Source organism: Cottoperca gobio, chromosome 15 (assembly GCF_900634415.1).
Source record: "Cottoperca gobio chromosome 15, fCotGob3.1, whole genome shotgun sequence".
Lineage (NCBI taxonomy): Eukaryota > Metazoa > Chordata > Actinopteri > Perciformes > Bovichtidae > Cottoperca > Cottoperca gobio.
The window spans coordinates 6,409,887-6,554,065 of NC_041369.1; the positions used below are offsets into that span (position 1 = coordinate 6,409,887).

The 144,179-nt window shown below is 42.4% G+C and overlaps 5 protein-coding genes and 1 long non-coding RNA gene across 9 annotated transcripts in view; 3 read left to right on the top strand and 3 right to left on the bottom strand.

The window, feature by feature from the left end:
* sanbr (SANT and BTB domain regulator of CSR) overlaps positions 1–1,184 on the top strand; it is a 12,118-nt gene extending 10,934 nt beyond the window's left edge. The window contains 1 exon segment of the mRNA XM_029450188.1: positions 468–1,184. Coding sequence (XP_029306048.1) covers positions 468–504 — 37 coding nt within the window. The 3' untranslated portion in view covers positions 505–1,184.
* Positions 1,185–3,562: 2,378 nt separating this feature from the next.
* xpo1b (exportin 1 (CRM1 homolog, yeast) b) lies at positions 3,563–27,552 on the bottom strand. Of its 3 annotated transcripts, XM_029449900.1 has the most exons (26): positions 27,008–27,552; positions 25,501–25,543; positions 25,238–25,369; positions 24,552–24,653; positions 20,971–21,043; positions 19,763–19,824; positions 18,309–18,353; positions 14,720–14,901; positions 13,998–14,046; positions 13,761–13,880; positions 13,473–13,601; positions 13,236–13,394; positions 12,905–13,102; positions 12,126–12,264; positions 11,495–11,676; positions 11,079–11,235; positions 10,785–10,948; positions 10,543–10,677; positions 10,259–10,442; positions 9,070–9,176; positions 8,433–8,627; positions 7,007–7,175; positions 6,619–6,753; positions 6,339–6,498; positions 6,148–6,244; positions 4,888–5,034 (listed from the first exon to the last, which is right to left on the bottom strand). In XM_029449900.1, exons 3-26 carry the CDS (start codon positions 25,361–25,363, stop codon positions 4,888–4,890), a joined length of 3,216 nt encoding a protein of 1,071 aa, XP_029305760.1. In that variant the 5' UTR covers positions 25,364–25,369; positions 25,501–25,543; positions 27,008–27,552. The 3 variants fall into 3 exon arrangements, with proteins under 3 accessions (XP_029305761.1, XP_029305760.1, XP_029305759.1); XM_029449899.1 differs by lacking the exon at positions 25,501–25,543 and having other exon boundaries at positions 27,008–27,551; XM_029449901.1 differs by lacking the exons at positions 25,501–25,543; positions 27,008–27,552 and having other exon boundaries at positions 3,563–5,034; positions 25,238–25,363.
* On the top strand, positions 27,528–48,753 carry LOC115020048 (RING finger protein 122). Its single transcript, XM_029449904.1, has 15 exons — positions 27,528–27,631; positions 28,907–28,957; positions 29,693–29,797; positions 30,909–30,947; positions 32,973–33,077; positions 34,454–34,552; positions 34,672–34,908; positions 35,015–35,107; positions 39,162–39,453; positions 39,575–39,621; positions 44,144–44,300; positions 45,593–45,635; positions 45,752–45,793; positions 46,041–46,123; positions 47,120–48,753. Exons 10-15 carry the CDS (start codon positions 39,606–39,608, stop codon positions 47,238–47,240), a joined length of 462 nt encoding a protein of 153 aa, XP_029305764.1. The 5' UTR covers positions 27,528–27,631; positions 28,907–28,957; positions 29,693–29,797; positions 30,909–30,947; positions 32,973–33,077; positions 34,454–34,552; positions 34,672–34,908; positions 35,015–35,107; positions 39,162–39,453; positions 39,575–39,605; the 3' UTR covers positions 47,241–48,753.
* On the bottom strand, positions 44,156–60,642 carry LOC115020049 (uncharacterized). The gene is made up of 3 exons (XR_003833525.1): positions 60,543–60,642; positions 59,939–60,054; positions 44,156–44,292 (listed from the first exon to the last, which is right to left on the bottom strand). It is a non-coding gene; the product is annotated as an uncharacterized LOC115020049 (long non-coding RNA).
* Positions 60,643–60,709: 67 nt separating this feature from the next.
* pcgf6 (polycomb group ring finger 6) lies at positions 60,710–68,030 on the top strand. Of its 2 annotated transcripts, XM_029449903.1 has the most exons (12): positions 60,821–60,839; positions 60,930–61,005; positions 61,297–61,421; positions 61,697–61,796; positions 62,526–62,622; positions 62,930–62,985; positions 63,088–63,147; positions 63,752–63,869; positions 64,771–64,798; positions 65,098–65,196; positions 67,079–67,165; positions 67,277–68,030. In XM_029449903.1, the coding sequence occupies exons 3-12, from the start codon at positions 61,347–61,349 to the stop codon at positions 67,325–67,327; spliced, it is 771 nt and encodes a 256-aa protein (XP_029305763.1). In that variant the 5' UTR covers positions 60,821–60,839; positions 60,930–61,005; positions 61,297–61,346; the 3' UTR covers positions 67,328–68,030. The 2 variants fall into 2 exon arrangements, with proteins under 2 accessions (XP_029305762.1, XP_029305763.1); XM_029449902.1 differs by having other exon boundaries at positions 60,710–61,005.
* A 724-nt stretch (positions 68,031–68,754) lies between these two features.
* inaa (internexin neuronal intermediate filament protein, alpha a) lies at positions 68,755–75,499 on the bottom strand. The gene is made up of 5 exons (XM_029449803.1): positions 75,215–75,499; positions 73,638–73,868; positions 71,887–72,414; positions 69,654–69,778; positions 68,755–69,539 (listed from the first exon to the last, which is right to left on the bottom strand). The coding sequence occupies exons 1-5, from the start codon at positions 75,497–75,499 to the stop codon at positions 69,350–69,352; spliced, it is 1,359 nt and encodes a 452-aa protein (XP_029305663.1). The 3' UTR covers positions 68,755–69,349.
* Between the last annotated feature and the right edge of the window lie 68,680 nt (positions 75,500–144,179).

Here is a 144,179-nt window from a genome sequence, read left to right on the forward strand (position 1 = left end):
GAATCTACAGAAAAGTCTGGAATTTTTAGATGGAAAATGCACAGGACCCCTGATTTAATGGCTTACTATAAATATGTCATCTCTTATTACTTTTATGACATTTCTATGACATATTACAGTATGAATATTTATGACATGTTTTATGACTTTTCCTATGAATTTTATATAATAAACTGACTTTTTTATGACATTTTTTACGACTCACCTTAATTAGCACATTTGTTATTGACATGCTATACTATGACATTTTTCTGAAAAAAACAACTAAAACTAAATATAAAAATTGTCTGAAAAACTGAAACTTAACTAAAACTTGCAAACACACTCTGACAGCTAATATCAAAAAGTATAACTATAATAAAATAAAAGTATTATAACCATGACACACACACACACCTCTATAACTGACCATCTGAATTTTCCTCGGGATAAATAAAGTATCTATCTATCTTCTTCTTTCTCTGTAGATCTAAAATACGCTACGCTCAGATCCGGACAACATAAAGGACCTGATGGAGAAAAGGCCACTGAGCCGTCTAAGAGACGAGCATGAAAACTGACAGAGCTCACGAAGAGTCAAGAGAACAAAGATGAAGAGGCGAGTTCCTTCTGTGAGGGCTCTGCACCTCAAAATAACTTCCTACTAGCAGCCCCCTCAAAGCACGGCCACCACTTATAACCCAGCTGTGGACTCTCTCCTCACCCTGTTGCTTAACTCAGGTGTATTGATGTATTCTATGTATTGATCACCATCAAACCGCTCCCCTCTGTCACTCAGCGAGCTCCTTATTTGTGCAGCTGTGGTCAGTCTGTAACAACAAGATCTCTGGATCCAGCTCAGCCTCTCAGCGTGTCTTCAGGATCTCGTTTGGGAGCTAAACAAGTGAGAATGAGAAATGCTACTTTTATTCTTTTCCGACTGTCATCTGTTACGGGAAGATTGGAATTATTACGATCCATTTAACTCCACACGTATAGGACTGAAAAACTAGTTTCAGAGAGAGAAGTGGGAGTTGAGTTTACAGCTTCAACACGGTCAAACTGCAGATCGCAGGACACCCGTTCATTAAACTCACTCTGTATTAACAACGTTCCCCGCAGCTCTGGTAGCAATATAGGTCTAGTCATTCCTGTCTGTATTGGAATGTGTGCACTGTACAACACTGGGACCAATAAAACATGAATGACACTTTTTTTAACGAGTCTTTCTTCTGGTTACTGTCCACTGGGGGGCAGTGTATCACTTGCGGGGAGTTACTGGGCTCTCAACAATCAACTTTGCCCCAGTTTGACTACAACCTGTCACTCCTGCTCCAATTTACTGCCGGATGACATCAAAGAATGAGTGAAATACATTTTTAATGAACATCCTGATTATATTCCTTTCACAGTGTTTTAAACCTTCGTGAGGCTTCAGCCTTAGAGGAGGGTCATCCGCCCCCGCTGTGAGAGGCACGGGCCAGTGTGTGTGCTGACCCGGCTCTTCCTGTCTAACTTACTCACAGGGGTATTAATAACCCTGTCTGCCTCCAGCGTAGACGCAGAGCAGGGCATAAGGAGGCGTAGAGCGGGCTTTTCTTTGGGTGGGGGGGCTATCCCAGCTGTTCCCTCTTCTCCTCGACAGCAGATGCCAAGAATGGCTGAAGATCTCTGAATCTGGGTCAGGAAGGGGGGGGGGGGGGGGAGGGGGGTTGTTAGGGTTAGGGTCCAGTTACAACCGGACTGAGTTATGGTCCCAGAGAGATGGTCAGATATTAAAGCATCACAGCAAACATATAAACTACTAATTACCAGAATAAAGAGCTGCTGACTCCACAAAACCAGGCAGCCAGCTGGGACATGCAACTGTAACTCAACTATAATTATATTAGGGATGCACAATATAAATTAGGGCTGATAATATGAAGCATGTTTTTGTTGTGTTAACAGTGATGTCAGTTAAATTTGTTTATGTCAAAACAATAGAATATTAAATCATCCATCTTTGCTCGCTACAGCTTAGCCTCAGGTGTGCATAAACTACAGGTTATAAACTTCTTTATAAAAAACTAAAATGTAACATTATCACACACACAGGAAAAGGAAACAAACAATAGAAGAGAAGAAAAATAAGAGTGATGATAAATAATGATAGTAAACATAAGTTAGTTCTCTGACTGATGTGGGGAAGAGTTCTGTAATGAAACATCTTATAAACAAAATCAATTCTGTTGCCAACAGGCAGCCAATGTAGGGAGGCAATAATAGGAGTAATGTGCTCCTTCTTCTTAACTTTGTCAAAACTCTTGCTGCTTCATTTGGAACAAGATAATATAACAAATTGCAATAATCTAGACATGAAGACATGAATGACTTTCTCCAGGTTAGAGGTAGAGAATTGATCCGACTATGGAAATGATGCGGAGCGGCATACTACTGCTGCATACACTACGCCATACTACTGCTGCATACACTACGCCATACTACTGCTGCATACTACTACTCCTCACACTACTCCATACTACTGCTGCTGCATACTACTGCTGCATACTACTACTACTCCATACTACTAAGATTATTTTGCATGTGGTTTAACAGAGGAGGCATAATGTTGGTCAAATGGAATCAAGTTTGCAGCCATCCAGGAATATCAAGTGATCACCGTCCAGGCTTTGACATAAAACACTGTTAAGACCCACAGCTGACGTACACGACCTCCAATAAAAGGAAGTACAGTAAAATGTTTTATACTACGGATGAATATTAGGGGGAAAATTACGAAGATTTTGATATTTGCATTTCGAGAATGAAGTTGAAATTTTGAGAATAAATGCAAACAACTAGCGTTTGTGGAATAAACTGAAAGTTTGACTATTCTCGAAATGCAAAATAAAATCCTCTAATTTATTCCTCTCACGTCTGATCCTAATACTCTTCCTTACTTTACAGTATATTATATATTCGATGCAGAATGTGAGAATCCAGCAGCTTCCTCTCTGCGACAGATGAGTGTTTAAACTTTCCGTGGCAGAGCATCATCATCATAACCTTTAATGTAATACCGGCATGTTAACAGGGATTAGTGGCAGGGTCAGTTTACACAGCACCAACCTTGGCCGAAGATGTCTGAGGGGAATTGGCGTGATGCCTCAGGAACACTGACTACGTGCATGACAGATGACATCCATCATCATTATCTACCTTTCCTGTTAGGATTTATGTGACGTGCAGGTGTGAGTCTGGATCAAGAAGTGTCACTGTACTGGTGGTGCTTACAACAACGCCAAACTAGTAATTCACTCAGACAGTGAGGATAAAATATAAAGAGAAGTGTCATTTGTTTTTCATATCTCAGGACGAGAATTCCACAATTCAAACGCTTTAAGTTCAATTACCTGATTCACACGTCTTAACATTCCCTCTGCTCACAGGGAATTCAAACCTTCAGTGAAGTAGCAACCAGCAGAACGTTTGTGAGCGGAGGGAGACTTTAACATTTTCACTTGGTACAAAAAATACCAATACAATCCCTGTAAAATGTATCTTTTTTTTGTGGAATGAAGAAATGTGAGAAAAGGCAGGGTTATAAAATTCTCAACTTTAATCAGTTCAAAAAGTTCACAACAAATGTAACACCTTGAGAAGGGAAATTTGCCATTAGAGATTGGGTACTTATTTGGATTTATACATTCTTTTCCTAATTAAACTCATTGGCAATTCATTTGCCATCTGGACAAAAAGCCTTTTGTTAATTTCGGACAAAACTTAAAACAGGTACAACTGAAAAATGCAAAAATACAAAATTAAATGTAAACCCAGTTTATTTTTCATTTTGCTCTAAAGGTAGTGTCTTGAAGCACTACTGCATGGTAAACAATCTAAATTAGTACAATTCAAAATCTCAAAAGCCATCTGAGTTAAACAGGAGTTGTTATAAAGATGCAACCAACTAAGAACCCATAAATACCTCCGCCACTTCCTTAAAACATCCCAATAATGAAGGCTCACAAGGAGCAACAATCCTCTTAGAGGAAAACAAAACGCTGATGTCGACTAGGCGACAGCACACACGCGCACACACCCACAACAAAAAGAAACAAAAAGGAAAAAAAATGTTCCCATGGTATTAAAGATGCTATACAATTGGGATGATATGCACATATTCTGTTTTGCTTTCCCTAAAAAAACCTCCTGCCGGCGGCAGCCATACACTTTTTTTTTCTAGGTGAAGCATAACTGGAGAGCAACAGATGCTGATACATGAAACAGCATCTCTCAGCCTTCATTCATAATCCGTTAGATTCACATTCTCCCACAATGCTGTGGGGCATCAAACAGGTGGTGCGTGCACCGCTTAAAAAAACCACTTCCTGTCCGTCACACCACAGGTCTAGAAGCCTCTATGCCGACTTGACACATACACCGTTTTTAACAAAAAACCCTGCTCGGACAGTAAATATAATATATTTATATATAAACAAATATATGGGAAAAGGGAAGTAGGGGAAAAAAAGAGAACATGGGAGATGGAGGGAACAGAACAAAAACAAAATGGTTAAGGTGTCTAGTCGTTACAACCTCATCATGCAGGTCTTGGGATGGGCCAGAGACCAACAAAGCATAAGCGTAGATTAACAGTTCTGGAAAGATATTACACAAAAAGTCTCCATAGAAAACGCAGATTATGTAAAAAGGGCCACAGGGTGACGCGGTAATCATTTACATATTGTTGGCATTGTTTTGGTCAACAAACATCCAATGGGACGGCCCGCTCTGCAGAGGGTGAGCGTCCTCCCGCCACACTCAAGTGCCTCTCTTGGGTTTTGTTGGGTTTGCTGTGGTTAGGGTTTATTTGTTTGTTTGTTTGTTTGTTGTTTGGAGTACTGTACAGTTTGGGGGGGCTGCTGCTCAGTCGCACATCTCCTCAGGGATCTCGTGAGGGTTGAGGATGCCCGGGACGGACATCTGGATCTTGTGTTTCTCTTCCTGGGCCTGACGAAGTGACGCCTCCCTCTCCTCCAGGAACAGGTCCGAGGTGTCCTCGCCTGCAAACTCCTGGAGCAGCAGCAGAAACAAGGAGACAGTGCAGTTAGCTCTTTAAAAGAAAGATTACACCAATATCTATATCCACTCATCATAGTGCAGGATCCTGACTGGGGCTGCAACTAATTATTTACAATTAACTGATAAGTCTCTTTTAGTCTAAAGAAATGTCAGAACAGTAAACTCCCCAGAGTCCAGGGTGACTTAAAACTGTCCAAAACACAATGTAATGACATGAACCAGAGAGCAGCAAACATTAAATGTTTAGCATGTTTGCTGATTATTAAAATTGTTGACAATAATTAGGTTTGTTGATCTCATAAATTGATTAACAAACTAATTATTTCAGCCCTGATGCTAACTACACCTCAAAAGATCAGTTTTATCTGTAATTTCAAGATTTGGAAAATAATGTCTGGAAAATAAATATATATATTACATTAAAATAACACGTAGTGTGACCTTTGACTACCAAACGTTAAATCAGTTCATTCTTGAGTGGATCCAAGTGGATGTTTGTGCCAAAAAAAGAAGAAGTTCCCCCAAGTGTTTCTGAGATATTGCGTTCACGACGATGGTACGGACGGACAACACGAAAACATAATACCTCTGTCTACGGCTGACGCCGGCGCAAATGCATTAAAAAGATCTAGTTGCTCTATTCCAATTAATTATCATGATATCTTTACCACGTTTCCACTCAAATGAGTGCGTATATGCAGGTTTTTAAACATGAGAAGTTTTATTTTGTTTCTGTGGAGTTTGAATGAAGTGTGTTTTACGATGATCAGCGAGATAAAATTACTGTTTGTCGATGGAGTCTGGTGACTTTGAGGAAAGCATATTAGTTGTATGTTTTGCATGTTAATAAATTATAATAATTGTACAAATCCTTGTTGATTTTATTTACTATATATTCTCTTCAACAAGCGTCACATATAAATTAGGGTGTACACCCGGGTGTTATGTTTCCGTCACTGCAGATCGGAGCTGGAAGGGGAATGAATGCCGATCGTAACCTTTCCCCATGAAGGAAAAAAGAGAAAGGGGCTCCAGGCAGCAGCTGATGCCAAGAGACATATACATAGAGCATTGTACACAACTTGTACACTTTGACAAACTCACCTTTATCTGGACAAGGAAGTCCCTAAGGTGCTCCTTGAAGGCAGGAATATCCTGGTTTAAGCTGAACAGCCCGGTCACAAACACCTTCACCTGCGCACTAACACAAGCAAAGACACACAGTGATGTTAATATACGATGTGCATTCGACTACAACAGAGATGGTGTGTGAGTTCATGTGTGTTGATGCTCACTCTTGTAGGTGGGGGAAGGCAGTCTTGAGCAGGTTGGCCACGTACTCCTGGATGAAGCCCTGGTTGTTGGTGGCACTGGTGGGGTTCAGCACTGTAGTGATCTTCCCCTCCTCCACCAGGTTGAACATGTAGGCCAGGATGGACGCATGCATCGTCAGGCCTGCAGGACACACACCAACACACACCCTTTTTACTAAAAGGAACTTCAATTATTCATCTTGAAAAAGATGTTCATATCCGAGCGTTGGGGTGTACCCACAGCTCATGTGGGTAAACTCACCAGCAGTATGTGATGTGTCGGTGACCACGGAGAAGATGTGTTGCAGGATGTCACAGAAATACGTCTGGTAGAAGCTCTGAGCAGCCGCTTCCTCCTGGGCCACGTTCTGCAGCAGCGTGTACAGAATCTGCAGACCTGGATGAGCACAAACACAAGTGAAACTTCAGGTTCCTCCACACTTCAAACCTCCTCACAAAAGGAACATTTTTACTGTATCTTATTGAAGGGCCAGAAGCATGACTACACAGGTAAATATCAGCGAGTGCTTGTGAACATCGCTCAGACATGATAAGACGCAGCACCCAGATTGTTTTACATCATTTAGTATTCATGCTCGAGGCATTGTTGCTCAATATGAACAATAAGAAATGCGGGTCAGCAGCCTTACCAGTATCAGCCACGTTCCTCATGGTGTGTTTAAAGGCCCATATGATGGAGTCCAGCACCAGTTTGAACTGGGCAGGGGGGATGGCGAGGAATGCAGGGAAGCAGTGAGAGTTTACCGCTTGGAGTAAGTAGAAGAAGTGAGTCCTGTGCTCTGGAAACTCCTCAAAGTTCTAGCAGAAAAACACAATACAAAAAACTAAGTTGTTAAAATCCTACAATAATCACTCAAGAAATGATTGATTTTAAAAAAGGACAAAATATTTGAATTGCCCTTTCACATTTAAATAAACAAAGCACGGCTACATCCTGCTGATGTACACGTCTGTGCATCAATGCAAGACTTAGAATAGTTTTCTTTTTCATCTGAATTCAATACATTCTCATTTTACCCGTCTGCTCTCTATTACTCTTCTACCCTGGACTGCAGCCGCAACATTCGGGAACATTTTTCCTCAGGCTGCTGCTCCAAGGTGCGCACATAGCGACATGACAACTTCCAAAATTGAAACCAAAACATCTCAAACGCCCCCTGGTGGCTGCCTGTTAGTTTAGGATGCGCTTGATTTTACATGCAGTTTTCTAAGAGCGGAGCACGCATTGTGAACGTCAATATCTCAGTCGATCATGTTCATTTAATTGTGGAAAGTCAAAATCGAGATTGCGTATAGTATTCCATTAATTGTGCGGCCCTACTCGGTATAAATGTGATACATATTTTAGATGCACGCAATAGGTCCCATAGTGGATTAACTGAAAGGGTTATGTTTTTTTCTGCGAAGCGTTCTGCAGGCTCCGGTTGAGTTGAATGATTTTTGCACCGGCAACTTATTTTTCATAGGCAGCTCATACAAGTTTCACACAAATATCACAGATCCTCTGATCAGGTTTTCTTGAACTTCAAAGCCAAGAATGACTGGACTGCACATGAGAAGGAACTCAACTGTATGGAGAAACTGCTCTTCACTTTGAGACTATGATATATTTGGGCATAAACTATATATAAAACACTGGGGAACTGGAATGTATTTTACAAGATATGTGAATAATAGCACTCTTGTTAACCCACTCTTTTTAAAAAATCTCAAATATATTTTATCTTGGTTTTCTACTGACCTGGCCCATCATGTCAGAGTGCACGAACATCGGTCCAATACAGCGCTCTGATTAACAGACTGCTGTGAAGGCCACATGATATGATTACTTATCTAAGCACAAATGAAACCTTCCAATTCAAATGTTTGTTTCCTCGATGACTAAGGTTCTTTAGTCACATACTGTACTGGTTGTGTTTAGATTTTCACCCAAGCAGATTACCAGAAACAAAAGTACAAAGATCACCGTCTGTAGCAATACCCACAGCTTCGACAGTAATCCAAAGATGAATGATGAGCAACCATCAGATCACAAGCTGTGGTCACCGGCCTCACCTTGTTGATCATGTTCAGGGTGCACTCGAAGACGGCATCAAAGATCTGGGGTATCTCACTGGTGATGTGCCCCCCCAGCTTGTTGACGATGGTTGCCATGGTGCTGAGGACCTCGGGCTCGCGGGCAGCGGGGACATTGCGTTGATAGTCGATGAGGACGGCGTCCAGCAGCGGAGGAACAAAGTTCTCCCCAACCTGGAAAACAACAGGAGGGATGAGCAGAAGGAAACACAGGAGCGAGCACTTAAAGACATTTAAGACTTCTTAAAGGCTCACTTTTGACAGGTACATTACAAAAGGTGCAGCTGTCATTGTTGCACACGATGAATATTCATCGTTATGTGGAGAACAACACAGCTGAGGGCACAAAGTCTGCCACAAGGAAATTAAATCTTTGTGTTTGATCTAAAAATACCAACTGGATTAGTTCTACTTCTTCTCTACTGTCAACCGTTTCATTGATTGCCACAGAGTGTAGTATCTCCGGAGGACACAAGAGTAAAAATAAAGCTGCTGTTTGCTCAAGTCCACATTAACTTTGTTACACGTTGTGAAATACCATTTAGAGCTATTGTTCCTCAAGACTGCTTCAGAAATATTAGGTGATGTGCCTCCACATTTCTGAGTCATTTCTCACCATCTGTGGGTCGTTTGATCGGCTGACCCAGCCTGAGATCAGTTTCAGAGTCTCCCGTTTCACTGTTCTCATACTCCGGATCAAGGGCTGTTTCGTCACCATCTCACCTGCAACACAAAGAGGACACACATGTTTAAATGTACTGCGGTTACATGGTTCCGACGCTGTTTAAGAAAAATAGACATTGTGTTACTTTACATATGACTATACATAAAACTTAATAGAAGATTTTATCCTTATTGGGCCACACTACAGGTAATCAGGTGCATCTCTGCATTGTATCGCTGTCAATCTGATACTCTGCGTCTTATTCTAGATTAGGATCGATCAGTCAAGCTTTGTTCCTCCTGCACGTATCCGCAGCCAATGCAAGTGCAGAAGTCCTTGACATTTGATCATTACTGACGGCCCTCATACTCTTCAACTCACATTCAAGCACAGAAAGACTCAGAGATGAGTCACCAAAACAGACGCAAGCAAGAAAGGAAAAAAATAAAAGGCCACAGTATTACTGGCCTACAAACAAAATGCCACCACTGAATGACAATTAACTAAAATGCTACTGCATGACAAACACATAAGTAAAGGCCATAATAATATTGCAACTGTAGCACCAACCAAGAAAAGCAAAAAATGATAGTTTGTGTCAGTGAATGTAGATTTAATTTCCATGGTATTGAAAGCATTTGGGTATTTTTCAAACCTTGCAACACACTGCATTAACACAAAGGACTGCATGCCTAAACAACAATGAAGGGACACACTATGCAGTGTACAGATCTGTACACAGGCTTTAAAACCAAAACAAGTCGTCCACAAAGGCACAACAGCAGCAGTGTTTAACCACTGCCATGTGACTGTCGTGTCACTTTAACGATGGAGCTCCAATGATAAGTCGATCGACAGAAAGAAATTTGGCAACTATTTTTTGTTCAAGAAATTTTCTACGCAAAAATGGCAAAAAGAAATGTTGTTTTCACGCTCGCTAAAATGGAGATTTCCTGCTTTTCTGTTTGTAATATCTTCGGGTTTTGGACTGACAAAACTACACATTTAAAGACATGGGCTGGACGATTAATCTAGAAAATAATCCGTAGATGATGTGACATTGTGGTGTGAACAACAATGAGATGAATCCACAGGCATGTTGTTAGCCAACTGCATGATCACAAACATACACCTCCCTTACCATTTGTCTGAATGGCAGCAGATATGTTCTCGCTGAGGCACTTGTAGACATTGAGCATGTCAAGGTAAATCCGTCCCAGCTGGATGACAAAGGGGTGTCCCACAGCCTTACAGGCTCGGACGTTGGTCTTCAGGATGCTGCCCAGCTGTTTCACAGTCTCTGGGTCCTTCAAGATGTCCACGTTCTGAGGGGCAGAGATGAGCAACAGGAGTACAGATTAACACCATTAACATAGACTAATAGAACTAAACCTTCTCAGTTTGGGATAGTGACTGGTGTCTTACCTTGGTAGCCTGTTGGATGATGCTGTCCCACACTTGATTGGGAAGCAACATGTATTTTTCTATCAAGTGCTCTTGAACTGCCTGATCCGTCTGGGCCCCAATCATATAACCTACCGCCTCATAGAACGTGTGCACCTGGACACAAACAGGAACACTTGTCAGCATGCAAACTTAATAAGGCAAAAAAGAGAAATGTTTTCCGAGCAGAACTGTGGTAATAAATCTAGCATGCATTTGCTGACCTGCTGAGGTTGAAGGTCACAGATGATGGTGTTGATGTTGTTGAGGATCTCGTCGATGAAGGGCATCACCTCTCCCACCTGCACCTGGATAAAGTGGCGCCGGCACTTCTGGGCGATCTTGATGAATGTGTCACAGGCCATGTCTTGGACGCCGTCATGGGTCTCTGATGAGGAAGGCGCATGGAGGGTGATAGTAAGTTGCATTAAAATTGACCGAATTTCAAAATATGATGTTTCTAGATCCAACATTTTTAAACCAATGCATTACACTTTGCAAATCAAACCATCTCTCACCATGCATGAACTCAAAGAGTTTGTTGACCACGGTTTTGAGGAACTTCCAGTGGGCTCTGAGAAAGCGTGGATACTGGCCAACAATGTACATGATGTTGGAGGCTATGATGGCCTTGTTGTCCTTTCCTCTCTTCTGCTCGCACAGACCCAGTAGATCCTGAGACAAACAGAAGACACAGCAGTGGTGTCAGTGTTTAGTGCTATATGCATCAAAGTGGTATCAAAGAACACATGGCCTGACCAGAAAGGGAAAGATCAACTGCACTGTTTACTTATGATTTGAATTGTAATATTTGAGCATTTTTTGAATTAAGTAATTAACAAATACTTTTACAGTATTTATAACCTAAGACTTTCTGAACACAATGTAAAGGTTTTGGTAGATCTTGAGCGGTTTCAAGCTTTTCCTATTATACCTTGATGACAGTGACCAGGAACCTCTTCTCGTCCTCCTCGTGCATAGCCCCACTGATGGAGCCAATGGCCCAGCACAACGTGTTGAGGTTCTTCCAGGACCATTCGGTGCCGTTCACCTGGTTGTGAAGCTTCTCTGTCATTATGCGTTCTGTGTCTGCATAGTCCAGGTGAGTCAGGTACACTGTAGTATGTCAGAGAACAAAGTAGATTTGTTTTATCACTGTGTACAATGTATTGTAGACTTAAGACACATTCACCTCTCTGTGCAGCTGCTAACAGGGGCAACATTTGAACCTGAAAAAAAAGTGTGTGAACAGAGACAGTGAAACGTTTTGCCAGTGTGGTGAGTGACACTGATCAATGTATCCATCTAGTGTTGCACTGTTTAATGATACTAGAAACACAGGGAGAACATGTAAACTCCAGCCAGCCGGCAGTGCTAACCACTAAATATTATGGCATCACTAAGTAAAACGAACAAAGAATCCTTTTGTGAGGATGTATGTGATCAGTGGGTTTGCAGGAAGCTGCACAATCAATGCCAAAGTTACTGGAATGGACGTAAATTAGGAGAAATACAGAAATCACATCCCTCTGTGGTTATGATGAATTAAACACTGCACGTCATACCAAGGGTTTCCCTCATGTTCTTGTAGAGGTTGATGGAATCGGTGTCCTTCATGAACTCTCTGACCACCTCTCCCTGGTCGTTCTCCACCACCAATACCTCCTCCGGCTTGGCCATCCGACTTACCATCAGCAGACGCACCTGTCACAAGAGATAACGCCGGTCAGCACGTACACAATTCGAAGAACAGCCTCACTGCGGTGACACTTGCACACACAAAGATTTGTATGTATATATATATATATATATATATATCCATCAGCGGGCATGAATGTTAAAGGACATGCTTGTCATATGGTTATGCACACACAGCACACACTATGTTATGTAATGTAAACTATTATCACCAAAGACAAATAAAATGTCTGTTTAATAATGTTGTAACTAGAAATTCTTTTGCCAGCAGTTTAGCAGCCGCCTGTTGCTTGACCAGCGCCAACTGATTCTAGTATGAGTGCGAGCTCAGACTCCACTAAAACACTTCTGCACCTCCAAACACTTCAGTGCTGTGCCAGCTCCTTCTTGCAAGAAATGTTTCTTAAAAGAAAAGTTGCTTTCACAGATTCAACTACAGCAGTGCAATTCAAAATATGTTTGTCAGTTAATGGCCATGTTATGGACATCCTAATAATGCATTCATTTATTAAGTGTAGTAATTATGCGTAATGCGTTAATGTCTCAAGTGGACAAAGGGACAATACCGATGAAGGCTACAGGCGAGTTAATTCTCCCATAAAGCAGCTGAATAGACTGTAATGGGCTGTAATGGGCTGTGCGGTACCTTGGAGAGCACAGGCAGATAGAGCTGCCGGCGTGGTGGCACGTCAAAGTGCTGGTTGCCAGAGAGCAGGGGGGACGTGGACGTAGAGAAGGGACTCTCTCTGTAGAGCTCAGCAGCCAAGTGGTTCCAATACTCTAGACAAATTTTGAAGATCTCAGTCTCTTCCACCTCTGACACCAGCAGCATGTAGTGGAGGGCCTGGGGGGGCATGTTAACAATTAAACAATGGTTACAGTGATCTACATGAGACATATTTGTTTGTTCTGGAATATTTTTCTCCCGTTTGCTCCTGTGCAGCGGCCTAGACAAGCCGTTATACCAGTAAACTTACCTCCATTAATGTTTCTCTAAGGTTGAGCCGCTTCTCAATGAGCTGCCCGTGCTCTTTAAGGAAAGTACAGAGGAACAGACTGAGGTTCTGGATGAAGTTCTGCTCGTCGTCTTTCCCGTTGGCGTAGGCCAGTCGAATGTTGGTGTTCAGAGGCAGCATCTAGATCGAAATCTTAATTTAGTTTGTTTACAACAAGAAATGATAATCTGAGCATTGGTTTATCTGAGCCCGACGCACCTGTTTGAGTTGACACATGGTCAGGGTGAAGAGTGTGACAAACTGCTCCTCATACTGGCTGACGCTCACACCGGCGATCTCTGTGAGGCACTTCAGTGTCACATTGCGAAACATGGGCACATTCAAGAACTGAAAGCAGTTCAAACAGATAGTTAGTTGAAGGCTATTCTGGTTATCAATCTGTGTGTGCAACTTGCAATTATTTGTAGTATTTTTAAGCTCGTTTGTCTCATAACTGCTATCAAATCCATGGTTTTGTTTTGCAAACAATTCATTCTGGCAAGTTACCTTATACACCAACGTGCTGATCAGTTTGGTTTCAAAGATGTACCCGAGAGGAATCCAGTTGAGAAAACGTAGGAGGGTCTCCAGAGTGGCGTGGACCAGGGGGGCATTCTGGGAATTTTCCTAAGGTGCAACCAATGAGACGACAAACAGCTGAAGGACGAACGCTTGTGTGTAACCGATGATAAATGATTGTACACCAATAATAAATAAAAAAGCAAGAGATGAAGATTTGCATACCATGACAAACTGGCAAAGCTGGAATATCTGCGAGAATTCATTGCACATGCTGAAAGAAAAGAAGAAACATTATAGAGCATACTTTATGCATCCAACACATTTTAACATTGACATTTTAGAGATCTGCCTGCATTTAGGGAGATAGATACAATCTCTCGCTTAAATTCATTTCCCTTTGATGGCTAATGTAAAACGAAGGCCCGGCTACGATGGGATTTATAGGATCGGGATTGGGATTTTGTCATCTGCTGAGCTAAATCTGACAGACCCTGAGGCCCTTCTTGTGGTCAATGTGCTCAGTAATAGATGGTATTAATCATTAATGTTAACATTTTCTGTGTGAAATAGGGCTTCTGATATCTTCCCTGACGGCCAGTATTTCTCCCTTAAGTGTATTAATGTTTTCTGATGTTAGTGGGGGTGGTCATTATTTCAGATAAGGTGCAATAAAACACCAACAAATCCTAAACTTCTGCGGCCGGCGCGCTCCGCATGTCCTTCTAGTTTATGATGTTTCCGAAAGTGCCGAAATCGAGTGGACTGGATGATTAATAATGACCACACAAAACTTATATTTTTTTACTTTAAAAACACTCAGACTGTAGGCTTGTAGGTTAATTATGATATTATGGTGGTGCAATCAGATACAAAGACCCCACAGCCATCAAAACAAATGAACATGATTGTGCTTCTGTGAGGTTGTGAAGACGCAGCGTGCTGACCTGTCTTTTAGGTGCTTGGCCTTGACCTGGGTCATCTGGCCGCTGGAGAAATCAAAGACCTCCTCGCTGAGCAGCTTGAGAATGACCATGTTGTTCTGACAAAGGCTCTCGCTGGTACGACTTGCCCCAACAATGTCACTGATGAAGGTGGGCCAGTGTTTGGGCCACTCCTGCTTCAGGATCTACAGACACAGAGGAACACGCATACGGTATATGTTGGAGTTACATGGTTCAACGGTGACATTTTCCACTGAGACGAACATGTGATCTGAAAATGAAGAATTAAGGGGATGATGTCAAGTCAGGCATGTGACCCCGTTTCTGCTTCATCCGATGATCGTACTGCAGTAAAAACAGTAACTATGTAAATGTGCGTGAATGAAATCACATGAAATAAGCAAACCCCTCACTACTAGATACATACAAAAACATTTTAAACACAGCCTCCTGAGGACAAGTGAGGAATCTGGAGCTCTACAGTCCCTGAAGGCCAAGCTCAGCTGACGCAGGCAGTGACTCATCCTCACTGGCATTAATGCAAAGTCACTCATGTAGCCAGTGAGCCAATGTCTGCCTCCCTCATGTGAATATACATATACACATATATATATATACATGACACACAAGGAGGTGGTGTTGTTGTTCTACATTCAGGAGCAAAATTGGGGGAAGTATTATTCCGATAATAAAATTATAGGCAATAAATGATCAGCTGATCAGAAGAAGAGCACGCCGACTGGAGAGACAAACATGTTTCAGAGGACGTCAACATGACTGGAACTTGCCAAACAAGTTTTTTGATGTCCTTTACAGGAAAAGATGAATGAACATTTGAATCAGAACTCTTCTTTGTTCTTGTTGTGTTAATAGTGATGTCAGTCAGATTTGATTAATATCATCCACCTTTGCTCACTACAGCTTAGCCTTTCTTACCATCAGGTGTGCATAAACTGCAGGCCAGAAACTTCCTTTTAAAATACAAAAATGTGAAGTTATCTTATCGAATTTGTCTTAATCAGCTGGAACAAATCAATCACCGTGGTCTAATTGGTCAGACTCGAGACATGACCTGAAGTAGTACACACTAATTTGTTGATCAGACAACACACAGCCGTGAACAGCTCATTTCTGCAGAACAGCATTTTCCTAGAGTAAAGTACAATCATCTTTGACACTTGTAATATAATGTGTTTTACTCTAATTATCTGTCATTGCTTATAACCTCATCAATGAGGACCAGAGCTCTTTTATCATAATGTTTCCATGCAAAACACACGGCTGCTTCTCCTGCAGCTTTCAGTCTTCAAGAGGATCCTCTTTCCAATCATGAGGCCACAGCGACCATTAATATACACCCGCAGTCTTGCCAGAGACATTCAAGGAGACTTAATATGCAAATGTTAGCTTAGCTGACCTGGAAAGTTTTAGTCAGATAGACTAATTAAGAGTGACATCTTCAGGTTAAAAAGTATCACTGCAAAAGATGAGAGGAGCATTGAGGCAGCAGTAAGATGTCCAAACACATGTTACCCAAAAATTCTATTTATAAACAGTCAGCACAGCCATCTCTTTTTGTTTATATATAATTGTATAGTGCCGTGCTAACGTACAGATGTGCTAAACAATCCAACATTTAGAGGCAGTGTATGTGGCGAAAAGGCCACATTTACACCCGTTAATCACTGGATTGCTCACAATAGCTGCAGAGAAGCCATTAATCCATAAGCAACACCAAGCAATGACATTAACAATAAATCACTGCTTTAGAGCTTTTAGTTTACCTCCAGTCTCCTAAGACAGAGGACTTCATTTGTTTTCTATAATTCATTATATAAAGTCATCTACCTCACCTACATTTGAATCCTCCTGCCTCAACACTCAGTAACTGTGACGAGTAAGCCTGAGAGAAACCAGCCCACCACCATGACTCAGGGATTTCCAGCAGCAGCCAGTGAGCCATAATGCTGCATTTTGCTTAATACGAACTAATTTCCCTCTCCAGTAGGACCACAGATAATATGTTCTTGTATAGTGTACTCGTCAGTGGATTTCAATAGGCAATGAGTAGGATGCGAGTAGCTGGCTAGAACAGAGTTCCCTGCTCCGGAGGACTCCCCCCTGCTGCCATTGAAACGGTTTGCTGCCACTTGTTTGTGCCTCTCCACAGTTCACACACATGCAACACTGTGGGGTTAGCAAAACATTCAAGTGTTTTAACAGAGCACGATACACTGGGGCGCGGTCCACTGGTGGGGTGCGGTCCACTGGTGGGCCTCAGACACCATCTAGTGGGCCGCGGAGGTATTGCCAAATGGTTAGATTCAAGTACTTTGTTTTGGGGTAATTTACAAAGCCAGTTTTTTAAATATCTTAACATGCTAAAGAATACACATGAATAAAAAACTTCACATAACTTCAATTAGCAGTTACGTTTTTAAGTCATTATGCCAATCACGATACATCAGGTAACTCAAACGTGTTTAGCCACTGTTAGCTAGCTAACATTCCCTCTGATGCAGTCACACAAAACGTTTTTATAACGATAAAAGTGTTGCGAGACAACACTGAGCCCGTAAAAGCTACAAAGCGTGTGGCGAGGAAATGAACCTGAATACATTTCATTTGGATTCATGATGGCAGGCAGTGATGGGTAAACAGGTCATTACAGCTGACAGCCGACACATTTTATTACAGCCATTTTTATTTCTCGTTCTTTAGTTGTGTTACATCATGTGGGAAGGTGGTACTCTGAATTGTTTTAACAATCATAAGTTTGCCTTAAAGGTTCAATGTGTAAGATATGCCAGTTTTAAAACATTAAAACAATTAACTATTATTATTATTACAGCCCCGGTTAACGTTAGTGCCCAGTAACCAGATGGATCAGCTCCACATGAAGATTATAAGACAGCAGAGTTTTCTGAGTATTGTAATACACAATATACAGAATAAATTAGAATACAATAAATATGCCAAACTACTACAACTAAAATATGAACATTAGAGATGCTATGGACCCAGTTTAGAGGTGAAATACTGCCCCCTATATCTTTGGAGCAAGTGGTTCAGGATTACACACTGAACCGTTACGTTACATAAGGTTGAGAACCACCTGATATAGATAATACAGATTAATTAAAAAACAATAGAAAGACTGGCCTGAGGCATCCCCACCAAAACCAAAATGAATAAACACACTTTAACTTTTAACTTGATTCGTAATGGGAGTAAGTAGAAGTAAATAAGGCAGAGTCTACTCCTGAAGCAATATTGACAAAGATGAAGTGCTTTAACTAACAATGTGATTTTGGCATCTTGTTTGTATTACATGTTTGCTGTTCTTCAATCCTCAGAGTTTCCAAACATAACATAAACCCACAAAATGCAACACTGTCATGCTGAAGCACTGTGCACATGCTGCTAGTAACTGGGCTAGAACAATGTGCAAAAAGATGTTTGAAGAAGATAAAAAACAATGTCTTCGCCATTCTGTAGCCTAAAGGCAGAGGATCTGCGCTACAAAACAGCTGATATCTGGTTCTGGTTCATTTTGTAACACAATTCTTTGACATTAGTATTGAAGGCTTACCTGAACAAGGATCATGTTCAGCTTCCCAATGTACACCTTTTCTTTCTGAAAAAATATAAATAAACATTTAATCACAGCATTAAATATATAATTTGGAACTTGAAATAAATAAAGGGTTAGAGGTCACAAATCAAACAGCGAGACAATTAAAAGATGTTATGACTAGAGAAGAACATGATTAAAAGTTAAACATTTCATTTTGAAGTTGCTCCATAATGTTAGGTTTTTGTCTTTACGGAGTGTTTGTAAAAGGATCGGTTAATTCAATTTGAAAATAGACTTCACAGATCTAATGTATCCTAAAATGATCGCCGTATCAGTAACGTAAGTACATTTCAATTATTTATTTACACTGTTCAACAAATAGTTTAGTCTGTGTGCTAATGTTCAGTAACAGTTACATTAATGCTAAAATTATTATTTAAGTTAGGCTTTGCAACTCCATACACGCATAACCCAGCGTGGCTTCCTCCTCCCAATGACATGATCATACAGCAGAGATGATGTAATCACTGGCGGATTTGAAAGTCATTTCTGAATCAGATGAGACGGCTGTGTTGTTACACTTGCTGCTTCTCATGTGAGAGATGCTCTCAGGTGAGCTGCTTATAAATGAGGGACCGCAATCACAAAGCAGTGATAAATATTTTAGACCCAATCACAGTTTTTTTTTACTGCAGTTGATTCAAACCAGTTGCATAGCATGTATGTTTAGTACAGGAGCGAGCCAGATGGTGTGAAGTTGTTGTCCTTGTAGGTTAAACTCTTCTTAAAGGAATACTTCACCCACAGAATGTTCTCATGTATCCAGTCGTATGCTCACTACTTCCCAAACATTTGCATATTTGATAAACATTCCGACGCTTGCGCTACTACCGTCCGTGCGAGCGCTGTTATTGTGTTTTAAATAGTACGACTTTTCTCAGTTTTTTGATTCTTTTGAATGTTTTCTTCATGAATTCAAGGTAACACGGGTGAGTAACTGATATACAAATGGGCATTTTGTGGGTGAAGTATTGCTTTAACAATCAACCCTCTGGTTATTTGAGTGGCTGAAAACACTTTCCAAAGCAGCTTAAGTCCCCATCTTAGGTGTGGACAACACAGCTCTACGGGGGCCAACATCACTCATGGCTGCTCTGTTGCAGCATGAACACAAAACTCTTTAACTTCAGACCACAGCAGTGCAGAGAAGTGTGACTTCTACACTAAATCCAATACTTTGTAATGAAGACATACTATGTTATGTAACACTTATTTGCCAAAACATACATTTTTGCAATCTAGATCCAACATTTTATCAAAAATCATTTTAGTTATACACACAGTACAGCTCAGTTGTTGCCATTTTTAACAACTTTCATGATATTAAGTATTAAGTTCTACAATAATTCACCCAGACAGATGCCTAACAAATGAAATTCCAGTTTAATTTGAATTCAAACTTAACTCACCTCCACATTTGATGCATCTGATGAAGTCTTGATAATGAGACCAACAACATACTTTTTTATACCTGGCAAACACACAAAGATATCAGAAGAACACTGTGAGCATGCACCAATGAAATGTGTACATCGGAACACATCCTGCCATGACGAGTGGCCTGGAGCATGTTACTGAACACAGTCTGCAGGCTAATATCTAGTGAAGCTGACCAATCTTACCCCAGAACATTTGTACTAAGTGTGGTCCCCCATTTACATACTTAAATACATGGATGTGGGCTGCAAACTGCCACTGAACTTCTATAAGGCAAAAGTTCTGGTCAGTTCAGTGGAAGTTACATTTCTCCAGGTATTTTTATAGGCAGTCAAGCTTGTCAATGTGAGCAGAGCATCTTCAAAAATGTGTTTTCAGCTCCCTCGCATTTGTTACTAGTATCTGTATCTGTATTCTGAAAATGATGTGCTGGGGTGTAGTGAGCGGAGCCGAAAACAAGGCAATACTCTGACACAAGGGGGAAAAGACATACTTGCCGGTCGCCCTGCACTGGGTTTGCCACTTGAACAAAATTCAGGCATCTACGGTCAAAAGTAGGGAAGTCTTAGGTCAATGAAAAAAATAAGATTTTGAGCAAAATTATAGAAGAATGGAGGGAGGCAGAATCAACTGATTTGCACATGATTATTTAATTAATTTCATAATCATCGCTTTTTGCTCCAACCAAAATGTTTTAAAACAATTTTCATCCCACTCCGTTTTCAGATTCCTAAAGAATCTTAATCAAAAATATCTTTAGCAGTAGTTGGTAACAAAAGGACAATATGTTTAGTTTTGAAAACTAAGAAAACAGGGAAATGTTGACGTAGAATTGGTCACAAAAAAATGCTATACATTGGGGCTTATAGAGCAACGTAAGCAAGCACATTAATAACTTTAACTAAAGTTCCTCTACTTCTTTAAAAATGCCTCTTCACAAAACTTTTTAAAAATCGGTGCTCGGGTGTTTTGGTTGTTTCCTCTCTAAAGCAGCTGCTACAGGGCAGAATCAAACCTGGCTTGCAGCCACCAGTGCAAGCCAGTCAAGCAGAAAGCAAACCAGCATGCTTAGTGGGGGAACACTCCTCAACTTGGCAACCGCACGTCACAACATTTAAAAAGGCACTGGCGTTGACAGAATTAAAACATTTTGTGAAGAAAAGAAAAAAGTAGCTTTTACCTTCACACTGATTCCTGGGAAGAATCTTCCATCTTGTTTTGATAACCGTTTCCAGAATCTGAAGAGCATAGTACTGTAACATGCAAGGAGGGAGAAGCATTAGGATGAAGCTATTATGAGAACACTCATCAAGCTTTGCATCATTTTTAATACTAACCAAAAACAGTATGAAGTGGACCGGCCTGTATTAACTTGCATTCTAAATTGAATTGGACTGAACCACATCTTTCATGCAGATTTTGTAGTATGCAGAACATTCACTTGTAGTTTTTTTTTTTTTATCTCTACAAGCAGCATTAAGTTGGAACACTGCAGAAGTCGTGCTGTTTCTCCCAGCATCACACCAGACAGCAAAAGACAGCAGGAAAATACAACAATCCATTAACCAGCTTTGGCTCTGATTGCTCCGAGAGTGAGTCTAATGGTGTAGAAGAGATAACAAGGTGTATGTTGGATGTTACCGAGGCTACAGACACTATGTAGGGTTGGGCATCGACAATTGTTTTTTTGGCGTAATCTGGTCAAGCTGCTGCCAAAGGTCAATAAGATATGTACAAGCACATTATTTGTAGCTTAGTTTGAAATATGAATAACTTGCTTCTAAAGATCATTACCACAAAAAACAAAATACACAAACCAGACCTCCTGGATTGTAGCTTATTTTCTCAGCGGTACCTGAAGCAACACGCGCCCACCAATTTCTTGCATTTCTTTTTAAACACAAGACTGTTTTTGGTCTGAACACCCACAATGAATGCAGCATCTCCAACATCTCCAGTCAGAACTAACTAACCACTATAAAACAGGGGTAATATTATAATAAAAAATATCTATCTAAATGAAATCACAAAATACCTTGTTGTTTATGACTTTTTATTCACAATTTGGTTTCTTTTATGACTCAGATAGCATGCCAAGAATCTGAATGAGCACTTAAGAACAAGAATCGATGAGCAGAATTCAAACCAAAAACAATCTCATCGATACCCAACCCTAAACCATGCGAGTCAATTTTCCCAACCCTAAAATATAGATTATGGTTCAAGTCTAATGCAAGCCTAAATCAGATCCCTTTAACTGGTGTGTCCTAAGGAACAGCAAGACCAACCACAGGTTATGCCCTGTATTAATTTCTGCTTAATAGTGAAGCATGAAGAAAAAAAACAAAAAAACATTTTATTTACAAGTTAGTTTTTGATCTAGCGTTACTTCAACTGACTGTTTCAACTGTAGGGATCATCATTTCAAGAGTACAATGATTCCAAAAAAATAATAAATGACATGTAGTATAGGATGTTATTAAAGCAGGATTAACAATGTTCTACAGAAAATGGATGCTTAAAGGTGAAATCTCCTCTCAGGCACACTGACTGAACACCTTTGACAGGCGTCACTTGAGAGTGCTGCACACATATCGTTTCACCTTTAACTGCCACACTTTGCACAAACCACCACAAGAGGTAAGAGAAGAGACAAATTATCAGCAGTGAGCTGCCAAATGCTTTGCAACTTTTTAGCTGGCAAAAGCACATTATTAAAGGGTCTTGGCTGGAGAACTGAGGGGAACAGAGGGGAGAAGAGGAAGAGGATGCACTGTAAAGGAGAAAAGGGTGGGGCGGGAACAGAGCCATGATCCCTACAGGTGAAATTAAGCCATCAACAGATCGTCTCTCTACAATGGAGCTTACTGACTGCAGCCTGCACCCTCCCTCTGTCCAATGAAACAGATGCAATAGAAACGGATGAACAGAATTCAGTCAAAGGGAATTTAAAAAGGGTAGACCTTGTGGAGGCCTGCCGTCAAAGCCTAGCTGTGTCATGATGCACAGGATGACACACCCCTTTTCCTCTTCCTATTACAAGCCATAAACATAATGGAACATTGTGATTAATATCAAATAGTCACAGCTTGAATTCATTACATTTTTTTTTCAAATATTATGACTACTGTAGTTACTAAAAAAAAGCCAAATGTTCAAAGTGCTTTGAAATTACGCACTTTTTAAACTAATGAAACAAGATAAATGCAGAATTCAAGAGGTGTTTACCTTTTGTTTCCACTTTTCCTCTAATGCCCCTATTTCTTGGCAAATTACAAATTTAAAACTAGAAACAGTACTGTTGATACATCAACTTAGACATTAGTAATGAACGTCAGTGTTAAAAGCACTCTTACAGGCAAGCAAAAATGAAAAAAGGCAAATGTCACGCATGTACTTTGAGGAAGTCGTGAATGCATTGCACTTTATTTCATACTCAGTACACATTAATTTTTCATTATGGATATTAGATTTAAGGAGTAGGCTTGATTTTTTTTAAACAGTCAATTTTTTTGTTATTACAATTGAGAATCCCTGAATGTGTCTGAAAATCGCTGGGCTCACTATTCACAGGCAGTTTGCTTTATGAGCTGTATTCGTGCACAGGAGGGGCACAATGTACACTGTAGACATATTGTAAAGAACAACAACCCAAATGTGAGAACGTCAAACAACAGATGAAAGGGGCGAGGGATGTTAATGACTTAACATTATTCAGTATAGTGGTTGCTCATTTCAGCCATAGCTGATCAGAGCCTGAGCTGTGGGGTGTTGTTGACCTTGATGATGTGCTGAAAGCGTGAGTTACCTCAAACTAAACGATATTGCCCGTAGCTCTTTATCTTAGGAGACGCATTTTTCATCTCTTTCTACATTTGCCTGATGCACCAGATCTTAAACAACAAGTAACAACCTGCACATACAACAGACCCCTGGCCATGCAGATATACCCATATATCTAAGTAGTAACGGGATTGGGGCAGCCGATTCCATTTTTCTACTCTACGTTGACGTTAAGCTACAGCCCTTTTCAAAGATACAAAAATGGTTAGGGCTTGCCCTACATTTTTGTCTCAGATTTATGGGCGATAAAGCATGAGAGTCATACAGACGTATACAGTATGTTTGTACGTATGCATGTAACGTTGATTTTGATGAATATCAAGAGAGGAAGAAAATGCTTCAACTTTGCATTCGTAGAGGGTGCAGTTAAATAGAGGCCAGCATTACTGCCGACTCCATAATAACAGACCAAACTGGTACCAAAATAAATATAGCCAATAGGATTGGTATGGTTTAGGAAGATGGGTAAAATAGCAGGGGGCTTATTCCCATTCAGACACACAGGGCACAATTGTAAAAGGCTTATTTCATATTGTATTATATTACCACCAGGACAGTTGACGGGCAAAGTCAATTGTTCATCTGGTAGGTTCAGATCCAACAGAATTCCTTTTATGAGAAGGACAGAGGTCCTGCATAGCTCAAGAGCTGGGGCACGGTGCCAATAGTATTCCACTTCTGCTGGGGCCATGTGCACCCACAATATTCAGTCAAAGTGCATGAAGCCACTTCCAATAAAAAGATCCACCAAATAGCGTATTTTATATAATTTAAAGAATGCTGTCAGACACCAGTTGTAGCCTAGTGTAATGTTTTTTACTGTGTTTTTCATTTTACAAATTTGTAATAGCATACACTTCCTCAAAGCACAAGTAAGTGTCTTTTCACCAATGTTTTTATGGACTGAAGCTAGCTTACTTTGGTGTTCATGTTCTGGGAGAACTCGAGGATGGTGTCCACTCTCGTCCAGGCATCTGGGTGCTCTTTTAAGTGTGTCAACACTTCTTGTGCCATTCTTTGCTGTAATACAAATATGGATGACACTTTAGATGCAACACAAGATGCAATGAAGAGACCTGCAAAAGCATTTACGGGCACTTTCACAAGCCAATATATAGTGTAATTTAATCAAACTCTGGGGCAGTTCGTTTGGGCTGTTGTAAACACAGTAATCGTACTGTGGTGCGGACCAAAACAACTGCTCTAAGTTGCTCGGGTAGTGTTTCATCAATGCTTGTTGAATTTCTGACCAATAAGAAAGACTTCTTCAAGCACATTTGCATAAAGAATTTTTATTTATTTATTATTTGGTCCACTTTAATTTGTGCACTATGAAACAGACTAAATAGAAAACAAACCGAAAGTATCAATTCTACTCTTATTCGGACCAGCCAAGGGGACTGTGGCCTGTGAAAGCGCCCTTAGAAAACAGAAGAGTAGTTTCTAGACTGTAAACAGAACAGGGATGGAATAATTAACATACATTGTGTGTTAGGTCAGGTGTGGGTTAAAGAGAACTTCACACACACACACACACACACACACACACACACACACACACACACACACACACACACACACTTTGTATATGCTTAACAACATACCTGGGGTCCCACCCCATGATATAGACAGTTCACCACATTATCCAGCAGGTTGATATCCAATTTCTGGTTGAAGTCCAGCAGCTGCTGTGCTGCATGGTCTGCTAACATTGTCATAATTGCTGGCATAGAGCTCTGTAACAAGGACAGCAGAGGGAGGGGTCATGAGTGCACAGAACGCATTCAACAGGCAAAGTCATGTGAACTGTGTGTTTAGAAACAATTCCAAACAGCTGACTACTAAACAAATATCCGACTCGACCCACCAGTGAGCTGTCACATTAAGCTCGTGGTGTTACAAGTCTGTCACTGTTGAAAAAGAATGCAAAAGAAAGGAAAGCTTTGTCAGGTCTTCTGTTGGACTGAGTTTAGAAAAAAGCAATTTGACAAAAAAAATAATTGGACACAGTTTGGACTCTGGTCTACCCCACAAATGTCGACTTAAGTACTAAGTATGAACTCAGGCTGCAAATAAAAATGAACTTAATTATCTCACTAGTGGGTGGTAATGATAGACTGTTACTGTAAGAATGAAAACATCAGGTAACCATAATTACCAGAGTGATAAGATGGCTTTTACCAGACTGTCAACACACTATCTTGACAAAAATGTGTTAATATTGATTTGTAAACGTTTGATTACACCATTCTTAAAACCAAAGTCAATTACATGCCCTCGTTGGTTTAAACAAACAACTTAACAATAGATTCAAACTTAGAAATAAGCAGGCAGTTGCTGCTAAGTGCGCATACTCTGTGCTGCTAATCAGGCGCTTCTTTCTACGACCATATTAAGAAGGTTAACAGAGCCACGTGCCGGATATACTGGGCGACGTCACGTTGTTTACATCTGTAAGTGACGGAGTTCACTCCTCCAAACACCGACCGCAAGTAGCAGCCAGTCGTGGTAAAAATATATATATATATATATATATACACACTAATAATGAATGGAGCTTACAACTATGTTGACAGTACTAGCATTACCTATAACAACACTGCAACGTAAACAGCGTGCATGCGGCATTGGCGTACTTCACACTAGACAGTAACATTAACTGGCATTTACGCTGTATTCCCATCTAGCTGTTAGCAGTGTGTCGCACACACAGTTCACATGTGGTCCTTCACTGCTGACTACAACCACTCCCACCAAGGATGCCAGGGACGGAGGGCGCCCATACATTAATGCTACTCTATCATTTAACAACACTGTTTAGGGAAGTTGACGCTTTGTGTTGCGGCTACACTCCAGGAGGACTACCAACGGTTTGTCCCAATAGTTACATTCATACAGACACTTCACATTACAGAGATAAAGTTAACATTGGTTACAGCTAAGTACCTAGCAACATCAACTTGACATCCGCTCACATCACAGACACACGAGTGATGCTGCTGTAGTGGGAGAGGCACCGATTTAATCATACAGCGTTTTATTCATCTGCAGTGTCGCACGAGGCGTTACAAGATGCAGCGTCGGTTAGTTTTGCATTTAGTTATGTTAAGTTGCACTACTTTCTCAGCCAACGTTAGCTAATCCTTGTAAAGCGGTAAATGCTAGCTAGCGGGCAGTCGATGGTTATTTGGTTATCTCACTGATGCTATTGCATTCTGAATTAGCGTATCTTTTCAGAAGCATTATGACAGGCTACGTAAACTACAAGAGAACACAACTTAATACCAACACAATGCATTTTATTCCTTGTAAAGGTAAAGCCAAGAAACGTTAATCACGGCATGGCAGGTTTGCACTTCATCCCAGTTACCTACCTAAAGTCCAAGGCTCTGACTGAAAAGAGTGGCGTTTGCCAAAGAAGCTACAAGATATAGTGAATACTTCAGTATCACTGTTGATTAGAAAATATTTCCTATTTCTGCAGCGTTGACTATCTCCAGCTCCAGCAGTGAGTGATATCTGGCTGGTAAGAACCGCTGATGCGGGTTCCAAAACTACTATCACGGCAAACCCAGCACTATGTTACTCCGATACATTTTACGAAACAAAGTAAACCTTGATTCACTAATTAATTCGTTACTCTAATAATTTTCCAGCGGGGTGGTGTAGAGGTTGTGTGCCTGCGCCTCCTATCCTCTCTCAAGCAACTAACTCGCAACCGGTTGAAACCGGTTCAGACTGGGAGATTCCATCTCGGTTTAGTTTTCAGCCGATGGCGCCGCGTAAAGTTTGGACTGGGGTTACGCCCACTCCGCGCTGTGATTGGCTGCAGCTTTGGCGGAGACTTCCTAGTTGGTGTCCTATTGAATGATTCACCTGTCAGTTTATTTCAATTCGCTCAAGCGCCCACGCGACTGCTCCGCCCGGAGAGAAAAAGAGGGCAGACTCCCATGCAGAATGGATTTATACATGACTTCGTTTATCAGAATAGCGATTAAGTAAGCGACCACTGTTGCTACTTCAAAGGGTCAAGTTATAAATTAGCTTCATTCATGTAAATGCTACATTGCATTACTGCACGTGCGTACAATACGAGGAGTAAAACTAATGCAATTTAATGATTGTATCCACTTAAACGCTGTGTGAAGGCTCTACTACTTTTAAACGCAATATATCCTTAAAGAAAAGTGGTTGTCTCGTGCAGCAACACTGTTGGGCTGAATTAGGTGATAAACCGCAAGTACCATTCACTTGCCTGTTGCTTGTAAGCTGGTAATTTTCCACCAGCCACGAGTGGGAGTGGTTACATGATCATGAACGCACGGGGTTAGAAAAACGACCTGGAGGAGAATTTGTTCGCCGAATTGACAACAGTACCAAAGTGAACGTTGGACTTAGTAAATATAAAGTGTCAGTAGCAGTAGAGACAAGAAATGTAGCCGCGCTTGCTATATTTCTTTAATTGAGAGCCATATACGGCATTCACCGCTGTCAATTGAGGATGCAAACATGACAGCGTTTTTTTCTCCTTTGTGGTCACGTGGTCCAGCGCGCTACTTGATGGAAAAATACTGGATTTGGTGTGTAGTGGAGACAGTACACAACCCTGTAAAGTCATTCAGGAAGGATTTTTCGAAGGGCGTTTGAGTCTTTACCCAGCAACACTGTCTACCACTCATTTCTTTATGTCTCAGCGACCCATAGAAACATGTACACATCCTTTATGTTGTTTTAAAGAAGTCTGGTACTGAAATGCTGTTTGTGCTAAGTCATCTCATTTCAGTTTTTGAAGTGCATGCTTGGTTTATATTTTTGATTTATATCAGGTGATGGAAAGGTGTAATTGCAACAAAACCTGTTATTAGTTGTGTTTCAGAGTTGCACATTGGTCATTATAAGAAGTGCATTATAGTTATTGTGTTATGCCCACAATGCACAATCATATAATGCATTACATGACAATTGGATTTCTGATTGCAATGTAGGAAGGTGCAGAGTTTCGTTATGCCAAAATCAGTAAAAGAAAGTAAAACCTAAAATCGTCGAAGTTCAATATGCACCATATAAGCCATGTCAAATATATAAGTTATGTTATTTCACCTATCGTATCTGTGCACTGTTGGTTTGTCCATATCCTTGGATCAGTCTCACACTCCAGACAGCTGGCCTATATCCGAGCCTTTGTTATTAACAAACAAGATTTCAAAGCCTATTATCTATGTGTTGATTCATGAATGCCATTTGGTTTGCCCTCAATGCTGTCCCATTCTTAGAAGTCTCTACCCTTGGAAGAAAAGAAAACTTGCATCTCTGGACACAAACAGGTCAGCCCACTTTTAAGGAATAGAGTAGTCTGAAGTTCAACCTAAAGACATAGTATGGGAGATAAGACATGTTCATAGAGGTCTATATAACACTCTGTCCTGTGATATTTGCATTAACTGTTGTGGTTTATCATTTACATGCACTGTATGCGCACAGTTGTCCACACGTTTTTCTATTTTAACTGATAACATTTATGCAAATGCTTGCAGGATAGATTGCCATATCTTCCTGATTTGATCTAATTCACTCTATAAACATTTTCTCAATAGTGACCCATTTAGTCTCAAATAACCAAACCGTATATTATAAGTGCAAATAACATAAACATGCAAGTATGTGGACTAGGGCTGCAACTAACGATTATTTTCATTATCAATTATTCTGTCGATTATTCGCTTGGTCTATGAAATGTCACAAAATGGTAAAAAATATCCATCATATTTTCTCAAAGTCCAAGGTTTAATATGATTTAAAAAATCTCCATATTTGAGAGGCTGAAAACAGCATTTTCTGCCATTTTGCATTAAAATTACGTTAACAATTAATTGATTATCAAAATTGTTTCAGGTATAGTCATTAGTTATAAAGGTGTCTCAACTCATACTCATTGAGGAAAAAACATCTGCTATATTTTCAGAGGAGTGTTCACTAATGCCTTTCACTCAAAGTAGGCCATACTTCATAAAGTTCACACCCGTCTGATATAATTATAAAACTAAATGTACTTCCTCCAGAGTCACCGAGAGTCAACTGCCTTCAGGCCCTCGCTGTCAACAGAGCTGAGCTTCTCTCTTGTTGCTGTGCTGGAATTTATTGTTACACACGTGTGAAGTTTGGAGGTAAGCAACCACAGTCAGGCGTAGGCTGGTTAAATCTCGTTCTGTCTGGTAAGGCATGGTCGGTCATTTACATATATTATCATTACACTACACTAGGGGGCTGACCTCCATGTGGCAATCCACTCAAAGAAACGTGTTATTTGTTGTGCTGGCTCATACTGCTGCTGACCTGAACGTTCAGCCTTGAAATATACAATAGTAAAAATGAAATGAAAACGTGTGCACCATGTATCACACAATAAGTGACAACAAAAGTCAACATGTCTGTTGTGTTGGAGGTCTCCTGGACTGTTTCAAACTGTAGAATCATTCCACGTGCTTATACTTGGCGATAGTTGGTGCAGGAAAATATGTTAACATACGAAAATAATACTCTGCCTTTTGATTAGCCTGCTATTTCAGTCAGGACAGTTATAAACAAATAACAGCGCCATCTTCTGCGACTTAAAAGTGTTTTCAAATGACTGCGTTTGACATGCGATCCTGGAGCGCCCTCTGCTGGGGGAATGGTAGACGTGTATTTACTTTAACAGTATCTCACTGAAAGCCAAACTAAAACAAGATTATAAATTACATAAACTCCGATAGGAACCAACCAAAGTGGAATCAGTGTTTTACAGACATGTACTGGTATCACTGTGGCCTCTTCCCCAGATCTGAGAAATGACTCTTAGTGACCTGATCTATTATTAGGAAAACAAATTCACCAGGCAGTTATATTTTTACAAACAGATTACAGACAATTCTTCAAACAAAGTGAGCCTCATTCACCAGTTTTAGGCAGACTTCATACATACACATTATTAAAATGGTACAAACATCTAAAGATCAGACATTATGTTGCTGAATATTGTCCACATGGGAATATGTATTGTTCTCTCCCCCAGTTTATACTTGACAAGCAGGATTCCCTGGCAGAAGAGATATTATATCTTAATTGGACCTTTCTGGTTAAATAAAGGATCAATAAAAAATACAAAACAAAACCATTTGTTATGTGTTGAACTCTGAATCAATAGATCACAGTGAATATAGTATATACAGCATAGTGATTTTTATATAATGACAATTTAATATTTTTCTCATTAATTCTAACATAATTTTGTTACAGGCATGGACTTGATACAACAGTAAACAGATGAACATTACTGTAAGTAGATTAGTAAAATACTACTAATAAAACAGTTATAGTGATTTTTATTCAGAATAATATTCAAACACATGTGGGATTATGAGTGAGATTTATGATAAAAGTATACTCCCAATATAATTGTAACACTACAGCCAATGTTTGCTCTTGCACACAGAATGGTTTAGAAATGTATTATGTGATTTATATATAAATGACTCCATGACTCCATTTTCAATGCTCACAAAATTAGTTATATTTATATTATAAATGTTAAAAACAAATAGAGAAAATAAGGTTCACAAATGTATTTCTGATGCACACTGAAGATTTCTTGTTTTAAATAAATGTAATAGAAATCCACAAATATATGTTTTTAAAGGTATCTGCAATTTTCATCAAAATCCTATTTGGATGTTATTACATTTATATAAAAACCTTTGAACCTGCATCTACAAACTGCTTTGTCATGTGTGAGCTTCACTACGTGTGTGTGTGTGTGTGTGTGTGTGTGTGTGGGGCTTTTCGAGACTCCTGTGCCGCTCATTTCACAAATATATTTTTCTTCAGCAAGATATTATCTGTAGCCAATAAGACGTGTCCTTCCTTTTCAGGAACCACATCAGTCATTTACATATAAATACAAAAGTGTGAATCCCTCTGTGTGTATGCATGCATTAAACATTAAACAGATCTAACTCCATACTTGTCCATCTTGTATTGTTATGAATCATGTCAGGACAGGTGTGACTAAAGACATTAACGATGGCTCTCTAGACCCTGAACACCAAGCAGCTAAATTAAATATTATTTACACCTGTGTTTTCACTGATATCACAATAAAACTTGCCCCATTGATCACTTACATTAAGACAAGTATTGTTTGTACTACAAGTTTTCTGAAATTGTATGTTAAATATGCAATGAGTAATTTTCTTATTAAATATGTGCTAATTTGCATACATTTCTGGAAAAGTGAATGTTCTTTCAGTCCTCACACACCAGCAGGCTTTGCTTGTGTAATTTGTCTTTTACTTTTAGTCCATTGCTCAGTGCAGTAAGTACATCAGTGGATTTATGGTAGACATTAAATAATGACCGACCTCTACCTTGCTTCAGCTAGTTTGAATCCTTCAGTTTGCAGAGCAACAGTGACTGGGCAGTTTACATGCAGCATACAAACCCTTTGGCCTGTTCACAATCCACTTTAAATCAGTCATCATTCAAAATGTACAGCAGGACACGTAACAGGACCGATATTTCTCTTAGAGTTAGAATCTGTGGTCATGTTCAGTATTCTAATCAATCAAACCCAATAGGTTTCTGAGATTGAATCAAAACAAGTGTGTAGTCATACGTTTGGATCTTTCTTATCTGTTATGCTGAATGAATCAGCCATGACAATACATTCATTCAAAACCTCACTTGAGTAAAAGTGTTTTATCAGAAAAATGTGCTCTAAAAGTATGAAAAGTAAAAGTTTTCATTGTGCAGTAAAATGTTCCCTGCCTTACTGATATGTTTTGAATTCCTATTATTGCTGCATTAATGTGTAAAATGTTGCATTTTATTGCTGTAGATGTTCATGGTTGTACTAATTTGAACTCCTTTGGTGACTGTCGGGTCGTTTAATCTACAGCAACGCATCATATTATGTATGATCATCACGTGTTTGTAGCGTCGCTGTCCTATGAGAACCACAAATCTCTAAAAAGTCAACTTTTCAGGAGTTTCTCAGAAAAACAGCCTGTTTTCAGCTTTGTGGTGATGAATTTTCCAGCAGATCCAAGAGTCATTTATTTTTGCTTAAGAAGTAAGAGAATGTTCTCAACCCATTGGGAGGAACACTTACACTTACCTTCAGTCTATCACAAACATTCAAAGTCAAAATAAACACATTTGGAGACAGGGCAGGAAGGGTGTGTGTGTGGCAGTGGGGTGTGGTCAGATGGGAGTGTCTCAGCTGGAGACAAGACAGCTGGACAGAATCAGGTAATCAGTCACACAATAAAAGCATGGGGATGACCTGGTTCTGTTTTCTTGCAGTAGGCTGTGTCAAGGAAAGATGGGGACGACAGCAGCTGCGCCACTATACCAGAGAGAGCCAGGGGAGGTTCTGCACAGAGGAGGCTGCAGCGGTCGTATTATCGAGTATGTTGTTTTTGCCTGGAAAAGCTGTACAAGAGGGAATAAACCGTGTTTGTTCCTCAATCCTGTTTACATTTGATAATTTTTAAGTGGGTGAGAGCAGGTGTGTCTCACAGTAACTAAAGGTGTCATAATTGTAGTGGAATAAAAAGTACAATGATTGCTAATCAGATATAATGAAGTAGAAGTGTTAAATAGCAACACATACCATGAATTTGCACTTAAGTACAGTGTTTGAGTTAAAGTTACCTGCAGCACATGTCCAATCAATTCTTACAAATAATTAAAAAGCCAACGTTCAGTTTTTAAAAGTCTAGCTATATATGCTTTTGTTTAAGTTGACTTTGTTTGTTGATTATCTCCACTAGCAATAGACGTGTGAGATTAACATAAAGAATGTAGTCGAAGGAAATTGGTCAAAATGGAAACGAAAGGAAAACCAAACTGGAGCAGGAAGTCTGTCGTGTAGTGTATGTAGAAGTATCTTGTAAAAAGTGTTCTTTAGATAATGGCTTCAAAGAAAGCAGCAGCTATTGGTGAGCTAAAGCTGCCCGGTGTACCATTTTTAGAAGATGAGTCTTGACTTTGTTGACCTTCTGACTTTTCCTCTCGCATCACGAGGTAAGCAACTAGGGATGGGAATCTAGAACTGCTTCCTAATTGTCCGATGCATTGGAATTGTAAACCTCCAAGGTTATCGATTCCTTTTATCGATGAAATGTTCTTCTGACAGTTGTGCGTTGGCCCACCAGAGTCCAGCAGGTCTAGGTCCACCCACCACAGTCTCTCAGACTCCTGTGGGACTCTGATGATAAAACGGCTGCACTGAAGCTGGAAACAAGCGCAGGCCACACAGAATATTGATCAGGGATCAATAAGGAATCCATAAAATACATTTATGGACATATTCTTGTTAACATGGTTATAATATGACTATTTAAAGCAGTAAATGGCAAAGTTGTATATTTTTTCATTTTTATTATAAGCATAGCATTTAATCACATTTGATGATATTTCACAATTATATTTGTTTTTTGCCCTTTGACCATATATTTAATTGAAAGCGGCCCTCTACATTAGAATGTTCTTGGTCTCCATGTGAGAGTGAATGTCAATATCAAATTCAAATCCAAAGCTCTGATACAACATTGTCTCCTTGCTGTAATACTGGCGTTTGACTCTACATACAGGATAGACATGGACACAAGCTATTTAAACGATGAAACCTTCGGGCTTCACGATCAGGGTTTGCTTTTGAGTAATTGTTGGGACACAAGTGATTTGAAGGTAAGGGTTGACTAATGCAAACGTATACTCACTGTTCACCATCTGAACTGCTTCCAGGTGTCAGTTTTGAACACATTGTTTTTGCTTGACAGATGATAAAAATCTTTCCGAGGCTGGGCACAGAATTAAACGCCACAGCTGAGGATCTTCTCAACATGTCCTTACCTTTTGGATATGTCCTAAGAGTGCAGGTAACCTTATTGCAAACTGTTTTACAAACTTAATTTGGAAGTTTCAATCGCTTTCACTTTGAAATGTCTTCAACTTTCAGTGGTTTAGTAAAACTATGTTTTCCTCCCATACCTCTCAGAAAATAGTGAACAATGGACACACATGTGGCGAGGTGACTTATTCTAATGCTGAGGATGCTGCCGTGGCCAGCATGAAACTGAACGGAACCAAAGATTTACTTGTGGGTCTTTTGCAGCCCAGGGAAGTCAGAGAGAATGAAAGACCCCTCTCTCTCCTACAAGATAGGTTAAGTAGCGTGCGATCACAGAGACTACCCAGCCTGCTGGACTCGCTGCATCCACCTGCTCACATCCAGGTAATGAGGCAATTCAACTTGTGGATGTTTTTTCTTCTTCTGCTGGCTGATTGATTTTAGGTGCCTCGACAAAATGGAAGTAAAACTTCTGGTTTCCATTTGTCAGAGCGTGTGTCTTCAGATTTGTAACTTGCCCGGACATGCCGATCAAAGGCACCAGGTTCTCAGCATCCTCCCTCCATGCACCACCAACGTGAAGGTACTATCCTCTCCATTCAGTCACAACATCAGTGTGTTCTACAGTAGTACAGTTTTCACTTGACCCAAAGCTTCATACACATCTGTGCGTTTTTCAAATTTGTGACAGTTGACCTCTAAGTGATGAGATGTTTTGAAAGTCTAAAGGACCCATATTGTAAAGTGATATTTTCATGTCTTAAGTATATAGTAGCAGTATATAAATATTGTGAAATTATCAATCAAAACAGAGAATGTTCACTACAGCCTATATTCACAAACTGTATTTTAAAACAAGCCGTCAGGACTTATGAGATTGTGATGTCACAACACAGGAACACTGAACAATCAGCAGAAAGGGCCTTAAAGAGACAGGCGCTCAGTTGATCTATACAAGTGTATTCAGACAGACTGCATGAAAAAAATAAGGTGGTTTTTGAACATTAAAGCATGTAAACATGTTCTAGTAGAAACCCAACATACAAGTATGAACCTGAACATGAGCATAATGTCTCCTTTAAGATGCTGTTTGTTGCTGCAGACTCCAACATGTTTTGTAGATGGATAGATACTTTATTCATCCCGAGGGAAGGTGTAACGTTGTTTTGACCCTACAGGTGGAGAAGAAAGGAGTGCTAGTGACACTTCCTAACATCTCTATCGCCTTGTGGCTCAGGGATTTCTTAAATGACCTCTACACTGGCTCCAGACGCCTCAGTGTTTCCTTTGTAAGTGAAGGAGGTGGACCATGCCATGGAATGAGGATAACGTGTGGAAAATGGCACCAAAGTCTGTTGTAAATCCTCTATGTATAACAGGATCACAGATACTGCTACAGTGACTGCACTAGAGCAGCCAGCCTGATCGAAACAAAACAACACGCAGCATGACATTAATAAATACTTGAATCTCTGTCGTCGGAAACGTCAATGCAAAATTGTTACTGGTACTAAAATCACATCTTGGTGGATACAAAAATCATCGCTCTCCACAAATTTCATAGATGAGCCTCAAATCTTATCAAAAGTGTTGCATTTCCCCTTCACATGTTTCTCACACGTTTCTCCATATCAGACTTTGCAACAATCCAACTTTGATTGTTGGTCCATCAACAGGATTCCATGACAGAGCAATTTTATGTTTAGCTTCAAGTGAACAGAATATAACTATCTTGTTATTTGTAATGTTAAGTTTACAGTATGCTGGCAATCATCTGGATATACAGTTTAGTCCGTAATGACAGCTCCTCTTGTTTGGCAGTGGATACGGTTATTGTCTTCTTCTTGGCTATTCCCAAAGGCAATGAAACAAGCTGCCCTCATGTGAACCACATTTGATACATAATTCAGGTGTATTAGGGTTGATGCTATTGAGTAAAACTGGAGTAATTTATAGTCTCATTATTCATACTGATCAGCAAACCTTTTTACTCTTGCTATTAGTTTAATGTAGTAACATCAGGAGAGTTGGCCACCTGCCTAAAGATGGCTGAGGGCCGTTTTTTCTAAAGAGTTAAAGATATATTATGAAAAACTCACTTTCAGCGCTTGTGTTTAGTGCTAATTAGCAATTGTTAGCATGTTTCTTTCTTTTTGTGTATGCTTTTTGTTACTATGTTTACAGACTTTCTCTCCACCTCCCTGCACTTGTATTTTAAGTGTAATACATGTAACAAAAAAAGAGACAAAGCAAACAAAGTTAAAGATGAATTTGACTAATAGCTTTTTATTTTTTTCACATTTTCTACATCTTTAAAGATAACTATTTTTGCCACAGTGAAAATGTAGTGAACAGTTTTATAACGTGACAGCCCTAATCTGAAACTTTACTAATACCCTTGTCCAGCCACATCATAAAGCCCAGGTGAGGCTGGTTTAAAGTTGCTATTTCCACAGATTGCCAAAAATTGTGATAAACAATTTTTTTCCTCCTAGATAGAAAATGTAGCATGGCATTTTTAATTTAGGACCTCACTATTAAAGGGACAATATCTTGGGTATGCCCACAGAATAACAACGATTCAGGTTTGAATTTGAACAAGATAGAAATACAATACAGTCTGTACAAAAAACAGAGTTAAGTATCTTCTGAAAGTGGCTGGATTGATCCAAAATTGCCCTGAAATTGAAATAGACTAAAATAAATTGAAATTGCCAAATGTATTTAACAAGATTTAATGGTGTTAGATATACCCTTAATGTACCGTTTATGTAACACATATGCAGGTAAATACACATGTACAAATAAACAAAAAGGGTTTTGAGCATAGAATCTTAACATGACATATCTGTAGTTATAAGTAATGAAGTTTGATAAAGTCAGTATTTACTACTTACACTTGCACATATCATTTGAATCCCTATGGGGATAATAGAAGAACATTACTTTCACAACCAAGTGTAGCCTTTACAATCTGTACTTGACTTTCTTATGACGATCTATTCATTCTAACTTCCAGGTCAATTGAAGTTGATTCTCCTAAAATGAAAACTGCAAAATACAAAAAGTAAAAGATGAATAACACTTTCATTTTAGTTTGTTCGTGCAACTAATTCTTTACTTGCTTATTCTTCTGTAATATTTAATTTCCACAGCTACCACTTTCAGTGATTGACCTCTTTTCCATTTTATTTCCATTTTAATGTCATATCACAGTTATATCAAACAATGAGAATGGAAAATCACTCAGTTTAAGAAATTTTATTATAGCTATCTAAAATGTCTTCCTTTTTGTCTTTATTTATTTTTCTTTCGAGACAATGTATGTCATCTAACAGGTTGTAGTTTTAGTTCTAAAAATATGTCAAAGCAGTGTCGGAAAAAAGCTCACAAGTTGCAATAATCCTCAGGGAACGTGAGTGTGTGCGTGTGTGTGTGTTGAACTCTGTGGTGTTTACTCCTTTGGCACAGTTCATTTGGTCAGCTGAGAGCATTTGAAAGCAGCAAATAACAAACACAGTAAGACAGCAGAAAGTGTGAGTCTCCTGCTAGAGAACTGTGTTACTGCTGATTATAGAAGGAAACAAACTGAATAAGCTACAGGAAACATGTAACCCTCTCACAACTCACCAGACTGATGATTTGTTCATTTTACAATCCATCTATCATAGCTGTGCTAACTACCTGACTGTCTGTCCGTCTCATGCTCCTTATGTTTGTCTATCTTGTTTAGCTTTAACTTATTTATCTTCATAATACTTATCAAGTATGAGTAGTTGGACTGATATGGTTTATTGAAGCCTGATATCCTGTTTCAGATTGGATTACTTTCAAACTATCTGATAGAGATCATGTCTTCACCAAGTTAAAGGGACGTGTCTACGATGTGCATGCTTGTTGGTACTGCGGCTACAGAACGTTTGAAGTACCTGTTGTAAGGAACATAGCTATGAAATAGTTGCAATCAATATACATTTTAGAGAAATAGTTTATGCCCCAGTTGCATAAACTACCTTAAGTTTCAAACTTTTTAGGAACAGGGGCCCCAGGGTAGTTCCCTACTTTGCCCAGTTTATGGTGCAGCCTTGGTGGGAATAGATTAGTTCCCCTTCTGAATCAGTTCAGGTTATGACCTTGATAAACAAGGATAGAGTTCTTTAAACTAGAGTTGGTATCAACTGATTCTACAAATAGCATGTAATCAATCAAACCATCTTATAACTGCTTCTCAACACGCCTGTCTCCACATCTGCCTGTCTGCCATCTGCTCTGCAGCTACTTCAATAATAGCTTGCAGCTGCAAAGGAAGGAGGGGGGGTGGAAGGAAAAACCCAGAGGGGCGAGAGGTAAAGGGAGGGCAGGCGGGCAGGGTGGGAGGGAGCAGAGAGAGAGGGAGGAATAAGGAAGGAGGGGGCAGTGAAAGCAGAGCTGTGATGCAGACAGCGAATCACATGAGCAGGGATCTGTTTACAAACTGAGGGCTGTAGACGAGAAGTGGAGAAGAGAGACAAGGAAGGAGAGAGGAGGAGAGTGAATGTGAGAAGAAAATACAGGGGAAGACAAGAGAGCCTGGATCTGAATTAACATTAGCCGCATTGTCTTCCTGTGTTATATACCTCCCTGTGTTCTTTGTTCAGAGCAGGAACGCAGGGGAAGAGCTGCTTTCCACAGGAACACTGAGGTCGCTTGCCTGCCTCTCTGCCCGCCTGGTTGGCTGGCCGTGCTGCCGGGAAACCCATCCATGTCCTTCCCTTTGTCTCTCCATAATTGGCCACGGCAGGAGGAAAGCGACGTGGACATCTAAAAAAGAGAGGACAGAGGAGAGAGAAGAAAGGAAGAGAAAAGAAGAGGAGGAAGGGAGGGAGAGCCTCGTGACAATGTTTTGAAGGGGAGGCAAAACAAAAAAGCAGGGACTGCGCTCGGCCAGAGGTACATAACCAGAGTGCCGGATGGGATTTGGAGTATATTTCTTACATACTGTCCGTGACATTGTCTTTTTATCCACAAGGCTCACAGGTTAATCTCCAAGATTGTTGTCTTTGTCTTTCAGTGGCAAATCATCACTGCAGACTGAGGTTCAAATGAGGTTCACATTTGGTAATGTCTTCCTGAGAAACTGGGAGTCTCTAATCACATCTGCTGACTCCAGACCATAAGGATTTGTGTCACTGCACTCTACTATCAGGATAAACTAGTCTGAACCTAAAAGGTAGTGGACTTACAGTTCAGAGCTTGAGCTTTTGTGGAAACCACATTTTGTGATATCGGAGAGGTCACAAACTCAAAGATTTTCTGCCAACCAAACATTCACACATTTAATGCATCCTGTCCAGTGGTGAAACGGTAAGTGTCCTGGGGCCGGTGGCACAGTTTTTACGTAACTTCAAACTTAGCCTAGTAATAATGTAAGTGTATACTAAGTGGAGATTTAAATTTAAACTTAATTTAAACAGAGTTGCACCACACGTACTAGTTAGATTTTGTATGTGCTTCGCCCTCTAACAGGCTTCGCTGTTTACCCGATAGACAGCATGTAGAGATGAGCGATATGACAGCTGCCCAAAAGTTAATCCAAAACATCTCCATCGCCCCCTGGTGGCTGGCTGCAGTACAGGTCATGATAGCGGATGGGACATGTGTTTTAATTCGTTCGGGTAGATTAGGAACGTCGAGAGCAGATGTGAGCTTAATTTCTCCATAACAGGGATTGTCTTTTTACAGTGAGAGGAAGTGGAGACACGTCGTCCATCTATAAGTCTATGGTTTACCCCATCATCACCTAATCAGGTGGTAGCATACATGTCGTATAAAACATCTGTTGCTGCGTTCTCATTTTCACTCAGCCACCTTGAGTGCAGACACAGCACTCAGTGAAACCTTCGTCACACTCTGGTGTTACTGAGATGTCCCTCCATGCAAATCCTGTTGAAGTTTATCGTTACTATTTCAGCCTGCTTGCTTCCACCGCTTTGCTTGAAGCTGGGTACGGAGGCATTGGTGGATAACTAGCCCTGGTACTAATATCTTGTCTGTGAGGAAGTATCCTGCGTTCATGCTGCCACTTCAACGACACACCGGACAAAACTGCTGACTGCTAGTGCCGCTCAGGCTGCGTCACTAGCTGGCTAGCTCTAGCTACATCATGACTTGCTAGCACTTGCTAATCTGGTTTAGCGCTAACTAGCAACAGTACTTTCCTTGCTGGCTCGCCCAACAGTGGTCATGGTAATCTATGTTCAGACTATGGCGGCCACATTTTCTGAAACCGTCCCAAGTATTCACCATCAGGGACAAGCGGGAAGCGTGCAGACCACGCCGATTTCAAACTCGTCTGCTGGATTTGTCGACTTTGAAGAAGCAGGGGCGGCGGCTTACTGTACAATGCTGAAGCACAGGTTGTTTTTCAGTTGTAATACATGTTCTGATTATAAAGCACCCCACCTGGGATGGACTTGCTTATTCTTTTGCCCTCTTATGTGAGGTGGAGAAGAGGGAGAATTTGTCGAGGTAGAGCACGTTAGAGGGCTATGCACATACTCATAGAACTGGAGTTACAACCAGGTAACTACTATTTCTTTCATAGAGGTCAGTTGTTTCTAAATATTTACACCCAGTAACTGTAACTGTCAACTAACTGACAAAGCTAACATTAGCTTGCTAATATTTATTAAAATGCTGTTGTAAACTGGGAATATTTTAAATTGCATGTTTCCTAGCAACCAATTTACACATTACTAAAGTCTTAACTAGCTAAGACGCTTCTTATTTTTTTATTTAGTAAATCATTAGTTTGAAACTTGCTAGTAGTTAAGAGCTTAGGAAGGATTTTCCACACCAATAAACCACTGGACTTATGAATAGTTGCCACAACCTAATCCTAATGTGAAGTTTGATGACTTCACCAATAAGAACCATGATGACAATGTGTTTACTATGTGTTTTACCACTGATATGACCTCAAGCATATTCCAAAACAAATTAAGTTGTTATTCAATCAGGTTCTATCATTTTCCAGCCAAAACATACAGAATAAAACTAAAGCTACTATTCCTGTTTAACAGTATTCTGGTACAGGCCTATCCAGACTGCATTCATTTGCACAGTGGCCTACCTTTAGCGCTCCACTATCAATGATTTACCAACATTGTGCTAAGATTACAGCTGCTTCCTCCTTCAGCCAAAACAACCCTGCTTACACCCCCACTGTACAACTGAAGACTGCACTGTCCTGCCATGACCTCTGTGCATTAAATAATGAATGTTGAACCAGGAGGTCACCACCACAGAATGAAATGTGCCACTTGACCTTAAGAAATAGTTAAATACTGCGGTTTAAGGCTGACATGCAGCGTATGGAGTGAAAACTGGCATGTTCAAGCCCCTCAGGCTGAAAACATTTCTTTCTTCCCGAGCCCAAACTCCAGAGAGCAACTTGTCTTTAGGACCAAGAAGTGGAACACATTCCTGTGTGACGCAAGAATGGTTGTAAAAGTTCACATGAAAGTGTTGGAGAGGTGCTTTTGCTGTGGGATCTATGAACTTTGTAAATATGTTTCTCTGCTGGTATCTCCTGAACAATATGAGGATAGTAAACACCAGTAGAAACAAAAATCTAAATTCTTCCCGTTATAGACTCTGTTCTAGCTAAACTCAGTGTGATCCTGATTTATATGGCTGCATACCATCATTTATGCTATAAAGATTTTACATTACATTCATTAAATTCATTTTGCAGATGCTTTTGTCCAAAGCGACTTACAATTAGTGCATTCAAACCACGTAGAAGTAAGAGCAAGATACCAATCAAATTTCTGAGTGTATCCCCTTCAAGCAAACTGCTTAAGCATGTTCAGCGCTACTGTACAAGTGCTTATCTTTATAAGCCTACATTAATTATAAATATAAATGTAAAGCCAATTGCAGTTTAATAGATCAGCAAGAAAACTGTTTTTCTTCAACTCAGTTCTTTCCTTTTCTTATTTAAACACACAATTTGATATAAGGCACTTCCATAGCTGGTATTACACACTGCCTCTACACACTCATATCTCAACTTTCAGCCAAGTTCAAAAACTTTGTGTAGCTCAAGAATCCCTACAGTGTCAGCAGTATTACATTGCAATTTAAAATACAAGGCTTCAGAGATGCAGTGCGATGCATGTGCCTTACATGTCACACAGATGTATGATGATCCTTTTGACTTGAAAATAATTGATACCCTCCCCCATGCTCAAAGATTAATATTTTTAAAAAGTTCAAATGTTATTTAGAAGGTTTGCAACCGCATAATTTATTTCCCTTAATTTCCTGAATCAACTAACCGTAACGCTAATAATTCCCAGCAAGTCGACACTTAATTAGTTTGAACCGATCCAACATCATCCAAAGAAGTGGCAGGAAAGAACCACGAAGAACTGATGCTTCATTACTGAGCGGCAGTTTAAAAACTTTACACCAAAAATAAATGTGCGCACTAAAACTATGCAGTGATCAACAAAAAACTAATTGCAGTACGTAAAAAAACTTGTTTAGGATTCAAAACTCAAAGTTTAGGACTTGCCAAACAATGACTTTGAAACACACAGAACAGTGGAGGGTCATTACGGACAACCTATGTTCCACTAAGAGTGAAAGGGTTTACTGTAATATGATACAGACATGTACTTGTCTTGCTATCCATATGGGGACAGCTTTTTTTGCATGTACAGTAAGTTGGTCCCCACAATGAGAGTGGGCTTTTAGGTTTGGGTACTGTGGGAATCCAATGCAGAAAAGAAATGGTTCAATAATCAGATCACTCTTAAAGAAATGAAACATTGAAGCTCACCCACCCTTCAAAATCTCGCAAACCATTTATGCTAACATCTTTCAACATGGCTGAATCTCTCATTGCTTTCAAATGGATCCACAGTCGTTGAATGCCGTGTGTGAAACAAGCTTTATGCACTTTGTGTGGAAAGTCAAACCATTTCTGCTGAGTTTCTAAATGCCACATGACGTAGGCTACATTCCTTACATGTGAATTAACTGACTAGCTTTGTCGCTATTCATGTTTTTAAAAATGTCCTTTTCAAAATGCATTTGACAACATGAATATGTATTTGTATTATAACCACCATTAGGCTTTGTTCAGGAGTGCCTTGTTCTTTGTGTGAAGACAAATTTGAGTTGGTTTAGACTCGCATGATGTTTCATGACATGGAAATGATATGTTGATATGATGGATATGATGCAGTTTGATAAATAGTTGTATTTTATTGTCGAAATTGTTAATACTTTGCCATCTGTAGGAAGATTGCCTCGACACAAGTATGCTTTCATTCATATTTGTAATATAAATACATATTCAATGGACAGTTCAGAATGCCTTTTATTAAATGCCATTTCAGAGGCTTTTCACTCTGACAAGAATACAAATCTGAGAGATATTGTATTTTCTCATTATGCAAATCATCTGTGATTGCTGTGATACTGTGGTGGCACCGGTGTAGCCCTGATACATATGTCACTTCTTCCTCCCGGTAGCCAGACCATGTTGCTTTAGCTGTATTATCACAATTTCTTTTGCTCCTGTTTTCATTATGTGTAATGTTTGTCCACATGTGTCCGATCCTCTCAGGGTGTCTGTGTGACCTTGGATTGCAGAACTCCGACCCCTACTGCAAGATGACTTCTGAAGAGCTCTTCCACCTGCCGCTCAACGTCTATATCATCATCCTGGGCATCGGCCTCTTCATCCTCATGCTCACCCTGATCTTCTGCTGCTACCTGTTCAGGTACGACACAAACAGACGATGCTTAGAGCTCCTGTACAGGATCCGCACAAGCATCAGAATGCTGTATTGGACTAGTGTTAGCAGTGTTCCTAAAAATCAGACATCCTTCCTTCAAATTCATTCATTTCTGACCGGAGACATCATTCTAGTTTAACTCCACAGTCTGTCAAAATTCCTCCTGAAGCTCTTAGAGAGTCACAGATCATTAACCTGTAAGCCTTCAGTGCACACCAAGTTATTTTCTGATGATGTTTTTAACAAGCCTCAGAGAGCATATTTGAACTCCTTGCATACAATATAGCTGTTGTTTTTACCAGAGAGAGAGCAAGATATCTACATTGCACACTGGGTTTTTTTGTAATAAACTACACTCAATGCAGAGGCCTCTCAATGTATTACATTGTGAAGTCTTTGCCAAAGTTGTTTTCATTGGGTCGCCCATTGGCTGAGTAAAATGCATAACAATGATTTGATATGTGTAAGTATAAGTAAGAAATGGAGAGTTGAGGAAGGGGTGAGAAATAGAAAGGAGAGTAAAGAACATGTTTGATGGGGTGGAGGTGGGTCTCAGCTCAGCAAATTTGATTGTTTCTGTGACCACGCTCACAGCTTCAGCTGACATAATGAGTGGTTCGTAACAGTACACTCTATTATATCTTTTATAATTGAATAAATGCATTTTATTTATTTTTCATCAGTAGTTTATAAATGGAGATGTTATGGCATTTGATGATGTATATTTGACAAAGATTTAAGTGAACGCTGCTCAGGGTTATTGTTACAGGAAAAACCTGTTCAAGTGTCACCTTCGCTAAGGAGGTTATGCTTTGATGATTTATTTGGCTGCCAGAAATACATCTGAAAAACCTATTAAAGACTGGGGGGGTCATGTAAAGTTGGTAGATTTATTTAGTGTTGCCAAGCAGGTTTCAAACATGAAAATGGTATCTCAATTATGAATAATTAGTTTCTTTTACTTGTTTGCCCAAAATACCGACAATCCATTCATGCTTTCAACAACTTATGATCAACTTCATAAAACAGAAACACAGTCAGAATTCTTGTACAAGGGCACGTTCAGGAAAGTGCTATAGATCTGCTTGTGGGGAGCGTAGATACACAGGCTGTTACTTGAATTTAGCATTGTGTGAATTCCAGGATCAGCTGATTCATACAGCATGACAAGACATGTCGTGAAGAAGACAGATGTGGAGCACAAGGCACATAATAAAAATGTTGTGACTGTAAATTACAGCATGATAATTTTGGTGGGTTTTTTTTGTGCTTCACAGACTCAAGCGGCAAGGTGCAAGAGAACAATATGGTTACAATGAGGTAATATGTCGATACTATATCCACTCGACTAGTGACAAATTGTAATATACAGTATATTCGCTTATTTTTTCTCTGGTGAACTTTGCATTATGTCACAAATCCATTCTTGTCAACAGGTTGTTTTGAAAGGAACGGGGAAGAAACTGAGCCTAATTGGTGTAAGTTGAAAACACAGTGAATGGGACAAAATAAATGTAGAAAACATGAGCAAAGTTTTATTTGTGATTATTTTAGCAAAGAATCAAACAGCAGTAGCTGCTAAATGGATGTATTTTTGCTCTGACTTTGTAAATGCTGTATACTGAGGATTATGATACTGCTTGTATCAGAATAGCACCGGGAACTAAAAATAGTTCAGGCATCGGTTATGAACTGATTTCATAACCTGTCATTTCCCCTTTTCAGCAAACATGTGCGGTGTGTTTAGACGAATTCCGCAGCAGGGACGAGCTCGGATTGTGCCCATGTTCCCATGCTTTTCATAAGAAGTAAGTTCTGCAGCCTTGAGTGGAAACTATCAAACTTTGATGAGATTGGATTGCTGACTCCATATTTGTCAACATGCAAACTGTATTTCAGAGTTACAGTGAAAAGAAAAAAAACTCCACACTTGATTTATTTGTTTAGCTTTTTCACAAATTGGTGCTCAGGCATGACTGAAGAAGCAAACAATCTTCCATTGAAACCATGTGGATCAGCACTCGCTTCATTGGCCTCACTTTTAAAACCACTAAATATTATTCTAGTCTTGTTTGTCACTTTTTCCCCCACGTTTCTTATATCTTCGTAAAGATTTCACGAAGTGCAACAATCTTGAACAACCAGTTTTAAAGGAATGAGTCAAAAAATCCACTTCATGATGGATTTCTGCCTTCAGGTTGAGCAGAGAAGGGATGACGTTCAGAAAAAAAGATATTGAGCGAGTTCTTCAGGGTGCCCTGCACAAAATGATGATCAAATTCCTGACAACATAATATGTTCTTGCATGTTTGAGCATGAGCATGCTTAAAGCAACTGAGACCAGTTTTCTCCCTGCAGTGGAGGCAGGACATTGACAACAGGGCTTTTAGAGCGGTTTGCTTGTCTTTCTGTCATCTCTCTACTTGTATCATCAGCACATTTGACCTGTGTACATATCTCTGTTTGTTCAGTCCTGTTTTACAACGGTTTCAGGAAAACGTTGTTTTTTCATGCACTGGTCAATTTTGAGAGTTTGGGCTATTTTCATTTGCATATTTAAACATAACATTTCAGAACACTTGTAATACAAAATAGAATTGTCTTAATGTAAGTTATCAACTGGGGAAGTTTTATGGCGCTATCTTTTCATTCAAATCTTTACAATATTCACCTGTAGCTGTTTGAACTTCTTTTTCTTGTCTTTCTTGTCTTGATTCCTAAAGTTTTCACCTGTGTAACTTACTTTGTCTCCCTTTGAAATGACAAACGAGGTAATATGTCTCTCAACTTTCTGCTTTTCTCAGGTGTCTGCTAAAATGGTTAGAGATCCGCAGTGTCTGCCCCATGTGCAACAAGCCCATCTGTCGCCTGCAGCATGACCCCCCACAAGCACCTGAGCGGCCACAGAGTCTCCTAGAGGTCTGAGAGGGGGACAGATGTCCAGCAGAACCTTACACTCTCCAGTCAGCTGACACCTGTCACTATTGATGGGTGCTCTTTCACTATCCAACATAATGTCGTTTTAGCAATGCAAACATGTTTTAGGCAGAGCTACTTTGGAAGTAGAAATTATACAATTGTCTAAATTAAACCATAAGTGCAGAGCCAAAGAGCTTAAACTATGTTGGGGGAAACCACTGAGGTGGTTAATGGTAATGACTCTTCACTAACACTTGATACGACATACATGATAGCAGATAGCAGATACTGCAATTTTCAGTACATAGCCAGTAAGATTAGTGCCTTAAAGCTGCAGATCCTCTAAATGAGAGACTACACACCCTTCAGTAATGGCACACACTGATGATGATTCCTGAAGTCCAGTTCACCCCTGATTATAGATTTGTTATGTAGGAAACAGGAAATGAGTGAACACTTCTGGACAACAGCCCTGAATTGTCTGGCACCACATAAACGCACAATATGTAATTTTCTGCCACTAGGGGGCCTCTCAATCAAAACAATAACAAAAGATGGAGTTTGGTGGTGTTGTGAAGTAGCGTGGGATCATGGGAGTTGTTTTCTATACACACACAAATTGTTGGCACCATCATCAGAGTGTGAAGAGTTGTGTTGTTAGTGTTACTGCTGTAGCTCGACTAAAGAGATTATTTCTGCCCCCAGAGCTGCTCTGCCTCTAACAAATGTTTGTATGACAAACTCCAGTCTGCTCGTTTTCACTTTGCCCAAGAAATGACATGCAGTGCCACATAAATATGATGCGTCTTTCACTACAACTCAAGAGCCTGGAGCTTGGAAAGAAGAACAGTCCACTACCAGACACCAGCTGTGAATATGTCAAAAACCTCTTTTGGCTTATTTCTGCCCCAGATATGACAGCAAATGCGGAGATTGTAATAAAAGAAGAGGACTTTTAACAAAACAGAACAACTGTAAAGTAACGAGAACCAGGGCTCTGTGTATTTTGCCTGTAATCTTTCATTGCCTCACAGTTAATCAGCTCCATCCGTGTTGCCAAACTGAGTGAAGGTAATGAGGCCTTAAATGGCAAGAGCGTTGGTCATATGGGATCTGATAAAAACTACAGACAACCAGTAAATTAACACATATGTACATGGCTTTGAATTTCTAAGGAACTGTTTATATCATAGCTGATTTTAAGTAAAAGGTATTGTCAGTGATGCGAAAACATGTTGACTGTCATTTGTCAAATAGTTGGATGTCATTGTTGCCAGTGGGACGGATGAAATCCTATTTTCCAATGTCTAAGAAGTGCTCTGTACTGCAGTGACGTACGTAGACACGCTGCACTGATGTGAAGAGTGTTAGCTGGTTTCTTGTCTGAGTGAGATGCACCATAAACATCATTCTCTGTATGTACCATGTAATATATTATGAGTACTGTGTAAATTGTAAATGCTTTAACATTTTCTGATTTTAGAAGAAGAAAAATATAACCAGTGTTTTGATATGGTCATTTGGATCCAAGTCTTTTTTTCTAGTTTTCTACATGTTGACTCTTAAAGGTGGATTTCTATGTTGTCATTATGTGGAAAGGTTATACTATGGTGCCCTATCTTTGTGAGCGAAGGAAGGATTTCCACCAATAGGTAGTGTGCAAACACGTGACAAAACTGTGTGACGTATGCGTGCGACGCCATGTTGGTTGGAAAACAAATCAACAATGGCGTCTAAAGCGAACAACAACTCCGACTTCTTCAAAGTATTCTGACTTTCTGGAGTCCTCTGCAAAGGCAAGATTCAGAGAAAAAGTTCAAATTTGCGGCCGTGACCCGTACATGCTAAATTATCGTCGGATTATATTGAGGATTTAGATTCATTACCGCCGATTGAATATCCGGATATTGTGAACTACCTTGTGCTACAAACGTCGTGGGAAACCAACGCACAAATGAAGGCATACAAGAGCTTAGATGCTTATAATTTCTTTGTTTCTGGCTGGGTTGGTAGTCTTCTTACCAAACCAGTGCAAGATGATAGGGTGCTCGTCCATGCCCGTGTAAATCACTCTCAAAGAGCTCGAGATACACCGCTCAAGCCGTGGTTTGTGAGTGAGAAGAGCGGCGATATTACATCATAAAGCTTTGCCGCTTCTCCTAGTGACGAGAAGTAAGGTCTTACAGTGTTCGGGTATATTATAAGCACAAATGTTTAACGTAAACATTGAAAACATAGCTTTAGCATGAGCTCTTACCAGATATAAAGTGGACGCCACGTTTAAATACAAAGAAAATGACGAAGCGTTGCAGCAACTCACACATGAACGGGCACCGTCTTGGTTGTGTATATCATCCAACATGGCTGAATTCCGGGTTGGGACGTAAGCGTGATCTATATCTATATATCTATCTATAATATCTATATATCGATCTATAAGGTGCCACCACTGATATATGCAGTAAATGTGCCTGAGAAAAAACCCTTCATACCTTGATTCAAACATAGGTTGTTGTTCACCTTCTAATGAAACTCTAGCAGGCTGTATGCTATGAGGCATAAGTTACTGCTACAGTTAATTACTTGTTGTTTTTATTTGATATATTTTAGCCATTGTTGCACAGGCAACATCTGCCAGTTGGTCAGTCGGTCACAAAAGTGTTAGTGACAAAAAAGTTTACGTGGTAGAAAAACTCAGAAGTGAATGAATACTAAGCAGCCGAGACTGCGTATATACCACTTGGTGTAAAACAATCTGGCGATGAGTGACGGGAGAACCGGAGTAGTTATACTGTCGTTGATGAGCAGATGAGAAACAGGTGTGTCTGGAAGTAATCAGGAGGCTGCCTGTGGGGAAGGTCACACCCACGCCACACCCAGACAAACAGGGAAAACACTAGAAGTCAGAGACACGGGTGGAAACGTGACATTTACGTGTCTTTAACATGGGGGATGCTAACAAGTGGCTCATGAGACTATACTAAATGTCATTATTTGTAGCCTAGCGTTACCTTTTTACTTCTGCCGATTGCATTTATGCTTTAAAAATCATAAAAGTGGTGTTCAAGATTATCTTGCTGAACCAAATGTGTAAACATCATAAAATGAAGTTTGCCACAGCGCTTATTTTCTGCAATAATCCAAGATCCAATTCAAGGATCAATCTAACTTCCTGATTGCCCGACAAACAAACATCCTCCCTGCAGCACTCTGCAGTGATCCCCTGACATTTCACTCTATCAGCGTTATAAGGCTGACATTTTTGTTTTTTAAGCTATTAAAATGTATTGACTACTTTTGGATGTACAGGACTGTCTCAGAAAATTAGAATATTGTGATAAAGTTCTTTATTTTCTGTAATGCAATTAAAAAAACAAAAATGTCATGCATTCTGGATTCATTACAAATCAACTGAAATATTGCAAGCCTTTTATTATTTTAATATTGCTGATTATGGCTTACAGCTTAAGAAAACTCAAAAATCCTATCTCAAAAAATTAGAATAGTTCCTCAGACCAAGTAAAAAAAAAGATTTATAACAGCAAAACAAAATTAAACATTTGAAAATGTCCATTAATGCACTCAGTACTTGGTTGGGAATCCTTTTGCACGGATTACTGCATCAATGCGGCGTGGCATGGAGGCAATCAGCCTGTGGCATTGCTGAGGTGTTATGGATGCCCAGGATGCTTCAATAGCGGCCTTTAGCTCATTAGCATTGTTGGGTCTGGTGTCTTTCAGCTTCTTCTTCACAATACCCCACATATTCTCTATGGGGTTCAGGTCAGGGGAATTGGCAGGCCAATCGAGGACAGTAATGCCATGGTCAGTACACCAGTTACTGGTGGTTTTGGCACTGTGGGCAGGTGCCAGATCATGCTGGAAAATGAATTCCTCATCTCCATAGAGCTTTTCAGCAGATGGAAGCATGTAGTGCTCTAAAATCTCTTGGTACACAGCTGCATTTACTCTGGGCTTGATGAAACACAGTGGACCAACACCAGCAGCTGACATGGCTCCCCAAACCATCGCTGACTGTGGGAACTTCACACTGGATTTCAAGCAACTTGGATTTTGCTCCTCTCCAGCCTTTCTCCAGACTCTGGCGCCTTGACTTCCAAATGAAATACAAAACTTGCTTTCGTCTGAAAAGAGGACTTTGGACCACTCTGCAACTGTCCAGTGCTTCTTTTCCATAGCCCAAGTCAGACACTTCTTCCGTTGTCTTGAGTTCAGAAGTGGCTTGACCATGGGAATACGGCTATTGTAGCCCATTTCCCGGACACGTCTGTGAACAGTGGCTTTTGATACCTGGACTCCAGCTTCAGTCCACTGTCTTTGAAGCTCCCCCAAATTCTGGAAGCGACTCTTCTTCACAATGCTGTTAAGGCTGCGGTCATCTCTCTTGGTTGTGCAGCGTTTCCTGCCACATTTCCCCCTTCCAACAGACTTTTTGTGGATGTGCTTTGAAACTGCACTCTGTGCACAGCTTGCTCTTTGAGAAATTTCTTTTTGTGTCTTACCCTCCTGATGGAGGGTGTCAATGATGGTCCTCTGGACAGCAGTCAGATCAGCAGTCTTCCCCATACTTGTGATTTAGTTTACTGAACCAAGCTGAGTGTTTTTCAAGGCTCAGGAAACCCTTGCAGGTGTTTCGAGTTAATTAGACGATTCAAGTGATTCGTTGAACACCCTACTAGTATACTTTTTCATGATATTCTAATATTTAGAGATAGGATTTTTGAGTTTTCTTAAGCTGTATGCCATAATCAGCAATATTAAAATAATAAAAGGCTTGCAATATTTCAGTTGATTTGTAATGAATCCAGAATGCATGACATTTTTGTTTTTTTAAATTGCATTACAGAAAATAAAGAACTTTATCACAATATTCTAATTTTCTGAGACAGTCCTGTATATGCATTACATTTTGTACAGACATTATTATCCCCCTCAAGACGAACTGTAATACATTTGGTGATCGCTAAACATTTCTGTACCATCCTAAGTTCAAATGTATAATGTAGGCTATCCAATGCTTTGGTTTACGACCAAGTGGGCTACCTGCAAAACGAGGCTACCTGTTAGCTTGCAAACATCGGAATGTTAACATTGTCATTGTAATCATGTTAGCATGCTGATGTTAGCATTTAGCTTAAAAATCTGCTGTGCCCAAGTACAACATTATCAATATTTCCTCACAGGACTCATTTCTACCCTTTCCAACAAAATGAGCGTATATTTTGAAACAAGGGGAAACCTGCTACATTCCCTTGTAGCGTTTACCTTTCAACAGTCTCCCTCCAGCTTTCCCTACTAAATATTTGGAATATGATTTCTTTAAAGTAAGTCTTAGGTCATTTCTTTTAGTAACTTGATTTTTCTCAATCCTTGAGTTTCTTAGTACCCACAGAAGTCCAACATTACATCTTATATTCTCAACAGGTTCTGAGAGAAAAGGGAAGAATACTTGAGACTAAACAACCAAGTCACATCATCAAGATCAAAACTAATTATTCCTGCAAGCTTGACTTATGTTCCCTTCCTGTAAATTCCTAGTAATCCCACAAAAGACACTTGGCTGCAGAGCTGTAATTAATAGTAAATTCCCGATTTATCCCCCCTAATTCTCAACGGGGCTTCCCCGAGTTCAAGTGCTGAGGATATCTTTAGCAGTAAAGGATTCTAAAACGTGGCCTCTGGACTACTGTGGAGTTCTTCAGGATGTTAAACAACAAAGAAATACAAAGTTATCATGAAGATATGAAGATGCACATGACTGTGGAACTGTGCACAACACACAGACAACACAAAGCAATTACACCCAGTGAGCAGACGTCTGGAAATCCCCTGTTCAATATGACATCAGGGTGTTTGCACAAGAACACAAGTGTGTCATGAAAGGTTTTCAAGGATGCTGATCTTCCATTATTGACTTTATCTAACTGCATGACTTGCAAAGACACTCGATACACTAAGACACGGAAATCTCATTTGACTCCCCAAAACACAGCACTACAAATGTGGTAAGTGTGTAAATTCTATATTCCCACAGACATCTGTTGGCAGATAGAAAGCAGTTGGCACTTCCTCACAAAGAAATCTCTCAAAAGTAAATATTTAACCACAAGAAGTCCCAGATATGAGAGAGCATTTAGTGTTCTGCACATAAACTGCCTGATTACGCCTGGTGTAGGGAATGTTTAGAGAAGATAAAGAGGTTTATCATCCATCACTGCAAACATCTAAAGCTCTCAGGTTTGAACGGACGAGTATAAGGGCCTGGCATAAGGAAAGAAAAGGAGAGGAGGAAGATTTTTGTTTTGTTTTGCTTTGCATTTCAAGAAAAAGGTAGAAATGTCGAGAATAAAGTGGAAATGTTGAGAATACATTTTGAAAGTCAAGAATAAAGTTAAAATACCATTTGAAAATAACTCAAACTGCTAGCGTTAGCATTTTGAAATTCAAAATGTTCTCCTGTCGTTTACTTTCTTTGACCCTAATACTTTTACATTACATTACAGTTCATTTAGCTGACACTTACAAAAAGTGCAAACTCTTCGGTAAGGTTTGCAAGTCAAGTTTAGTCAATTTTATCTATAAAGCAAATCACACATTGCCCCAAGGGGGCTTGACAATCTGACAGTATGAAACATCCTCTGGCTAGACCCTCGGTTCGGGTTAGGAAAAACTGCACTCACTCTCTTTCTGCCACACACACAGTAACCGTTTGTGTAGTAATAGGTCTATGGTGGGTTTAAGATGCTACTGCAAAACAGGGATTCAGTAACACTGTATACAAAGCAGACAGAGGTGAAGGTGTAATGCTGCTAGAAAGAATAAGAACAAGATTACATCTAAGGACCTTGAAATAGTTTAGACTTCAACAGGTGGACTAAACAAAGTTTGAAGTTGATGGTATTCCATATTATCTACAAATGTAGTTGGATAAATAGTAGGCTTGATAAGTGACTGAAATGAACCAGCTCACACTAGTTTGTAAAGTCATTGAGGAGTATTTTCTAATACCTGCCACTCCATCAAAATGCATTCAAACACATCAGCTATAAAGAATGCTTTGTAGTCGGTGGAGGGGGTTTTCCCCCGTACTAATATTAGGGCTTAAGTGTGTTCAAAATGAAAACACCATCTGTCTTTCCAATGTTGATACAATGTACACTAAAACATGAAGCATGTACTGTCAGTACCACAACATTCAGCCAGCAAAATCATGTTAATGCACAGCACCTATAACCGCTGCATGTAGTGTAACAGCCTTACGTTCATGAAAAACTCAGGTTCAATGGCCATAAACACAGCAACAACTGTCAATGACCTGCAAAACAAGAGGATGAGTTTCATCAGCTGAAGCATAAAATCCACTATAATGTTCGAGATGGAGCATTATGGGTTTCCCATCTCCTATAAACAACATGATGTAAATTGTATTCTGAAGGAATGTCTAAGCTGTGTCTTTGGGGGCCTTTATGTGTATGGACCGCAAGGTAATTTATAAACACACGCAAAAAATCTACTCCAAAAAAATAAATCCAAATCTAGTCAGATATAGAATATAACCGGCGACTGACTGTTTTTCCTGGCCAAGGTCAGGGTCCATGAACACAACACGAGCGGAACGTGTCATCACATGGTCACATCATGTCAAAAACTTCAATATTAAACGAGACGGTCATTGACATCAGCGAATGCAGCATGGCGAGTGTAACAAAGAGAAAGGTGGATGCGGAATGTTCCAGGAGAAATGGACAAACGATTATTTCTTTGTGGAAGTAAAAGGCCAGTGTTTGTGTGGACGCGCTTGCGGTCATGAGAAAGGCTCTCGAGCTGCATTACAGCACGAAACATGCCAAACTGCACGAGCTGAAAGGACGAGTCGAGTGCGTTTGAATAAAGTTAACATTGTGTGTTTTTAGACTTTTATTTTGCTGAGCGATAAAGTCCTGCTTGAAAAACAAAAACAAGCGCCGCCCCCCTCAGCCACCACTGTTCGAAAGCATTAATGTTATTCCAAAGATACACCATGAATAAAACTAATCTGAATTAATGTTAAAACACTACCGCTATGGTCGGGACTTGGACCAGCAGCAGACGAGCTGCACTCTGGCTGCTCGCAGCAGCAGAGCTAACATCAGCAGAGCTAACACCAGCAGAGCTAACACCAGTAGAGCTAACACCAGCAGAGCTAACACCAGCAGAGCTAACATCGGCAGAGCTAACACCAGCAGAGCTAACGTTATAGCAGAGCTAATACCAGCAAAACGAGGCTACCTGTTAGCTTGCAAACATCGGAATGTTAGCATTGTCATTGTAATCATGTTAGCATGCTGATGTTAGCATTTAGCTTAAAAATCTGCTGTGCCCAAGTACAACATTATCAATATTTCCTCACAGGACTCATTTCTACCCTTTCCAACAAAATGAGCGTATATTTTGAAACAAGGGGAAACCTGCTACATTCCCTTGTAGCGTTTACCTTTCAACAGTCTCCCTCCAGCTTTCCCTACTAAATATTTGGAATATGATTTCTTTAAAGTAAGTCTTAGGTCATTTCTTTTAGTAACTTGATTTTTCTCAATCCTTGAGTTTCTTAGTACCCACAGAAGTCCAACATTACATCTTATATTCTCAACAGGTTCTGAGAGAAAAGGTAACACCAGCAGAGCTAACGTTATAGCAGAGCTAACATCGGCAGAGCTAACATCAGCAGAGCTAACACCAGCAGAGCTAACGTTGTAGCAGAGCTAACATCGGCAGAGCTAACACCAGCAGAGCTAACACCAGCAGAGCTAACACCAGCAGAGCTAACGTTATAGCAGAGCTAACACCAGCAGAGCTAACACCAGCAGAGCTAACGTTATAGCAGATCTAACACCAGCAGAGCTATCACTGCTGCTGATTCAGGCTGTGTGTTTAAAAAACGCGGATATTTTCGCCTGAGTTTCCGAACGTTGGAGTCGACGTCGCTCCATTTATAATTAATATGTTGGATTTTTGACTTTTTTGCACTTTGTAGTAGTGATGGCGAGATGAAGCTTCATGAAGCATTGAAGCTTTCCATCCAATTGGTTCGCTCATGGGCCGAAGCTTCATGGTGCTTCATTTGCTCTACTGCGCCATCAAGTGGACAATAAATGTAAAACCGGCAGAATTATATTATTATATTATTATTATTATAATGGCATGGCTTAGGTGTGTAAAGTAGTGATGGGCCAATGAAGCTTTTGTGAAGCACTGAACCACTTCAGCCAATTGTTTCGAAAATGGGTTCATTACTCGAAGCTTCTGGCGAAGTGCAAGGCTGCAGTGGATTTAAAGTATCTTTGCCCTGAAAATTCTTTGACGCACACATATAAGACTGAATATAATGTTCTATTTAAAAATAAAGATTGATGTTATTACGTGTTATTGAGAAGAGAGTGCCTGGAAAAGAATGTGGGCTTTTTACACCTTAAATGATAGTGCAGTTTAAGATTGGACAGAGAAGGGGAATGACATGCAGCAAATAGCAGCAGGTCTGTTTCGAATACCCGGGCCGCTGCAGAAAACATTTGAATGTGGGTCGGCTGCTCTACGAGCTGCGCCACCAGGGATGTGTAATGTACACGTTGGATGTACATTATTTTTTCAACAGATTTAGATTTGGTATCTTTACTTGTTCACAAGGAAGATCAGCTCAAAATTTTCCCAGACAGGGGAAAATCTCGTCTTTCTTGCTGGTTCCATCGCAAAAAGAAGAAGCTCGAATAAATCGCAAACAAACGCACAATACAGTCGGAAGTCCACAAATTATGAGGGGGCTCAATTGCTCCCCCTTATATTTCGAATCGCACGCCAAACCCGCGAACCTGTTCCTGAATCAGTCACGTGGTACGGCAGGTTCGCGAGGCTTCGAACGTCATCACATACGTCATTAACACAAAGAGCTTCACAAAAATCTTCCGCGATTACTCGACACACGCTTCGAAGCCTCGACACGGAAGCACACATCACTACTTTGTAGTTTTCTCCTCTCCTTTCCTCTCGTTTGTTCGCGAAACAGAGAGAATGTGAATGCGCAAAGCAATGCCGTAAAGACCGAAACGTGCACATAAATTAGATAAATAACATAAGCGTTTGGTTTATTTAATAAAAGAGCACATTTGGCGCTATATATTTACATAAAATAAAACACGAGGTTCCGTTGGGGGAGTGGGGCAAGGGACCTGGCCCAAAAAAGGTTGAGAACCACTGATCTAAATCATCATAAGATGTAGATTTAGATGAGTGTTAGTAATGGGCCGTTCATTCAATGAATTGCCAAATGCGTCAGAAAATTCCTCAACTGACACTGTAATGGAAATAATTTTAATTTGTAACTTGGAGGGTAACTTGGAGAAGGTCTCTGACGGACCCCTCTGGTGGCCAAGTGAAGTCACACTTGTGGGTAGTGATGGGTCATGCGCACAAGCATCGGCTCTGAGAGCCGGCTCTTTGTAGTGAATCAGAAGAGCCGGCTCGCATCGAGTGAGAGCCGGCTCCCAGTTTTTTGCCCATTCGCTGCTTAGGTTTCACTTTCAGTGCTCAGTCCCAGCTCTCGTTACGACAGAGGTCTGTTATGATTGGCCAGCATGGCGACCAGCATGCGGCATTCACGTGAGAATTAAGGATGTGTAAACAGAGAGGGGGCGGGTCAGACACACAACTTGACTCCACTGCAAGTGAAGAGAGAGACAGAGCGGTGAGGACTGAGGAGCGTGTGTGCGTCTTGCATTGTCGTGTAGTTTAACTATGAGTGACACTAGAAAGCGAAGCAGCATCTGGCTGCAGTTTAAAGATATTGGGAACAACAAAGCAGAGTGCCTTCACTGCAAAACGAAGGTCACTATAAGAGCAGGTTCCACCACAAACCTGCATAGACATATCAGAACTGTCCATCCTACAGTGCAGTTAGAGGAGAGAGGGCAAGCCAGCTCACCATCTACTGATCCTGGTGTGTCTCATACCAGAACAACAGCTGCTGTAACGTCTACTGCCATCCCCATGCGTGCAAGTATAACCTCTCCTACTGCAACTCAAAGCAAAATAAGTCAGTTTTTACCTAAACTGATGACCCCAGCCAAACAGCACAGTATTGATGATGAGTTGGCTAAAATGGTAGCTTCTGATTTTCAACCCTTTTCCATTGTGGAGGACAAAGGAATGAAAAACTTTGTCAAAGCCCTAAATCCCACATACACTCTACCCAGTAGAAAAACACTTTCCCAAACAATGATCCCAAAACTATATGACACAGAACGTGCATTATGGCAAGAAAGGGTGAAAAAAGCTCCATCAGTTTGCCTGACAACTGACTGCTGGACCTCCAGAACAACCTGTTCTTTCATGTCTGTCACTTGCCACTTTATTGAAGATTACAAGATGACATCTTGCCTTCTGGACTGCTTCGAGTTCACCGACAGACACACTGCAGAAAACTTGGCAGAGGAGCTACTAAGAGTGGCAAAAGAGTGGCAAGTAGAGGACAAAGTGGTGTGCTGTGTGAGTGATAATGCTGCAAACATCACCAAAGCCATAAAATTTTGGCTTTGGTGATGGACCCATCACCCATGTCTGGCGCATACACTAAACCTGGTGGTTAGAGATGCTCTGAAGGTGATCAAAACAACCGTGGATAAGGTGAAGGCTGTTGTGGAGTTTTTCCACAAAAGCACAGAAGCTAAAGTCCACACAGCGCCAAATGGGGATTCCTGAACTGAGGCCCAAACAAGAGTGTGCCACCAGGTGGAACTCAACATTTTATATGTTGAAACGAATGCTTGAAATAAAAGATGCCATCATCTCCACCCTGGCCCTCATCAACGCATCTATTGAGCCATTAAGCCAAGAGGAATGGGAGCTGGTGAAAGAGGTCTGCGCCGTCCTGCAACCATTCCAGGAGGTGACTGTGGAGATAAGTGCAGACAGGTACCTAGAACCATTGAAGCATTGTTTTCTCTACTACTATTCAGGCACTATTATACATTGCAAACACAACACATACAGTATAATGCATCACGTATAATATGCCACATACTTTTAAAAAACTAAATTCTAAAAGTTGCTGTTTTCTCTCCTTCAGCTATGTCACAGCCTCGAAAATGCTCCTGCTTTGCAAAGGTCTGCAGCGGGTGACAGCCGAGAATCAATGGACAGTAACTGTGCAGAAAGTGAAGGAATTAGTTGCAGCTCTTTGTTCAGCCATGGACCGCAAATTTCTGCGGATGGAGTACAACACTGTCCTTTCAGAAACTACCTTATTGGATCCAAGGTTTAAAAAACTTGCCTTCAGTGATGGTAGAGCTATTGATGAAGCTCTTCAGAGGATTAGTGCAGCAGCAGCAGCAAAATGCACCCCCAGCAGCCAGCCAGCTCCACCATTAGAGGGCCAAGTGGAGGAGGAGCAGCACCTCTGCTGTTTGGAGGCTTTTTGATGACAGAGCTACAGGAGATGCTTCAAGGAGAAATCCGACAGCTGATGCTATAATGGAGGTGAGGAACTACCTTGAGGAGCCCCTCATCCAGAGAGCAGAAGACCCACTGAGCTGGTGGCAGGCCAAGGCCTCAGTCTTTCCACTCCTGGTGAAGGTGATGGAGGGGAGACTATGTATTGTTGCCACATCAGTTCCTTCTGAGAGAATCTTCTCCAAAACAGGGCAGATACTCACGGAGAGGCGAAATCGTATCAGCCCATCCAAGCTGAGGCATCTGATCTTCCTGAATGCCAACCTGCCCTGAGGACTAATGCTGTTTGCTGGAGTTTGGTTCTGGTTTTGGTTCTGTTCTGTGGATTTGTTTGAAGTTTATTGTTAATTTGTGCAATAAAAAAGTTTAATTTAAATAAACAAATGTAAGAGTGGTTTTGTCACAGAATAAATGCACAGAATTAGGCAATTATAAGGTCTCTCATAAAAACACTGAAAGCAAAAGGGTTTTCAACACATAAACCATGATTTTTTTTTCAAAGTTAAGGTAAAATATAGGCTACAAAAGATCCTAAATAAAGAGCCGTTCGGGAGTCGAAAGAGCCGGCTCTTCTTTGGGAGCCGAGTCAAAAGAGCCGGCTCTCAGAAAAGAGCCGAACTTCCCATCACTACTTGTGGGCACCTCTGAGGTTTATTAGCAATTAACTTCTCATTAAGATACAAACAAAAACAAAAATGAATTAAAAGAAAGGAGAAAAAACTGATAAGAACGAGTAAAGACAGCAATACGGGAGCAACACAGCAAAGACTTCTGTTCTTCAAGAAAAGTGACTTGTGTTAATCTTACATTTACCGTAAATATGTGCTTCGAGGGTCCCCTGCTGGCACGATCAGAGTAGAACCGTCTGCCCCGTGTTGGCTATCACCGGAAAATACGTCATTGTGTCTTCAAAATAAATAATACCGAGCCACTGTATTTTGATATTGTATTTATGCTGTGGGTTTAAATACAGTTCAGTTCCCTCATTTATTGATTCACACACTTTTGTTCAAATGACTCCACCTCTTGTGAAATGTTGTTTCTGAGGGCTTTGAGGAACTGTACTCTGCACAGCTACAGACGAAACGATAATGTGAAGATAAGGTAGTAGCCTATATGTCAAGGGGAGTATTCAGGTAGAAGTGTTTTGTGAGGAACATTGACTTTTCAGGTCATGTCACATTTATTCTGAAGGATCCGGACCGGAAGTTGTTGTTGTTGGTGCCGCCGCAGCTCGTGAAACACGCGCGAGGGAAATTGAGTCGCTAACGTGAGTGGGAAGTAGGCAACAAAGTAGATAAAGTTAGGAAGTAGCTTTATTTCGTGCTAAAGTTTTCTTTTGTGACTAAAGCAAGCACGGGAGCATGTAACATAGCTAGTTGAGATCACATTAGCGACTAATGTGTAACTTCATTCTGTAAGCGCATATGCGTCAATGTTTTGAATGTTAGCCAGCTAGCAAAGCATAGCTAACCTTACTGGCAACTATAAATAACGTCGACGTTTAGAGCTAAGTTGTACTATATAAGAAACCATTCAATGTGCCGTTTTGTTGTCGTAGGGTGAAGATAAAGGGAGGTTTGTTGTTAAGTATTCCTGTTAGCAGCCGGAATGTCCCCTCCTCTATATGTCCGCTGGAGTCATGAAGGGTCAACGAACATATCAGACAGCGATTCAGAGGAAGAGGTACGTTTACATTTAATTTCTCACTGGTCTCTTTTACTTTATCATAACGAAGAGGTATTTTTCATTGTCCTCCCTTACGGTCAACTGACGATAATATCCGACATCTTTGAGCTGCCCTGCTTACTTACTGAAACCAACGCAGACGTTTAGCTACTTGTAGTACTGCTGATCATCTAACGTTAGTTTTTGAAGCAGACGTGAGTTCATGTAACGTAAATGTCGCTGCATGGCTATTTTAATGCTGTAACCATTGACGGTTGTTTACTTTCCCACAGCCAAAGCTTCCCCTCAATCACTTCTATCCATATATCCGCTGTGCCCTTTGCTGCGGCTTCCTCATCGATGCCACCACCATCACAGAGTGCCTGCACACATGTGAGTTATAACTGTTAGCTCCTGCAGTCCTCGGAGGACCTTGAGGATTCAATCAGTTCCACATGAACCGGGTGGTTAATTTAATAAAACATTTTCCTCACTGAGTGCATAGAAATGATTGGGTTACACCTTTGGGAATCAAACCTTTTTGGATACAGTAAAACACATGGTAAACAAAGGGAGTGATGTGCAATAACAATGAAAACTGTGGATGCTGTGTTTTAAGTATGCATCCTAGACCACTAAGCTGTCAGGACGCCCATACTAACATTTCATTCCTACCATGATGTCCCCATACCACACGTCAGATTTAACAGGAACATACATATGCTGTTCAATGTGAAAGCCGATATACAGTAGCTCATCACTGATCAGCATACAGAAACAAACTTAACAAGAAATTTCAGTACAGAAATGCCAAAGATATGTTATATGAAATGAAGCAGTGTCTCCATAGTTTGTCAACAATGATTTTAGACATGTTCATACTCAAAATGCACTGCTCACTAAATGTCTTGGTCACAGTACTTTTACAAACACATTTAATCTTAGGAAATATTTCCAAAAATGTTTGTTTATGTTAAAACAAAATAGATCTCTGCTATAAAGTCATGAGGTCTCAAATAAAAATATGTATATCATTATTAAAAGTCCATATTAGGCTGGCTATGCCACATACATAAGCTCCTGACTGTGTCTTACATTACTATGTGTTTTGTCTTCTCCAAGTTTGCAAAAGCTGCATCGTGAAGCACTTTTTCTACAGCAACAGGTGTCCCACATGCAACATTGTAGTCCACCAGACACAACCGCTTTACAACATCAGGTAGGTCTGTCAATATTTGATGTATTTGTTGATTTGTGTCACCTTCTGTACCTGTTGAATTAATAGATGGCTATCAACTAAAACATTTTATAGTTGAGTTTAAGTTGTTCAGGGGTAAAAAGTAATTAAACATGTGGAAAAACACTTCAGAATTATTCTGGAAATCGTTCAGTAATTTTCATATACGTACTTTTAGTTCATTTTCAAAACTTTTAGGACTTTTAGGATTGGAAATCTGCTGTCACTCAGATCTGTGATAAAGCAGTTGGTGTTAAGATTCAAACACTTTTCCTCTGTTTTCCTGCAGGCCTGACAGACAACTGCAGGATATTGTTTACAAAATGGTTCCCTTCCTGGAGGAGTGTAAATACAGTATATATACGGTCAGATGTAGTTTAAAGTTATTTGTGTACATTATCTGTTTGAATTCTAATGTAAACTCTTTTTTTTGTCTTTGTGCCACAGTCGAAAGAGAACAAGTGTGCAACTTCTACAAAGACAGAGGGCTGGAGGTGCCAAAACCAGGTAATTGTTCAGACTTAAAAGTTTATGTAAAAAAGGCTTGGAGCAATGTTAGATGAAGGCCTGTGATCCTCTGTGTAATGTAATGTTCAGTATTTCACTGTCTTTCTGTGTTAATAGCTTATTGAAGTATTCACTTAAATTAATTGCAATTTTAATTCACACACTTGGGGTTGGACTGACAAAACAAGACATTTAAAGACATCATCTTGAACTTTGAGAAACTGGGATGGACATTTTTACTGCTTTCTGACATTTTATAGACCAAACAATTATTTGCTTGATGTTAAAAATAATCGTTAGATTAATCGAAATGAGAAAAATTGTTAGTTGCAGCCCTAACTGAAACACAACCCAAACACAATACAGTTTATCATACTGTGATCAGTGGTGTTTGCATTGGAAGTCTGTACCAACAAAAAAAACAAGGTCCTTTGTGAATGCATGTGTTTGACATTTTAACCTTTTGTGTTTTCATTTTGCATTTAAATCTAAGTATTAATGTACTGCAGGTTCAAAGTTGGAGATTTTCTGCATAACAGTAGCAAAACATGAGAGTTTGCAGCTAAAACAATTACCCCGTGTTTTTGTCTTTCCTGTTCTGCAGTGGTGGTCTCCCCTCCGTGTCCTGTTGTGTTAAAGAGGCAGAAAAAGGAAAACATTCCCCCATCTGTGTTCACCATTCCTCCTGAGCTGGATGTATCTCTGCTGCTGGAGTTTGTTGGGTAAGGATCTCATGCTGATGCTGGACACACCTGGGTCACAGTTACAGCTATGAAGTGTACTCACCCTACACAAATAAAATCTAGTTTGCAAATGTATTATTCCCTCTTATTTATTTGACCTTAATTGTTTCTCATTTCCATAACATATTTTCATTGTTTTAATTAGTTAATCAGCCACACCTGGTATCAGGTTCATAGGGAGAAGGTTCAGTCTCTGGGGCTTTCAGACTGAGTCAAATGGCAGAGCATTTGTCTTCTTTTCTTTTCTTATTGTTCAGCATGATGTTGAAAAGCAACAACACATTGCCCTCCTTGTAAGAAGAATAGCAAAAACGTTTCTGTTTCATAGTAACAGTGTTCTAACAAGTGTAACCAAAAGGCATTTCCTCAGCAGACATTGAACTTGTCGTTACGGTAGAAGCTCAGGTGTTACTAATAACATTAACGATGGCGCTGCTCACAGTAAGCCATCAGCATGCACAGGAGCAGGAAAGGACCCTGCAACTTGCAGGCCTAAATGTAATGCAGCCATTATTAGAGTTGGGTACTGTTCACATTTGCACTGATACACGTACCTGGAATAAAGTAGCGGTACCCAACGATACCTTTTCCCGGTACTTTACTATCTCTTGTAATAACCACAAACAAAAGTAAAATCTTTTTGATTTCAACCATATTTATTAAGAACATTTTGTTATTTATTTAAAACATTGTGCACAACACACAAAATAAAGTAAATCATCATTCTCTAATCAGCTCTAGGTCCCCATGACCATATCTTTTGCTTTTAGGATACAGTGTAGTTACATAGACATGCCACTAGATGGTCCCATTGTCTCAATGGACAGCTTGCTTTGTACCAGACACTTGTCCTTACTAAATATTGACTCCTGTTTTTCAGGGCTGAAGAGGGCATCAACAATTATAAGGTAACAACTTAAAATATTCATAACAGTAATTATTAGATTATAGTTGTGCACTGTAACAGAAACTATAAGGACAGGATGGGTAGAAACTAGAGGCTGCACCCAGTCCTGCTGATCCATTTGAGCATCCCTAATCGAGCTGTCTTGTAACAAGAGGGCCTGTTAGATAACCTGTCAAGAATAGTTGTCTCAGAATAATGCATTATTCATCAGTTTTAGATGTCTCCAGTTTAATACTGTTTACCCTTTAGTTTTAACTATGACACAGTACAGTCCACCCTGAACACCCTGTCCCTGTTTAGCCATTAGAGAGGCGGTACGTTCGCGTGTCGGGCGAGGCCACTGTCCGCCACGTGGAGCTGTTCATCAGGAGGAAGATGGAGCTGAGTTCAACATGCCAGGTGAGTCTGCCAGGCTTACAGCTAATGAGTTCTTAAAGTGACATGACTGATCCTGAGTGGTACTCTAGACAGACTTGGAACTAGGACAGCAAAGGAAGTTGGTATTACATCATAGTGCTGGCGTGCACCGTGAGCAGGGTCATTTGGTGTATGTGAGTAAGTGAGTACGTATTAGAAGACAGAAATTAAGGGCAACACACACCTGTGGCGTAAGATGCACGTATACCCAAATATGGTGCTTGTCAACTCTAAGAGAAAAGTAGCAATTTGATCACATTCCGGGATGGGAGCATCCTGGCTACTGTAGTCTGCAGGGGTTGTTCAACATGTGAATCATAAACCAACAGTAGATTTTACCATTTTTAATGGTTGTAAACTAATTTAAAAGGTATTTGAAAAGATCATTGTAACCTTGTCATAAGACTTTGTATGGAATCCAAAAGGTTATTTATAGGTCACATGCCTAATTAATGCACTGACACCGTCCTGATAAAGTCAGGTTGATGAACTACCATTGCTACCAGGAACTGAAATAAATCAAATGATAGCCTCATTTAAATGGCATTTAACCAACTCGCTGAATAGAGACAGTAGGAGATCAAAAAAGAAATAAAAAGTGCACAACCGTGAGAACTAGAGAAGGAGCCTGCATGTAGACAGAAAAAGAAGTGAAGCAAACACGTGTGAAACGTCTGTTAAGTAGATCAGTGTCACACACATCAGCTGTCTCAAAGGGGTCAAAGGCAACAGGACAGAATTGAAGTTGTTATCCAACAAGCTTCCTCTGTTTTGTTGATTGGTGAGAAACTTATGTCAGCATCAGCCATATCCAAAGATAACTAAAGCACATATGTACCCTGGGGAGAAGAAACAACCAGCAGAGTCCAACATGGACGGGTCAACTGCTCAGGTCGAAACCCAGCAGGGTGCCTACATCTAGAGGACACATGCACTCCTGAAGAACGACCTTAATCTCGGTATAATCACATGATTAGTGCAGTGATACCACATGTCCGTGTCAGAGCAGCGGACATGCTGTAAGATCAAGATTACAAATATTAGTGTTACAATCAGAAGTGTCCTCCTTTCCTCTGAGCGAAGACTAACAGAAATGTGTGTGTGGTCAGTTTGACAGTGTTCATGTGTAGGTGTGTTTTGTGTTTGGTAACACGTGGATGAGGATTAGCAGTTTAAAATTGATTTGCTGTCCTCAATGTTGCACCCTGGCATGTCTGGACAAACTTGTAGAGGACAGAGAAAGACTAGCAAAAGGCACTGTCCATTTTAGCAGAGGTCACAACAGTTGTATAACTTTCACCTTTAAATTCTTATTTGCAAGCAATTCTTTGCCCTTTTTAACATCTAAAAAATAGGGACAGGAAACAGCAAGACATGCAACCCAAAATAAATATTATACAATTAGTGGAGGAGGTATACATTTTGTACATCAGGACACGTTAACTGATACTGGAATTCTGTAAAGTATCAGATAAAACACAAACTACAACACATTTGTTCTGTTACCGTAATAAAGCTTTTGTTCTTTGATGTCACTTTTTTATTCTTAAACTGACGAATAACTACATAGTATCTTAATTGCTCAAAATATAAGGTGACTCAAAATGTCAACCATATTTTCAGTTTCGGCAACCAAAAGCCTGTCCTGCAGTAGATTGTTTAGTTTGGTCAAAACCAAACCATTTCTGAAGTTGTGAAGCACTTAGAATGTTGATAGTTCTGCAGAGGACTGACCTGAATGCCTTGAAACTTTTAGGCAAAATGATAAAACACACAGAGTTGTCTCGAGGTATCGCGGGAGTTGTGCTGGTCAGCTCGGTTGAATCTCTGCTGTAGTGGTCTGAAGTGTGTCTGTGTCCTGCAGGTGGATGTAGTCTGTGGAGATCACCTCCTCGATCACTTCCAGGCACTCAAAGACATACAGAACTCTGTGGGTGAAGAGGCTCTACAGGTAAGCAGCACAAAAACAAACAATACAAACACATTTTAATAATGAAACTTTTGAAGAAGGCCAGGAAAACCTTTGAGTGATCCTTTTGGTGTTGTTTCCATTTTCCTCCAGGACGGTCTATTGGTGCTGCACTTTGGCCTCGTCCTGCCCTCCCAGTCTTGAGCACGAGCGGTGGATGTAGTCAATTCCTGACGGTAGAAAGTCCAAGAACATGACACTTGAATTTTATTTATTTATTAACATTCTGAAATGAACAGATGTAACATTTGACTCTGGAACATCAACCTTGCATTAGATTTACTGAAGTGCCAGCATGCAAAATGAATTGTACCGGATGAATGGGACTGACACATTCCTCGTCATACTGCCAACATGTCTTTTAGACATTGTTCAGCGTGCTTCCTCTGCACGAGAATGTGCCTGCTGCTGTAGCTGAAACTGGACTGACCCACTGTTAGTGGGTCTGAAACTAAACTGTCTGTGAAGGTAGTAATATGATGTCTTGTCTGGAAAAACGGCATCACCTTAGTTCACCTCTCTTTGGAAACCAGGTACTGGTATCTCAATTCTTCCTGTTTATCTCTCAAGGGAAGAATGGGATTTCAGATAAGTAGTTGTGATTTAAAGGGCTTAAATCAAAAGGGACGACAACTACCAAAACGTTTGTGTGTTAAACTCATATCTACACTATATGTTTTAATTACAGCTTTCTTTGTGTTGATTTACACATTTAATTTAAGAGCTTTTGTATAGATTAATGCGTTTGTATTGTCTTGATGTTGCTTGTTAAAAATACCTTTCCTACTTGCTTTTGTCAGAATTAATTAATAAATGAATTCACGACTGAGAAGTGTTTCCCAATTCATCCATGTTTCCTGTTCTGTTTTCAGGTTTATGCCTAATATCTTTAATACCAGCACCATACACATACATGATTTGGGATGATACCAATGTTAATGTACTTCTATCACCAGTGTCTACTACCATTTATTATGTTGTTTAATATCTTGTTACACTAAATTAATTTCCTCATTCATCAAAAGCCAACTATTTCTGAGTGTCTTCCACCCTTCAGTGGCTAGTGATCTCAGAGTTCTGCAAACTCTAGGAATTTAACTAAAGAAGTCGTGTGAATCAATTCTCTGCACTCATTAAAATATAGCTGCAAATTAACATTGAGTTGAGGTTCTTCCCCAGTGTGTCACCCTGCACTAAAAAGTAAATTATGGACATGTTTCACTCTTTTCTGACATTTTATAAACCAAAATAATTGTCAGATTAATCGATAATGAAAACAATTGTTTAGTGTAGATTACAATGCATTTGTAAATATACTTACTTGCATATGAAAGCAGAGAAAACGATTTGTCAGTTTATTTAATGCAACAGAAACAACAGTGAGTGGTGTACACATTGACACAGCAGCCAGATGAGATGATCTGTACTAACGTACTGAATATCTTTCACAGCTATTGCATTGTGAACATGGTAACAATAAACCAGGATGGCTGTTCTTTCACTATAGGGTTTTTCCATCACAGTACAGTACCTGAATATGTTAGCAACAGAGAACACATCTATACTTCATAATGTCATAAAACATTGTCATCCCCTATACACCCTAAAGTGCTTTAATAAGTATAAGGAGACAGTTGCTAAAGCTCAAACTCTGCATGATGCTTTATAGCAAACTCAACAGCTGATACAGTCTGATAACTTCATAGCACAAGTTCATTAATAACACGCTGCAACAACAGATAAGTGGAACGAAACTAACGCTTGGTGTCTATCTGTGCTAATCTTTTTTTTTTTTTTCTTACCTGTCACAAGTTTCAGTACAATATCACAGCAGCAGCAACGAATGAACATTTACCCCCATTTAATACCCGGTCACATATTTATATATTTGCAACATGATTTCCTCTGAAGATGCTCAGATAAATTCCTTTGTTTCGTGTTATAGAGTTACAACTCAGTAATACTGACAAGGTGTCCAAAGATCTTCTAAACACTGAGACCTACACCTCAGGAACTACGAGAAAATTGATTATCACCAAAAATATTAACTTTCAGCTCCAATTCCAAATGTTTGTCTTAGTGTTGCCTTTAACAAATACAGTCACTATGAACTCACTATACATATACAGCATATCTCACTATCCAGATTCCTCTGCCTGTCTTCCTTCAGTTGGAGTTGATGTCTGCCTCATCTTTATCCTCACTGCTCTCCTTGAAGCTTTCCTTTGTGGCCCCTTCTTTCTCCCTCGGGCTGCTCCTGGAGGAGCCGGCTGAGGCTCGAGGCAGGTAGCTGTATGTGGCAGCACCAAACGACATCCCTGAGTTAAAGTGAGTCTCCTCCCCCTCCAGCAGTTTCCTCATAGGACCAAAGGAAACAAATTTCAGACTTAATGCACTTCACAATTTCTTTTTAACGAGTTAAACAGTCAAGAGATCTTTTCTTCTGGTTGTCCTTTAATGCAGTCAGCACCTGTAGGCAGCTATCTCTATATCCAGGGCCATCTTGACGTTGAGCAGGTCCTGATACTCTCTCAGGTGCTGGGCCATCTCGCCCTTCATGTTCCTCAGCTCAGTGTCCAGGTGGCCAATAGTGTCCTGTTGCATGAATAAAAAATGAGGGAGATTATCAGTTATTATCCACTGTGCTATAGGCTTCTCTGTGCTTTAACTGTTGGCCCTTCTCTTTCGTACAATAACCTTTGAGGCTTAGCTCTACCTTCTCTAATACCTTCCTATATCCAATTTAACAGTTCACAGGTTAATCTAATTAAAACGCAGGGTCAAGTCACTAAGAACCGTTTCAGTCAGTCTCACAGTCACAGACTGCCACACACGAAAGGTCATGTTCTGACTTAACACCTTCAAACTAAATTGTCAAACTTAATGTAAGTAAAGAAAGAGCCGGAACTTCATTCATCTATTATTACAGAAAGGATTTGTTTTTATCTTGTGTGAATTTGCTGATTCTGCCGTTTGCTGTTAAATGAATAGTTTGACATTTTGAGAAATATATTTATTGCCTGTCTTGTCGAGGGTTGGATGAAGATTGATATCACCAGAGGTACAACCGGCGACCAGTTAGCCTAGCTTAGCACAAAGACTGGAAACAGGGAAACCTGCCTACCAGCAACTCTTAAGCTCACTAATACCATGTTATAATGTGTACGATGAATCAAACCGAATGTTGTGGTTTAGGGGGAAGGTAATACGCTGGACTATTTGTTGGCCGTGAGCAGGGACTTTCTGAAGTTTTAGCGTTAGGTGCTGGGGATGGATTCTTTTTTCAAACTTTTTTTCCTCCTGTCTCGTTTTCAGAGAGCGCATGAGTGATTGTTTTAAATTAAGATGGTCAGCACGCTAGATTCCCTTGCTGAATCCTTGACAGATAAAGGCCGGGGCCCTCTTGCTGTGTGCAGTTAGCTAACAGCTTTACTCAAGCTGTGACATAATTCATGAGGAACTTGACCCTGAGATGTGCTCTTCTCCAATCCTTTTATTCCACAGAGTTGTAGACAGTAATGAGCTTCACGGTGCAGACTGCCTGCAGTGCTGCAGCAGCAGGTGACTCGGTATTTAACCAGTTACAATTCTGCTGCTTGCAAAGAAAGTGTAGCATTTTAGTTTTTTTTATTTTCTTATCATAATCATGTATAATATCTCAATTTCTCAGCACTGTTTCTGTGCCTGCTCAAAAACCTGCATGGAATTGGTTTCGGTTTTGCTTTTATCTGTAGGCCCATACCTAAATCATAATATCACTTTTTACATCCACCAAGGAAGTGAGTTATGTTTTCCACTTGTTTTTTTCTGTTATATTTGTCTGTTGTTTGTCTGTCAGCAGGAATCTGAACAAAAATGGGCCAGTTTTCATTCAACTTGGTGTGAGGGTGTAGCATGGGCCAAGGAAGAACTCATTTGCATTGGATCCTAATCACGGGGCAGATACACAAAATGTTCCACTTTTGTTATAATTGCTAGTTAGCGCATTTGTGCTGCATTCATGTGACGTCGGAATAATCTGAAAAATTAGTCCCGGCTAGCATTTATCAACGTGTTGTTTAAACATCAATACAATACAACACATCTTCTTTGTAGCGTCCGTGTTATTTCCATATAACGACTTAAATCTCACGAACACACCAAAGTCGGAAGCACAACTTCCCAACCCGAGGAAACTCGGGGAACAAGTGAATGCAGCTCTGGCTTTGTCCGAGGTCTGCTCTCTCCGAGTGCCTTTCAAGTTTGTTGATAGTTTTATGTCATACATATTAGTGTATTTATATGGTATAAGTCACAGCAGCTTTGTATAGTATCCGATTTTAGTGTATTTGTACTTGATATCCTTATTTTGTGTAATGCTAATTCAAAAATAATTATAATATTAAAGAGTTACTTGACCTAAATGATATATATATATTAAAACAAGTCAGCTCTGGTTGTACTTGCCCATAGAATAACTTTCTATCAAATAAAAAGTCCCTGTTGAAAACGAGCTGTTTGTCCTGTGGATTATCATTATCAAGAAAAACAGAAACATTTTTCAATTAAATTTCATTCACCTCCCTTATTTTATAGTTTAAATAAAACTACATCAGGTACAGACACCTGCAGAGGTGAATGAGATAAAGTGTTTTAATATAATTTGGGTGAAATTAGCCTCTAAGGAGACTATGGTACCGTAACGCGGATCACTGATTGCTGACCTGCATGGCTGTGACTTCAGAGTTGTGTGCGACCTCCATCTCTGTGATCTGCCTCTCCAGAGACTCGTTGGCACCCCTCAGGCTCTCGATCTCAATGGTCTTGGACTGCAGCTGCCTCCTGAACTCGCTGCTCTCCTCCCTGCTGGCCCTCATGGCCTCATTGGTCCTGCTGGCCTGCTCGTTGAGGCTGGCGAACTTGCTCTTGTACCACTCCTCGGCCGACTGCAGGTTTTTGGAGGCGATGGACTCGTACTGGTTGCGGATCTCCTTCAGAGCCGAGGTGAGGTCCGGATTGGCAAGCTCGAGCTCCACGGAGACCTGCTGCTTCTCCATCATGCTGTTCAGCTCCTGGATTTCCTCGTCATGCACATTCCTCAGGAAGGAGATTTCATCCATCAGCGACTCCACGCGGCGCTCCAGGTCCAGACGAACGGCCGTGGCGTCATCAACGTCCTTCCTGAAGGACCTCAAGGTCTGCTCAGCTTCATCCCGTGCCCTCGCCTCCTCATCGTACTTCACAATGAGCTTCTGAAATGAGACATGAGATGGGATTTAAAGATACAATATGTAACATTTCGGCAATGAAATGTCTAAAAACGACTAGACCGATGTTGTATATGTTGTTGAGCTGTGTAGGCTACTTACATTAAACCAAATGTTTTCAACAATTTTCAAACTTAGAGAAGTCTGTCATTTTAATCATGGTAACGGTACGTTTTATTTCCGTATCCCCTTTGCGCATGTGTCAGCGTTGTGGTTGTCTGCCAGCAGCTGTCATAAATTGACTTTTCATCCGGTTTTAAGCCACATTTTTACAATACACTTTTTCGTTTTTAACTTCATATTTTAACCCGAAAAAGAATTTTAGTCATCGGACGTCTGGGTCTTAAGTTATCAGAGAAACATCCTGAGCAAACTCGCAGCACCTCCGAGAAGTCGTGATTATTATTTTTTTTTTTTTACGCGAAACTGCTTTATTCAGTGTTTTAACTGGTTTTAATTACCGGGTCCGTTTAATTTGGTGAGGAGGAGACCTCTGTGAATAGTTCGGCTCCTGGTAAAAACCTACTGAACAATGAACAAAAAAGGAAAAGTAGCTGACTGCAATGCCAGCAATGATGGTGAAGACAACAACTCCCACGTTACTTAACAAAAACGGGGCTTTGCAATCCATCCATCCATCCATCGTCTACCGCTTATCCGGGATCGGGTCGCGGGGGCAGCAGCTCCAGTAAGGAACCCCAATCTTCCCTTCTCCGGGCCACATCCTCCAGCTCCGACTGGGGGATCTTGAGGCGTTCCCAGGCCAGTGAGGAGATATAATCTCTCCACCGAGTCCTGGGTCTTCCCCGGGGTCTCCTCCCAGCTGGACGTGCCTGGAACACCTCCCTAGGGTGGCGCCCAGGTGGCATCCTTGCTAGATGCCTGAACCACCTCAACTGGCTCCTTTCAACGTAAAGGAGCAGCGGCTCTACTCCGAGTCTCTCACGGATGGCTGAGCTTCTCACCCTATCTCTAAGGGAGACGCCAGCCACCCGTCTGAGAAAACCCATTTCGGCCGCTTGTACCCGTGATCTCGTTCTTTCGGTCATGACCCAGCCTTCATGACCATAGGTGAGGGTAGGAACGAAGATCGACCGGTAGATCGAGAGCTTTGCCTTCTGTCTCAGCTCTCTTTTCGTGCAACAGTAAATACTAAAAGGATACAGGAAATAAAAACCTCATTATCCTTTACTACCCAATGGTTTTACCTGCAGCTCATCCTCCGTGTTGTTCCTCTCGATTAGGATGCGGTTCTTGTCCCTGTTCAGCTCCTCCACCTGTGACCGCAGGTCCCTCAGCTCCTGCTGGTAGAGCTGAGCGACACGGGACGGCTCGCCCTGCTTCTGCCGCAGTGTCACCAGCTCCTTCTCCAACACCTTATTCTGCTGCTCCAGGTGTCGGACTTTATCAATGAACATGGCGAAGCGGTCATTGAGACCCTGTGCAATAGAATAAACAGTTGCTTTACTTCACACTAAATCATTCATAAGGGTTGAAATACCAGACAGAGAGCAAACAGGAGGGGTTGAATCACTTAACCGGATTTAAAAGCTCCTGCATCCTCCTAATATAATTTACCATCCAAGCTTACGAAACCACTTATTTAGATAGCTTATAATTAATAATAATAATTTGATAAATATTAATAACACAATTAATAATCAATTAATAACTTACAATGGGTTAAAGCTGCAGTAGATACACTTAAAGTTGCATTTGTCTCGCTCATCTCTTTATTTTGTATGACGCATCGAAGGCTGCTGACGTCAACTTATAAGCATTTTTCACAGCAGACCTTTTGACTTGTCTTAGTAGGAGAAGCACAAGTGTTACTAATAACACTACAATGACACTGACGCAGCTAAATGGAACTCAGCCATTATTAATTGTATTGTTCCCACCTGTAAATATACACTAGAACATGTATGAAGGGGATCTTTAGGCACTCACAGGGCCAGCTCACCGTTTGCAAGTTAAAAAAATTATCCTTGCGTATTGGTTAAAACAATGAATTGTTTAAAGTGTCTTTATACTCGTTACAGTTCAGAAAGAGGTCATTCTGACTCTAGAGTAGAGTTATGGTTTCCATCCAATATAAACTGATTTAGTCCCACTGTCAGGTAAATGAAAATACCTGGCCTGATACTCAAGGACTGGAAGCCTGTGTGCTGACCACCAACCAGAAGGAGAGAACATTACTGCTCCTCAGGTACTCTGACACGAGTCACTCCAACGTGCAGGACTAAAGTCTTTGGTGAGGCAGCTTTTAGTTTTTATGCCCTGAGCCGCTGGAACAGTCTGTGTGAAGATCTAAGAGCTGCTGGAAGTTTTAAAATCTTAAACATTCTTAAAACCTAGCTTTTCAGCCAGGCCTTTCATCAAAAATGGTAAATAGAGATGTTTTACATGATTTTATTCACCTTCTTATTGTATTGAAATTGTTTTAATATAGTTTTAAATGCAAGCTTTATTACTATTACTGTTATTAAAGTTTTTAACTCTATTTTATTTATTTTTTATCACCTTGTGTGTATTGATCTCAAATGATTGAATTGTTTTTGTCTTTTCTGTTGATTTCAGGGTCCACACTTCTGTCTTATTTTCTGCTTGTCAGTCATCTGTGATCAAATGATCCTGGTTGGAGCTCTTTAACCTGAGCTTATCAAACATGGAATTTGAAATGAAACCATTATAGAGTTATAAATTATAGAATACTTTTAAATAAATAATTTTGTAGTAACCCCACATGCAAAAACTGAGACATGTGTGTCGACCCGTCGCATACCTGCAGCTGCTCCTTCTCGTTAGTTCGAATCACTTTGAATTCGTTGTTGACCACGGAGGTCTGGGTCAAGTCCAGGGAGTCTGCGGGCACCGGAGAGTAAGAGCGGCCGACCCGTCTGTACAGGCTCATGGAGGACGCAGTGTTGCGAGGCCCAGCCATGGAGCGGAGCCCCGGGGAGCCCCGGGAAGAGGCGCTGCCCATGCGAGAGGAGGAGACGGGGAACTTGGGAGAATCCCCGAAAATCTTCCGGTAGGAAGACGAGGTGTAGCGGTCTCCGTGGTTCATCTTCACTGTGAGTCAGAGATAAAACTGAGGAGCTTAAAGAGCTTTGCAGGAGTTTATAGACTGCAGGTGGAGTGAACCATGTTCTGCACGAATGCATAACACTTGTGCAGTGGAGTGAAAATTACAAATTAAGTTTTGTTAGTTAAAGTGATCAAAACAAACACGGATGCAATTTTAAAAAAGAAAGAAAAAATATTTAAAACATTCTTCGAGCTCATTTCGCGTGCGTAAAAAAATGGAACCGTCCGCGGAGGATCATCACCACTTGCACCACATCCTGTTCCATTTTTGTCTATTTAAAACTTAAAACACTTACCACTTTCGAAATGTTGGTGATGAAATTATGGTGTTTTAGTTAGTTTTAGTCCATACAAGCTTTTCCATCTCCTGCTGTAAAACTGTAAAATGTTTGATGGTTCTTTTCTGCAGCACAGAGGTCTTGTGCATTATTGTCCAACACAATAAGAAAGTCAACTGTAAAACATGTGATTATTTAAAGGGCTTTGTGATAACTATAATGTCAAAGTAAAGATAAGATCTCTGTTTTGAGGAATTTCTGTCTTTCAAAGTAACGTTGCTTGTTGTCTGGCCTCGTTCTTTTTTCAAAAAATTAATTTACCGATTAAAAATGACACGGCTTTATCTAATGAGGGTTAAACTGAGGATATTATCACAGACAATTAAAACCCTCTAATGTAAACTAATTTATTTTATGCCCAGAGGACAATATATTATTAACAAAATAAAGTATGACCAATAATACTAATACTAAAAACAATAATAATACTGTCACTTTCACCGATGGTAGGTCACAACAGCTTTTACTATTTATTGTAAATGTTGTATGTAACTTGATGGCAGACCAAAATCAAACTTGGTTGTTGTCGCTTTGTGAGCTCTTGGCAAGACGATGGTGTCTGTCACACAAACTGTGTGGTCTGTACTCAGCCAAATATTGTTTATGAGGTAAGAGAAGTTTCTGTCTGTACTACAGCGAGTGTTTCTGTAGTCCCAACAACTCCAACTTTACATTACAGTTCATTTAGCTGACGCTTTTGTCCAAAGCGACGTACAAAAAATGCAAACAATCATGGAGATACAATTCTGAACAGCAAGAATCTTGTAAGTACAATAGCTTCAAATAGGTACAATCGTATAAATGAACACTGTCTTCAAATAAGCCAGTTTGAAGTGCAACAACATAAGTGCAACATACAGAAACAATAGAATACAAATTCAACTATTAGCTATAAATAAACCAAACCATTATAAGTGCAACATACAAAGAACAGTTATTTAGTTTTCTTCATTTGCCAAGATGCAGTCGAAACAGGTGAGTTTTCAGTCTGCGACGGAAGGTGTGAGGACTGTCTGCTGTCCTGACATCCTCCTCCATTTTGGGGCCAGGATAGCAAACAGGCGGGTTTTGTTTGAGAGAAATCTGGATCCCACTCGTAGTGAGGGAGTGGCGAGCAGATTGGTCCACGAAGAGCGAAGTGAACGCGCTGGGGTGTATGGTTCGACCATGGCCTGGATGTAAGAAGGGGCTGATCCATTCACAGCACGGTAGGCCAGCACCAGAGTCTTGAAGCAGATTCGAGCCGCCACTGGTAGCCAGTGAAGGGAGCGGAGAAGCAGTGTGGTGTGGGAGAACTTGGGTAGATTGAAGACCAGTCGAGCTGCTGCATCCTGGATGAGCTGTCCAGGCAGTCCAGCGAAGAGGGAGTTGCAGTAGTCAAGGCGTGAGATGACAAGAGACAATTAATTAATGTAGTGCAACATGAACTTTAGGAATGTACAAGAATGAACAGTATCTCATGCATGGGTTAATGCATGAAAATAAATGACTGCAACAACTAAGGCTTCTCATTCATCATGATTCCTGAGTTTTTAATGATGTCTTCTTCATCTGTAAATCTTAAAGGAACAGTGCACATGTATTCTGTAATGTAAAATAATTACTGAGCATAACTTTTTCATGTTTGTGGCTCTTCAGATAAAGTGGTGACCTGGTCATGCCTTTGATAAATAACATATGATTAATGGTGGTGTATTAACCGTTTGTTGCTAATGAATAAATCATCTTTGTGAGCTGTCTAAAACAAGATTTAACAATATAAACATGGTATGATTAACTAGAGGGCAGTGTATGCAATTTCCATACATCTTGTGTTTTTGCCAAGAACATTTTATTGCTTTGTTATGTGACATAGTATGTGAACATTTTGACCTTGTTGGCTTTAAATTGTCAATACAAAATTGTAAATATTATGACATATGAGTGATATTAAAGGGTTGTGAGCTTTAAGCTAATACTCTGTGATACATGGTACTTTTCTTTTCTTAATGAGTATTGATGACTGAAATGGAGTCCAAAACTACGATCTAATATGCAGAAGGGCTGACTTTATTTGAGGGGTACAGTGGGCCTACTTGAGTAAATGTACTTAGTTACATCGCACCACTGATTACCAGCGATCTATATGAACTGGTTATGGATGAAGAGCGGTTGGAGATAAACAACACAAGAATGGAAGCAAAGAAGTGAACGTTAGAATGAACGTACGTCATAATGCCGCTGCTACATGTCTTATTCGCAGAATAAGTTAATTTCACCGACAGACAACCTGAGAACAACACGTACAGTATATCCAGAACTACACAACTCAAGATTAAGTGAAAAGACAAACTACAAGAAGACTTTAACGTCATATTAGATAACTGTTCCGTCAGTGAACGCACAATCTAAGTGCTGAGTCGATAAGTAATTAAACAGCTTATTGTTCAGCGAATATTAACTGTAATATTTACACAGAAACAGATAAATACCTTAAAATTAAGGCTAGCAGCGATAAATAGCTAACATACACACAGCTAACGTTAGCTAAATGTTTTCTCTAAAGTGTTGTTTACACAGCATCATTCTTCAACTTTAAAGTACTAATATAAAGATATGAAGTAGATCCAACATTTTACTTATTTACTTATGAGTACAACAGTATCATCAGCTAAATGTACTTAAAGTATACAAAGTAGAAGTACTCACTCTGCTGCATATTGGCCCCAGTCATAAGCTGTTTAATACTGATGTGTACACTTGACAGCAGCATTTAAATGTTGGAGGTCATATACTCACTGTATACTTTATAAAACGTTCTGTTGTTGTAAAATCAACTGTTGGGATTGTTCTGTGTATAAAATCAGAATCCACCAAATAACTTGTAACTAGAGCTGTTAAATAAATGTGGAGTAGAAAGTACAAGATTAGGTGAAAACAAAATATAAAGTAGCAGAAAATGGAAATATTCAAGTAACTTAAAACTGTACTTAAGTACACACTTAAAACACTTTAATGACACACTTGGTTTTACAGATCTTTTACTTAATAAGAATATCAATGCCACGATGTAAAAATAATTAATTTTACACATTAATGTCCTAACTGCCTTCAAATCTTACTGTATTAAAGCACAGAAATATAAAAGTGAATGCGCTCATCATGCAGGTTGGCTCCTTCCAAAGTGTCGTATTATTGTATACATTATGGTATTGGAGTATTAATATTGATGGATTAACATGTGAGCAGCAATTTAATGTTGTAGTTGTTCCAGGAGAAGTTATAATAACTAAAACATAGAATATATACCTGAATAATTGTAATATATATTGTTACTCCCCATTACAGTGTTTCAGAACCACCGTCAAAGTGTGTGACAGGAGTTCACTAAACCCCAGAAAGAAGCAGACAGTCGTTCTTCTGGAAGAGTCTGGTGACAAGAGAAGCTAAACAGGAGAGCTGTCTTCCACTCTCTGGGCTGAGGCCGACTTCATAATTGATGAGATGTTCAACCCTCCTGCCCCTGCTCCTGCTCCTGCTCCTGCCCCTGCTCCTGCTCCTGCCCCTGCCCCTGCTCCTGCCCCTGCCCCTGCTCCTGCTCCTGCCCCTGCTCCTGCCCCTGCCCCTGCTCCTGCTCCTGCTCCTGCCCCTGCTCCTGCTCCTGCTCCTGCTCCTGCTCCTGCCCCTGCTCCTGCTCCTGCCCCTGCTCCTGCCCCTGCTCCTGCTCCTGCTCCTGCTCCTGCTCCTGCTCCTGCTCTTGCTCTTGCTCTTGCTCTTGCTCCTGCTCCTGCTCCTGCTCCTGCTCATGCTCATGCTCATGCTCATGCTCATGCTCCTGCTCCTGTCCCTGCTGGGCTGGAACTCGACACCCACCCTCAGCCAGCAGAAAGTCATTGTGGAGAATGTGATGCCCAGGTAAGCTCGCTCTGTTGTCCTTTCCCATGTGTTCACTGTGAGGCTGCTGATGGATAGAATCAATAACTTCCAATTTGTCCAATTTGTCATGATTCAAAAGTAATAATTCAAGAGAGCTCAGTGTACTGAAGCTGTTAAGACGAGACACTAGCGGCAAAAACAGAGGTTTTTCATGCACAGATCAGTGAAGAGAGTGTGGGATATTTAGCTTCTTTCAGATGAGTGGAAAGAAAACCTCCACAATACACATTTAGGTTAAAAGCAGAAGAAAGATCCCATTCACTCTTCTGACACAAAGTTAAAAAGCCTTTAGGCAGATCATGGTGAAATTCTAAAAACATAGACGATGCTTGTACGTGTTAACATATCCTTTCTGTGCAGAGAGTAAAAGTATTCTGGCTGGTTAACCTTCCCTCTCTCTCCACAGGACCTGCCGTATCAGTGGACTGTAGACAACGTCCCGACTGCTGCAGCCGTCAGTCTCCCTGCTGCGGCTCCACAGACAGTAAGAACCTGTTGCATACTCTGCACAGGAGAAGGATATGAATCCTGGAACAGCTGCCCAAACACCCAAACACCAAGTGTCTGTTATCCCCAAAAGATATTTGTCATTCAGTAATAAGAGCAACATCCATCTCTCACCAATGACGTTTGGAATAGTTAGTGATTATCTGTCTGGAAGCTTTGAAGCCCAAAAACACATTTTAATGAGCTCAAATCTAAAAAGGTATTTCGTAAAAAGTCAGAGTTTGAGCTAAAATACAGTTTAAATGAAGTTGGGACTCGTTGAATGCTGCATGGATACATTAACAGGTCATGTTTAGTTTTCTGCCGCGTTGTCCTCAACAGCACCCTGTGTGCTGGAGATTCTCCTGATGGGATTTTACTCCACAGATGTCCTTCAGTCATTATAATTTAATGGAAGGGATCCTGACACCTAGTGGACGGATGACACCATTGCAGCTTGTCTCATCACTTTTTCGGTGTGTGTTTGTGTCTCCAGTATCACTTTGTGCCAGTGAACCTTCTCCTTGAAGGCCTGAACCTGCGTCTGGTGGGAACACTGTAAGTAGCTCACACAAAACTGTAAACAAAAATACAAAGGTGCCATCGAGTTTCTGCTTGTATCGTCACACACACTCTTTCTATTATCTAACGTGTGTATCTGTCTCTCTTTATCTGTGTAGGAATGTAGAGATGTTGTGCGAGGTTGTGAACAAAGATCTGGCTTCTCCCGTCCCGGCTGCTCCTCTACTGCGTCGTGAAAACTCAAAGTAAGTTTGCTTTCAACAGTTTTGGTCAAAATGTACATTTCTTTTTTCTTTTTGTTTGACTGTCTCATGACCTGTTGCCCTACATAAGCCAGACTCATTATCAAATCAGAATAATCTTTCAAGCAGCTGTTTGATTTGAAGTGTTATTTGTCTACCAGATGCCTACATGAATATTATTATAATTAGCCTATTACTTTTAATAACACAGCGCAGGTTAAACTCATATTGTCTATTGTTATGTTAAGTTTCTATGTAAGTGCACAAATCATACATGTTCCTATCACTACACCTGAGCTAATGAAACACTGCAAAGACATTTAACAACTGATATCAGATGGAAAGTTTCTTTTGTTTTTGTTGTTTTGTGTAGGGCAACAAGAGGATGAGGCAGAGCAGCAAGGCAGCAGGTGTGGACAGTTTGAATTAAGTCCTGATAGAGTGAAGTCTATAATACTGAAATGAAGATTCTTGAGGAATAAACTTTTCTTTGGAGTATTTATTCTTTGCAAAGAAGGTTCATTAATCATACAGAGTGCAAGCAGTCTGGGTGAGAAAAGAACCCTGCGTGTGTGTTCATGTATTAAAAAGACAGTGATCAGAGAGAGGAGGGGGAAGATTCACACAGTTGCAGGATGGACATAAGAATATCATTGTACACTTTAGAACATTGTGTTCGTAAATGATGACCTTCAGTCAAGCTTCAGCTCAGAGTTTATATGACTGTGGCAGTGGGGTGTGGTGAGAGAGCAGGCTGCTGGGGGAGAGATGGGAGTGTCTCAGCTGGAGACCAGACAGCTGCACAGAATCAGGTAATCACACAATAAAGCAAGGTTTCCATGGGAACAATAAGATAAACGATGAGTGATGAATCTGCTGCTGTAACATATAAATACTTTGTTGTTGAGCATGTGTTTGTAGAAGAGTATAAAGAGACTGGGTCCCGCTGTATCACTCAGGCTGCACTACATCGTCTATTCACAGGCGCGATCCCACTACTGAGCGGCACGGGGGTTTTGACCTGCTCTGTCTCCGACCTGGACCGGTGCACCCCTCTTTAGACGACCTGCTGGTCTCGGGCTCCCCCAGGATCACCATATCGATACCGAATTTAGTGCAGACACCCGATCGGCACAGTCCGCTGCAGCTCAGAGCTCCTGAGCTCAAACGCTCCGCCAGCCTCAGCCTGCAGCTCCGAGTTGATCCATTACAGAGCTGAACGCTGATCTGCATCTGTTCTCCTAAAAGTCCCTCACTGATAAAATCTTATTTCAGTAAAGACTTTATCACGTGTATTTTAAAATCTGTGTGATATAATATTACCATCCTTATTTTCTGTTGTCTTGCTTTCATACACAAAGGATGTTCTTCCTCATGTCATCAGGTTTAAGAAGTTCTGTTTTTTTAATCCTACTTCTATGTTTATTAAGCTCAATTGACATGGAAAGACAGATTGGTAGACCACCACACCAAGAAATTACTATTCCACTACTGCTGTGCATTTATCACTGACATGTGCAATATTCACGTTACAATTTTCTATCAAACACTTGGTACTTATATTACTGCCACTTTACTTCATATGTTCTTTTGCTGTAACAAGGTACATTTCCCTGTTGTGAGACTAATAAAGGATTTTTGATAAAACAGAAAGATACATGGATAAAAAAGTTGCTTTTTTGCACAGCATGAAAGAAAGGTGAAATGAATGGGCCCATATGGAGTTAAAATTGACATATTTTATGGTTGTGGCAATGTCGAACCAAAATAAAAACACTGTGGTAATTAGGTAAAGTTGTGCAAACATGACTATCGTTTATAATATGAAAATGCTCCAGAGGTTTTTGGAAGAGACAAGTGTGAGTAGGATGGTACAAACTCTTCCAGCCTCAGAGATGGGCATCTAACGAAAGAATTTCAATCACAGAAAAAGAAAAGACTAAGCTTTTGGTTATGGTTGTGGCGTTTCAGTGCCTGATCCCTTGACATTGCAGGATGGCTGGGTCAATAAAAACAACAGCATGACTTCTTGGCCGCCGATATACCTCAGCGATATAACATTATTTTTAATGTCTGACCACCCAGGGAACGATGTCGAGTTTCATAAACGAACTTTGAACGAATACAGAGAAGGCAAAGCATTTAGACTGTTTGACTCTTGCTGGTTGAAACAAATATCTTTCAGTCCTCTCGCAGATTCTGAGTATTGCTTTTTGAAAGCAAAATGTACTCATTCAATGAATTTAGAAGAGACTCGTAACTAGGAGACATAATTCAAAATATAATTGTGTGGTGTAAAATGTAATTGTGTGGTGTAACCATTGTAACATTGATACATGCCATTTTATGAAGTAAACTATGGAAAACATGTTCAGCACAAAGGCCTTGTCTTCACTGACACCTCGCTAAAAGTGTGGCCTTATCACAAACTCACTGGCTGCTGGAAAGAATATATATAGATAGAAAATAGAGGACTCTACAGCAAGGCCGTAAATGGACAAAAGAGGTGCATAGTTAAATCCTAAAACCGTCATCAAACAATACGTCACGGGCATATTGTAAACTGAAGGAACTAATATGGACTTAGGAAGAGCGGAGCAGAGGCGAGCACCAAAGGCCTATATAAGAATAGAGCTGACACAAGCTTGAGGTTATTTCCTCTGCGACTTCATCCGAGATGAGAGATGTGAAGACTACAACACCAAAAAGACTCTGGAAGAAGTGATCCAAGCGGCTGACTGAAGCGCAGGATAGGAGTAATCACTTTCCCAACAGCTTGGACTCACAAATTGAATCTTCAGAGTTTTCTATGCTCACTCTGTAAATGGACGATTAACACTGACTAACCTCATAGGACTTTCGACAAAGTCAAGAGCGGCCCGGAGGCCTTCGTCACGCAGAAAGAATAGAATTGCTTTGCATATCGATCCGACCTCTCTCTCTCTCTCCAACCGACAAGTAAATTAGATAGACATGCCATTAGTGTGTTAGGGATTTATATTATTGTTAATCAATTCTGATAATCATGTTACATGTTGTTTGAATCCATTTAAGCTGTATGACTTGCCCCTGCTATTATACTTAAATAAAATGAATCTTTTGATTTAAACCGAGAATTGTGGACAGAAAGAATTTGTATCTTTATGAGGTATTTTATAAAGGTTTGGAGCGATTAATATCTCAATGGTTCTGATAATGGTTGTCTCTAGCAAATAGATTAAACATGTCCCTGTGGTCAATTCCTGACTACTAACTAAACCTAGTCAATACCAAGTGCACAGATCATAGAGGAGAGCTGTCAGACGACCGTGACCGGTGGTAGCCGCCAAATTCACATTGCTATTCATTTTGGCAGGATTATTGGTGCAAGCGGGATAGACGGTTGTATACAGGCAGTAGACACTAGGCTACGTCTTCTCGCCACCAACTTAAATAGTCACTATATTCTAGTTAAGGCGGAACTTGATAGGATTAGGACTCGGACCCGTTAGTTGGAGAGTTGGTCGAGACTCGCCCCTGAGGGACCAGGGTGCGACCTACCCGGATCTAACACAATACATAAATCAAGTAGATAGACTTAGGGTATGTAGTCTATCGTCGAGTTCAGGATCAGGGAATTCATTTGTTGGTTTTCCTTGCATTAATGCTCACTGCAAATCCGCAAAGATTTCTTGGGCTCCAAAGACTTAAAAGGATTAAGGTCCTCGTTAGCCACTCGGCCAACCACGACGGCTTGGTCAAGATGATGGCTGCAGAGGTGAACCTAGAACGTGAACTGATACTCCAAAGTACTAAGACTGCTAGCCGATATAAGGAAAACCAAGACTTAAGAGACATCCTAGCAGGTTTGCTGAAGGAGAGACTGACCTATCCGGACGAAGATGACGAAAGCCTGCTCGACCACAACTCAGAACACGCGGAGAGGTCGTACTACAGTGGGGGCTACACAGACCCCGACGACTCGGCCCAGAGAAGGATGACAGCAGACAAAGGGAACCCGAGGCTACCATCACAGGCGGTGACCAGTCCGACGGAGGAGGGAATGGCAGTGAACCAGACCCACCAATCGAGCAGTCGCCCGTGTTCAGTAAGCTACCTATAGGGATGACCAGCGCTCTGACCCCAGCAACCCAAAAATTCACAAAAGTCCTACTAAAGAAGCAGGACCAAAAACGACGAGACAACAAGGCGGCAGGATGAGCTAAAGAGAACGCTAGCAGAGAAAAGCTACTGGAGTGGATTGAAAAATCTCGCACAGGGTCAGAAAATCAAAGTCATCACCCAAAGCCAATTACACAAGTTCCTGAGAAAAGGAACGATCGAAAGCACCAAAGCGACAAAAACAAGATGGGGAAGGTGGGAAGACATCCTACTAGACCCTGACCTGGAGATTGGACCAGCACAACCAGCAGACAAAAAGTCATCAAAAGAGACCGACCAGGTAGAAGAAAAGCCATACGACTGGATCTTCTACACGGATGGATCACGCAAAGGACAAGACGACAAAGCATACTGGGGGTTTATACTTAAGCATAAGACAAGAAATATTCACGCAAAAAGGTAAAACCCAGGGAAGTGCCCAAGACGGAGAAGTGATCGCCATTATGGAAAGAATCCTGGAGCTGAACCAAAGGAAGGTGAAGAGAGCCAGGATAATAACTGACGATGAAGTGGACCACTTTTGTACAGCAGAGGAAAATTATCTTTGTCGGTATCGAGGAGTGGGACAGAACACCCAAAAGAAGGGTGGTCCCAGAAAAATCAGTAGTGGAGGTAGTAGAAGACGTACATGACGCGCTAGGCCATGCAGGCCCACTACCCACTAAAATGGAACTGGAGAAGCAGCAACTGTGGATTACCCCGAGCCAAATACGCCGGGTCCTCAAAGACTGTGCCGTTTGTGGACAGTACAACACTGGTCGACGAGGGCAGCGGGTTGCAGGCTCAACCATAAAAAGCACGTTACCCTGGGGATCAGTATGTATGGATGTAGCTGGTCCTCTGGGAGTGACAGGAAAGAAAGGTGAGAAGTACCTTTTAGTGCTTGTGGACTCAGGATGTCAGGATACGTTACCGTGAGGCCAGCCAGAAAGGCTAATGGGAATAACATTGTTAGCATGTTGGACCTAGTTTACAGTGACATCGGAGTACCAAAGGAGTTACGTACTGACAATGGTACTCATTTTAAGAATGCACAAGTGGACCAGTGGTGCCAACGGTTCGGAGTGAGAAGGATTTACTCTCCACCTCATACACCCCAAGCAAATGGGGTGGTGGAAAGAACAATAGGACTCACAAAGAATTGGATTGGTAAAAATGCAAACTCACGAGAATGGAGCATCAAGATGGTGGAGCTAACACAAGCTCTGAACGACAGAAGCCGATCTGATAGGCCCTCCCCTTCAACAGAACTAAAAGCACCCCCCTTCACGTCACCAGAGGTGGGGCGGGGCCTGGAAGAAAAGAAGCCTGGCCCAGCACCCAAGGTCTCATTCCACGTCGGGCAGCGAGTGTGGATAAAGGCAAGGGTTCACCCAACAGAGACTGCGGTGAAAGCCAAATACACGGTAACGGACATAGTTGAACAACCTTTGGACAACAATACATTGTTATTGAAGACCAAGGGAATCCAAGGATTGGAGCAGCTTAAACCAGTACCAGACTAGAGAAGAACCAGGAACCAAAAATGGTTAGTAACGAACCAAGCCTTCCACCCTATATCAGAATGGCTACTTTATACGATGTGGTAACCTTAAGAAGATCAACCTCAGGACTCTGGGCAGGAAGAGCCTTAAAGAAATTGGATTATGCTAAAAGAGGTTTCCTGTCGGAGGAGAAAGAAGTGTTGGAATGGAAGGAAGTAAAGAACTGTTGCGTGGCATGCTTCAAAGCGACCAAACTCACTGTTCAGTGGGAAGGACCGGGCAGCAGAAGCCAAGGCGGCCTGACAGAGCTACAACGGAGCTTAAAAGATTACTAGCCCGTAAAGCCCGTAAAAGTCCTAGATGCACACATCTGCGGACGATGCAGAGTGACAACCCTGCCTCGTCTAGTAATCATCGTCCAGTGGGACCTACAGGACACTAAGTGGGACCAGTCCGGGTGTGGCTGCCGCTGGGACGGAGAATTTATGCACCTTTGCCGAGGATATGGAACACAGAATAGGAACGGAAAGCTCCTAACCATAGTGAAGGCGAGTGGATGGCAAGTGAGACATTTCCTGAGCCCTCTTCGATCCTACACCGCACTGGGCGAGGAGTATGAAGAGGCGGGAGGGCTAATATTTAGGGAAAGACCCCTAGGAAATATTCAAGGAGAATTTAACAGTCCCTCAGCCCCAATGATGGACTCGCCTCAAGAAGAACCCCAAGGTCGGGGCCGCAGCGAGCGTCCGAGAGGAGGAAGAAAAGTGAAAGAACCCCTGGAGGAGGCTGTCTGCCGGGGACTTCAGGTCTGGATCACATGCCAGACGACTTAAGGGACCGAGCCCAAGTGAAAGGATGGGAAGTAAAAGAAGAATGGATAAAGCAAAGAACCAATTGGAAAAAGAGAAGCTGCTGTTGTACAAAGACAAAATGTCCGTAAAAATAAGCCTGAAAACAGGAAAACGTCACAGAAGAATTCACAAACTCAGTGTTGGGACCAGAAATGGCCTATGCCTGGGGACCAAAACACCCTATCTGGAAACTAAAGACGAGATAGTATATCTGGACCGCCTGCGAAAAGACTATACCGTCAACGAACCAGGATCAGGAGGGTATTTCTGCACCAATTGGGAGCGCAGGTTAGCCTCAAAACCCACAGAGTTTACCCTCGCAAAATTACGCAGAGAATCTACAGTGTACGGCAGGTGCACGCGTACACACCCCATCGGCCGTGGAGGCGGATATCAAATGATGATAACGGTGCCTGAATGTCCTTTCGAAACACCTTGGATACTAAATACAGTCTACATCGTAGTGTCAGGATGGAGTTTCAAGCTAAGGTGGGGACCAAATTACGCCAAACAAACACAGGGGTTCTATGTAGAGATCAACCTCAGAGGATACTGTATCTGGACTACCAGTGAAAGCATGTACGACCTTACTCAAGTAAGACAACATATCCCAGAAAGGTACGTGCTAGAAAACCAGACGATGGACCTACGGACGAAGGTTAAAATCAATCCCCCATGGTCAAATCTGGTGAGAACAACAATCCTATTACGACATCCTGTATACCTGCGTGAACAAGGGACAAGAGTGGTACAAACAGAACTGGTGGACAAGAACGGAGAGCCCCTACACACATAAGTGATAAGGATGTAAGGGAAGGAGCCACCATCGGAGCAGCGTTACTGGATCTGAATCACATCATCGCTTCAACCTTACGGGGACTACTGACCACTAACGGCTCCCACTGGCCACACGGGCCCCTCCCCGAACCAAACGAAGAAAGAATCACCTCATGGAAATGGGCATGGAGGGGGTTGGACATGTCACTCCCCTTCCCCTCCCCCATATTAACAGAGCTCCTCCAAGGACGGATCAGAACCACAAAGAAAGTCCAAGAGAAAGGACCCCTCCCTAAAGATACCATAACGATAACCGCCTAAACACCAACCTATTGAGAAGACAAAACACAGGAAGATAACACAATTTGGAACATTTCACAAAAGAATGGACTTACCCAACCACCGACGGAACAATGGAAATACTGAGAGCATGTATATTGGTATGCGAGTCCGACCCCCAGGACAAGACCAACCATCAAGACCCCAACCAAGACAAGCCACGAATAACGAACAACAGCATTAGCTTCTGAAAAATCGACCCAGCACAGGTAGAAAGAAATTCTGCCTATACTTTACCCTAAAATTAATTACAATATGGCTCGAACTAGCCGGAGCCCTAGCTATACTCCACTTATATGGTATAGAGCCATGGGCTCTAACTCATATTCGAGCCCGATACAGGACGACTAAAACCTTCCAGCAGGCCTGCTGGAACGCCGAACCCAAGATCCAGTTTATCGCCTGGGGCGATGACTTCAACCAGACGGATCGAGATGCCTGGAGCAGCATCCGGGACGAAGGACACGAACGATGGATACGCGCCTTAAACGACACCGAAGTATGGACCAAGGTGGTCACCGAGTTGAACCTACTAGAAGGCAAATGGGTCTTAGACGACCTGTTGACTGACAACGAAGCCAGAGCGATATTGAAAATCCTAATTCTTAAAGACAAAGAAGAAAAAAATGCACAATGTAACTGGCTGCACCCCGAGTGTTCGACCCCCAGCCAATACTGTACCTGGGGTTGCACGCCATTACCCGGAATGAAGCACCAAGGGTACTGGGAGAAAAATAAAGCCAACTTATACAATCAGTCCTGTCTGGAGTTATTCCCTCGATGGGAATTCTGGGGTAGCTATAATCTCACTTGTGATAAGATCAGAGTGCCAGCACCCAGGATTCAGACCTCCCGTAGACACACTGACATCGGAGTATCCCCCAGCGTTACTGAGACCCCGCCAAGACCAATGTCACAGTCAGTAAGAAACGACCAGTGACGACCCAAGAGACGGACTCTCCCATACAGCTAGTGGACCCCGATTTTCAACCGGTAACTTCACTCCGAGCTAACCGCAGCAAAGAACTGGTGAGAGAATGCATTAAGAATAAACTGGCACATTTGAACCCCTGTTATTGGAACATGCATAAACAATGCAAGTCCCAACATTTTTTTGTGATAACCCCCGCGAAAAGAAGTATGTTTCAGTCCATGAAGGGTGTGTATAACGACGTATTAACAGCCGGGCATGAGAGTTGGCTGAATGACACCTTGCCATGGATATGGATAACTCCGGTGAGGCACTTTGTTGATGCCTTCCAGGATGGCTACGCCTGAACAGGGCAAGGACTCAAATTACCATTCTAATCAGACATGTATGTTCAAAAATTGCCAACACCAGATGATCTCATGACTATCCCCCAAGAAGACTTTGACAAAATTGACAAATGTGTGAACCAAAACGCTTTCCAGGACTTGAACGACACCAAGTACGTAAGCAGCGGAGCCTCTCCACGTTGTCCACTGTGGCAGATGCAACTGAGCTCCTGGGGATCATGTCGCTTTGACTGCGAACATCTGAAGAAGAATAGTACGATCAAAGGCGTTCTACAGGACTGGAAAGAGGGCCATTCTAGAGATAATGGATCCACCTGGTGGACTCTGCAGGAAAAAGAAGTCAAGAGATGGGTAGTCCCCTGCCTATCAAAGAGAGAGAACTACTGGGTGAAATACCAGTATCTCGCTACGGTCTACTCCAAGGACAGAGACATTTGGCCTGGGATATGGTACCGAGTCGACCCCTTCATGAGCTCTAGACCCTGGAACATGAGCTGTGACAAAGCTAATACCACTTGCACCGTCACCCTCGCCCGAAGAAATTGTAAGGACGTGCCCGGCTGGGCACACTATTGCACCAAGTACTACGGCGACGAGTTCGAGACCTACGCCCATAAGGTAATATGGAAGAAGATTACGGAACGTGCCAAAGGCACATGGATTAGGGTATTCCCGGCAGGGATGGGATGTACCAGATCCATTCTCAGACATGGAATGTCGAGAAGAAAGAATGTAAATGGAGCCATCATCCCCTTTGTGGGAGACCCAATGATAATGATGGCAGAAGGACATGCTTTCAGAAAAAGCCTGTGCCAGGGAGAAGAAGTAGCTGGGTATCGATGGTTGGGCTCTAGCCAGATCTACAACAGCGGCACCTGTCACCCTCCGAAGGAACATTGGATCACTTGCGGCTCAGGGTGGAACGAACATGAGTGTACATGGTATGAAACAGCTTCTACCGTGATTTCTGAGGGCATCTACACCGTGGTAGAAGAGGCAGTAGGGGTCATAGGTGAAGGGTTTGCAGTGTTAGGAACATGGCTGTCAAACTTCTTCTCCAAGCTCTGGCCATATATGCTCACACTGGTCAGCTTGATCGTCGTGACCATAATTGGATGGCTGATCCTCAAAGGAGGAGTCAGGGCCGCCTTTCGTCCCTGTCAAAGACCGGAAAGGGCGGATGAGGAAACGTTGTCCCTCCCCCCGGAAAGGGAGGGACCTTCTCACTTATAAAATGATCAGCACGGGACAGCCTCAGCCAGTACTCTTCCGGATCTCAACCAGCCAAGACTCCTACTAAAAAACCTAAAAACAACTTTACAAACCATGGCGAATAATACCACCAACTCACCTACACCGGGAACCCTCATGTATACAGTGAGTACTGTGGAATTTCTCTGTCTCATCTTCATCTGGTTCGCCTATTGTTGTACCGGGTCACCCTAAGCGCACTACTACTAAACCAACGAGACCTTGCCGTGTCCATGTTCATCACCTATCTTCTGGGGCGGTACGAGATTGACTGTTCTAACATAGGATATGTCCAAGTGGCAGGCTGTCTTACTCTGGATGGCCCTAGACATGGCCACCATGTTCTATGAACCCCTAAGGTACCTGAACATCGTCCTCGAAGGGCTCATGACTGATCGCCCTGTTGGCGTATTATGCTACTCTGACATTGAAGCTACAAGAAAGAGGAAGAAGGCGTTGGCTCCTCCGGCTCTTCTCCATTGTGGCATGGGGCCTGGGCTGGGGAGTGTTGGCAGTACTATCATGGATGGGTGAGATAGATGCGGTAATTCTGATCGCCTGGTTCATGACCCATGCTGCTATGTTTCCAAAGCGTGGCATGGTGTCTACCGCTGACTAAACCCCGCGGTACCCATTCACCTCTCCATGGCTGAGCAGCCTGACCATGAAGCAGTCCCCATAAACAGATCACGAGGATGTTCCGTTTTCTGCATGCTATAGCCCATGCATGCTTTTTGTAATATAACCACCTATTCAGACTTTGTGTTACCACTCCCTCTACAGGGTGCTACCGCCTGCATCGTGTGTGGAACAGCGACGGCACCAGAAGTCCCCTTGTGGGACGTCGACTCAGCGATGTGGTGTGCTGCATGTTGTCAAACTAACCACCCGGTGCACTCAGCACAGGGGATCCTGTGCTATGGAAAAAACCCAACGCTGTATACGTATACGTTGTATACAGGCAGTAGACACTAGGCTAAGTCTCCTCGCCACCAACTTAAATAGTCGCTATATTCTAGTTAAGGCGGAACTTGATAGGATTAGGACTCGGACCCGTTAGTTGGAGAGTTGGTCAAGACTCGCCCCTGAGGGACCAGGGCGCGACCTATGCGGATCAGGGAATTCATTTGTGGGTTTTCCTTGCATGAAATGCTCACTGCAAATCCGCGAAGATTTCTTGGGCTCCCAAGACTTCCCATTGTAATCCTGTCTCTTTACAGCTTTTGTCCATGCTAGCCTTCTATCATTGTTTTTTAGTGCTGTTGGAAACGGAAATAGTTCGAACGGGGGCTTAGAGTCGCAATTTTTGCAATCGTCAAGCTCACAATGAGATTCTGCCCATTTATTTAGCTTTTTCCCACTGTTTGAACATTCTTTCACCACACAATTTTGGTGTCCAAATCCCATAACTAGAAGAGTGATGATTACACACTAAAAACTAGCCAAATACAATGTAAACACGCTTGAAGAATAAGCTAAATACAATGTAAACACATAGCGAAGAAGTCCAATATGGCGGCCCTTGCAGAGTTGGTGCTCACTTTTCTAGGCTTGCCACACCAGCATGCATTGCTATTCCACCGGAAGCCCAAAACTCCAATTCCGTCTATAACTTTGTGCCAGTAAACCTTCTCCTTGAACCTGCGTCTGGTTGGAACACTGTAAGTAGGAAAAGGACATTCTCAAGGAGAGAAAGAGGACGCTGGCATTGCTTGTTCGTCGCTTCTCCTCCTGCTAGTTCTAGTTTAAGTCTGTTGTTGTTGTTGTTGTTGTTGTTGTTGTTGTTAGATGTTACCTTTAAACATCTAACTTATATCTTCTGCTGACTGCATTTCTACTTGGATTCTACTGAATTACAAACCGTGTTTGGATAACCGCTGCTACCTGTTGCTGGCACTTTCCACTGCTATCCACAGCTCCCGGACAACTAACGCTAACTGGCTAGCTAGCAGTCTGTCGGCTTCCAACGAGCCAGTCAGCTCCTACGGTCAGCTTCCTGTTACCAGTGGGCCACAATACGTCCACCACTGCTTCACCATCGCTACTGTGAGGTATCCTCTGGACAGCCCTTCAGCTGTCCCAGTGCGATTAGCCCTTGTTGGCTAGGACCGCTGCCTCCACACCTAGCCGTCAAATAGCTTGTCGACTAAACTGCTGCTTGGACACAGACTTCTTTTCGCTGCTTCATCTCCTCCTGCCATGCTACGGATCTTGCCTTGCCTAACAGTTCTCCATCTCTGTCCATGGCTAACGGCTAGCACCAGACTAAAACCTGTGGCTACCGGCATGATGTCCAAGTATTCCATCCCGCAACTGCTGAGTCTCAACAACTACACAACTCCAACGTGCATCTCAGCCATCAAACAACTTGGACTCCTACGCAGACCTCGTTACACTCACAGAGGCTCCCGTAGAAAGTTTGTTTACCACCAGCCTGGCCCGCCTGTGTCGACCATTCCTTCCATCTGGACCACTGTCGCACGTCTGCCGCGTCATCAGAGGACTGACGCTCTCGGTGTTAATAGTACGGGAAACACCGCGAGATCGCTACACATTGAACAGAACGTAAAACGTGGAGTGGATTTCGGTCTACTCCGGACCCTACAGAAATCCACCATTTCATCCAGAGTCAAAATAGAACTTTTTAATGCACAATCCCTAACCAACAAATGATCTTTCATACAAGACCAAATCATGGACAAAGGGAATAGACTTTATGTGCCTTACGGAAACGTGGCAACAGCCAGAGGTTTACTCTGCCCTAAATGAAGTCTGTCCCCCTGGCTACAGCTACCTAGAAAAAGCTCGCAGCACTGGTCATGGTGGCGGCTTAGCAATAATACACAGAAAATAACTGAAACTGTCCCCCTTGCCTCTGCCTGTACTATCCTCATTTGAATGCCTTGGATTTAAATGTAAACCACCCTTCACCCTGACAATATTTCTCATCTACCGCCCAACGAAACCCAACTCAGCTTTCATCCCTGAGATGCACGACCTTCTAACTACACTCTGCACTACTTCTGGAAATATTATAATACTTGGAGATATAAATATTCACGTTGGCACCCCCTCCTGTCACTATGCAGCCAAGTTCCTACACCTTCTGGACTGCCTCAAACTCATTCAACATGTTGATGTCCCCACACACACTAGGGGACACACAATTGACCTAATCATCACAAACTCTGCCCCCATCCGTAATCTATCTGTTTACGATCTGGGTGTGTCGGATCACAAGGCCATCACAATGGATCTGCCACTCCTGCTTCCCTACACCAAACCAAAACGTCAAATCCATTTCAGAAATCTGAAAAACATCAACCCAGACACCATGACCTTCGATCTCCAGCATCTCTCCGCTATAAATCTCACATCAGTCAATGAATCTGTGGACTTTTACAACAAATCTCTGAGCAGTCTCCTAGATCTCCACGCCCCTGTCAAAACCAGAACAGTCACGTTCTCAAGCTCAGCCCCCTGGTACACCTGAGGAAGATGAAGACAGAGGAGCGTGTCCTCGAGCGGCGCCTCAAGTCTTCAGGACTCACTTTTCATAGACAGGCATACCGAGACCACCAAAAGGCCTACGCAAAGTCCCTCAGAGACACACGGTCACTTTTCTACTCCAACATCATCAACAATAGCCCTGGCAACTCCAAGCAACTTTTTTCCACAGTCAATCATCTCCTCAAACCTCAAACTCCCTTACACCAAGACACCACAAAGGTGCAGTGTGACAATTTCATCGCATTTTTCAGAAAAAAAGTAGATATCATCCGCTCTCTCCTCTCCAACTCCGCTGCTCTGCCAGTCCCGTCTGTCAACCCCCAGCCCGGACCTACCCAGCCTCTTTGCCGCTTCACTGACATCTCATAGCAAGAGTTTGAGGCCATCATCAAAAAGATGAAACCCTCCACCTGTGCCCTGGACCTCTTTCCAACAGCCCTGGTCAAATCTAACATTTGTGCCATAAGTCCCCTCATCACTACAGTGACAAACCACTCCCTCCAGTCTGGTCATGTTCCATCCCCTTTAAAAACTGCTGTCATCAAACCACTCCTAAAAAACCCACCTTAGACCCAGATGTTCTTGCCAACTACAGACCCATCTCCAACCTGCCATTTCTATCCAAGGTGCTGGAAAAAGTAGTTGCCACTCAGATTCAGGACCATCTCATCTTCAATAACCTCTTTGAAAAATTTCAGTCTGGTTTTCGCCCTGGCCACAGTACAGAAGCTGCCCTGGTTAGGGTCACCAACGATCTGCTGATTACAGCTGACGCCGGATCTCCATCTCTCCTTACCCTCCTTGATCTAACTGCAGCATTTGATTCCGTTTATCATGACATCCTCCTCAACCGTCTTCACTCCACAATCGGACTCTCTCACTCGGCCCTAAACTGGTTCACCTCGTATCTCAATAGGAGGACTGAGCATGTCACCTTGGGAGTGTCAAAATCACAAACACACTCTGTCACCTGTGGTGTCCCTCAAGGATCTGTCCTGGGCCCCACTCTTTTCACCATCTACATGTCCTCCCTTGGTCGTGTCATCAACCGGCATGGAATATCGTTCCATTGCTATGCTGATGACACACAACTCTACATCAGAACTAACCCAACCCCCTCTGCACCTCTGCCATCATCCACATTAACCACCTGCCTGGAGGAGATAGAGGCGTGGATGAAGCACAATTTCCTCCAGTTAAATTCTCCGGTCAGAACATATCACTCTCATCAACAGTCACCAATCTGGGTGTTCAAATGGATCCTCACCTGACCATTGAGGCCCACATCAGACAAACATGCAAGAACTCCTTCTACCACCTCAAAAATATTGCCAAACTCCACCCCACACTCTCTCTGTCAGATGCTGAAAAGCTTGTCCATGCATTTGTCTCCTCCAGACTTGACTACTGCAACGCACTTCTCATCGGGATTCCTAGCAAAAACATCCAGAAGCTGCAATATATCCAGAACAGCGCTGCTAGGATCCCGATGTGAGTGCGAAAGTACAAACACATCACACCCATCCTCAAATCACTGCACTGGCTCCCGGTCTCACTCAGGATTGATTATAAAATCTCCCTTTACACCCATCAGTGCATTCACGGAAATGCTCCATCCTACCTCAGAGAACTGCTCATCCCACAAACCTCTACAAGAAACCTCCGTTCTGTAAAGGCTAACCTCCTCCTTACCCCCAGGACCAAGCTCAAAAGCATGGGAGATCGTGCCTTCTGCTCTGCCGCTCCCAGACTGTGGAATACTCTCCCTGAACATCTGAGGACGCCACAGACTGTCGATGCTTTTAAAACAGGCCTAAAAACGCATCTTTTTAACAGAGCATTTTGCTAGACTTTAACCATTTTAAAGTGTTGTCTTGTCTGTCTATCAAATGTTTTTTTTTTATTTTTTTAAATGTATATTTTGCTCATCGTTTTTACTCTGTAGCACTTTGAGTTTTGTTTACGCAAATGAAAAGTGCGCTTATAAATACAATTTATTATTATTATTATTATTATTAATAATAAGTAGCTCACACAAAACTGTAAACAAAATTACACAGGTGCCATCGAGTTTCTGCTTGTTAATCGTCACACTCACTCTTTCTATTATCTAACGTGTGTATCTGTCTCTCTTTATCTGTGTAGGAATGTAGAGATATTGTGCGAGGTCGTAAACAAAGATCTGGCTCCTCCCGTCCCGGCTGCTGCTCTACTGAGTCGTGAAAACGTAAAAAGTAAGTTTGTTTTCAACTGTTTTGGTCAAAATGTACATTTCTTTTTTCTTTTTGTTTGACTGTCTCATGACCTGTTGCCCTACATAAGCCAGACTCATTATCGAATCAGAATAATCTTTCAAGCAGCTGTTTGATTTGAAGTGTTATTTGTCTACCAAATGCCTACATGAATATTATTATAATTAGCCTATTACTTTTAACAACAATGCACGGGTTAAACCCATATTGTCTATTGTTATGTTAAGTTTCTTTTCTAAAATACTTATTTCCTCAACTATGTAAGTGTTCAAATCATACATGTTCCTATCACTACTCCCGAGCTAATGAAACACTGCAAAGATATTTAACAGCTGATATCAGATGGAAAGTTTATTTAGTTTTTGTTGTGTTGTGTAGGGCAACAAGAGGATGAGGCAGAGCAGCAAGGCAGCAGATGTGGACAGTTTGAATTAAGTCCTGATAGAGTGAAGTCTATAATACTGAAATGAAGATTCTTGAGGAATAAACTTTTCTTTGGAGTATTTATTCTTTGCAAAGAAGGTTCATTAATCATACAGAGTGCAAGCAGTCTGGGTGAGAAAAGAACCCTGGGTGTGTGTTCATGTGTTAAAAAGACAGTGATCAGAGAGAGGAGGGGGAAGATTCACACAGTTGCAGGTGTTAGATGGACATAAGAATATCATTGTACACTTTAGAACATTGTGTTCGTAAATCATGACCTTCAGTCAAGCTTCATCTCAGAGTTTATATGACTGTGGCAGTGGGGTGTGGTGAGGGAGCAGGCTGCTGGGGAAGAGATGGGAGTGTCTCAGCTGGAGACCAGACAGCTGCACAGAATCAGGTAATCAGGTAATCACACAATAACATGTAACATGTAAACTTTGCTGTTGAGCGTGTGTTTGTAGAAGAGTATAAAGAGACTGGGTCCCGCTGTATTACTCAGGCTGCACTGCAGCGTCTATTCACAGGCGCGATCCCACTACTGAGCGGCACGGGGGCTTTGACCTGCTCCGTCTCCGACCTGGACCGGTGCACCCCTCTTTAGACGACCTGCTGGTCCCGGGCTGCCCCAGGATCACCATATCGATACCGAACTTAGTGCGGACACCCGATCGGCACAGTCCACTGCAGCTCAGAGATCCTGAGCTCAAACGCTCCACCAGCCTCAGCCTCTCGGTCACTTGGATTACAGGCGCGCGCCACCACACCCGGCGAGAGTTGACTTCATTCAGAGAGGTTTTGGGTTCTTACTAACGTGATGTCATCAGGGAGCATGCTCCACGTGCAGCTGCAGAGGTGAGAGCTGATCACACAGCAGCCGGATCGATATGTGCAGCTCCGAGTTGAGCCATTACAGAGCTGAACGCTGATCTGCATCTGTTCTCCTAAAAGTCCCTCACTGATAAAAATCTTATTTCAGTAAAGATCAAGAATTTATCACGTATATTTTAAAATCTGTGCGATCAGTTTATTATTACTACTATCCTTCTTTTCTGTTGTCTTGCTTTCATACACAAAGGATGTTCTTCCTCATGTCAGCAGGTTTAAGAAGTTCTGTTTTTTTAATCCTACTTCTATGTTTATTAAGCTCAATTGACATGGAAAGACAGATTGGTAGACCACCACACCAATACATTACTATTCCACCACTGCTGTGCAATTATCGCTGCCATGTGCAATATTCACTTTACAATTTTCTATCAAACACTTGGTACATATATTATTTGTTATCCTATTTAATTATTGTGTACTGCCACTTTACTCCATATGTTCTTTTGCTGTAACAAGGTACATTTCCCCGTTGTGAGACTAATAAAGGATTTATGATAAAACAGAAAGATATATGGATAAAAAAGTTGCTTTTTTTCACAGCATGAAGGAAAGGTGAAATTAATGGGCTGTGTCTTTAAAATAATTTGCAGAGGTTATGAGTTCAATAATTAGTATGGCCCTCGAAGGATGTTAAAAAAATGGAAATGGCCCTTGATAGGAAAAAGGTTCCCCACCCCTGTTGTAGATGAAGCTGCAGGTTGCTGGGAGAGGCTGGAGGGTGTAAACAGACTGTAGGTGGAGCGAGTGTCTGTCAGAATCTGCAGGTGGAGGAAGATGCTGCAGTTAAGAATCACTTAACAAGATAGAACAAAGAAAATGTTTGCGATCCTGATGTTTAGACCTGGAGGAAGTATTGTGGACACATTATATCTATGTGTATTTGGACTGTAAAACACAGAGGAACGTTTCTGGTTTGAGACTTCTTTCTTCTCCATCACGTTTCTTGAATGCTTGAAAGTAAACCCTGATAGTTTTCTGCTGTGATTGATGTCATTGCTGCTCTCCTCCAGGTGGTGGACAAACACACAGAAAGTGGTTTGTGAAGGTTTTTATGGGAACAATAAGATAAACGATGAGTGATGAAGCTGCTGCTGTAACATGTAAAGACTTTGCTGTTGAGCGTGTGTTTGTAGAAGAGTATAAAGAGACTGGGTCCCGCTGTATTACTCAGGCTGCACTGCAGCGTCTATTCACAGGCGCGATCCCACTACTGAGCGGCACGGGGGCTTTGACCTGCTCCGTCTCCGACCTGGACCGGTGCACCCCTCTTTAGACGACCTGCTGGTCCCGGGCTGCCCCAGGATCACCATATCGATACCGAACTTAGTGCGGACACCCGATCGGCACAGTCCACTGCAGCTCAGAGCTCCTGAGCTCAAACGCTCCACCAGCCTCAGCCTCCCGGTCACTTGGATTACAGGCGCGCGCCACCACACCCGGCGAGAGTTGACTTCATTCAGAGAGGTTTTGGGTTCTTACTAACGTGATGTCATCAGGGAGCATGCTCCACGTGCAGCTGCAGAGGTGAGAGCTGATCACACAGCAGCCGGATCGATATGTGCAGCTCCGAGTTGAGCCATTACAGAGCTGAACGCTGATCTGCATCTGTTCTCCTAAAAGTCCCTCACTGATAAAAATCTTATTTCAGTAAAGATCAAGAATTTATCACGTATATTTTAAAATCTGTGCGATCAGTTTATTATTACTACTATCCTTCTTTTCTGTTGTCTTGCTTTCATACACAAAGGATGTTCTTCCTCATGTCAGCAGGTTTAAGAAGTTCTGTTTTTTTAATCCTACTTCTATGTTTATTAAGCTCAATTGACATGGAAAGACAGATTGGTAGACCACCACACCAATACATTACTATTCCACCACTGCTGTGCAATTATCGCTGCCATGTGCAATATTCACTTTACAATTTTCTATCAAACACTTGGTACATATATTATTTGTTATCCTATTTAATTATTGTGTACTGCCACTTTACTCCATATGTTCTTTTGCTGTAACAAGGTACATTTCCCCGTTGTGAGACTAATAAAGGATTTATGATAAAACAGAAAGATATATGGATAAAAAAGTTGCTTTTTTTCACAGCATGAAGGAAAGGTGAAATTAATGGGCTGTGTCTTTAAAATAATTTGCAGAGGTTATGAGTTCAATAATTAGTATGGCCCTCGAAGGATGTTAAAAAAATGGAAATGGCCCTTGATAGGAAAAAGGTTCCCCACCCCTGTTGTAGATGAAGCTGCAGGTTGCTGGGAGAGGCTGGAGGGTGTAAACAGACTGTAGGTGGAGCGAGTGTCTGTCAGAATCTGCAGGTGGAGGAAGATGCTGCAGTTAAGAATCACTTAACAAGATAGAACAAAGAAAATGTTTGCGATCCTGATGTTTAGACCTGGAGGAAGTATTGTGGACACATTATATCTATGTGTATTTGGACTGTAAAACACAGAGGAACGTTTCTGGTTTGAGACTTCTTTCTTCTCCATCACGTTTCTTGAATGCTTGAAAGTAAACCCTGATAGTTTTCTGCTGTGATTGATGTCATTGCTGCTCTCCTCCAGGTGGTGGACAAACACACAGAAAGTGGTTTGTGAAGGTTTTTATGGGAACAATAAGATAAACGATGAGTGATGAAGCTGCTGCTGTAACATGTAAAGACTTTGCTGTTGAGCGTGTGTTTGTAGAAGAGTATAAAGAGACTGGGTCCCGCTGTATTACTCAGGCTGCACTGCAGCGTCTATTCACAGGCGCGATCCCACTACTGAGCGGCACGGGGGCTTTGACCTGCTCCGTCTCCGACCTGGACCGGTGCACCCCTCTTTAGACGACCTGCTGGTCCCGGGCTGCCCCAGGATCACCATATCGATACCGAACTTAGTGCGGACACCCGATCGGCACAGTCCACTGCAGCTCAGAGCTCCTGAGCTCAAACGCTCCACCAGCCTCAGCCTCTCGGTCACTTGGATTACAGGCGCGCGCCACCACACCCGGCGAGAGTTGACTTCATTCAGAGAGGTTTTGGGTTCTTACTAACGTGATGTCATCAGGGAGCATGCTCCACGTGCAGCTGCAGAGGTGAGAGCTGATCACACAGCAGCCGGATCGATATGTGCAGCTCCGAGTTGAGCCATTACAGAGCTGAACGCTGATCTGCATCTGTTCTCCTAAAAGTCCCTCACTGATAAAAATCTTATTTCAGTAAAGATCAAGAATTTATCACGTATATTTTAAAATCTGTGCGATCAGATTGATATTACTACTATCCTTCTTTTCTGTTGTCTTGCTTTCATACACAAAGGATGTTCTTCCTCATGTCAGCAGGTTTAAGAAGTTCTGTTTTTTTAATCCTACTTCTATGTTTATTAAGCTCAATTGACATGGAAAGACAGATTGGTAGACCACCACACCAATACATTACTATTCCACCACTGCTGTGCAATTATCGCTGCCATGTGCAATATTCACTTTACAATTTTCTATCAAACACTTGGTACATATATTATTTGTTATTCTATTTAATTATTGTGTACTGCCACTTTACTCCATATGTTCTTTTGCTGTAACAAGGTACATTTCCCCGTTGTGAGACTAATAAAGGATTTATGATAAAACAGAAAGATATATGGATAAAAAAGTTGCTTTTTTTCACAGCATGAAGGAAAGGTGAAATTAATGGGCTGTGTCTTTAAAATAATTTGCAGAGGTTATGAGTTCAATAATTAGTATGGCCCTCGAAGGATGTTAAAAAAATGGAAATGGCCCTTGATAGGAAAAAGGTTCCCCACCCCTGTTGTAGATGAAGCTGCAGGTTGCTGGGAGAGGCTGGAGGGTGTAAACAGACTGTAGGTGGAGCGAGTGTCTGTCAGAATCTGCAGGTGGAGGAAGATGCTGCAGTTAAGAATCACTTAACAAGATAGAACAAAGAAAATGTTTGCGATCCTGATGTTTAGACCTGGAGGAAGTATTGTGGACACATTATATCTATGTGTATTTGGACTGTAAAACACAGAGGAACGTTTCTGGTTTGAGACTTCTTTCTTCTCCATCACGTTTCTTGAATGCTTGAAAGTAAACCCTGATAGTTTTCTGCTGTGATTGATGTCATTGCTGCTCTCCTCCAGGTGGAGGACAAACACACAGAAAGTGGTTTGTGAAGGTTTTTATGGGAACAATAAGATAAACGATGAGTGATGAAGCTGCTGCTGTAACATGTAAAGACTTTGCTGTTGAGCGTGTGTTTGTAGAAGAGTATAAAGAGACTGGGTCCCGCTGTATTACTCAGGCTGCACTGCAGCGTCTATTCACAGGCGCGATCCCACTACTGAGCGGCACGGGGGCTTTGACCTGCTCCGTCTCCGACCTGGACCGGTGCACCCCTCTTTAGACGACCTGCTGGTCCCGGGCTGCCCCAGGATCACCATATCGATACCGAACTTAGTGCGGACACCCGATCGGCACAGTCCACTGCAGCTCAGAGCTCCTGAGCTCAAACGCTCCACCAGCCTCAGCCTCCCGGTCACTTGGATTACAGGCGCGCGCCACCACACCCGGCGAGAGTTGACTTCATTCAGAGAGGTTTTGGGTTCTTACTAACGTGATGTCATCAGGGAGCATGCTCCACGTGCAGCTGCAGAGGTGAGAGCTGATCACACAGCAGCCGGATCGATATGTGCAGCTCCGAGTTGAGCCATTACAGAGCTGAACGCTGATCTGCATCTGTTCTCCTAAAAGTCCTTCACTGATAAAAATCTTATTTCAGTAAAGATCAAGAATTTATCACGTATATTTTAAAATCTGTGCGATCAGATTGATATTACTACTATCCTTCTTTTCTGTTGTCTTGCTTTCATACACAAAGGATGTTCTTCCTCATGTCAGCAGGTTTAAGAAGTTCTGTTTTTTTAATCCTACTTCTATGTTTATTAAGCTCAATTGACATGGAAAGACAGATTGGTAGACCACCACACCAATACATTACTATTCCACCACTGCTGTGCAATTATCGCTGCCATGTGCAATATTCACTTTACAATTTTCTATCAAACACTTGGTACATATATTATTTGTTATTCTATTTAATTATTGTATACTGCCACTTTACTCCATATGTTCTTTTGCTGTAACAAGGTACATTTCCCCGTTGTGAGACTAATAAAGGATTTATGATAAAACAGAAAGATATATGGATAAAAAAGTTGCTTTTTTTCACAGCATGAAGGAAAGGTGAAATTAATGGGCTGTGTCTTTAAAATAATTTGCAGAGGTTATGAGTTCAATAATTAGTATGGCCCTCGAAGGATGTTAAAAAAATGGAAATGGCCATTGATAGGAAAAAGGTTCCCCACCCCTGTTGTAGATGAAGCTGCAGGTTGCTGGGAGAGGCTGGAGGGTGTAAACAGACTGTAGGTGGAGCGAGTGTCTGTCAGAATCTGCAGGTGGAGGAAGATGCTGCAGTTAAGAATCACTTAACAAGATAGAACAAAGAAAATGTTTGCGATCCTGATGTTTAGACCTGGAGGAAGTATTGTGGACACATTATATCTATGTGTATTTGGACTGTAAAACACAGAGGAACGTTTCTGGTTTGAGACTTCTTTCTTCTCCATCACGTTTCTTGAATGCTTGAAAGTAAACCCTGATAGTTTTCTGCTGTGATTGATGTCATTGCTGCTCTCCTCCAGGTGGAGGACAAACACACAGAAAGTGGTTTGTGAAGGTTTTTATGGGAACAATAAGATAAACGATGAGTGATGAAGCTGCTGCTGTAACATGTAAAGACTTTGCTGTTGAGCGTGTGTTTGTAGAAGAGTATAAAGAGACTGGGTCCCGCTGTATTACTCAGGCTGCACTGCAGCGTCTATTCACAGGCGCGACCCCACTACTGAGCGGCACGGGGGCTTTGACCTGCTCCGTCTCCGACCTGGACCGGTGCACCCCTCTTTAGACGACCTGCTGGTCCCGGGCTGCCCCAGGATCACCATATCGATACCGAACTTAGTGCGGACACCCGATCGGCACAGTCCACTGCAGCTCAGAGCTCCTGAGCTCAAACGCTCCACCAGCCTCAGCCTCTCGGTCACTTGGATTACAGGCGCGCGCCACCACACCCGGCGAGAGTTGACTTCATTCAGAGAGGTTTTGGGTTCTTACTAACGTGATGTCATCAGGGAGCATGCTCCACGTGCAGCTGCAGAGGTGAGAGCTGATCACACAGCAGCCGGATCGATATGTGCAGCTCCGAGTTGAGCCATTACAGAGCTGAACGCTGATCTGCATCTGTTCTCCTAAAAGTCCTTCACTGATAAAAATCTTATTTCAGTAAAGATCAAGAATTTATCACGTATATTTTAAAATCTGTGCGATCAGATTGATATTACTACTATCCTTCTTTTCTGTTGTCTTGCTTTCATACACAAAGGATGTTCTTCCTCATGTCAGCAGGTTTAAGAAGTTCTGTTTTTTTAATCCTACTTCTATGTTTATTAAGCTCAATTGACATGGAAAGACAGATTGGTAGACCACCACACCAATACATTACTATTCCACCACTGCTGTGCAATTATCGCTGCCATGTGCAATATTCACTTTACAATTTTCTATCAAACACTTGGTACATATATTATTTGTTATTCTATTTAATTATTGTATACTGCCACTTTACTCCATATGTTCTTTTGCTGTAACAAGGTACATTTCCCCGTTGTGAGACTAATAAAGGATTTATGATAAAACAGAAAGATATATGGATAAAAAAGTTGCTTTTTTTCACAGCATGAAGGAAAGGTGAAATTAATGGGCTGTGTCTTTAAAATAATTTGCAGAGGTTATGAGTTCAATAATTAGTATGGCCCTCGAAGGATGTTAAAAAAATGGAAATGGCCCTTGATAGGAAAAAGGTTCCCCACCCCTGTTGTAGATGAAGCTGCAGGTTGCTGGGAGAGGCTGGAGGGTGTAAACAGACTGTAGGTGGAGCGAGTGTCTGTCAGAATCTGCAGGTGGAGGAAGATGCTGCAGTTAAGAATCACTTAACAAGATAGAACAAAGAAAATGTTTGCGATCCTGATGTTTAGACCTGGAGGAAGTATTGTGGACACATTATATCTATGTGTATTTGGACTGTAAAACACAGAGGAACGTTTCTGGTTTGAGACTTCTTTCTTCTCCATCACGTTTCTTGAATGCTTGAAAGTAAACCCTGATAGTTTTCTGCTGTGATTGATGTCATTGCTGCTCTCCTCCAGGTGGTGGACAAACACACAGAAAGTGGTTTGTGAAGGTTTTTATGGGAACAATAAGATAAACGATGAGTGATGAAGCTGCTGCTGTAACATGTAAAGACTTTGCTGTTGAGCGTGTGTTTGTAGAAGAGTATAAAGAGACTGGGTCCCGCTGTATTACTCAGGCTGCACTGCAGCGTCTATTCACAGGCGCGATCCCACTACTGAGCGGCACGGGGGCTTTGACCTGCTCCGTCTCCGACCTGGACCGGTGCACCCCTCTTTAGACGACCTGCTGGTCCCGGGCTGCCCCAGGATCACCATATCGATACCGAACTTAGTGCGGACACCCGATCGGCACAGTCCACTGCAGCTCAGAGCTCCTGAGCTCAAACGCTCCACCAGCCTCAGCCTCTCGGTCACTTGGATTACAGGCGCGCGCCACCACACCCGGCGAGAGTTGACTTCATTCAGAGAGGTTTTGGGTTCTTACTAACGTGATGTCATCAGGGAGCATGCTCCACGTGCAGCTGCAGAGGTGAGAGCTGATCACACAGCAGCCGGATCGATATGTGCAGCTCCGAGTTGAGCCATTACAGAGCTGAACGCTGATCTGCATCTGTTCTCCTAAAAGTCCTTCACTGATAAAAATCTTATTTCAGTAAAGATCAAGAATTTATCACGTATATTTTAAAATCTGTGCGATCAGATTGATATTACTACTATCCTTCTTTTCTGTTGTCTTGCTTTCATACACAAAGGATGTTCTTCCTCATGTCAGCAGGTTTAAGAAGTTCTGTTTTTTTAATCCTACTTCTATGTTTATTAAGCTCAATTGACATGGAAAGACAGATTGGTAGACCACCACACCAATACATTACTATTCCACCACTGCTGTGCAATTATCGCTGCCATGTGCAATATTCACTTTACAATTTTCTATCAAACACTTGGTACATATATTATTTGTTATTCTATTTAATTATTGTATACTGCCACTTTACTCCATATGTTCTTTTGCTGTAACAAGGTACATTTCCCCGTTGTGAGACTAATAAAGGATTTATGATAAAACAGAAAGATATATGGATAAAAAAGTTGCTTTTTTTCACAGCATGAAGGAAAGGTGAAATTAATGGGCTGTGTCTTTAAAATAATTTGCAGAGGTTATGAGTTCAATAATTAGTATGGCCCTCGAAGGATGTTAAAAAAATGGAAATGGCCATTGATAGGAAAAAGGTTCCCCACCCCTGTTGTAGATGAAGCTGCAGGTTGCTGGGAGAGGCTGGAGGGTGTAAACAGACTGTAGGTGGAGCGAGTGTCTGTCAGAATCTGCAGGTGGAGGAAGATGCTGCAGTTAAGAATCACTTAACAAGATAGAACAAAGAAAATGTTTGCGATCCTGATGTTTAGACCTGGAGGAAGTATTGTGGACACATTATATCTATGTGTATTTGGACTGTAAAACACAGAGGAACGTTTCTGGTTTGAGACTTCTTTCTTCTCCATCACGTTTCTTGAATGCTTGAAAGTAAACCCTGATAGTTTTCTGCTGTGATTGATGTCATTGCTGCTCTCCTCCAGGTGGTGGACAAACACACAGAAAGTGGTTTGTGAAGGTTTTTATGGGAACAATAAGATAAACGATGAGTGATGAAGCTGCTGCTGTAACATGTAAAGACTTTGCTGTTGAGCGTGTGTCTGTAGAAGAGTATAAAGAGACTGGGTCCCGCTGTATTACTCAGGCTGCACTGCAGCGTCTATTCACAGGCGCGATCCCACTACTGAGCGGCACGGGGGCTTTGACCTGCTCCGTCTCCGACCTGGACCGGTGCACCCCTCTTTAGACGACCTGCTGGTCCCGGGCTGCCCCAGGATCACCATATCGATACCGAACTTAGTGCGGACACCCGATCGGCACAGTGCACTGCAGCTCAAAGCTCCTGAGCTCAAACGCTCCACCAGCCTCAGCCTCCCGGTCACTTGGATTACAGGCGCGCATCACCACACCCGGCGAGAGTTGACTTCATTCAGAGAGGTTTTGGGTTCTTACTAACGTGATGTCATCAGGGAGCATGCCACATGTGCAACTGCAGAGGTGAGAGCTGATCACACAGCAGCCGGATCGATATGTGCAGCTCCGAGTTGAGCCATTACAGAGCTGAACGCTGATCTGCATCTGTTCTCCTAAAAGTCCCTCACTGATAAAAATCTTATTTCAGTAAAGATCAAGAATTTATCACGTATATTTTAAAATCTGTGCGATCAGATTGATATTACTACTATCCTTATTTTCTGTTGTCTTGCTTTCATACACAAAGGATGTTCTTCCTCATGTCAGCAGGTTTAAGAAGTTCTGTTTTTTTAATCCTACTTCTATGTTTATTAAGCTCAATTGACATGGAAAGACAGATTGGTAGACCACCACACCAATACATCACTATTCCACCACTGCTGTGCAATTATCGCTGTCATGTGCAATATTCACTTTACAATTTTCTATCAAACACTTGGTACATATATTATTTGTTATTCTATTTAATTATTGTGTACTGCCACTTTACTCCATATGTTCTTTTGCTGTAACAAGGTACATTTCCCCGTTGTGAGACTAATAAAGGATTTATGATAAAACAGAAAGATATATGGATAAAAAAGTTGCTTTTTTTCACAGCATGAAAGAAAGGTGAAATGAATGGGCCCATATGGAGTTAAAATTGACATATTTTATGGTGTGGGCAATGTCGAACCAAAATAAAAACACTGAGGTAATTAGGTAAAGTTGTGCAGTTGTGCTTTTGCTTGAATACTCCGGTAGGTATATGTAAATCACCTTTCCTGTTACCCTTCATAGATTTGAGTTGAGAGAAAACATTTCTGTGTGTATGTGTGTTTTGACAGTTTTCTTGTACATTTGTACATTTTATGATGCCTGCAAATTAAACACTATTTACAAGTGTGTGTGTTTGTGTCTCCAGTATAGACGCAATCGGAGTTTCGGGCTTCCGGTGGAATCACAATGCATGCTGGTGTGGCAAGCCTAGAAAAGTGAGCACCAACTCTACAAGGGCCGCCATATTGGATTTCTTCTCTACGTTTTTACATTGTATTTAGCTTATTCTTCAAGCTTGTTGTAAACAAACCTACTACTCTACAATGAGTTCTGAACTCCTTTCTTATGATGAGGTTCAGATGTGGAAAGTCGAAGCTTTGAAAGTATTTTGCCGCAAGCGGAATTTAAAGGTTTCAGGAACAAAACTCGAGCTTATTGCCACGGTGTTTGCTGCATCAGAGATGAGCATTGAGGAGCAATTAACAGCTAATGAAAGACTTTCAATCACAGATAAAGAAAAGACTAAGCTTTTGGTTATGACGAGTGGCATTTCAGTGCCTGATCCCTTGACATTGCAGGATGGCTGGGTCAATGAAAACAACAGCATGACTTCTTGGCCGCCGATATACCTCAGCGATATAACATTTTTTTTAATGTCTGACCACCCAGGGAACGATGTCGAGTTTCATAAACAAACTTTGAACGAATACAGAGAAGGCAAAGCATTTAGACTGTTTGACTCTGGCTGGTTGATACGAATATCTTTCAGTCCTCTCGCAGATTCTGAGTTTGCTTTTTGAAAGCAAAATATACTCATTCAATGAAAATTTCCCATACGCCACATTCGGCATGGATCTGCGCAGTCAAGACAACTGGCGATATCATAAGTGCTTATTGCAGTTGTGTTGCAGGGTAAGCTATTATAAATATATACCTAACTTGTGCTTGTTAATCATTATAAAACTCAATATATAGAAAGTACATTTGTCAATTGTCAAGTAGGTTGAGAATCAGGCCTTTTCATCTCCCCAACAATCCTTCCCCAACAGTCCTTAGTTTGAACCAAGGAGTGAAGTAGGTAACACAGAGACTAAATATTATAACAATGATTCTTAAATGCTCAAATCAATGTGGGATTAGAAGAGACTCGAAACTAGGAGATATAATTGTGTGATTACAAATTAGATCTAATAGATGTGATTTAGAAGAGACTCGTAACTAGGAGACATAGTTAAAAATATAATTGTGTGGTGTAAAATGTAATTGTGTGGTGTAACCATTGTAATATTGATACATGCCATTTTATGAAGTAAACTATGGAAAACATGTTCAGCACAAAGGCCTTGTCTTAACTCACTGACACCTCGCTAAAAGCGTGGCCTTATCACAAACTCACTGGCGCCTAGGTTAAGGATGCTCTTGTAACCCATTTATAGCATGGCCTTATCACTAGGAACATACCTAAGATGTTGTTGCTCACCAAGAGCGTACATAATGAGCGCTGGAAAGAATATATATAGATAGAAAATAGATGACTCTACAGCAAGGCCGTAAATGGACAAAAGAGGTGCATAGTTAAATCCTAAGACCGTCATCAAACAATACGTCACGGGCATATTGTAAACCGAAGGAACTAATATGGATTTAGGAAGAGCGGAGCAGAAGCGAGCACCAAAGGCCTATATAAGAAGAGAGCTGACACAAGCTTGAGGTTATTTCCTCTGCGACTTCATCCGAGATGAGAGATGTGAAGACTACAACACCAAAAAGACTCTGGAAGAAGTGATCCTAGCGGCTGACTGAAGCGCAGGATAGGAGTAATCACTTTCCCAACAGCTTGGACTCACAAATGGGATCTTCAGAGTTTTCTATGCTCACTCTGCAAATGGACGATTGACACGGACTAACCTCATGGGACTTTCGACAAAGTCAAGAGCGGCCCGGAGGCCTTCGTCACGCAGAAAGAATAGGATTGCTTTGCATGGCGATCCGACCTCTCTCTCTCTCTCTCCAACCGATAAGTACATTAGATAGACATGGCATTAGTGTGTTAGGGATTTATATTATTGTTAATCAATTCTGATAATCATGTTACATGTTGTTTGAATCCATTTAAGTTGTATGCCTTGCCCATGCTATTATACTTAAAATAAAATGAATCTTTTGATTTAAACCGAGAATTGTGGACAGAAAGAATTTGTATCTTTATGAGGTATTTTATAAAGGTTTGGAGCGATTAATATCTCAATGGTTCTGATAATGGTTGTCTCTAGCAAATAGATTAAACATGTCCCTGTGGTCAATTCCTGACTACTAACTAAACCTAGTCAATACCAAGTGCACAGATCATAGAGGAGAGCTGTCAGACGACCGTGACCAGTGGTAGCCGCTAAATTCACATTGCTATTCATTTTTGCGGGATTATTGGTGCAAGCGGGATAGACGGTTGTATACAGGCAGTAGACACTAGGCTACGTCTTCTCGCCACCAACTTAAATAGTTACTATATTCTAGTTAAGGCGGAACTTGATAGGATTAGGACTCGGATCCGTTAGTTGGAGAGTTGGTCGAGACTTGCCCCTGAGGGACCAGGGCGCGACCTATGCGGATCTAACACAATATATAAATCAAGTAGATAGACTTAGGGTATGTAGTCTATCTTTGAGTTCAGGATCAGGGAATTCATTAGTTGGTTTTCCTTGCATGAAATGCTCACTGCAAATCCGCAAAGATTTCTTGGGCTCCCAAGACTTCCCATTGTAATCCTGTCTCTTTACAGCTTTGGTCCATGCTAGCCTTCTATCATTATTCTTGTAGCCATCTACATCGACAACGTTTTTATCGCCGATGACACCGAAGAAAGCCACCTAGTAAGACTGACGAAGGTTGTGGAAAGACTCACTACAGCTGGACTAAGGCTTAACCTGAAGAAATGCCAATTTGGACAGTTTCAAGTGAACTACCTAGGTTTCCAAGTAGCAGCGGACCTAGGACTTTCTGATGGCTACCGAGAGAAAGTAAACCAAATTATTCCACCGACTACAGAAAACGAGCTGCAGAAGATTTTGGGACTCTGCAACTATGTAAGAGATCATGTTCCACAGTACCAAAAGTATGCCAGAACACTGTATGTACTGTAAAGAGAAGGCGAAGAGGATAAAAAGAACAAAAAAGACTGGGTATGGACTGCTACTGATCAGCGCAACCTGGATAAACAAAAACAAGATGGGGAAGGTGGGAAGACATCCTACTAGACCCTGACCTGGAGATTGAACCAGCACAACCAGCAGACAAAAAGTCATCAAAAGAGACCGACCAGGTAGAAGAAAAGCCATACGACTGGATCCTCTACACGGATGGATCACGGAAAAGGACAAGACGACAAAGCATACTGGGGGTTTATACTTAAGCATAAAGGACAAGAAATATTCATGCAAAAAGGTAAAACCCAGGGAAGTGCCCAAGCCGGAGAAGTGATCACCATTATGGAAAGAATCCTGGAGCTGAACCAAAGGAAGGTGAAGAGAGCCAGGATAATAACTGACAGTCACTATTGTGCTCAAGCCCTACAAGAAAATCTATCCATTTGGGAAGAAAATGGATATGGCGGAGCTAAAGGCAAAGTTGTCGCACACACTGATCTATGGAAAAAGATTGCAGAACCAAGGCTCAGCTTGGAGCTAAACGTAGTGCATCAGAAAGCACTCGGGTAAGAAGGAGAACACTGGCGGGGAAACGATGAAGTGGACCGCTATGTACAGCAGAGGAAAATTGTCTTTGTCGGTATCGAGGAGTGGGACAGAACACCCAAAGGAAGGGTGGTCCCAGAAAAATTAGTAGTGGAGGTAGTACAAGACGTACACGATGCGCTAGGCCATGCAGGCCCACTACCCACTAAAAAGGAACTGGAGAAGCAGCAACTGTGGATTACCCCGAGCCAAATACGCCGCGTCCTCAAAGACTATGCCGTTTGTGAACAGTACAACGATGGTCGATGAGGGCAGCGGGTTGTAGGCTCAACCATAAAAAGCACGTTACCCTGGGGATCAGTATGTATGGACGTAGCTGGTCCTCTGGGAGTGACAGGAAAGAAAGGTGAAAAGTACCTTTTAGTGCTTGTGGACTCTATGTCAGGATACGTTACCGTGAGGCCAGCCAGAAAGGCTAATGGAATAACATTGTTAGCATGTTGGACCAAGTTTGCAGTGACATCGGAGTACCAAAGGAGTTACGTACTGACAATGGTACTCATTTTAAGAATGCACAAGTGGACCAGTGGTGCCAACGGTTCGGAGTGAGAAGGATTTACTCTCCACCTTATACACCCCAAGCAAATGGGGTGGTGGAAAGAACAATAGGACTAGGAATTGGATTGGTAAAAATGCAAACTCACGAGAATGGAGCATCAAGATGGTGGAGCTAACACAAGCTCTGAACGACAGAAGCCGATCTGATAGGCCCTCCCCTTCAACAGAACTAAACGCACGCCCCTCATTCCAGGTCTCATTCCACGTCGGGCAGCGAGTGTGAATAAAGGCAAGGGATCACCCAACAGAGACTGCGGTGAAAGCCAAATACACAGTATCGGACATAGTTGAACAACTTTTGGACAACAATACAGTGTTATTAAAGACCAAGGGAATCCAAGGAGTGGAGCAGCTTAAACCAGTACCAGACTAGAGAAGAACCAGGAATCAAAAAAGGTCAGTAACAAACCATGCCTTCCACCCTATATCAGACTGGCTACTTTATGCGGGGTGGTAACCTTAAGAAGATCAACCTCAGGACTCTGGGCAGGAAGAGCCCTAAAGAAATTGGATTATGCTAAAAGAGGTTTCCTGTCGGAGGAGAAAGAAGTGTTGGAATGGAAGGAAGTAAAGAACTGTTGCGTGGCAAGCGACCAAACTCACTGTTCAGTGGGAAGGACCGGGGCAGCAGAAGCCAAGGCGGCCTGACGGAGCTACAACGGAGCTTAAAAAATTACTAGAGAAGCCCGTAAAAGTCCTAGATGCGCACATCTGCGGACGATGCAGAGTGACAACCCTGCCTCGCCTAGTAATCATCGTCCAGTGGGACCTACAGGACACTAAGTGGGACCAGTCCGAGTGTGGCTGCCGCTGGGACGGAGAATTTATGCACCTTTGCAGAGGATATAGAACACGGTGGATTGGAAGCTGGATTGGTAAATGATTTAATATCAGATAATAAGATTGATTTATTTTGTCTCACTGAAACCTGGCTGAGACATGAAGAATATGTCAGTCTAAATGAATCTACTCCACCTGGTCATATTAATATTCACATTCCTCGAGGTACTGGCCGAGGAGGTGGAGTTGCGGCCATATTTGACTCAAACCTCTTGATCAATCCTAAGCCTAAACTAAAATATAACTCTTTTGAAAGCCTTGTTCTTACGCTCTCAAACCCAACATGGAAAACAATAAAGCCAGTTTTATTTGTTACTGTGTACTGCGCTCCTGGTCCGTATTCTGAATTTCTATCTGAATTCTCAGAATTTTTATCAAATTTAGTCCTTAAAACAGATAAAGTAATTATTGTAGGTGACTTTAATATTCATGTGGATGTTGATAGTGACAGCCTTAATAATGCATTTATCTCAATATTAGATTCAATTGGGTTCAGTCAAAATGTACATGAACCAACTCACTGTTTAAACCACACTCTGGACCTTGTTCTGGGATATGGTGTTGAAATAGAAAGTTTATCAGTGTGTCCACATAATCCTCTTTTATCAGACCATTTTTTAATAACTTTTGAAGTCCTGTTACTGGACTACAAGCCAGTAGGCAAAATATCCTACGCTCGATGTTTATCTGAAAGTGCTGTGACTAAATTTAAGGAAGTGATTCCATCAGCACTTAATTCAATACCAGAACTCAATATCAATATAATGGAGGACTCCAATGCTAACTTTAGTCCCTCCCAAATTAATCATCTTGTTGATAGCGCTGCAGCCTCACTGCGAATAACACTCGACTCTGTCGCTCCTCTAAAGAAGAAGATCATAAAACAGAAAAAGAAAGCTCCATGGCTTAATTTACAAATCCGCAAACTAAAACAAAAGTCGAGAAATCTTGAAAGTAAATGGCGTTCCACTAAATTGGAAGAATTTCGTTTAGTCTGGTTAGATCATCTTAAAACGTATAAGAAGGCTCTCCGTAATGCCAGAGCAGCTTATTACTCTTCCTTAATAGAAGAAAATAAGAACAACCCCAGGTTTCTTTTCAGCACTGTAGCCAGGCTGACAGAGAGCCACAGCTCTACAGAGCCTTCTGTTCCTATATCTCTCAGTAGTGACGACTTTATGAGTTTCTTTAACGATAAAATTATAATTATTAGAGACAAAATTAATCTCCTCCTGACCTCAATTGGTAATGACTTAACTTCAACTGTTGGAATTTTAAAAACATCTGTAACTCCTGAAATATATCTAGACTGTTTTACTCCAATCAACCTTAACCAACTAACTTCAACAATCTCATCGTCTAAACCATCAACCTGTCTTTTGGACCCGATTCCAACTAAACTGTTTAAAGAAGTTTTACCCTTAATTAACACTTCGTTATTAAATATGATCAACCTGTCTCTATTATCTGGCTACGTACCAAAATCCTTTAAAGTAGCTGTAATAAAACCACTTCTTAAAAAGCCTGGTCTTGAGCCAGAGGTTTTAGCCAACTATAGGCCGATATCTAACCTTCCCTTTCTCGCTAAAATCCTTGAGAAAGCAGTCGCAAAACAGTTGTGTGACTTTTTACATAATAATAGTTTATTTGAGGTTTTTCAATCTGGATTTAGAGTTCATCATAGCACAGAGACGGCACTGGTGAAAGTTACCAATGACCTTCTATTGGCATCAGACAAAGGACTTGTCTCTGTTCTTGTCTTGTTAGACCTCAGTGCTGCTTTCGACACTGTTGATCATGACATTCTACTACAGAGACTGGAACATTGTGTTGGCATAAAAGGAACCGCACTAAGCTGGTTCAAGTCCTATTTATCTGAGCGATCTCAATTTGTACTTGTTAACGATAAATCCTCCATGACAGCCAAAGTCAGTCTTGGAGTTCCGCAGGGTTCTGTACTTGGACCGATTCTATTCACCTTATATATGCTTCCTTTGGGCAATATTATAAGGAACCACTCTATAAACTTTCATTGTTATGCGGATGATACCCAATTATATCTATCAATTAAACCAGATGAAACCAATCAATTGGCTAAACTTCAAGCATGCCTTAAGGACATAAAAACTTGGATGTCTAGCAACTTTTTGATGTTAAACACAGACAAAACTGAAGTTATTATACTTGGTCCTAAACGCCTCCGAAACGCATTTTCTAATGACATAAAAGCTCTGGATGGCATTAACTTGGCCTCCAGCACCACTGTAAGGAATCTTGGCGTCATCTTTGATCAAGATCTGTCGTTTAACTCCCACATAAAACAAATCTCAAGGACTGCCTTCTTTCATCTACGTAACATTGCAAAAATAAGACACATCCTGTCTCAAAATGATGCAGAAAAACTAGTCCATGCATTTGTTACTTCAAGGCTGGATTACTGCAACTCATTGTTATCAGGTTGTCCCAAAAAGTCGCTTAAGACTCTTCAGTTGATTCAAAATGCAGCGGCACGTGTATTGACTAGAACAAGGAAACGGGATCATATTACTCCTGTATTAGCTGCTCTGCACTGGCTCCCGGTAAAATACAGAATAGAATTCAAAATCCTTCTCCTGACTTACAAATCAATTAAAGGTCAGGCTCCAGCATATCTTAAAGATCTCATAGTACCTTATAAACCAACTAGAGCATTACGCTCCCAGACTGCAGGGTTACTTGTGGTTCCTAGAGTCTCTAAGAGTACAATGGGAGCCAGAGCCTTCAGCTATCAAGCTCCTCTCCAGTGGAACCAGCTTCCAGTTTGTGTTCGGGAGGCAGACACACTCTCCACATTTAAGAGTAGGCTAAAGACTTTCCTTTTTGATAAAGCTTATAGTTAGGGCTGGCTCAGGTTTGCCCTGGATCAGCCCCTAGTTATGCTGCTATAGGCTTAGACTGCCGGGGGACACCTCCCTGCTCTCTTCCTTCTCTCCCTCTCTCTTCTTCTCCCTCTCTATCTGTATGCATTTATGTAAATGTATGTTACTAACTCACCATCCGGGGTATCATCCCCGGAGTGTCTGTCTCTCATGTGGCAGGTTGCCACTGATAAAGTTTACGTCAGGATCATGAATCGTGACAGCGCCTGCTGACCTGGTCCTGCTGGACACCGGGAAGCCTTATTGACATTTTCCTGGATTCATCCAAACTTTCTATTTCTTTTTTTTCCAACACAACATAATTTCTGTCAAATGTTGTATTTGTACTATGTTGTTTATCCTGTACACACGACATCTATTGCACGTCTGTCCGTCCTGGGAGAGGGATCCCTCCTCAGTTGCTCTCCCTGAGGTTTCTTCCATTTTTTCCCTTTTAATTTTGGGGTTTCTTTTAGGAAGTTTTTCCTTGTGCGATGTGAGGGTCTAAGGACAGAGGATGTCGTAACCTGTACAGTCTGTAAAGCACACTGAGACAAATGTATAATTTGTGATATTGGGCTATACAAATAAATTTGATTTGATTTGACAGAATAGGAACGGAAAGCTCCTAACCATAGTGAAGGCGAGTGGATGGCAAGTGAAACATTTCCTGAGCCCTCTTCGATCCTACACCGCACTGGGCGAGGAGTATGAAGAGGCGGGAGGGCTAATATTTAGGGAAAGACCCCTAGGAAATATTCAAGGAGAATTTAACAGTCCCTCAGCCCCAATGATGGACTCGCCTCAAGAAGAACCCCAAGGTCGGGGCCGCAGCGAGCATCCGAGAGGAGGAAGAAAAGTGAAAGGGCCCCTGGAGGAGGCTGTCCGCCAGGGATGGCCTTTCAAATCAGATGGAAGGCGGGTAGCAACACCTCCACTAGCCGTCGTTCAGCTATCACTAGTGATTAGGGTGTTTCGAAACCCAGCAAAACCAGGAGCCACTTCAGGTTTGGATCACATACCAGACGACTTAAGGGACCGAGCCCAAGCGAAAGGATGGGAAGTAAAAGAAGAATGGATAAAGCAAAGAACCAATTGGAAAAAGAGAAGCTGCTGTTGTACAAAGACAAAATGTCCGTAAAAATAAGCCTGAAAACAGGAAAACGTTGCAGAAGAATTCACAAACTCAGTGATGGGACCAGAAACGGCCTATGCCTGGGGATCAAAACACCCTATCTGGAAACTAAAGACGAGATATCTGGACTGCCCGCGAAAAGACTATACCGTCAACGAACCAGGATCAGGAGGGTATTTCTGCACCAATTGGGAGCGCAGGTTAGCCTCAAAACCCACAGAGTTTTCCCTCGCAAAATTACGTGGGGAATCTACAGTGTACAGCAGGTGCACTCGTACGCACCCCATCGGCCGTGGAGGCGGATATCAAATGATGATAACGGTGCCTGAATTTCCTTTCGAAACACCTTGGATACTAAATACAGTCTACATCGTAGTGTCAGGATGGAGGTTCAAGCTAAGGTGGGGATCAAATTACGCCAAACAAACACAGGGGTTCTATGTAGAGATCAACCTCGGAGGATACTGTATCTGGACTACCATCGAAAGCATGTACGACCTTACTCAAGTAAGACAACATATCCCAGAAAGGTACGTGCTAGAAAACCAGACGATGGACCTACGGACGAAGGTTAAAATCAATCCCCCATGGTCAAATCTGGTGAGAACAACAATCCTATTACGACATCCTGTATACCTGCGTGAACAAGGGACAAGAGTGGTACAAACAGAACTGGTGGACAAGAACGGAGAGCCCCTACACACATAAGTGATAAGGATGCAAGGAGCCGCCATCGGAGCAGCGTGGCTGGATCTGAATCACATCATCGCTTCAACCTTACGGGGAATACTGACCACTAACGGCTCCCACTGGCCACACGGGCCCCTCCCCGAACCAGACGAAGAAAGAATCACCTCATGGAAATGGGCATGGAGGGGGTTGGATATGTCACTAGAACCAGAACCACAAAGAAAGGCCAAGAGAAAGGACCCCTCCCTAAAGACACCATAACGATAACCGCCTAAACACCAACCTATTGAGAAGACAAAACACAGGAAGATAACACAATTTGGAACATTTCACAAAAGAATGGACTTATCCAACCACCGACGGAACAATGGAAATACTGAGAGCATGTATATTGGTATGCGAGTCCGACCTCCAGGACAAGACCAACCATCAAGACCCCAACCAAGACAAGCCATGAATAACGAACAACAGCATTAACTTCTGAAAAATACAGTACAGGTAGAAAGAAATTCTGCCTATACTTTACCCTAAAATTAATTGCAATATGGCTCGGACTAGCCGGAGCCCTAGCTATACTCCACTTATATGGTATAGAGCCATGGGCTCTAACTCATATTCGAGCCCAATACAGGACAACTAAAACCTTCCAGCAGACCTGCTGGAACGCCGAACCCAAGATCCAGTTTATCGCCTGGGGCAATGACTTCAACCAGACGGATCGAGATGCCTGGAGCAGCATCCGGGACGAAGGACACGAACGATGGATACGCGCCTTAAACGACACCGAAGTATGGATCAAAGTGGTCACCGAGTTGAACCTACTAGAAGGCAAATGGATCTTAGACGACCTGTTGACTGACAATGAAGCCGGAGTGATCTTGAAAATCCTAATTCTTAAAGACAAAGAAGAAAAAAATGCACAAGGACCATTCTAATCAGACATGTATGTTCAAAAATTGTCAACACCAGATGATCTCATGACTATCCCCCAAGAAGACTTTGACAAAATTGACAAATGTGTGAACCAAAACGCTTTCCAGGACTTGAACGACACCAAGTACGTAAGCAGCCTCTCCGCGTTGTCCACTGTGGCAGATGCAACTGAGCTCCTGGGGATCATGGCGCTTTGACTGCGAACACCTGAAGAAGAATAGTATGATCAAAGGCGTTCTACAGGACTGGAAAGAGGGTCATTCTAGAGATAATGGATCCACCTGGTGGGGACTGCAGGAAAAAGAAGTCAAGGGATGGGTAGTCCCCTGCCTATCAAAGAGTGAGAACTACTGGGTGAAATACCAGTATCTCGCTACGGTCTACTCCAAGGACAGAGACATCTGGCCCGGGATATGGTACCGAGTCGACCCCTTCATGAGCTCTAGACCCATGAACATGAGCTGTGACAAAGCTAATACCACTTGCACCGTCACCCTCGCCCGAAGAAATTGTAAGGACGTGCCCGGCTGGGCACACTATTGCACCAAGTACTACGGCGACGAGTTCGAGACCTACGCCCATAAGGTAATATGGAAGAAGATTACGGAACGTGCCAAAGGCACATGGATTAGGGTATTCCCGGCAGGGATGGGATGTACCAGATCCATTCTCAGACATGGAATGTCGAGAAGAAAGAATGTAAATGGAGCCATCATCCCCTTTGTGGGAGACCCAATGATAATGATGGCAGAAGGACATGCTTTCAGAAAAAGCCTGTGCCAGGGAGAAGAAGTAGCTGGGTATCGATGGTTGGGCTCTAGCCAGATCTACAACAGCGGCACCTGTCACCCTCCGAAGGAACATTGGATCACTTGCGGCTCAGGGTGGAACGAACATGAGTGTACATGGTATGAAACAGCTTCTACCGTGATTTCTGAGGGCATCTACACCGTGGTAGAAGAGGCAGTAGGGGTCATAGGTGAAGGGTTTGCAGTGTTAGGAACATAGCTATCAAACTTCTTCTCCAAGCTCTGGCCATATATGCTCACACTGGTGAGCTTGATCGTCGTGACCATAATTGAATGGCTGATCCTCAAAGGAGGAGTCAGGGCCGCCTTTCGTCCCTGTCAAAGACCGGAAAGGGCGGATGAGGAAACGTTGTCCCTCCCCCCGGAAAGGGAGGGACCTGCTCACTTATAAAATGATCAGCACGGGACAGCCTCAGCCAGTACTCTTCCGGATCTCAACCAGCCAAGACTCCTACTAAAAAAACTAAAAACAACTCTACAAACCATGGCGAATAATACCACCTCAGTCATCTCAGCCGTCAAACAACTTGGACTCCTACGCAGACCTCGTTACACTCACAGAGGCTCCCGTAGAAAGTTTGTTTACCACCAGCCTGGCCCTCCTGTGTCAACCATTCCTTCCATCTGGACCACTGTCGCACGTCATCAGAGGACTGACGCTCTCGGTGTTAATAGCACGGGAAACACCGCGAGATCGCTACACATTGAACAGAGCGGAAAACGTGGAGTGGATTTCGGTCTACTCCGGACCCTACAGAAATCCACCATTTCATCCAGAGTCAAAATAGAACTTTTTAATGCACAATCCCTAACCAACAAATCATCTTTCATACAAGACCACATCATGGACAAGGGAATAGACTTTATGTGCCTTACGGAAACGTGGCAACAGCCAGAGGTTTACTCTGCCCTAAATGAAATCTGTCCCCCTGGCTACAGCTACCTAGAAAAAGCTTGCAGCACTGGTCATGGTGGCGGCTTAGCAATAATACACAGAAAATAACTGAAACTGTCCCCCTAGCCTCTGCCTGTACTATCCTCATTTGAATGCCTTGGATTTAAATGTAAACCACCCTTCACCCTGACAATATTTCTCATCTACCGACCACCGAAACCCAACTCAGCTTTCATCCCAGAGATGCACGACCTTCTAACTACACTCTGCACTACTTCTGGAAATATTATAATACTTGGAGATATAAATATTCACGTTGGCACCCCCTCCTGTCACTATGCAGCCAAGTTCCTACACCTTCTGGACTGCCTCAACCTCATTCAACATGTTGATGTCCCCACACACACCAGGGGACACACAATTGACCTAGTCATCACAAACGTAATCTATCTGTTTACGATCTGGGTGTGTCGGATCACAAGGCTATCACAATGGATCTGCCACTCCTGCTTCCCTACACCAAACCAAAACGTCAAATCCATTTCAGAAATCTGAAAAACATCAACCCAGACACCATGACCTCGGATCTCCAGCATCTCTCCGCTATAAATCTCACATCAGTCAATGAATCTGTGGACTTTTACAACAAATCTCTGAGCAGTCTCCTAGATCTCCACGCCCCTGTCAAAACCAGAACAGTCACGTTCTCAAGCTCAGCCCCCTGGTACACCTGAGGAAGATGAAGACAGAGGAGCGTGTCCTCGAGCGGCGCCTCAAGTCTTCAGGACTCACTTTTCATAGACAGGCATACCGAGACCACCAAAAGGCCTACGCAAAGTCCCTCAGAGACACATGGTCACTTTTCTACTCCAACATCATCAACAATAGCCCTGGCAACTTCAAGCAGCTTTTTTCCACAGTCAATCATCTCCTCAAACCTCAAACTCCCAAGACACCACAAAGGAGCAGTGTGACAATTTCATCGCATTTTTCAGAAAAAAAGTAGATATCATCCGCTCTCTCCTCTCCAACTCCGCTGCTCTGCCAGTTCCGTCTGTCAACCCCCAGCCCGGACCTACCCAGCCTCTTTGCCACTTCACTGACATCTCATAGCAAGAGGTTGAGGCCATCATCAAAAAGATGAAACCCTCCACCTGTGCCCTGGACCTCTTTCCCACAGCCCTGGTCAAATCTAACATTTCTGCCATAAGTCCCCTCATCACTACAGTGACAAACCACTCCCTCCAATCTGGTCATGTTCCATCCCCTTTAAAAACTGCTGTCATAAAACCACTCCTAAAAAACCCACCTTAGACCCAGATGTCCTTGCCAACTACAGACCCATCTCCAACCTGCCATTTCTATCCAAGGTGCTGGAAAAAGTAGTTGCCACTCAGATTCAGGACCATCTCAACTTCAATAACCTTCAATAATTTCAGTCTGGTTTTCGCCCTGGCCACAGTACAGAAGCTGCCCTGGTTAGGGTCACCAACGATCTGCTGATTACAGCTGACGCCGGATCTCCATCTCTCCTTACCCCTCCTTGATCTAACTGCAGCATTTGATACCGTTGATCATGACATCCTCCTCAACCGTCTTCACTCCACAATCGGACTCTCTCACTCGGCCCTAAACTGGTTCACCTCATATCTCACTGGGAGGACTGAGCATGTCACCTTGGGAGTGTCAAAATCACAAACACACTCTGTCACCTGTGGTGTCCCTCAAGGATCTGTCCTGGGCCCCACTCTTTTCACCATCTACATGTCCTCCCTTGGTCGTGTCATCAACCGGCATGGAATATCGTTCCATTGCTATGCTGATGACACACAACTCTACATCAGAACTAACCCAACCCCCTCTGCACCTCTGCCATCATCCACATTAACCACCTGCCTGGAGGAGATAGAGGCGTGGATGAAGCATAATTTCCTCCAATTAAATTCTCCGGTCAGAACATATCACTCTCATCAACAGTCACCAATCTGGGTGGTAAAATGGATCCTCACCTGACCATTGAGGCCCACATCAGACAAACATGCAAGAACTCCTTCTACCACCTCAAAAATATTGTCAAACTCCACCCCACACTCTCTCTGTCAGATGCTGAAAAGCTTGTCCATGCATTTGTCACTTCTCATCGGGATTCCTAGCAAAAACATCCAGAAGCTACAATACATCCAGAACAGCGCTGCTAGGATCCCGATGTGAGTGCGAAAGTACAAACACATCACACCCATCCTCAAATCACTGCACTGGCTCCCGGTCTCACTCAGGATTGATTATAAAATCTCCCTTTACACCCATCAGTGCATTCACGGAAATGCTCCATCCTACCTCAGAGAACTTCTCATCCCACAAACCTCCACAAGAAACCTCCGTTCTGTAAAGGCTAACCTCCTCCTTACCCCCAGGACCAAGCTCAAAAGCATGGGAGATCGTGCCTTCTGCTCTGCCGCTCCCAGACTGTGGAATACTCTCCCTGAACATCTGAGGACACCACAGACTGTGGATGCTTTTAAAACAGGCCTAAAAACGCATCTTTTTAACAGAGCATTTTGCTAGACTTTAACCATTTTAAAGTGTTGTCTTGTCACCCCTCTTTAGACGACCTGCTGGTCCCGGGCTCCCCCATGATCACCATATCGATACCGAACTTAGTGCGGACACCCGATCGGCACAGTCCACTGCAGCTCAGAGCTCCTGAGCTCAAACGCTCCACCAGCCTCAGCCTCCCGGTCACTTGCATTACAGGTGCGCGCCACCACACCCGGCAAGAGTTGACTTCATTCAGAGAGGTTTTGGTTTCTTACTAACGTGACGTCATCAGGGAGCATGCTCCACGTGCAGCTGCAGAGGTGAGAGCTGATCACACAGCAGCCGGATCGATATGTGCAGGTCCGAGTTGAGCCATTACAGAGCTGAACGCTGATCTGCATCTGTTCTCCTAAAAGTCCCTCACTGATAAAATCTTATTTCAGTAAAGATCAAGACTTTATTTACTGTATTTTAAAATGTGTGTGATCAGTATGATATTACTACCATCCTTCTTTTCTGTTGTCTTGCTTTCATACACAAATGATGTTCTTCCTCGTGTCAGCAGGTTTAAGAAGTTCTGTTTTTTTAATCCTATTTGTTATCCTATTTAATTATTGTGTACTGCCACTTTACTTCATATGTTCTTTTGCTGTAACAAGGTACATTTCCCCGTTGTGAGACTAATAAAGGATTTATGATAAAACAGAAAGATACATGGATAAAAAAGTTGCTTTTTTTCACAGCATGAAAGAAAGGTGAAATTAATGGGCTGTGTCTTTAAAATAATTGGCAGAGGTTATGAGTTCAATAATTAGTATGGCCCTCGAAGGATGTTAAAAAAATGGAAATGGCCCTTGATAGGAAATCGGTTCCCCACCCCTGTTGTAGATGAAGGCTGCAGGTTGCTGGGAGAGGCTGGAGGGTGTAAACAGACTGTAGGTGGAGCGAGTGTCTGTCAGAATCTGCAGGTGGAGGAAGATGCTGCAGTTAAGAATCACTCAACAAGATAGAACAAAGAAAATGTTTGCGATCCTGATGTTTAGACCTGGAGGAATTATTGTGGACATATTACATCTATGTATATTTGGACTGTATAACTGTATAGGAAAGTTTAGGATTTGAGACTTCTTTCTTCTCCATCACGTTTATTGAATGCTTGAAAGTAAACCCTGATAGTTTTCTGCTGTGATCGATGTCATTGCTGCTCTCCTCCAGATGGAGGACAAACACACAGAAAGTGGTTTGTGAAGGTTTTCATGGGAACACGGGAACAAAAAGTGATGAAGCTGCTGCAACATGTTAAGACGGTTATTGAGCGTGTGTTTGTAGAAGAGTATAAAGAGACTGGGTCCCGCTGTATTACTCAGGCTGCACAGCAGCGTCTATTCACAGGCGCGATCCGACTACTGAGCGGCACGGGGGCTTTGACCTGCTCCGTCTCCGACCTGGACCGTTGCACCCCTCTTTAGACGACCTGCTGGTCCCGGGCTCCCCCAGGATCATCATATCGATACCGAACTTAGTGCGGACACCCGATCGGCTCAGAGCTCCTGAGCTCAAACGCTCCGCCAGCCTCAGCCTCCCGGTCACTTGGATTACAGGCGCGCGCCACCACACCCGGCGAGAGTTGACTTCATTCAGAGAGGTTTTGGGCTCTTACTAACGTGACGTCATCAACGAGGAGGCTCCACGTGCAGCTGCAGAGATGAGGTCTGATCACACAGCGGACACCGGATCGATATGTGAACACAGCTCCGAGTTGAAAGTGGCGCTGTGCGCATTTTACGCACGCGACATTGCCGATAACTCCAATAATGAGGCCTATTCAAAACAGGATCAGTGAGGATCTCATGGAAATAGGTGACATTCAGAGATTTCTACATAACAGACAGTTTTGCTGTTACACAGATTCAATAAAAACATTTGTAAAATAGTGATGGGTCCAGCTCCATCATACCTGTCGTGATGCTTTAATAATACGGTCTTTCCTGTCATATTTATTATGACAGGATACTGTTCACTTCCTGACACCCCTGTTTCTGAATCAAGAAATATAGAAAAATTTGCAAAGCAAAAGTCACTTCACACATTTTGTAAGTACTTCTAAGATGAGTTATATAATGGAATCTTGTTTTAATGTACCCTTCCACCATCCTGATATTAGACAGAGTACAAGGTCAAAATACAAGTGTTACGACCCGGCTCGGCAAGGGAAAAGGAGTAACATAAAACCAGATGATCATGGTTTAAATAAGATACATTTATTAATATAGCTGGACAACTGGCAAACAATTGCTTTTCGACAGACAAATGGAACAGAAGGAGGGCTCTTACACCAGAGCAACGTGGCGTCAAAGCCAAACAAACAGAACAATAAACCCCAACCTAAACAATTCTAAACAAAACTTTGGGTGAAAACTGGATCAATACCAAATAAAACAAAAGTCATAAATAGCACAGAAGCACCTAGTGATTCCAACACATTGGATACAGAGCACGTAACTTAACTGATGATATTAAGATACAACCGAATCTAGGATCCACACACACACACAAGTACCAGGCAAATGGCTGACATCACCAGCAGCCCCGACTGTCGAGCTGGCTTCGCATTTGTAGTCACCGGTCTCTCCAGTGCGCCTCGGATTGAGCCGGAACAGGTGCACACTAATCACAGCCGGTCTTCATCAAGGTCGGAGGAGAGGACCTGCGTGCATCCAATCAGGGGCCGGGGATCACACATCCAATCTGCATACCTAATAGGGAAAATAACGGTGCAGACATCCACATAATAACCCCCAACAGATACCTAGGGCAGACGGCATTTGCCGTGGCCGTAACAACAAGCATTCAAATAAATGACCTGCATTCAAATGAATACTTCCATAAAGTCAGCCTACTTAACGTATACCAAGTACAATTACTCATGCAGAATGACCCTTGTCAGTGTGATATCATATATTTGGATTCTTATTACAGATACATTATAATATCCAGAAATGTGTGCTGTAGATGGTTAATTTTAAATGTATGAATGAGTGGATCTTCAGTCATGTGTAGCCTATAGCTGTCATGCAGGTAGTAAAGTAAAGGTACAATATGTGCTCCTGAAATATAGTGGATTGAGCAAATTGACTTTCCATCACTGTACAAGAGACAACACACAGAGCTGCACTGAGATGATCATAAAATCATTTTGTTTATTTCGTTGCTTTTTCCTGCTGCATTGACTGCTGTGATTAATATCGTCGCTGCTCTCCTCCAGTTGGAGGCAGTGGAGAACAAACACACTGTTGGCTTGTGAAAACACACAGTGGTTTCTGAAGGTTTCCATGGGAACAATAAGATACATGTTGAGTGCTGCTGAAACATGTAAAGACTTTGTAAAATACTTTATTGTAGAGCGTGTGTTTGTTGAAGAGTATAAAGAGACAAACGCTGCAGCGTCTATTCACAGGCGCGATCCCACTACTGAGCGGCACTGGGGCTTTGACCTGCTCCGTCTCCGACCTGGACCGGTGCACCCCTCTTTAGACGACCTGCTGGTCCCGGGGAGCCCCGGGAAGAGGCGCTGCCCATGCGAGAGGAGGAGACGGGGAATTTGGGAGAATCCCCGAAAATCTTCCGGTAGGAAGACGAGGTGTAGCAGTCTCTGTGGTTCATCTTTGCTGTGAGTCAGAGATAAAACTGAGGAGCTTAAAGAGCTTTGCAGGAGTTTATAGACTGCAGGTGGAGTGAACCATGTTCTGCACGAATGCATAACACTTGTACAGTGGAGTGAAAATGACAAATTAAGTTTTGTTTGTTAAAGTTCAAAAACGACTTCATGAAAGAAAGGGAAAGGAAAGGAGAGACCCTGCCCGGAGGAAGCCCGGGGCCCCGTCTGGAGCCAGGCCCAGAGGGAGGGCCCGACAGCGAGCGCCTAGTGGCCGGGTTTGCCACGGAGCCCGGTCGGGCACAGCCCGAAGAATCTACGTGGTGCCTCTCATCCATCCATCCTGTGGACCCACCACTCATGGGAAAAACCGCTGGGGTCGGGTGCGCTGTCACATGGGTGGCAGTGATGGTCAGGGACCTCGACGGCCAGCAGAGGCTGGCTCTGGGGACGTGGAACGTCACCTCTCTGTGGGGGAAGGAGCCGGAACTAGTGCGGGAGGTGGATCGCTACCAGTTGGATCTGGTGGGGCTTACCTCCACGCACAGTCTTGGCTCTGGAACCGTACTCCTGGATAGGGGTTGGACTCTATTCTTCTCGGGAGTTGCCCAAGGTGTGAGGCGTCGGGCCGGGGTGGGGATACTCACTAGCCCCCGGCTGAGCGCAGCTACGTTGGAGTTTATCCCGGTGGACGAGAGGGTCGCCTCCCTACGCCTTCGGGTTATGGGGGGGAAAACTCTGACTGTTGTTTGTGCCTATGCCCCAAACCGCAGTTCTGAGTATTCGGCCTTCTTGGAGACCCTGAATGGAGCCCTGCAGGGGGCTCCAGTAGGGGACTCCGTAGTCTTGCTGGGAGACTTCAACGCACACGTGGGAAACGATGGAGACACCTGGAGAGGCGTGATTGGGAGGAAGGGCCTCCCTGATCTAAACCCGAACGGTCGTTTGTTGTTGGACTTCTGTGCTAGCCATGGAATGGCCATAACAAACACCATGTTCGAACATAAGGATGCTCATAAGTGCACGTGGTACCAGAGCACCCTAGGCCAAAGGTCAATGATCGATTTCGTAATCGTATCATCTGACCTGAGGCCGCATGTTTTGGACACTCGGGTGAAGAGAGGGGCGGAGCTGTCGACTGATCACCATCTGGTGGTGAGTTGGATCAAGGGGTGGGGGAAGACTCTGGACAGACCTGGTAAACCCAAACAGGTAGTGCGGGTGAACTGGGAACGTCTGGAGGAAGCCCCTGTCCTGGGGATCTTTAACTCACACCTCCGGCGGAGCTTTTCAGCCATCCCTGTGGAGGTTGGGGGCATTGAACCTGAGTGGGCGATGTTCAAAACCTCTATTGCTGAAGCTGCGGTGATGAGCTGTGGTCTCAAGGTCTTAGGTGCCTCAAGGGGCGGTAACCCTCGAACACCGTGGTGGACCCCGGTGGTCAGGAAAGCCGTCCGACTGAAGAAGGAGTCCTTCCGGGTTATGTTATCCGGGAGGACTCCGGAAGCAGTTGCAGGGTATCGAAGGACTAGAAGGGCGGCAGCTTCTACCGTGTCAGAGGCAAAGCAGCGGGTGTGGGAGAAGTTCGGAGAAGCTATGGAGAAGGACTTTCGGTCGGCACCAAGGTGCTTCTGGAAAACCATCCGGCACCTCAGGAGGGGGAAGCGAGGAACCATCCAAGCTGTGTACAGCAAGGGTGGGACCCTGCTGACTTCAACTGAGAAGGTTATCGGCCGGTGGAAGGAGCACTTTGAGGAACTCCTGAATCCGACTAACACGCCCTCTATGGTTGAGGCAGAGCTGGAAGCTGATGGGGGATCATCGTCAATTTCCCTGATGGAAGTCACTGAGGTAGTCAAACAACTCCACAGTGGCAAAGCCGCAGGGGTTGATGAGATCCGTCCAGAAATGCTGAAGGCTTTGGGTGTTGAGGGGCTGTCTTGGTTGACACGCCTCGTCAACATTGCGTGGAAGTCTGGGACAGTGCCTAGGGGTTGGCAGACCGGGGTGGTGGTTCCCCTATTTAAAAAGGGGGACCAGAGAGTGTGTGCCAACTACAGGGGTATCACACTTCTCAGCCTCCCTGGTAAAGTCTACTCCAAGGTACTGGAAAGGAGGGTTCGGCCGGTAGTCGAACCTCTGATTGAAGAGGAACAATGCGGATTCCGTCCTGGTCGTGGAACAACAGACCAACTCTTCACTCTCGCAAGGATCCTGGAGTGGGCCTGGGAGTACGCCCATCCGGTCTACATGTGTTTTGTGGATCTGGAGAAGGCGTATGACCGGGTCCCCCGGGTGATACTGTGGGAGGTGCTGCGGGAGTATGGGGTGAGGGGGTCACTTTTGAGGGCCATCCAATCCCTGTACGCCCAAAGCGAGAGTTGTGTCCGGATACTCGGCAGTAAGTCGGACTCGTTTCCCGTGAATGTTGGCCTCCGCCAGGGCTGCGCTTTATCACCAATCCTGTTCGTGATTTTCATGGATAGGATATCGAGGCGTAGTCGTGGAGGAGAGGGGTTGCAGTTCGGTGACCTGAGGATCTCATCGCTGCTCTTTGCAGATGATGTGGTCCTTATGGCATCATCGGTCTGTGACCTTCAACAGTCACTGGATCGGTTCGCAGCCGAGTGTGAAGCGGATGAGGATCAGCACCTCCAAATCTGAGGCCATGGCTCTCAGCAGGAAACCGGTGGATTGCCTACTCCGGGTAGGGAATGAGCCATTACCCCAAGTGAAGGAGTTCAAGTACCTCGGGGTCTTGTTCGCGAGTGAGGGGACAATGGAGCGAGAGATTGGCCAGAGAATCGGAGCAGCGGGGGCGGTATTACAGTCACTTTACCGCACCGTTGTGACGAAAAGAGAACTGAGCCAGAAGGCAAAGCTCTCAATCTACCGGTCGATCTTCGTTCCTACCCTCACCTATGGTCATGAAGGCTGGGTCATGACCGAAAGAACGAGATCACGGGTACAAGCGGCCGAAATGGGTTTTCTCAGACGGGTGGCTGGCGTCTCCCTTAGCGATAGGGTGAGAAGCTCAGCCATCCGTGAGAGACTCGGAGTAGAGCCGCTGCTCCTTTACGTTGAAAGGAGCCAGTTGAGGTGGTTCGGGCATCTAGTAAGGATGCCACCTGGGCGCCTCCCTAGGGAGGTGTTCCAGGCACGTCCAGCTGGGAGGAGACCCCGGGGAAGACCCAGGACTCGGTGGAGAGATTATATCTCCTCACTGGCCTGGGAACGCCTCAGGATCCCCCAGTCGGAGCTGGAGGATGTGGCCCGGAGAAGGGAAGATTGGGGTTCCTTACTGGAGCTGCTGCCCCCGCGACCCGATCCCGGATAAGCGGTAGACGATGGATGGATGGATGGATTGTTAAAGTGATCAAAAAAAACACAGATGCAATTTAAAAAAGAAAGATATTTAATGTCATTATAGATAGATATCTATAATAGATAGATAATAGATATCATTCTTCAATCTCATTTCGCGTGCGTAAAAAGATGGAACCGTCAGCGGAGGATCATCACCACTTGCACCACATGTGCATCCTGTGGTTTGTGGGTATTTCCAATTAAATGTGTGTGTGTGTGTGTGTGCGAGCTGATTGGTCGACGCAGAGGTGTATGGTTCGACCATGGCCTGGATGTAGGAAGGGGCTGATCCATTCACAGCACGGTAGGCCAGCACCAGAGTCTTGAAGCAGATTGGAGCCGCCACTGGTAGCCAGTGAAGGGAGCGGAGAAGCAGTGTGGTGTGGGAGAACTTGGGTAGATTGAAGACCAGTCGGGCTGCTGCATTCTGGATGAGCTGTAGAGGTCGAATGGCACATGTAGGCAGTCCAGCGAGGAGGGAGTTGCAGTAGTCAAGGCGTGAGAAGACAAGAGCCTGAACAAGAACCTGCGTCGCCTTCTGAGTCAGTAGGGGACGTATCCTCCTGATGTTGTAGAGTGTGCATCTGCAGGAGCGGGTTGTTGCAGCGAGGTTGGGACCGAAGGACAGTTGGTTGTCCAGCGTCACACCCAGATTCCTTGCAGTCAGAGTCGGGGAAACAACAGAGGTGCCGATGTTAATGGCAAGGTCTTAGATGGGAGAGCCCTTATCTGGAAGGAAACAATTGACATGGAAACATAGATTGGTAGACCACCACACCAAGACATTACTATTCCACTAGTGCTGTGCGTTTATCACTGACATGTGCAATATTCACTTTACAATTTTCTATCAAACACTTGGTACTTATATTATTTGTTATCCTATTTAATTATTGTGGACTGCCACTTTACTTCATATGTTCTTTTGCTGTAACAAGGTACATTTCCCTGTTGTGAGACTAATAAAGGATTTATGATAAAACAGAAAGATACATGGTTAAAAAAGTTGCTTTTTTGCACAGCATGAAAGAAAGGTGAAATGAATGGGCCCATATGGAATTAAAATTGACATATTTTATGCTTGTGGCACTGTCGAACCAAAATAAAAACACTGTGGTAATTAGGTAAAGTTGTGCAAACATGACTATAGTTTAAAATATGAAAATGCTCCAGAGGTTTTTGGAAGAGACGAGTGTGTGTAGGATGGTACAAACTCTTCCAGCCTGTTTATTTAATCTGGTGTTTTGTATTTTTGTCAGTTTAACATTGCCGAAGGCCTTTTACACGATCACAACATGCAGATGTTTTAAATTATAATTTGGACGACTGCTCCAGCAAGCAAAAATATCATCTTTCAACAGTTTCTGTTCAAATGTAATTGTATGTAAAGTTGAAAATGTGTCAAACTGAGAACATTCTGTCATGTAACAACATGACCGTATCCCTGGCGCCACCTTCAGGCCAAACATCCTCATTTGTTTCGTTTTGTTGTTGCCTTGTAGTATCCAAGTATAGCGCTGTATTGTCCTTATTTTCCAGCCTTCTAATATTGTTAATGTGTAATGACCATAACATTCTCACATCCTTCCCGCCATCTATAGACTTTTAGTTTTATTGTACGTGTGCAGGGAGCATAATTTTTGTTTGTCTTTCAAACCAAAAGTAATGATTAATTACTGAAATTAATTAGTTATAGAACACAAAAAGCGCCCTTTATCTGTGATATAATCACAACATACCACGGCCTGTCATGAGCTTTTGCTTGAATATTCTGGTAGGTATATGTAAATCACCTTTCCTGTTACCCTTCATAGATTTGTGTTGATAGAAATATTTGTATGTGTGTATGTGTGTTTTGACAGTTTTCTCTCTCATTGTCTTACTTCCCTGATCTTTGATGGTTTCTCAGAACTTGTGGATATGTGTCAATACTTTAATCTGTATATGGACCTTTTAAAAAACATGTGTTTGGGTTCTACAAAGTAATACAGATGACTAAGTATATGTGCTTGTTTAAAGAGGCAGAGCAGTTTAAGCTGCATTTTAACCATTGTACATTTTATGATGCCTGCATATTAAACACTTTTTACAAGTAAAAGAAGAAAATCACACAAAACAAAGATTCAATTTACATTTCAGGGTGTTTTATTGAATTGATAAACCGGTGAGAGGTTAGGCTGCGATGCTTGCTTTGCGAGGTTTGGTTGACATCTCAGGGAGTCCAGGATTTCCAGATATTTACCCTCCGTTACTCAGGATCTCAGGTGCTGGAGGAAGATAAGAGTAAAGTAAGACAAATATTCTTTGAATTATTGAAATATATATTTTTTATAGTTAACATACCTTTGTTGGCCATATTAAAGGGATTGGTCAGACCTTTTGTTTACACAATAACATGAACTAACAGATGGAGGCAGCGGTAGACTAGCAGCTCCTCTGTTCTGCAAGGTGAAATGACTGTTGTGAATGAAGTCTGGTGGCTTTGAAGAGAACGTAGATAAGTAGTGGCTGAAATACGTTTTGCTTTAATGTTTTTGTAGGGGTCCAATGCATTGCCTGTCAATTGGCAAGTGAAGGTGGTATGAAATTAAAGTGCCATGCTCTTTGATAATGTCGCTCTTCTCCTGCTTGTTCTTTTATCAGTGCAGTTGTATTCAGTGATATCTTTAGTGTTGACCTAGAGAGGACTGCAGACAGCCTTCCATGGCACACAGTGCTGGTGATTCAAGCTAACTCCCGCTGTGCAAATTGTGGACCAACCAGTAGGAGCCACTGGTGCTGAGAGAAGGAATATTGTGTTAATTTGAACACACGACCAAGCTGAAGGTTCCTCGCCTGGCCAGACGCAAAGGCTTCCTGTACGGTGGGTCAACAGCCCTGCCAGACGCCTGGGGCAACACAGATCCTCACGATTAAAGAAAGAAAGAAAGAAAGAAATATCGATCCTCCGTGCAACAAATGAGGAGATACTACTAAAACAGTCCCCGTGCAAGACGTCCCAGTGAAAGGTCCTCCGTGAAAGGTCCTCAATGGTCCTGCTGTGATTTAGAAGTGATGAAGGGCAGATATGGACAAAGTGATTGCTCTGATGTTTCCAGGAGGATTATCAGCCCATCCATTGTAGAGTCAATCCAAGTCGCTGTCCTCAGAACCACCTCCGCCTCTTTGCAGCAGCCTCCTCCCCGTCGCTGTCTTCCCTGCGTCTTCTTGTGGAGGAGCCGAGGCCAGAAGTTGAGGGGGATCCAGGAACCTCTACATCTTTGGAGTCTTCGGAACAATCTTCTGGGGAGAATGGCCCGATGTCCTCAACATCCAGAACAGGGATATCGTACACAAACTCGTCCTCAACCTCGTGGTCCTCGTCTTCAAGTCCCACGACATCGACCACAGAGTCCGAGTCCCGTTCTGATCCGTCTTCCTGGTGCTCATACCTGTACCCACCAAACCTTTGCTCAACATTATACCTGTACCCGCGAACCATTTCCTCAACAGCAGCAGCAATATCATCATCAAGAGCGTCAGCATGAGCGTCAACGCGAGCAGTAGCGCAAGCCTCAGTGTGAGTGTGAGCGTAAGCATGAGCGTAAGCGTGAGCGTGAGCGTGAGCGTAAGCGTAAGCGTGAGCGTGAGCGTAAGCATAAGCGTGAGCGTCAGAGTCAGCATGAGGGTCAGCATAAGCGTCGGCGTAGGAGTTGGCGTAAGCGTCAGAGTAAGCGTCAGAGTAAGCGTCAGCGTAAGCGTGAGGAGAAGCAGCATGTTGGAAAGCGTAAGGAACAGCGTAAGGAACAGGGTAGTAAACAGGAGAAGGAGCAGCAGGACCATGTTGTTGCCCATCCATCCCATAGTTTGGAAGGCGCTGCTCACTATCTCCATTACCTTCACGAGGCTGAGCCTCCTGAAGCCCGTCCACAGCGTCCTCGTCCTCGTAGTCAGGCAGGACGGGGTCGTTGGGTGGACTCTCAGCGTCAGGGCGGTTGTTGTTCAGAGGCCACAAAGATCCACCTGAGGAACAAAACAATTATTTAAAAAGTCACATTCTGCACTTCCATTCAATAGACTTAAACAGGGGGTTTAAATTTGTAGTTAATCATCTTTGACTAAAAGTGACATTCAGTACTACTGTCTCTGCCCAGTTAGGGAAAAATCAGTCAATTTAATGACATAATTCTACACAATAATCTTGTTCTGCTTCTAAAAAATATCTGAGAATATATAATAAGCTTTGAAAAAAAACTGAGATACAGACGAAGAGATTTAAGTGCACAGACCTGCGTGCGCAATTATGCACACTTCAATGTGTTAAAAGTTAACAACATCTCCGAATACATTTTAAGCAGCAACCTCAACTGTTCCCACAGAGGAACGTGCCCTGGTCTGTTTACACCTGCACGTTCTGACGTCGCAACGTTTGCTCCTAAAACGTTCGATTATCTCCATGGTGCTCAAAAATAACAATTATGTTGGCATTTTTCAAAAAATGGCCCGGTCGCCATCTTTTTTCCAAAGTTTTCGACGCCAAATTTCGAAATTTGAGACCCTCAAACAAAAATAATGGTGTTTTCAAATCGCTACACCATTGTTAACACATTCCACAGCTGTCCCGCGAAAGATATTACATTCTTATCACATAATTACTGTTTTAGACCGAAAAAACGTCTAGTGTCACCAAAATCAGTTTTTTCCTTCAGGCCAGCCAACATTCTATTAACTCTTAATCTTAATATTCAACAATTTGACATAATTAAATGCACATTTCTTACTAAAATACACTTTTAAGCAATTACGGAACATTAATAAATACATTTATCATGAAATTAAAACATGTCTTACCTGCAAAAGCAAAGAACCACCGAGTGACCCGAGTCAGCAGGCGCTCCTCCACAGGGGATCCAGCAGAAGCCATGTTTTCAACGAGAAAGGTTTGCTGTAGATGTACTCTAAAGGTTTTCTTCAGCTCAGTTATCCAGAAGTTGTTTTCAAGGCGATCAGGTATCCAAGATTTCAACTGTCCAGGTTTCACAAGTCAACTCGAGTCAAGTCAAAGCGCAAAAGAAAGTTCTGAACACCTGCAGCTTTTACGTCACCTCGTAGAACGTTAACGTCCTTTGTCCGTGACATGCTTATGAACGTGCATGCGTGTGCGTGAGAGATTATATACAGTACATTGCAGAGATCGTAATTTGGACTTTTGTATGAGTACAGGTGTTTCTATAAATAAGTGACGTGTATGATGATCTATGGCAGGGGTGTCCAAACTACGGCCCGTGGTCCATTTTTAATTGGCCTGCAGCAAATTCTAAAAGTATAATGGAATAAGGCCCAGATAGAAACGTGCGCTTGAATGTATTGTAACTTCTTAGTTCTAACACAGAAACACAGTTTTGACGTGTCAGCTAACTTAAAACATCAAGTGTCAGATAAAGCTTGTGCTTTAGATTTTTACTCGATTGCATGTGATGAGAGCACAGATGCGACAGACACCGCATTGTTTTTGCGGGAGTTTGACGATAACTTTTGCGTTACGGAAGAGCTGCTTGGTTTTAGGAGTCTAAAGGGCACAACATAATTCGAGCACGAGGACTTTACCACAGAGAATTTAAAGCTTTCCTGTCTGATGTCGATGCTGAATACGGGGACGTACTCCACAGTTCTGATGTGCGCTGGCTGAGTCGCAGCTTTGTGCTGCAGCGGTTTTATTCCCTGAGATCAGAAATCGACCTCTTCATGAGCTGAGTGACCCTCCATGTTTGGAAGACATGGCATTTTTTAGTTGATGTTACTGGTCATCTCAACACTGAACAAGAGCCTACTGCGCACATGAAAGCATTCTGTGTGAAGCTCCGTCTCTTTGAGACACAACTACTTCAATGGTGCGCACTTCCCCGCGCTGTCCGAAATCAAATAATCATTGTCAAACATTATCTCTGTTAACAAAAGCAGGTTGAGAACCAAAATGAGCGACAGCATCTCTGTGATGTCCTTCCTATCTCAAACATCAAATGTACTCCTGACCTGCAGCATCCTTCGGTCCAAAGTGCATCATCACTGCCCCCACTGAGTGCAACGCTGTTCCCATTATAGGAGAGTTAAAACATATATTACACAGTATTTATGTAAGGTCAATGTTTTAATAAATTCAGTCAATTAAAGTTGATAACATATTCTAACTAACGTTAGTTGATGTGTTGACAAGCCCAATAACTTATTTGTTGCTTGAGATACCCCCTTTATACAGGGCTGTGAAGGAGGATCACCATCCTGACAAGAAGCAATCTGAGGCTCCTGTTTTGAGAATGAGCTGCACACCCATATTGTAACAAATGAAATGAAACCTCATTAATAGAAAGCTGTGGTGGAGGCGATGATGAGGCTGCCACTCCTTGAGCATATTCAATTATCAAGCATAATCTACCTGCATTTGATAGATTTTTTTAAGGCAATATACCTCACCTCGAGTGTGTGGCCCAGCCCTTCATATATTTTTCTGTATGTGGCCCTCAGTGAAAAAGGTTTGGACACCCCTGATCTATGGTGATGAACACACACAGCCAGGATCACCACACTTTATGACCCAGAGCACACTTACAAGTTAAATAAAGAATAAACCATGTCAACATAGTTGGTGTTGTTTTTTTTAAGATACAAATAATGAATAGAAATGTCGGCAACAGTAAATGTGGATGAGTAATGGCTTCCATTAACTTATCATGCAAAGACTGCCTAATAAGTTTAAGGCCAACTGTAATCATCCATTTTGTTGCCGCTAAAGTGACCTTTTTCTTTTTTTCATTTAGTAAAATGTCTTCCTGATCCTCCTGTACCCTGTGGTTGCTTTTATTTTTCCACTGGGATGATACAGAGGAGCCAGGTTCACTGTGTGAGAAAGAAAGGTGGATGTGGAATGTCGCACTTTCCAGGAAAAATGGACGACAGATGATGTTCTTTGTGGAAGTAAACGGCCAGTGTGCCTAGTTTGTGCGGCGATGAAAAAGACTCTCGATCGTCATTCCAGCACGAACATGCCAAACTGCACGATCTGAAAGGACGAGTGCGTTTTGATAAAGTTAACGCTCTTCGTGGAGTTTGGCCCAACAACAGCTCTCTGCAGAGCGTAACATACAAACATGGAAAGATAGATCGGGAGACCACCACACCAAGAACAGACTATTCCACCACTGCTGTGCAATTATCACTGCCATGTGCAATATTCACTTTACAATTTCCTATCAACCCACCCTGGGTACTTATATTATTTGTTATCCTATTTAATTATTGTGTACTGCCACTTTACCTTCATATGTTCTTTTGCTGTAACAAGGTACATTTCCCCGTTGTGGGACTAATAAAGGATTTATGATAAAACAGAAAGATACCGGATAAAAAAAAGTTGCTTTTTTGCACAGCATGAAAGAAAGGTGAAATTATGGAATGGGCTTTGTCTTTAAAATAATTTGCAGAGGTTAATGAGTTCAAATAAATTAGTATGGGCCCTCGAAGGATGTTGTAAAAATGAAAATGGCCTTGATAGAAAAGGTTCCCCACCCCTGGTGGTAGGTGAAGGCTGCATGTGCGGGAGAGGCTGGAGGGTGGACAAGACACAGAAAGTGGTTTGTGAAGGTTTCCATGGAACAATAAATGAACGATGAGTGATGAAGCTGCTGCTGTAACATATAAATACTTTATGTTGGCGTGTGTTTGTTGAAAAGTATAAAGAGACTGGGGTCCCGCTGTATTACTCAGGCTGCGGCTGCAGCGTCCTATTCACAGGCGCGATCCCGCTACTGAGCGGCACGGGGGCTTTGACCGCTCCGTCTCCGACCTGGACCGGTGCACCCCCTCTTTAGACGACCTGCTGGTCCCCAGCTCCCCCAGGATCACCATATCGATACCGAACTTAGTGCAGACACCCCGATCGTCACAGTCCAGTGCAGCTCAGAGCTCCTGAGCTCAAACGCTCCGCCAGCCTCAGCCTCCCGGTCACTTGGATTACAGGCGCGCGCCACCACATCCGGCGAGAGTTGACCACATTCAGAGAGGTTTTGGGCTCTTACTATCGTAACGTCTTCAGGGAGCATGCTCCACGTGCAGCTGCAGAGCTGAAGGTTGATCAGCATCTGTTTTCCTAAAAGTCCCTCACTGACTTTATTAATTGTATTGTTCCCACCTGTAAATATACACTAGAACTGTATGAAGGGGATCTTTAGGCACTCACAGGGCCAGCTCACCTTTTGCAAGTTAAAAAAATGATCCTTGCGTATTGGTTAAAACAATGAATTGTTTAAAGTGTCTTTATACTCGTTACAGTTCAGAAAGAGGTCATTCTGACTCTAGAGTAGAGTTATGGTTTCCATCCAATATAAACTGATTTAGTCCCACTGTCAGGTAAATGAAAATACCTGGCCTGATACTCAAGGACTGGAAGCCTGTGTGCTGACCACCAACCAGAAGGAGAGAACATTACTGCTCCTCAGGTACTCTGACACGAGTCACTCCAACGTGCAGGACTAAAGTCTTTGGTGAGGCAGCTTTTAGTTTTTATGCCCTGAGCCGCTGGAACAGTCTGTGTGAAGATCTAAGAGCTGCTGGAAATTTTAAAATCTTTAAAATAACACTTAAAACCTAGCTTTTCAGCCAGGCCTTTGATACAAAATGGTAAATAGAGATTTTTTACAAGATTGTATTCACCTGCTTATTGTATTGAAATTGTTTTAATATAGTTTTAAATGCAAGCTTTATTACTATTACTGTTATTATAGCTTTTAACTCTATTTTTTATTATTTTTTGTAACCTTTTTGTCTGTATTGATCTCAAATGATTGAATTGTTTTTGTCTCTTCTGTTGATTTCAGGGTCCACACTTCTGTCTTATTTTCTGCTTGTCAGTCATCTGTGATGATCAAATGATTATTAGGTCTAGGCCTGTTTGTTACATGTTTTGTGTTGTGTTTGTACTTCCTGTTTTATTTTGTTAATGACCTGTTCTCTGTTGTTTCTACTTCCTACCCCCAGGTGTTCCCAATCTGTTCGTTAGTGTCCTCACCTGTGTCTCGTTCCCTCTCACTTCTTGGTGTGTATATAGAGTTAGTTTTGCTTGTCTCTCGTTGCCAGTTCGTCTTCGTACTTCGATGTCAAGAGTGCCAGCATTAGTCCCGTCTTCCTGTTTCTCAAGTGTTTGATTCCCCGGCTTCCTCGACCTTATTTCTGTGACTCGATTCTGCCCTTGCCTGATCCTTGTCTGCTGTGCTGTTACGCTGAGTATTTGCCCGTGTACCAAACCTGTTTCCGTGACCCGACTCTGCTCCTGGATTACCCTTGATACTTTGTATGATCAACTATCTATGCGTGTACCATAGCAACTGCAAAGTTTTCAGTAAAGACTATTTCCATTCAACATTTATATGCCTCTGTGTCGTGCAATTGAAGTCCCACCTCCCTTCCGTCTTGATTTACAATGTTCCTGGTTGGAGCTCTTTAACCTGAGCTTATCAAACATGGAAATTGAAATGAAACCTTTATAGAGCAATCATTTGAAATACTTTTAAATAAATAATTTTGTAGTAACCCCACAGCAAAAACTGAGACATGTGTGTCGAACCGTCGCATACCTGCAGCTGCTCCTTCTCGTTAGTTCGAATCACTTTGAATTTGTTGTTGACCACGGAGGTCTGGTCAAATCCAGGGAGTCTGCGGGCACCGCAGTGTAAGAGCGGCCGACCCGTCTGTACAGGCTCAAGGAGGACGCGCTGTTGCGAAGCCCAGCCATAGAGTGGAGCCCGGGAAGAGGCGCTTGCCCATGCGAGAGGAGGAGACGGGGAACTTGGGAAAATCCCCGGTAGGAAGACAAGGTGTAGCTGTCTCCGTGGTTCATCTTCGCTGTGTAATAGCAATTTAAATGTCTACTGTTTAAATAATGTTCTAATAATGTTACAAGTGATGATCTGCCTATTTCTCTTTTCATGCATTTGCACAACTTTACAAGTTCCCTTATCAAGCCAGGGTCAACTGCCTTTTCTTGTTATAATGGGGAGGCATTGTAAGACAGGACACTGATGGTCATCTCATTAGATTTACATACTGATTAACTCTCTGAGAAAGAACCTCTCTGGGAACCTTCACCTTATCGTGGTGGAGAGGTTTGTGTGTCCCTATGAAACCTGAGAGCTGTGTTGTCTGGAGCTAGTGCTCCTGCTAGGGTCTCCCAAGGCAAATTGGTCTCAGGCGAGGGGCCAGACTTCATGTCTTCATGAAAAAAAGGGAAGGAAAGGAGAGACCCTGCCCGGAGGAAGCCCAGGGCCCCCGTCTGGAGCAAGGCCCAGAGGGAGGGCCCGAAAGTGAGCGCCTGGTGGCCGGGTTTGCCACGGAGCCCGGTCGGGCACAGCCCGAAGAAGCTATGTGGTGCCTCCCATCCATCTATCCTGTGGGCCCACCACTCATAGAAAAACCGCTGGGGTCGGGTGTGCTGTCACACAGGTGGCAGTGATGGTCAGGGACCTGGTCGGACGAGACCGGGCAGCAGAGGCTGGCTCTGTGGGGAAAGGAGCCGGAAATAGTGCGGGAGGTGGATCGCTACCAGTTGGATCTGGTGGGGCTTACCGCTACGCACAGTCTTGGCTCTGGAACCGTACTCCTGGATAGGGGTTGGACTCTATTCTTCTCCGGAGTTGCCCAAGGTGTGAGGCGTCAGGCCGGCGTGGGGATACTCACTAGCCCCCGGCTAAGCGCAGCTACGTTGGAGTTTACCCCGGTGGACAAGAGGGTCACGCCTCGTCCACATTGCGTGGAAGTCTGGGACAGTGCCTAGGGGTTGGCAGACCGGGGTGGTGGTTCCCCTATTTAAAAAGGGGGACCAGAGAGTGTGTGCCAACTACAGGGGTATCACACTTCTCAGCCTCCCTGGTAAAGTCTACTCCAAGGTACTGGAAAGGATGGTTTAGAGTATGAAGCGGTTGGGATGAGGATCAGCACCTTAAAATCTGGGGCCATGGCTCTCAGCAGGAAACCGGTGGATTGCCTACTCCGGGTAGGGGAATGAGCCATTACCCCAAGTGAAGGAGTTCAAGTACCTCGGGGTCTTGTTCGCGACGATGGAGCGAGAGATTGGCCGGTGAATCGGAGCAGCGGGGGTGGTATTACAGTCACTTTACCGCACCGTTGTGACGAAAAGAGAGCTGAGCCAGAGGCAAAGCTCTCAATATACCGGTCGATGTTCGTTCCTACCCTCACCTATGGTCATGAAGGCTGGGTCATGACCGAGAGAACGAGATCACGGGTACAAGCGGCCGAAATGGGTTTTTCTCAGAAGGGTGGCTGGCGTCTCCCTTAGAGATAGGGTGAGAAGCTCAGCCATCCGTGAGAGCTCGGAGTAGAGCCGCTGCTCCTTTACGTTGAAAGGAGCCAGTTGAGGTGGTTCGGTCATCTAGTAAGGATGCCACCTGGGCGCCTCCCTAGGGAGGTGTTCCAGGCACGTCCAGCTGGGAGGAGACCCCGGGGAACACCCAGGACTCGGTGGAGAGATTATATCTCATAACTTGCCTGGGAACGCCTCAGGATCCCCCAGTCGGAGCTGGAGGATGTGGCCCGGAGAAGGGAAGATTGGGGTTCCTTACTGGAGCTGCTGCCCCTGCGACCCGATCCCGGGTAAGCGGTAGACGATGGATGGATGATGGATGGATGGATGGATGGAGAAAGAATCTTGGGTGTGCCATTTGTTTTAGTGTTTACATAACTGTTATCAAAGAGACGGTCAGGATACTATGTTGCTCCATGAAACAAATGTCTATGCATATATATGTACCCAAAGATAAAAGGATTGAGTTTCCCAGGACTGAGTTCATCAGATTGGAGGGAATGACCTTACAAACATCAAAAGGAACTAATCTAACAGAGAGATCATCATACAGTACAGTAAATAACAGATGTGCTGATCAATCACCTATTGACTGATGTTTTATTGTTCTATAGGTCATCAGCAGTTTTTTCCCCTGTCCCTGCTGTGTTTATCAGCTGTGAGTCAGAGATAAAACTGAGGAGCTTAAAGAGCTTTGCAGGAGTTTATAGACTGCAGGTGGAGTGAACCATTTTCTGCACGAATGCATAACACTTGTACAGTGGAGTGAAAATTACAAATTAAGTTTTGTTAGTTAAAGTGATCAAAACAAACACAGATGCAATTTAAAATAAAATAAATAAAAAACATATTTAAAACATTCTTCAAGCTCATTTCGCGTGTGTAAAAAGATGGAACCGTCCATGGAGGATCATCACCACTTACAACCACATGTGCATCCTGTGGTTTGTGGGTATTTGCAATTAAATATGTGTGTGTGTGTGTGTGTGCGTGTGCGTGTGTCATTTTTAATTACTTGAAAAGCAATAATTCATGATGCACTACATAGTAGTCACAGAGGGATTCTAACCCTGGACCTCTGTGTTTCCCAGACAAAGTGCATGCTGACTGCACCACCAGGGAGAAATGATCTACAACATGAGCCTAATTGCATCGCACATGAAAAGTATTTTTGTCTATTTAAAACTTAAAACACTTACCACTTTCGAAATGTTGGTGATGAAATTATGGTGTTTTAGTTAGTTTTAGTCCATATAAGCTTTTCCATCTCCTGCTGAAAAAGTGTAAAATGTTTGATGGTTCTTTTCTGCAGCACAGAGGTCTTGTGCATTATTGTCCAAACACAATAAGAAAGTCAACTGTAAAACATGTGATTATTTAAAGGGCTTTGTGATAACTATAATGTCAGAGTAAAGATAAGATCTCTGTTTTGAGGAATTTCTGTCTTTCAAAGTAACGTTGCTTGTTGTCTGGCCTCGTTCTTTTTTTCAAAAAAATTAAGTTACTGATTAAAAATGACACGGCTTTATCTAATGAGGGTTAAACTGAGGATATTATCACAGACAATTAAAAACCCTCTAATGTAAACTAATTTATTTTATCCCCAGAGGACAATATATTATTAACAAATAAAGTATTAGCAATATTACTAAAAACAATAATAATACTGTCACTTTCACCGATAGTAGGTCACAACAGCTTTTACTATTTATTGTAAATGTTGTATGTAACTTGAATGGCAGACCAAAATCAAACTTGGTTGTTGTCGTTTTGTGAGCTCTTGGCAAGACGATGGTGTCTGTCACACAAACTGTGAGTCTGTACTCAGCCAAATATTGTTTATGAGGTAAGAGAAGTTTCTGTCTGTCCAACAGCGAGTGTGTTTCTGTAGTCCCAACAACTCCAACAGTGATACGTCTTCCATCTATCGGCTCGTGAGACGTGAATTTCACATTATGTAGTTAACTTTCATCCATATCAATAACTTAACTGTTTAGTGCATTTTAAAGGATTGTTACCTCTTAAACCTGAGTAGACTGTACAAATACATTGATTACGTAAGAAGAATAAATTAACCAAACTGTTCAATTCAAATTTGCTGTATTGGCAAAAACCTAAGGTCATAAAATGTGCACCACAATTATTTTCCACCTGTACACTGAAGTAGAAGTATGTAAGTATTATCAGCTGAATATACTTGATTTATCAACAGTAAAAGTAATCATTATGCAGGACGGACCCTGTCAATGTAAGTAAAATGCAACATACACATTAATGCAGCAATCCATCCATCATCTACCGCTTATCTGGTGTAGCAGCTCCAGTAAGGAACTTCTCCGGGCCACATCCGCCAGCTCCGACTAGAGGATCCCGAGATGTTCCCAGGCCAGTGAGGAGATATAATCTCTCCACCGAGTCATGGGTCTTCCCCGGGGTCACCTCCCAGCTGGACGTGCCTGGAATACCTCC

Coding starts and splice junctions, on each gene's coding strand:
- xpo1b (XM_029449901.1), bottom strand. CDS start 25,363: ATGCCAGCAATTATGACAATGTTAGCAGACCATGCAGCACAGCAGCTG. Junction 13,395..13,472: donor CCATGTGTCAACTCAAACAG/GTGCGTCGGGCT, acceptor ATTTCGATCTAG/ATGCTGCCTCTGAACACCAA. Junction 12,265..12,904: donor ATCTGCCTGTGCTCTCCAAG/GTACCGCACAGC, acceptor CTCTTGTGACAG/GTGCGTCTGCTGATGGTAAG.
- LOC115020048 (XM_029449904.1), top strand. Junction 45,794..46,040: donor AGAAACTGAGCCTAATTGGT/GTAAGTTGAAAA, acceptor TCCCCTTTTCAG/CAAACATGTGCGGTGTGTTT. Junction 46,124..47,119: donor TCCCATGCTTTTCATAAGAA/GTAAGTTCTGCA, acceptor TGCTTTTCTCAG/GTGTCTGCTAAAATGGTTAG.
- pcgf6 (XM_029449902.1), top strand. CDS start 61,347: ATGTCCCCTCCTCTATATGTCCGCTGGAGTCATGAAGGGTCAACGAAC. Junction 61,422..61,696: donor ACAGCGATTCAGAGGAAGAG/GTACGTTTACAT, acceptor ACTTTCCCACAG/CCAAAGCTTCCCCTCAATCA. Junction 62,986..63,087: donor GGTTCCCTTCCTGGAGGAGT/GTAAATACAGTA, acceptor TTTGTGCCACAG/TCGAAAGAGAACAAGTGTGC.
- inaa (XM_029449803.1), bottom strand. CDS start 75,499: ATGAACCACGGAGACCGCTACACCTCGTCTTCCTACCGGAAGATTTTC. Junction 72,415..73,637: donor ACACGGAGGATGAGCTGCAG/GTAAAACCATTG, acceptor GTCTCATTTCAG/AAGCTCATTGTGAAGTACGA. Junction 69,540..69,653: donor ATAGAGATAGCTGCCTACAG/GTGCTGACTGCA, acceptor TGGTCCTATGAG/GAAACTGCTGGAGGGGGAGG.